This window comes from Strongylocentrotus purpuratus, unplaced genomic scaffold, assembly GCF_000002235.5.
Source record: "Strongylocentrotus purpuratus isolate Spur 01 unplaced genomic scaffold, Spur_5.0 spur5_scaffold_19, whole genome shotgun sequence".
NCBI classification, from domain to species: Eukaryota; Metazoa; Echinodermata; class Echinoidea; order Camarodonta; family Strongylocentrotidae; genus Strongylocentrotus; species Strongylocentrotus purpuratus.
Genome location: NW_022145604.1, coordinates 5,729,242 through 5,873,420, shown reverse-complemented (window position 1 = coordinate 5,873,420; position 144,179 = coordinate 5,729,242). Strand labels below are relative to the sequence as shown.

General features: G+C 38.7%; 7 protein-coding genes and 1 long non-coding RNA gene across 11 annotated transcripts; 5 read left to right on the top strand and 3 right to left on the bottom strand.

Annotated features, from left to right (window-relative positions):
* Window positions 1-5,587: 5,587 nt before the first annotated feature.
* On the top strand, window positions 5,588-59,126 carry LOC583684 (growth factor receptor-bound protein 14). Of its 2 annotated transcripts, none has more exons than XM_030990118.1 (14): window positions 5,588-5,706; window positions 29,079-29,295; window positions 29,947-30,464; window positions 39,249-39,326; window positions 43,360-43,519; window positions 45,726-45,847; window positions 47,458-47,550; window positions 48,835-48,975; window positions 49,390-49,500; window positions 50,001-50,186; window positions 50,882-50,998; window positions 52,609-52,816; window positions 53,418-53,599; window positions 53,968-59,126. In XM_030990118.1, the coding sequence occupies exons 2-14, from the start codon at window positions 29,169-29,171 to the stop codon at window positions 54,097-54,099; spliced, it is 2,175 nt and encodes a 724-aa protein (XP_030845978.1). In that variant the 5' UTR covers window positions 5,588-5,706; window positions 29,079-29,168; the 3' UTR covers window positions 54,100-59,126. The 2 variants fall into 2 exon arrangements, with proteins under 2 accessions (XP_030845978.1, XP_788678.4); XM_783585.5 differs by lacking the exon at window positions 5,588-5,706 and adding an exon at window positions 20,538-21,275.
* A 3,627-nt stretch (window positions 59,127-62,753) lies between these two features.
* Window positions 62,754-68,451, bottom strand: LOC584178 (inositol polyphosphate 1-phosphatase-like). 2 transcript variants are annotated; one of them, XM_003726145.3, is made up of 5 exons: window positions 68,386-68,451; window positions 67,113-67,322; window positions 65,686-65,950; window positions 64,357-64,531; window positions 62,754-63,872 (listed from the first exon to the last, which is right to left on the bottom strand). In XM_003726145.3, the coding sequence occupies exons 2-5, from the start codon at window positions 67,314-67,316 to the stop codon at window positions 63,362-63,364; spliced, it is 1,155 nt and encodes a 384-aa protein (XP_003726193.2). In that variant the 5' UTR covers window positions 67,317-67,322; window positions 68,386-68,451; the 3' UTR covers window positions 62,754-63,361. The 2 variants fall into 2 exon arrangements, with proteins under 2 accessions (XP_003726193.2, XP_030845977.1); XM_030990117.1 differs by lacking the exons at window positions 67,113-67,322; window positions 68,386-68,451 and adding an exon at window positions 67,000-67,105.
* Window positions 68,452-78,950: 10,499 nt separating this feature from the next.
* LOC105443586 lies at window positions 78,951-82,037 on the top strand. Its single transcript, XM_011676925.2, has 3 exons — window positions 78,951-79,008; window positions 79,492-79,613; window positions 81,678-82,037. Exons 1-3 carry the CDS (start codon window positions 78,963-78,965, stop codon window positions 81,957-81,959), a joined length of 450 nt encoding a protein of 149 aa, XP_011675227.2. The 5' UTR covers window positions 78,951-78,962; the 3' UTR covers window positions 81,960-82,037.
* A 6,699-nt stretch (window positions 82,038-88,736) lies between these two features.
* On the top strand, window positions 88,737-90,344 carry LOC105443585. The gene is made up of 2 exons (XR_972802.2): window positions 88,737-88,801; window positions 90,152-90,344. It is a non-coding gene; the product is annotated as an uncharacterized LOC105443585 (long non-coding RNA).
* A 3,286-nt stretch (window positions 90,345-93,630) lies between these two features.
* Window positions 93,631-95,347, top strand: LOC105443584 (glycoprotein 3-alpha-L-fucosyltransferase A). The gene has a single exon (XM_011676924.2). The coding sequence runs from the start codon at window positions 93,803-93,805 to the stop codon at window positions 95,081-95,083; it is 1,281 nt and encodes a 426-aa protein (XP_011675226.2). The 5' UTR covers window positions 93,631-93,802; the 3' UTR covers window positions 95,084-95,347.
* Window positions 95,348-101,677: 6,330 nt separating this feature from the next.
* LOC115925905 lies at window positions 101,678-104,796 on the bottom strand. The gene is made up of 4 exons (XM_030989948.1): window positions 104,499-104,796; window positions 103,264-103,401; window positions 102,585-103,000; window positions 101,678-102,273 (listed from the first exon to the last, which is right to left on the bottom strand). The coding sequence occupies exons 2-4, from the start codon at window positions 103,313-103,315 to the stop codon at window positions 102,070-102,072; spliced, it is 672 nt and encodes a 223-aa protein (XP_030845808.1). The 5' UTR covers window positions 103,316-103,401; window positions 104,499-104,796; the 3' UTR covers window positions 101,678-102,069.
* Window positions 104,797-107,623: 2,827 nt separating this feature from the next.
* Window positions 107,624-110,688, top strand: LOC752431 (gastrula-specific protein 17). The gene is made up of 3 exons (XM_001179011.4): window positions 107,624-107,837; window positions 109,489-109,798; window positions 110,398-110,688. The coding sequence occupies exons 1-3, from the start codon at window positions 107,716-107,718 to the stop codon at window positions 110,527-110,529; spliced, it is 564 nt and encodes a 187-aa protein (XP_001179011.2). The 5' UTR covers window positions 107,624-107,715; the 3' UTR covers window positions 110,530-110,688.
* Window positions 110,689-120,551: 9,863 nt separating this feature from the next.
* LOC584384 (cyclin-dependent kinase 12) lies at window positions 120,552-143,253 on the bottom strand. Of its 2 annotated transcripts, none has more exons than XM_784244.5 (8): window positions 142,520-143,253; window positions 131,552-132,281; window positions 130,148-131,049; window positions 129,269-129,439; window positions 127,870-128,060; window positions 126,175-126,530; window positions 125,457-125,588; window positions 120,552-124,361 (listed from the first exon to the last, which is right to left on the bottom strand). In XM_784244.5, the coding sequence occupies exons 2-8, from the start codon at window positions 132,208-132,210 to the stop codon at window positions 122,978-122,980; spliced, it is 3,795 nt and encodes a 1,264-aa protein (XP_789337.1). In that variant the 5' UTR covers window positions 132,211-132,281; window positions 142,520-143,253; the 3' UTR covers window positions 120,552-122,977. The 2 variants fall into 2 exon arrangements, with proteins under 2 accessions (XP_789337.1, XP_011675225.1); XM_011676923.2 differs by having other exon boundaries at window positions 130,148-131,031.
* Between the last annotated feature and the right edge of the window lie 926 nt (window positions 143,254-144,179).

The window sequence follows — 144,179 nt, the reverse complement described above, 5'->3', positions numbered from 1 at the left end:
AAGTATATTTACAGTGAGATGATCTAACCCTTTCTGTCTCTCAGCAGATCATACAGAAGGCCAAATTAAAAAAACAAAAACATGTTTAGCGTCCTGTTTTTTTGAAAAATAGGAAGGAGGAGGCCCTTTTTTCTTTCTTTCAAAATGGCCGCTCAAAATGGCCGCTCGGTACATTTTTCCTGACAGTCGGGCTATTTTTCAAGATGGCCGCTGACATTTTTTTTTTTTTTTTCTTTTTTGAAATGAGAAATAAATCAATTTTAGCAGTGTTTTTCAAGTTTTTTTTCTTTAATAAAAAAAAAAAAAAAAAAAAAAAAAAAAAAAAAATAAATAAAAAATAGGAGGCGGTACCCAAAAAGGAAGCAGGCGGGAACGCTAAACATGTATATTTTTTAAAATGGCCTAACCTACAGAGGCCTAACACATCCTGGTGCATGATTTCTTCTGCATGCAATGTTAATTGATTTAATTTGTATGAATACAAACCTATGTGAGTTAATGCCCTTCTGGCGCTAGACTGATGATACTTCAGCTAATCCAGGGGAAATACATTCATTCGTTAGGTGTGTCCTCATGATCACAAGCCGAGGTGAATTATGGCATGCATGCTCATGTGAAACAGATGAAGTACGACACAAGCCCATCAGTGAATGTGTAGTCAGCCCGCTTCGATGCAAGAGGGTCTTTAGAGAGAGAGAGAGAGACCTTGCCATTTGAACAGTGGCACCGGAGCATGCCGCTGGCGGACTTCTAAGGCTTCCACTCTCCCTGTTTTTAATCTTAATCGCACACCAAGCAGGAGTGGTGGCTCCTAGCTGCACGCCTGCCTGCACTCACCTGAATATTTACCATATTTCTATATAGCTCACGTTTCTTGGCTTCTCCATGGGTGCTAAGCTAAGCTAGAGCCTTGGCCGGCCTCGCATAGCACGCTTTGTATTCCTGGCTGTGACATGGTCATTACGTCGCTAGCCCGATAGCGTGATAATGTGTGGATCCTTGTATGTTTTATGAAAAATGCTAGCCCACTATCTTGCCATGGAGCTATTATCATCAGGTTGCTGTTAGGTGAACTACAGGGATATTCATTCGTCAGGTTTCTTTGCAGTGTTTTCAAGATCTAGGTCAGTACATGTACATACGGCCTGAATGTTACAAGTATTAAGAATGTATTTAACACGTATTGCGCATAGTGTGAATGAGTTGAACAGCAGTGGTTTGAGAAACACCAGTGTATTGTGGTGAGAATTGCATTTGCCATATTTCTTTCCTTTTCGCCATTACACAGTTTTAAAAATATGTCATTATTATTGGTCTACAAGTAGATGCATTTCTCCATATATTCATCAGTGCACTACAATATTTTCCAACTTGAGTCATGTATTTCTAAATTGTTTGTTTTCTCTTTTTATTTGTTTTTGTTTGATGCTATCTGTGGAAGAAATTTAATATAAATATATGGTTTTAAAAAATGTGTTACCAATGTGTGATGTAGGCAAAATATTGGATGTCTTCAAATGTGCTGGTATGTACACAGTGGTAACTTCTTTGGAATCTTCCCTCTCCCCCCCCCCTTCATCCCCTCCCCCCCCCCCCTCTCTCTCTCTCTCTCTCTCTCTCTCTCTCTCTCGTTTTTCCCTCTCAATTTTCCTGTCACCACGTCTTCCCTCTCCGTATCTCTCTTTCTTTGTCTCGCTCTCTCTCTCTCTCTCTCGCCAAAAACATCGATATTCAAAATGTCATTTCAAATAATTATTTCACTTTCCTATCTTGCAAACCTCTGCCCAAGATGTCAAGGATTTAAAGGATCTTATCATCATCTTCTTCCTCTGAAAAGCCTATTGTTTAAAATCCTCTCTATCGGAATGGACTTCCAGTTCAATAGAGCAACCTTTAACAGAATCAAAAGTCACGCTTTATCGCGTACGTGCATATCCACGATCAGTGAAGCGATCGCAAATGCTCGTCTGCCCAAGTCGTCGTGGTAAGGATAAATTTTTGCAAATGTATTTGACCTAAAAACAGAGAAGAAGGGGGCGAAAAGAAGGGAAGCAATTGAAAGCATTTAGATCATCGACTGGTCTTTGCATCAACCTTGTTCTAGATTCATATTAGAAAGGATTCCAAGTCGTCTTTGGTTGAGGAAGAGCCTGAACTCTGAATCACATCTAGGTCCCGAGACGTGCTCGTTCAAGGGGAGGCTATTCATGCTATTACCTCTGATAAGGAGATGAGAATTTGCAGCATCTCAAGTCCCTCGATCGCTAGATCCGGAAGGATTCAGATCAGACCATTAAAAATCTGCTTTGCACATTTTGAATATTTCCCTCGTATATATATCAGCATCAGCAGTTTATTCTCGTCTTTAAAAATCTATTTGAATTGACCCACTGCAAAATGTATGAATCTTGAGAAACTGTTGATTACCCATTCTCAAAGTGTGCATCATAAATTGATTTCATGACACAGAATTTCTATGAATATCATGGTAAAAGAATGAGCTTTATCTTCCATTTTTCCAGTGATCACTCTTCATCAAGTACAGGTATAGGAATATTCTAGATTCTTTTGATTGAGATAAATGAATAGACATGGCATTGTTGGTAGGTGGAGTCATGTAGTCGATTGAATGCAGTAATAGGTGCTATGATTTCTTCATCACACCACTGTGTCAGTAGTGATTAGTTCTTACAATAGACCCATACCATTCTTTAGAGTCACGTTCTGCCATGGCATGATTGGCGCGTCATGGCCCGACATTGTCTTCGAAACGAGATGCTAATGAAGCTTGACGGCTTCCAATCGCGACACCTCTCGCAAAGCTCTCTCGTTACCAACCACGTGTGACAGACACAATTAATGGCAGATTCCTCGTCAATTTAACGCATCCTTTCTCCCTCGACCGTGCCGGGAAATTCCAACTACCCACAACCACTCGTGCCAAATTGGGTGGCTGGGTGGAGGTGGTTTTTCGCCGTCGCGCATCTATGCAAATGAGATGGTGCCAAATTGGGTCACCTGCTGCCTCGCAAGGTGTCGGGTGATATGCATCTATGCAAATTAGTTGATACCGCGGAGATCCCACCTTCCCTGGAATCCCTTGTGAAGGAGTTCCAGGCGTGCGGAAATGAGGCGTGTATTGCGAAGTCCATCCCCCAAAGCGATGCAACCTTTTTGTCAGATGAACTCAACCGAGATGTTCGTATTCATAAGACACAAGGGCATAACGAGCGAGCACCATTGGAAGCCTTCATCAGGATCATTACCCAGTACTAATGACCATTATGTGACTTGATGGCTCATCAGCTGGCCATTAGTGGTTTCTCTCTCCGTCTGTCTCTCTCTCCTTCAGTCTGTCTCTCTAGGTGATGCGGTTGCCATGGTGATGCTCGTTAATAAGATCTGGATGTGGTTTCAAGCACATGTATTATTCTCCCTCTTAGAAGAGGTGATAAATAATGGCCTAAATCTTAAATTATCTTCATTGCATTACAGGCATACCCTGGATATCGCTTTATCTTGCCTGATTTTTCCATGCCCCCCCCCTCTCTCTCTCCCCCTCTCTGTCTTTCTCTCTCTCTCTCTCTCTCTCTCTCTCTTTCTCCTTCTACCTCTTCTCCCCACCCCATCCCAGCCCCGTCTCCCCTCTCTCTCTCTCTCTCTCTCTCTCTCTCTCTCTCTCTCTCTCTCTCTCTCTCTATATCTCTCTCTATCTCTGTCTTTCTCTCTATCTCTTTCTCTACCTCTACCTCTTTCTCTACCTCCCTCTTCCCCTCTTCCTCTCTACTCTATCTTTCTCACCCTCTTTCTCCTCTCTTAAAATTCCTTTCTTGCTACAAAGATCCCCCACATCAAAGGGACCCTACGTGCAGACTGGCAGTCACTTCACATAAAGGCCTCTGTTGTGTAACTTTTCTATCCAAGCAGTGTCTTTCCAACACAAACTACTAACTTAATTGTTGGCTTTTTGAACTTGAGTGGCCCTTTGTGACTGAGCAAAGAAAAGGGGGGAGAACAAAAGTCTATTTGCGCTAGCTATTTAGAAAAGCCTCTTGTTTGAGGACCCTCTTGCTGAGTTTGCCATCCCAAGGTCCCATGAATTTACCAGTGTTTCTTGTCAGGGACCTGAATTTCTGGCCAACTTTTTTGTGAGATGTCAGAGAGAGAGAGAGAGAGAGAGAGAGAGAAAGAGAGAGATAGAGAGAGACAGAGACAGAGAGGAATGCTCACACAAGTCGTGTTTGATTTTCTATCTTGTTGAAGGAGAATGGAGTGCAGGGGGCCTCGTGCTGCAGGTGTACTTGCTAAAGGAATTCCATTGAGGTGTTGTAGGTTGCCGCAAGACATGTTTGACTAAAGATTGTCATCTTTGAGAAATGGTGATGAGATTTGGGCTCATGGGGGGGGGGGGGGGGTGGGGGGACGAGGAGGACTCGGAGTAGGAGGATCGCTTACACCCCTAGCAGGGACTGGTGTCAGTCAGGGAGGAGTTGTTGCACCTGAAGAGGGTGGTTCTTACTATATAACCTGTCCACTACAGTTTGCATAATTCACATTCCGCTCTAACCATTGGCGGAATATTTGGCTGTCAAGTTTGAACTTGAGCCGATGGGACATGAACTTCACAGAAAGACCATAGTCCTGTTTCACAAAACTTGTTAGCAATAGCAACTGTCAAAGTTCTACAACATCTCTGCTCACAGCCAATCAGTTGCTACAGTATAAATTCTTTAGCTTTTATCATTTTTTAAAGAATAAAATTGATAACAAGCTTTTGTGAAACAGGGCCCAGTATTCCATACAGAGATTTCAGGTCACACACAGTTGTGGTAAGCATCATGGATTTGGTGAATATATATATATTTCTTAAAATTATTGTTTTATGTGTTTTATTGAAACAATCAAATACAATCACAATATTTACAAGTAATTATAAAAAGATAAATATTTATTTTTCTTTCCGATACATCTCTAGACTATTATATTTATATATTATTTTAGACCATATCGATTACCTTTAAATTTCCCCCGCACTGTACCTGTGGGTGTAGGGTGCTTACCTATACCCCTGCTAGACATCTGTCAGTTGCTTACCCTGTAGTCTATGGAGGATAAGATAGACATACTCTGAATATCTTCTCTCTTTTCAATTGCCAGAAGGGACATACCTTGCAATAGTATAACATTTTTTGGTTATTATTGCAGAGTGTGTTAAGGTCAACCATGAAGGGAAAATTTGGAGAAACAAAGAGCTTTACAAGTTCTCTAAAGTAGATGGTTTTGAAAGGAATGTACACATGGAGGATAGCTTTATCTTGAAATCAATCTCCTTCTTTTTTTCTGTGTTAACAAATCACCCAGTTTGAATTTGTATGCAATTATAAAAGGAATCATCCTTTGCAAGGTTTCACTGCCATAGCAGCAACCAAACAGTGCAAATAGAGTAATTTTTTTTTTTTTTTTGGGGGGGGGGGGGGAGGATTTTGATCATGACAATGTGCTCAAGAAGAGAGGAATTGTGGACACTTTGTATAAGCTGTTTTTTCTTACTTTTCAAGGAGTTTCTATGATTTCAACAGAAAATGAAAAACTGATTTAAGAATATTGTGAAAATAATGTGTCTCTTTCTTGCTTATCTTTTGACAGGTACAGGGTACATCGTTCTTTATATCAGGGATTTAATAGTGGATTCAAACAGTATTTCTGGTAAGTTCCATCTCTGTACTTTCTTATAGATAATGGTAGACAATGGGGAGTGGGGGGGGGGGGGTGCAAGATCAAACTTTCTGGAAAAGGTAGCTGAAATATTTCTAATGAGCAAAAAAAAAAAAAAAAGGGGGGGGGAGCGTTTTTTGAGATTTTTGACAGCTAAAGGGAAACATGAAAAATGGTTGTTATTGGCAGGTGGTCTTTATGTACAGGTTTAAATGAAAAACCATATTCAAGGAAAACAAACAAATGAGGCTTTTATAGACAGGTGGTTGCTAAAGCAGGTTTGACTGTATTTACCTTTCTGTGAATCCTTTCCTATGTGCATGAAACTGAAACAGTAAATATTCTTTCTTTCATTTAAAATCTGCCTCTGTGTGTGTATGTGAACTGACTGAGCTCTTATTAGAAATTGAAGGGTACAGAAAGTCATTATTATATTATCAAATTATTATAAAATTAACCAGTGCCACTAAGAGCATCCCGTACTTTGCAAGAAGGCAAAACTATTTCTAAAAATATCAAACTATAAATAAAAATGTGCTAGAAAGTGCCCCAGAATGTAGGGAAAGGGGTTCAGGGTTCCCCCTTTTCATCTGAATTTCCATAGTGAATCTGTTAAAAAACCTTTGCAGTTTTACTAACATTTCACTTAAAATGCCATTACCATAAATTCTTGGCATGGCTTCATATGTTTCTATTTTTATGGCATTAGGCTATATCTTCACTATTATACTCCTTATTAAATCAGCCCATCTTGATTTGTATTCATTTACCGATTGATTTGATTCTAAATCTGTCAGAGAGTGTATCAAAGAAATCTCCAGCTAAACTAAAGTTTGTTGAAAGAAAACTCACTCTGGAGGTCCTGGAGGAAGCATGGAATCTCCATTTTTCCCCAAACCTTTCAGATTTCACTTCGCAAAAGTAAAATTAAATGAGCAAAGCACCACATCAAAGAAAACCATAATGCTTCGTCCAGACCTTGACTTAATTTGGTAGAGCGATTAATCCTCGGGGTCCGTCGAACGCAAGAAAAAGATGAGAAGAAGTGCCGCCACCGAGAGGACTCGCCTGGAAAGCCATCACACCCCTGTGACAGCTAGGAACTAAACCAGAATCAATCTGACGTGTTGCAGGGCAGCTTGACGTCTACTACTACTTCTATAAATTCTTTGGACGTTTCTAAATATTTTGTTATCAGAGGTAGAACGGGTAAGCAAAGGGGTCAGGTATTCAGTTGCCAGTGGGGTTCTATTTTTAGAAGGGGAGCAAACCATCATGGCAGATGCGTGCATTGCTCCTCAATTCCTTCACATTCAAAGGTTCGAGTCGTAAGAGCCCAAATGTAGCTGTTTCTACGTCATCATAAGGTTTTAATTCTTTGTACAAAACTATTTTGTTTGGCTGTAAAATATCAAAGTGATTGTTGTAAGGGTTACCTTCGAAATATGTGTTACAGGTATCTGAGGTTGATCCCTTTTTTATGCATAGGCAGGCCTTAAATTTCGTCATTTTTAGGGCAAGGCCAGTTTGGCCTCGAGTACCTCATATTTTTAAGGGCACCAAGGCCAAAATATTTTTACAAAAAGGGCATCGAGGCCAAAATATTTTACAAAAAGGGCATCGAGTATGAGGCCAAAAAAATTGATTCTACTTTTGTTAGATGTCATGTGTATTTTATGAAACTTGTGTGGGATCAATTTCCCATGACTTTTAGCACCAGCTTCTTCACAGAATGTATAGAGGTCTACGGTACATACAAACAAGGCGGCGGCCCGCAAGCCTTAGATTTAGCAGCCAGGAGCAAGGGGCAATTTTTTTTTTAAGTCGCCCTTTGCCATAGGAATTTACCAGAGCAAGGGGCAATTTTCCAAAAACAGATAGTCTAGGCCCCTTATCTAATCATAAGTTCAAAGAGAGTTGTTAATTTCATAATGTGAATAGATCGAACGATCAATTTAATAACTTTTTAATCTTAACAATATGAACAGGAAAGATTGATTAAGAACATTAAACTTGCACATTAAACAGTATTCTAAAGTAACTAAAAATATTGATGAGCAAATGAATAAATAAATTGTCAATTTCACAAACATCGAAAGTCAGAAGGACTTGGCAAGTTTACCGGGCCGGGTATCCCAAATCAAAATCGCACCTCACACACAAACCTTCCGCCACTCTCTCGGTAGTAGGAGCAAATTTGAAGAAATTATCTTTTTAACTGTTGTATAGAAAGGTCTAGATAGGCCTAACTAATGAAATAAGATGTAAAAATGTCCTTATAGACATTCGACAGCTGAAAGTGACACGCTCAGCTCAGTTGCGTAACGTGCATTCACGAAACCAAAATCGTTCCTCGCACACACACTCTCGCCACTTTTGGTGGGAAGCTGTCGGGCTGGAAGTTTGCCAGCGAAACCGATGCACCCTCGGAGACTCGCAGCGCGTAATTTTACCGGGACTCGAAACGTTCGTCTTGGGAGGCTGGCGGGGTAGCTTTTTGAAGCGAGGTCGGCTGGTGGCAAAATGAGAGTAATTACGATCGAGAACATCGTAGGTGTTCTTAACTTATTAATAAGATAATTCTAAATTCTATTTGAGATAAAATAATAAACTAGACCTACAAACAAACCTCGACAGATCTCTAATGACTATTTGAATGCTTGTTTATTTCTCCATTTGACGATTTGTTTTCTTGATCCTGGCCTTTGATTTGTACGTACGTGCGTGCGTCAACAACATGCACCATATCATGCGATCGCATGAACGTACGTGTATGTATGTATTAGGTTTTTACAGACGTGTATCAATCAGATATGATTATTTACGTCTGGGACCGACCTTTAAACGTCACCATCCGAAAGACGTGACTCAGTTTCGAACCTGCGTCCTCGGCTGAATCAGTTTGTAACTTCCACTTTTTAGCTGGATTACAGGCGCACGCCACAACGCCTAGTTGTGCGCTAGCGCATTGCCTATATAATAACAAAGGGCGCATTTTCACGGCACTTGCGCCTTATTAAAGCACTAAATACGAAGCTAGAAGAGAGCTCGTGGGCGGCAAACTGTTCGTGATTCGTGTATTTTTTCTGTTCTAATAATTTATGGGCGCATTTTCACGGAAAACACTTGCGCCTTGCCGTCTAGTTTTAAGCGCAATTGGTGGTTTTATGTGCGCAAATTTAAAAAAAAAAAGGGCACGTCCAGTTGGAAAAAAGGCACGTCGGCCAGTTTGAAAAAAAGGGCACGGCCTTTTTGGCCGTGAATTTATCTTTTTTTGGGAGGGCACCGCGGCCAGTCATAGGGGCATCGACGGCCTGGCCGTCGATGGCCGTCGATTAATTTAAGGCCTGCATAGGGTTATATAAGAGTGATGATGAGATGATGATTATGATATTGATTATGATAATGATAATGATGATGATCAGAAAATGTTACCTTTCTGTTTCTTTCCCTTATTGTTTAAATTGCGCTCTCTCTCTCTCTCTCTCTCTCTCTCTCTCTCTCTCTCTCTCTCTTCTCTCCCACCCTCCCTCCCCCCCCCTCCCTCCCTCCCTCCCTCCCTCCCTCCTTCTCTGCCTCCCTCCTTCTCTGCCTCCCTCCCTCCCTCCCTCCCTCCCTCCCTCCCACCCACCCTCCCACCCTCCCACCCTCCCTCCCACCCTCCCTCCCTCTCTGCCTCCCTCCCTCCCTCCGTCCCTCCCCTCTCTCCCTCCCTCCCCTCTCTCCCTCCGTCCTTCCCCTCCGTCCTTCCCCTCTCTCTCTCTCTTCATTTTAGAAATAGCATGTTTATTCTAGGTCACAGAAATGTTTATGTTATTATTTTTATACCAGGTTCCAAAAATGGTCCCCATATCTAAAATTACAACACCTGGAAAAGGAATATTCTGCAGTCAAGCCTGTGAATTTCAGTACTGATTGATTTTAATTGATTGGCTTGTCAGAAAGTAATGGCCAAGGGGGAAATTCTGCAGGCTATTCTTAGTGAATTTCCCACCTGTTAGATGTAGAAATCACAAATGTGGGTAATAATAAATAAGAATAAACAAGAGAAGCATCATTTGGTTTTATTGCGTTGGTAATGGAACATTGGTTAGAACAAAATGGATATTAGTATTACTTCTTTCTCATATATTTATTTTAAAGGCACACTGTCCTACTTGTAGCTACTTGCTCCCTCTTTATAGAAAACTTCCCCAATCGGTGCCTGTTGGTCCCCCATGATCCTCTTTTTTTCTTATGTTAAATGAGAGCTGAGTTAATGAGAAAGCCACCTGTCAGTGCTGTCACAGTGACCTCGCTGGCTCGCTGGGTGGTCTAATCCCTTCTAGTTGAAGTAGTAAAGCCTGCCTTTAAGAAAGATTTCATGATTTTTTTTTTAATGGGGAATATAATTTATGATGAATTTCTTTTTGTGCTGACGCTGTAGACCATAAAACAGAAGTGTTAATGGATTGAATTTGGGTAATGTTAGTACCTTGTATTGTCCTCCAAAAATATCATTACTTTTAGATTTTGTTTCCCAAAACCTTCAGGTAGATTACTTAAATAATTAAATAATTGTATCTTAAAACATGCTATTTATATGTAACTGATGCTAGAATATGCATTTCTTCTGCTATTAAGAAATACTGTCCCTTGATAACTTTAACAAAATTATTTCTAAAAAGTCCCTTTCCTCTAAATTGTAGGGGATAGCTCAGAATTGCTGAAATGTACCCCTAATAATTAAGTCTCTGAGTAATAAAAATGTGCAAGTTTGAGTACTATGAAGAAGGACCATGGTAAGACCAAGGAGTTAAAACTTGTCTTGTATTTGCAGACTAGGCACCTCGGTATACATGTTGTACACGAGCCTTCATAGACCAGAGCCTTGTGTCTCTCATTTTAGGGGTGCAAAACTGAACTTTTGACCCCCTCCCCTCCAAAAAGTGTACTGTAAATGAAACAAAACAGAAGGGAACATGAGACTGTGTGAAGAGCTGGAAAAAAAAGCAAGGTGATAATAGAGCAAGGATCTTCCACTAAAGATGATCCCATTATCTTACTAAATTGGCATGGGAGTCTCGAAAGTGCGTTGCACTTTTCCCACCCCCTCCATATATCATTGGGTTTTCCTATCTTGGCCTGAGATTGAACCCCTACCTGTACAAGAGGGGAAGTCTTACCCCTATCCCGTTACCCTTCTGTGAGATAGAAGATCCTTTTTCGCTTATTTCTCTTTCACTTTTGTGCCTGTCATTCGCTTCTGGAGAGGAGCATATTTGCGGTGCAATGATGAGAAATCGAAGAGCGATCGTGTCATGCGCTAAGACAGTAAGAGCCAAAAAGGCGTTAGCTCTGCATGTGAGGATATGATTCAATGCCCTTTTGGCGCTCAGCAGATGTTTGTATTCAGGGGGAAGGTATGTGGTGAATTGAGGGCCAATGTCGGCTTTTTGTGTGATATCACATCCCATCACATTCCCCCCATGCTTTTACGTGATTCACATGGAATCTCTTGTAGTTATATCCTGGTGTACGTGCAAGAGAACAGAAGGGAAATAAATGATGATAAAAGGAGCAATGCCATGGAGCATGGAGGTACATGGGGGCTTTTTCCAATTTTGCCCCCCACCCCCACCCCCATTTCTAAAAAGTGCCCTTTAGGCTTTATTATTAGGCTGGAATATAATAAATAACTGAGCACAAAGCCTAATCTTATTTAGTGCAACACTTACCCTTGAAATTTCATTCTGGATGTTCTCTGGAAAGAACTGCCCGCACTACTTCATAAAAGACTCAAAGAGTAGTCACTTTTGCCATTGCATTTTGAGAGCAGTATTTGTTTCTCATGAATTATTCTAGGGTGCATTACAATGAGGCAAAAACAGTGCTGCTTTTTAAGTATTTTATTCTCTGTGGATTTAAGCTCTGGGTAGAAAGTGGTTAGCACTTTTATTTTAAAAAGTAATGACATTCTGCTTTGCCGCAAAGTGTTTGGTTTTCATGAATTATTCCTTGTTAGCTTAGCTTAAATTAAGAAAGGCAACATGCTCCTTTAATTGGTTCTATTTTCTTAAGATTTTTACCCTGCTGCATAGTGGTTAGCCAACGTGATTCCAGGTCAACAAGTGGGGCTTGATTTCACCGTAATTCAAAAGAAAAACAGATTCCAACGACTATTCCGTAATCTAATTCACTTGGTAATGGAAGCTAGTTGGAAAGTGAACGCCTGCCAAGAAAGAGCAGGGATACAGAGAAAGAGGATACTGATCTATGATACATCTTGATGCATGGGAGACTTCAGATGTATCGATTTCCTACTCTCTCTCTTTCTCTCCCTCTACCCCCTTCATTTGTTCTCTGCCCCCTTCTCTCTCTCTCTCTCTCTGCCCCTTCTCTTCTCTTCACTCTCTCTCACCCTCTACCCCTTCTTTCCACCTTCTATTCCTTCTCTATTTCTACCCTTTCATTTGTTCTCTGCCCCTTCTCTCTCTCTCTCTCTCTCTGTCTCTCTCCCCCTCTCCCCCCTCTCTCTACTTTTCATATCTTTTCTTCCACCTTCCCAATGTCACTTTCTCATACTCCTCCTTGTTTTCAGTTTACAGTTTACACTTCTCTCTCTCTCTCTCTCTCTCTCTCTCTCTCTCTCTCTCGCTCTCACTCTCTCTCTCTATTTCTCTCTCTCTCTCTCTCTCTCTCTCTTTCTTTCTTGCTCCTCACCCACTCTCCATCTCTCTCTTCCTCCTTCCCATATTCTCTGTATCTTCCTTTCCATCATTTATCTCTCTTTCCTCCCCCTCTCCCTCCCCCTCTCCCTCCCCTTATCCCTCCCCTTATCCCTTCACCCTCCCTCTATATTACTTATTGCTCCTTTAATTTAAGGCTGACATATGAATGTTACAATGTTATTGACAATAAAAAACATTTCATATTCAGTCCAGAAGTCGCAGTACAGAGCTTTACCATACCGTATCAAAGAGGAAGCAAGTAACATCTTAATATTTTGATAACGAGTAAAAGGACCTCGATAAAGACGACACTTCATGAACATATGTGTTGACAATATGATTTGCCGAAAGCTACAAGGGTGTTAATTCAATTATGATTGATATGAGTGAATGTTGTTTGCTTTCAGCAGATGTGCAGTCGATATCATAGGGTGGTATATTACAGAACAATAAATGCAGCTGCAAGTTCCCTCCCTGCATTATTACATAATTAGAATGTATCAGCTAGGCCTATTTTGAAAGGTTTCTTGTGTCTTTCTAAGCAAGATAATTGCATGCTACAAATGTTGTCTATAAATGTTGGATTGCTTTTACAAAAGAGAATTTTGTTGTTTCAGAGCCATGAGGGCACTAACTCTGTTTAATTACATTTTAAACCATACTTCAGGCTATAAACAAACAATTTCTTGTTCAGAAAGAGTTTTTCTCTTTAAACTCCCAATGTCCTGATTGGCCATACAAGTATATATGACAAACAGGTGGAAAACTGTGTTCTTGTTACCTGTGACATTTTGCCGGGGAATATAAAACCCACTGCCTCGATCAGAACCACACCGGTATCTCACCATGCAGGTGAGTCTTTGAAGTACACACCTGTAAAAATACGCTCCAAGGTGTGAATTGGAGTCCTGGATTTGGATCCAAATCCCCTTTCGTGCAGGGCTGGACTAAAGTCTTGGGATCTGGGTCGGTGGTCCTCCCGTGCGAGGGGGGATGGCCCATCACGTTACAGTCCCTCTGATTAATATTTAGGCTAGGGAGATTTAGTTTCAGAAGGAAATTAGATGGAGAGATGGGGAGAGAGAGTGAGATGGAAGTCTGTATCAATTCTTATGGATGTAATTGAATCTTAATACCCCTTCATGCCCCCCCCCCCCCCCCCCCCCCCCCCCCCCCCCCCCTCCCTTCCAATTCAGAAGCAAGGAAGGATTGTACAGGGTTTGCAGAAGTTGGTGTTCTTTGTTACTTTCCAGTGTTTGAATGTCGGACCATCTACATCTAGGGCCTATACCTGTATGCTTAAAGGATATGGTCCTTGGCAAGAAACATTCTTTTATTAGATATCAGAAATGCAAAGAAGAAATATCAAAACCACGTCTGATGTAATTTGTTTGCCCTTTATATGAATCTTATAAGAGTTCCTCCAGCAAAACAGCGGAATTTACAATCCTTCTTTATATATGGTTTCTTTGCAATTAATTAATGTCCGTCAAGTTGGCTGTATGGCGTCTTTTGCACAAGGCTACGTAGATATGTCATTATCTTGTTATACATAGAAGAAATTATTCTCCTATCAACCAATATATGCCCCAGCGATAATGAGCCTGTCATTTTTGACATTTTGCCAGCCTGCCATGGAAGAAATATTCCATCAAAAATTTTGTAATAGCGTGGGAAATACATGCAGCTGTGGTTGTGTGTACATTGTGCAGGTCTCTGGGTATAATAAATGATATCTCTTCAGATATTTGGATCATTTTCAAGTAATTTCATGCATGAAATTTTGATGATAATTATACAGGTAGCATTGAAAGTATCTTTAAAACTTGCAATGCTACACACCTGTATAACTATCTTCAAAATTTGATGCATGAAATTACTTGAAACTGATCCAAATATCTGAAGAGCTATCATTTATCTCATCTTACCAGATTTATTCATTTTTTCACCATTTTACATCCAAGTTTATCCCTGCCATATCTTTGACCTCGATTTGGATTCCCAGGGAGTGTTGTAGAATAATTTGTTCATCATCATTGCTAGTTCTATCAGATGACAAGTGGTTTAATAATAAACTCTGAAACTAGCGATTCAGCACGCTGATAAAGCAGTTTGGTTGCTGGGCCATTTTTTTGTAATGGGTACATTCACACTAGACACAAAGTGAGATATGCATCACGATTTGATTCTCACTAATTTGGGGGTGCCTATTCACACAAAGGTTATAACTAATGTTTTTCAGTGCCACGAGCGCCCAGCAGAGGTGGCGACCGGCGCTTATACCAGAAGCCATCATCATCATCATTTTTGCTGATATCTTTAAACAAATTTTTTCCACAGACTTTTATTGTGACATAGATTCTTTAAGTTCAGTAACCCTAATATCTTCACTTACAAAAATATATGTCGGAAATATTTCATGCATGCAATAGTTTCTGGTTTTTACCCTATTCTTAAAACACTGTGAATATTGTCAGTAAATTTAAAGAAAGGGAGGGTTTTTTTTTAATTTCTGTCCAAATCTCACTAATAAGTGATAATTCCCCCCACCACCCTCCCTCCTCCGATTTATATTCTGTTCATGGTCCCCAAAATTGATTTTTATAAATTTATGTCGACCGGATCGAGGGATTGATTTTTGAACCTTGCTTATGAATTGCGCTGCTCTGTGTGAATGACCGAATGCCAGGGTTTTCATTGTGTAATGACTGCCCTGGCCTGGCCTACCCTGGATGCCCAGGGGTCCCCATGGGTTGGCTTGCCTCTCCTCTGCTGCCTAGCAGCTGCACGGACCTGATAAGGCATTATTAATTCCTGGTTCAATAATTGCATTGATCAGATTCTGAATTCACATTTCTGCCCTCATGCATATGAATGTATGTGTTGTAAATGTGTTTCTTTTCCATTCAAGTCGATTCAATTCCAGCAAATACATTAGAATACGCAGGTTAATACATGAAATATAAGTATATATATATTATAAGTATAATACATGTGTTTCTTGTCAATTTAATTCAATTAAATTCCAGCAGCAAATACATTAGAATACATTAGAATAAAAAACCAAGTAGGGCTTTGTCAACCTTTTTCAACCTTTTTCAACCTTTTTCAACCTTCCAGTCTGTTTAATAAAGCTACTTTCCAAAGATAATTGTAAATGTTTTATTTATGAATAGAACTATCTTGATGTTAGGGTGATGAGAAGCCATTATAAATCCCTGGTGATCGATGCCCAATGAATAATCAACTCCAATTCATTCCCCCTACATGTGTCGTACCTATATTTCTTCTTCGTCTATCTTCAAATCTGAAGTCGGACTGTAAATTAATCTGTAATGTATTATTTTAAAAGAAATGGTCTCATATTATTTATTTGTGATCACCATAGTAATTTGAGAATCCTGTAATTGTTGTATTTCTTTGTATTGTTGCTTTATTGTTGTAAAACCAAATAATGAAACATGATGAATTTCTGTTATTTGTACACATGATCGGATGAAGATATATTCCTACTAGTGATACGCTTGTTTTCACAACAACAACAAAACAAAACTAAATTTCTGCAACTCATTGAAGGAATTGATTCAGTGATAAGTAACCAAATTAACTACAAAAAATAAGAAATGTTTTCTGATAGAAATCTACACGTGTGTGTATGTACTATGAACTTTTTAGTCATTCAAAACATTTCAACATGTAATTCTCACAATGTCGGCAATGTTGTTTCCTGCCAAGTGAGATTGCCAAGAATATTCTATTACAAACATTGCCTGCCAAGAGATATCATGACTCTTTGGAATTTTAAAAAGCAATTTTTTTCTCACTAACTCTACAAATCTTCTTTTTTTGTATCAATCAGTCGTGACCCAGGCCCACTTTATTTTAAGGCTCAGACATATCTGTTAGTGGCATACTACCATGTTAACCAGACTGTCTTATAGCTCAGTATGTCGAATGTTTAGAACCAGAATATACTTCAACACAGAATCGATCGGTTACCTTCGCCCCAGATTCGCCCAGGTAAATGTAAGACAATGCTCACGAGAATCGTCTTGGACTAGTCAAGTTAGATCACCAATTTTGCCAACTTAGAATTACCATGATCTGAACCTGTTATTAGTCATTATATTATAGTTCTCAATATTATGTTATCTCTCTCATTGTCTTATTTTTATTCAAAATGATTTGTAATCTAGATAGAAACATCCTTTAACGAATAAAAATATATGGATGTGGAGATGCAGTATTTTTCTCAGGTTGTTTGTTTTATCGTAGCCCTTTCCCATCTTCTGTTTTCCAAATCATCATGTTTACAATGATAAGAGCTGATGTTTCCCAGTGGTTATCTGGGTTGTAAATAGTTTAAGTTACAGGTGAAAATAAGCTAGGTTATTGCAGTAAATATCTCTCTGACTGTGAGAAAATAAGCCGTGGAAAATTTGGAAAGAGTGAAGACACGCACGTGGTAGCTAGGTGCATTGCACAATGACAACAACTTTCCAGAAATTATCTTCAGGGCAGTCTTGATACTTTATAATCGATGTAAATTTGATTCAACAAAGAATAGAGTTTGATTTCAGGAGAGGTGTTCTTTCCAAAGTTATTGAATACTCTCGGAACATTTCCCAGACTTTAACCTGTTGATTGCAGTGTGATTTTGGCAAAGCAAATGTTTCCTGCGGTGCCCAACCGAAGTAATCTTGAAGATAGAATACAACTGGTTTAGAAAATGGACTGAACTACTACTTCATTCTTGAAACTGGCTTCTTTCTCAGATCAAAGGAGGGGTGGGGGGGGGGGGAGAGATTGTTGTTTGCTTATAAATGCTTTGTTTGTTTGTTTGTTTTACTTAGGCTATTCCGTGTCTCGTTGAAACAGACTAGCACTAGCCACTGCTAATACATGACTTGTCAGTCATCCCTGTTTCCTGGATAAGCAAATCTCGTTTATCTCCTCTTTTATCATCCCTGTCTTGATAAGGCTGCTAGAGAGCTTGAAGATGTGTCTTGGTTCATCAAGTGCCTGTCAAGACGTACCCAGTTGTGTGTTTGCATAACCTGGCGCATCTCCATTCACATCTGAAAGATGCATTAAAAAGACCATAGGGTCATTCACACAGCAATTATTTAGAAACATTAGGCTGCCAGTGAGCTTAATTTAAAGATGTGTCTCCTCGATGTACCCAGTCATGTGTTTGCATAACATGGCGCATCTCCATTCACATCTATCTGAAAGGTGCATTAGAAATACGGTAGGGTCATTCACATCATTATTTATAAACATTAGGCTGCCGGTGAGCTTAATTTAACTGTCTCCCTGCATCAAGTGCCTGTCAAGATGTCCCCAGTCATATGTTTGCATAACCTAGCGCATCTCCATTCACATCTGAAAGAAAGATGCAGTAGAAAGACCATAGGGTCATTCACACATGAATTATTTAGAAACATTAGGCTGCCGGTGAGCTTAATTTAACTGTCTCCCTGCATCAAGTGCCTGTCAAGATATCTCCAGTCATGTGTTTGCATAACGTGGTGCATCTCTATTCACATATGAAAGATGCATTAGAAAGACCATAGGGTCATTCACACATCAATTATATAGAAACGTAAGGTTGCTAATAAGCTTAGATGTGTCGCCATGCATCAAGTGCCTGTCAAGACATACCCAGTCCTGTGTTCACATCTGAACGATGCATTAGAAAGACAATCTGGTTATTCACACAGCTCTATTAGGAAAAATAAGGCTGCTAATAAGCTTAGATGTGTCGCCGTGAAACAAGTGCCTGTCAATATGTCTCCAGTCCTATGTTTGCATAACCATCGCATCCTCATTCAGATCTAAATGATTCATAAGATAGACTGCTTAATAGGTGAAGAAAGAGAGATGTCCATGCACTAGCCCCACTCACATTCCCATATGTACAATGTTAGACGGGGTATCACAAGTGAAACTGGCTCCACAGGATTTATTATGGTTTACACGACTGCTTCTGTGGTGAAGAGATATCTTTTTTGAGCCAGAGATAACGGGCAGGATGGACGTCTCTCACGTCCTCACGGTGGCGGCGCTCCCCTGGCACCAGCGTTCCTACCGGCCCCTACCCCTAGCCACCAGTCTGCCCGGCCATCTGGTCAACACTGCCCACTGAGTCTGGAGACCTCAAGTGTCATCCGTCTCCACGGTGATGATGGGGATGATGGAGGGAGGAGATAATTTGCGAGGATTCGACTTGTCCACTCCGATTCGCCGGCCGCTGAGTCTGTTGGAAGCCTGTGGTCGACAGCTTACATGAATGGCATACTGCTTTGAAGATTCAGATTCGAAGTCTTCACCGTTGTGTATTATAACTCTGCATCGGTTTCGGTGTTGATGCTTTTGATGTAAATGTACTCATCGGAATATTAGAGACAGAGACAGAGACAGCAGAGAGAGAGAGAGAGAGAGAGAGAGAAAGAGAGAGAGAGAGAGAGAGGGGGGAGAGAGGGAGGGAGAGAGAGAGATAGGAACCTTTTTAATTAGTAGTAGGAGAAAGCTGGGAGGATGAGGAGATAATAAGAGTAGTAAAAGGTAAGAGAGAGAGAGACAGAGAGAGAAAGAAAAGGAGAAGAGAATGAGAAAGAGAGAAGATGAGAAAGAGAGAAAATGAGAGAGAGAAAGAGAGAGAAAAGAGAGAGAGAGAGAGAGAGAGAGAGAGAGAGAGAGAGAGGACGATCCAGATAGAAATTGAGGAGATACATTTTCATAAATGGACCGCTACGGGGGTAGAGGCTGGATACCTGCATTCATTGCCAAATTTTGCCCAAAGATCAGAGAGTTTTTTTCCCAGCACTGTGAACTTGTCAGTCAGTATTCGTCCTGCTGGGCCTGTCATATCTAATCCTCTCTCCTGACATTGTGGAAGCATCATTAGGAGTCCTCTCGACTCAACCATCGTTGCCGTTGCTGTGACGAGGAGATGAGAGATGGACACGGAACAAGCAGAAGACAAAGATGGGGTTCAAGTCTTCAAGAAAATGAGATTTAAAATAAAGTCTTAGAAAGAAATTGAATAAGAGGTAGAAGGAGAGACAGAGAGAAAGATGAAGGAGGGAAGACAGAGGAGGAGTAGTAGTTGAAGAAAAAGAATGAGATTATAAAGAAGATGAATAAAGAAGAAACAAGGAGGAGGGATTTGGCCTGTCGTATCTAATCCTCTCTCCTGTCGGTTTTGAAGCATCATTAGGAGTCCTCTTAACCAAACCTCTGTTGCTGGTATCATGATGAGAAGAAGATGAGAAAAAAAACAAGAACGAGAAGGTAAAGAAAGACAAGATGGGAGAAAATGAGAAGATTTAGGATACTGTTTCTAATTCAGTTAAATGAGGGTTAGGAGGAGGATAAGAAATAGAAGAAGATTAAGAAGATGAATAAACAATAGGAGGATTAACATTTAATTAGCTCTTCCTGTTGTTTCATCCTGCACATGTGTTTAATTGTCCGTCATGATTATCTTGTAGATTGCGTAAAGCTCATGCACTTCCAAACACCAGCATTTCCATTTTTCACACTGAGATTTCTTTTACATTTGTTTGATACTCGGTACACAGTTTTCGATGAATTCCAAACTCGACATTGATTGGATTTACAGATCTACTTTTTTTTTCCCCATCTTACTTTTTTTGGAATTTTTTTGCCATTAACTCCAAACTCAATCTGCTTAGTCTCTTTTTATGGCTACGCCCCATGCAGGGCGGCGTAATAGGCAGTCTGAGGGGGTTTGCCACTTTGCATTACCATCAAACTAGAGTGCCCCACTGAGACACCCCTATCACCCCCCCCCCCCCCTCTCTCTCTCTCTCTCTCTCTCTCTCTCTCTCTCTGTCTTCTATGTCTTCTATGTCCAAGGTAGTCTTTTGTGTTAGCAGTGATAGAAATATGTAAAATTTTACAAATTTTTCCAGAAATCGGTTGAGTTTATGTGCATGTACTAATACTCATCTATCAACTACATTGTCTTAACCGCTTAAGGCATAAGTCCCCCAGCTGCTTACCATATGCCTTATCATTGTTTTTTGAACATCCTCCCCCTCTCCAATAGATGATCAGATCAAGTAATAATAAATCAATCAGTCAAAGTTTGTGCAGATCTAAATGTACCACTTTGGATTTATACAGGATTGCATTTGTCCCTACCATTTACCAATCTAGTGTCGAAGAGGTTTTTGAGAACAGGGTCTGACATTGAAGACTAACCGTGCTAAATCCTTGACTGTGTACTGAGCGCAATCCATCTCTCTCTCTGTCTCTCTGCCTGGCTATAATCTGCAGACTTCACTCAAACACAGCTACAGCAGAAAGCCACTGAACCGCCGAGCTGTACGGACGTGTATACTCTACTCCCTTACTCCCATTCTCTCCGTTCAGCACTCATGCTTTGCTATTGACTCCTGCTTTCGTGCTCTGTGTTGAAATCTACTGGTGTTGTATACCGATCGCTGATGCTCTCGTAGCTAGCCCACGCTCACACGCACATAAGACCTAACAGCAGTAGCAAGATACTGCCTTGGCTTAGCTTAGCTAGCTTGGCTCACTTACTATATAGAGGTGATTGGAAACACATCGCAGATCGCTAGAGGACCCTTTACTCTCACGGTGATAACCCGTAGCCGTTTCTTGGCCTGTCTCTCGTGAGTTTATCAGCTACGTTTTGAGGTGAGCTGAGCTGTGGAGGTTGTGAACCATTCCCATTCTCACGCAGGAAGCCAAGTTTTTTTTATTGTGGGATTTGATGTTTGTTGCCAACAATCACGTAATGGATTTTGTATGGATGTGATCACATTTTTTCCCAGGATTTGATCAAGTATAACTGAGGTAAGTTGTTTAGGAGTGAACTGCATTTTATTTTTTATTGTGCTTTTCTTTTTTTTTTCTTCCTTTTTGTAGTTGATCCTTTTTCTTTTTTTAAATCTTGGCCTTCATATTGATCTCTTCACCATTCCTATTTTGAAGGCATTATATCTAAAATGTTTATATTTATTCATCTCCTTTCTTCTTTTCATTCCACGATTCTGCTCTTTATTTACATTTCCTTTCCATGCATACTATGACCCCTCTATGGAATATTATTCACTCGCCACTTGACATATATATTTCATTTGCTGATCTTGATACTTTTCTGTATCATAACTGCTGGGGTCTTGTCATCCCCCCCCCCCCCCTCCAATGTGATTTTATTGTATTGGCCCCTACTCTCTGGTCTTTATTTTGCTTTCATGATTTTGGCATCCACGACTAACTGGTAAGCCTATCTCTCTCTCTCTCTCTCTCTCTCTCTCTCTCTCTCTCTCTCTTCTTCTTCTTTTGTTCTTCTTCAGCTTTTTTTCTCTAGCCATCTTTTTCCTGTACAATCTACTGTATCGATCGTAGCAGGAACTTACAAGTCCCTCATAGCTCATCATAGTAAACCTGCATATACACACAACTCATGCAACCTCTGCTCGAGCTCTGCTGCTCTAATCCCTGCCGATCGCCAGGTGCACTGAAGCAGTAATAGCAATGCTAACATGTAACCATTTTTTGTGAATAACTCGTTGAGCAATCACTCAAGCTTCAATCCCTTTTGTTAGTCCCTGATTCCATTCTTCGTCTCTCGGCCTTCTAGTTAAAGGAAAATTTTTAAGAACGTTGGCGCTATCCTCTCTCTCTATCCCTCTGTCTCTGTATCTGCCTCTCTCTCTGTCTCTCTCTCTGTCTCTCTCTCTCTTTCTCTGTTTCTGCCTCTCTCTTTCTTTTTTGCCTCTCTCTGTATGTCTCTCTCTCTCTCTCTCTGCTTCTCTGTTTCTCTCACTGTACCCTCTTACTCAATTCAATGTACATTGTTTAAGGAACTGTCTGTACTGAATGCTGACTTGAGAGAGAAAGGCTCTTTTCTACTATCCCTCTTACCTGCCTTTCTGTCATTTCTACACATTATTAGGATGTTATCCAGAATTGATTCAGAACTAGTGTGGATAAATTGAAAGAAAATTGTTTTCTTTTCTTTTCTTTATGAGAGCTCTTTGAGGATTTGGTATAATAAAATATGATTTCCATGAAGAGATTTCTTCATGTGGGCCTACATTGTGTCCCCCCCCCCCCTGAACTCTTTCGGAGCTTTCCAGACCACGATTGCTCTCTTCTCCTGTGTTTTTTGGTATTTAAAAAAAAATAGTGTTTCTTTTACACAACTACTTGAGAGTTTGTTCACTCAGGTTTTTATAGCTTAATCTTGTGACTATTGAATTCTCGAATCCCCATAGGTTTAATACATGGATCACTTGGTTGCCATAGGTGATAGGTAATCCCTTAATTTTGATGCGCATGTACATGTGTATGTTTGTGAAAGGGGTACTGGGCTATGAGATGGAAGTAAAAATGTCTCTACTCCGAATCACTGCCATCCCAGGTGGAGAGGTATTAGTCTGCATGTACAGACCCTGACTTGACACTGTACCAAAATTCCTAAAGCCTTGAGCAGAGTCTAGCTCTGTCAGGCTCTGGCTGGGTCCGGAGCACCTACAGTAAGTACACAGCCTATGTAGCATGCCATCAGCATAGTCTCACTGTGCAAACACTGTTATGCACAGCGACTGACTGACTGACGGACTGACAGACTGACGGACTGACAAAGGTTTTTTGCCTCCAAACGAGGGGGGTATTTCGAGGAAACCCTAAGGCCAAGCAGAGTTCCACAATCCCATAGAATCTACGATCCTTGACTCTTGAACTACATTTTCATTCCTTTCCCTCGCATGTAATTGAAGCATAAGACAGGTTGTAGAAGCTGTAATGAAATGGAGAGTCAAATTCTACTAAAAGAGGAAGTCATAGATTTTTCACTCAATCCTTCCCTCTTCCTCAAGGTGATTTTTCTTCATTTTGCATCTTTCTTTGCAAAAATTCTTTAAAAATTATGGTATCTGCAAAATAAACATGAAATAGATGAAAATATTAATGATGATAATTGATAGTATCAATATTTTTGTTTATAATTTTTTTTTTTAAAGTTTAATTGTGCGATATATTTATAAAATCCTCTATATTTTTAGGTCAAATATGTAAAGTTGTTTTGTCTGTAAAGTCGCAATGCTGAGTGATATAATTATGTATGCTGATTAGTTTTGAGAAATGAAGATTGTCTTGTGTTGTTTAATTTGATACAAATGCATCTTTTTGAAGGATAAAGGGGTGGTGTATTTGTGATGGAATGCAAGATCGAGCATGCCACTTTGATTACTTGTCCGAATAGCTCAACTTCTCTTCCATTTTCAATGCAAAATAGGCAAGATTCTCTCTCCCTCAATATCCGGGAAGAAGATATTTTCTGGCTTTCTGTCTCTGGCATAAAACCAGAGCGGGGCAGGCAGGCACCCTCCCTCCGTAATGTCTTTTCATGCTGTGGTGCGCGGAGAATCCCTGCGTTCCGATATCCTATGATATTCTTTGAGAATTCTCAGCGTGCCCTCTGCCTTCCCCATTTGCCAGTGACCTTGTGGTTGGAAGGAATCACTGGAAAAATGGACATTTTTTTCTTCTCTGGAAATATCTTCTTTTTTTACCACTTTCCCTCCCTCTGTAGATGATGCTTGGTGTACGTGTATCTTTGCATGAATCGCTCGCTGTATATGGAAGTTCCAAATGTAGTGTAATGTTCAGAGATCGAACAAGTCTCTTATTTGCGGGTATTTGTCACATCCTATTTGTATGCCTTTTGTGATACTTAGGCCTTCTACATGCGTCTTTAGCATGATGTGCCTTCTTTGATGCCCTGGATTATGTCTACACTCGTGTATACTCAGAATGTTGCATGCCCACTGATATTAATGTTTTATTATTACTTTATGCATCCATCTTGATCTATTCTGATTGTAAAATGAGCTCTCCAGTCCAGAGCTTGGTCTCTACCTTGGTGTATTTCTTTTACTGCAGACATAATAATCATACCGGTAATTTGTTCATAGCCCTTTTCTAGTGGTATGACAAAAAGCGTGACCTACATGTTCCTATTTTTAGCTAGATGTTTAGACTTCTGAAAGTACAACAACATAGTGGCAAACAGAATTAAAGGAGACTTGCATTTGTTATTAAACACATCTATAGGCGTAGGGGTGCCATGTGACCAAAACACTGGAGTCTTTTACCAATGTTTTAGAGAGCGGGCATTTACACTGCAGAAATCAATGAAACTTCGGCCAAATGCGGCTTATATGGAATTAAACCACAGATAGTTAATTATAGCCATGTGTCTAACAACACTACAAAAGGGGGGGGGGACAAAATATGTGGGTTGACCATAGGATAATGATCAGCTCTCCTCATTACTCTCCCCCTGTTTGAATCACCAAAATTCTTTGTACAGCCATACCAAATTGTTTAGCTACCTATACCATTTTTTTTCCAGTCTGAATGTCTTACTTTTATAGCAAGTGGAATGCATGTTTAAGCATCGTTTCAAATAAAAAACTTGATATTGCATTGAGGACCCTGCTCTAATCTGAGCGTCGTATCTAATGAAAACTGTATAAATGGGAGGAGCTCATTTTTTAGCACACACTGATAATTGGCTAGCTATCTTGTCAGCTGACCTCTTCACAACTAGTTTCTTTATTAATACATCTACAGTATTTCTCTAGTCCACTATGTTGATAGCCAGGGATTATGCCTCTTTCACACTAGAATGATTCTCTCTAATTTATGACGTTTTCTTTAAACGAGGTTCGTATAATTTTTCTTGAGTCTGAACGAGTTTATTACTTGGACATATGTTTGTAAACACTCTCCCCCATTCCTTTGGTCATCCTTTGGTCATCGACATGCGATGACCGATTTGCCGGCCAAGAAGTGGACAAACTATATGGAGTGCAATGACCTGTAGGGCATTGAACCTGCTCTGCCTGCATTGTAAGCTGCATTCTACCAACACCATCACCCCAGCCGGAAAGATGCAGATTCTTTTCTTATCCGTCACACCCTCTTTCATGCGACTAGAGCCATGCAATTTGTTTGTACGATTATTAAAGCCGTATTTAAGTAGATTTCTTTGGTCTGACAATTGATCATATCAAAATGTTGGATAATGTATGGGACCTTGTTTGTGGAGCACAATGAAGGTTTGAGCTTTGTTTCAAATGAGTACTCGATAAAGAAAGGAGTCCACTACATTGTCACGGTGAAAAACATATCGTACATATACCTTAACGGTATATAAAATGGGCAGGGCTCTACTGAGTACCAGCTGAATAAAAACTGGACTTAATCTTTTCTCCTATGACCTATGACTGCTCAAGCACATTATAACCTGAATGGACATCTCTCTCTAAGATCATTCCCTTTTCCATCATTTATTTTTAGAATAATCATATCCGTCAGTAAACAGATAATGTATGTGAGTTTTTAGTACATTGTTTCTTTATACAGTATCACTCTCTGTTCTGCCCTTTTTGCTCATCACATCAATACAACGTTTCTTTCTACAATATTGTTGGTTTCTCACTTCTTTTGCAATATGGTGATTAGAAATGTTTCTTTCATAGCGTTTCTTCGGACAAAATTGTTAGTTTCTCACTCCTTTTGCAATATGGTGATTAGAAATGTTTCTTTCATAGCGTTTCTTCGGACAAAATTGTTAGTTTCTCACTACTTTTGCAATATGGTGATTAGATATGTTTCTTCAAAATGTTTCTTTGTACATGACATTTCCTATGGTTTGAGAAGGGCTTCCGGTATATAACCCTCAAGGCTCTAGCTCATATCCATCCCCTTTCTCTCTCTCTCTCTCTCTCTCTTTCTCCCTCTCCATCTGCCTCTCCTTCCGTTGTGGCGCCTTGGCTGAGGGAGAGATGCATGTAATTCATGCCTTGTGGTGACTTGTAGATTTATGGCCAAGTTCACACTAAGCCTAGTTTTCAAAATTTGTTTGATTTCATTCGCCTTCTTTTTAATTTCTATCTTATAAATTACATTTCAAAATGGCAGGAAATACTCCTGAGTGTACATTGATGAGTCTAACTCCATAAGAATTTCAATTTCAATTTGTTTATGTTTCCATCAAAACATTACAAATCAATAATAAATCATTTACAACAAATGTAGAAATACATATTGGAAACAGAGGGGCCCACTAAAAAGCAATGTTTGTACAAGTGTGAACACCTCAAATGATACTTAGGAATAATGAGTAATTAGATTAACAAGTGCGAAGGAAGATACCGACTCAGTAGTGAATAGCAGCTTCACTTCTTGTCATTGGGGTTTATATTCCAGTGACCTTTTTTTTATCACCCTTTTCTACTTCAATCTCTTTCATAGATATATAGATTTTTTTTTTGAATGGATTCACTTATTTTTCTGTTAAATTCTTCCGTCTTCTCTCTCTCTCTGTTTCTCTCCCTTAACATTTCCACCCCCTCTTTTCTCCTCTATACCGCTTTTTTGCACTCTTCATCATATCATCTCACTCATCAATGTATTCATGAACGGAAGTTACCGAGGCTAGTAGGCTACGCACAATTTGGCACAAACAATTGCCTGCGAGACATGAATTTGGACTAACACAATACGTCGGGATACCCATGGAAGCGCTCAGATTCCCCCATCTCGTAGGTGCTTGAGACCGGACATGGAGTGAAAGATGCACTCAAGAGCGTGGAAGAGGGGCGACGAGCGAGCGCGAGACATTCATCTTTACGGAACACGATCACAAACACTTGAAAGTCTGAGAACGCCTTTTAGTAATGTTCCGGAAGCGAGAAGTCATGTCCGTCGATATAAAGTTCATTAATGCTGTCTGAATCGGACGTATACACTGTAGGCCTACTGGCCATCTCCATTTCTTTTCTAGGGCATAGGGAAGGTGGGGGGGGGGGGGAGGGGACTCAGGGGAGGATCAGTAATAGAAGTAGAACTGTACACAAGGGGGGGGGGGAACACATGACAAACTCAGGAAATTTATGTTCCCACAATTTGTACTGATGGAAATGAAACAAAATATTGTTTTGTCTGCAAGAGTGAATGTTGTAAAAATATTTTTGAAAATATGTTTAGGTAGCCAAATTTTTAGTCGTGATCAATGAGATGTGGTCACAGAGTTTTGCATAAAACACCACTGGAGAATGAAACACTAATGTACATGAAATTTCATTTGGGAGAAAATTCCTAAAATTTCTCAATTGTATTAATATGATATCCTAAAAGGGTTGTGTAGACCCACGAAAAAATCAAACAAAACTTGCTGACAGTCTCATATGATTAAAATTGCACAGATAGTGTAAATACTGTGAAATACCGCAAGTTTTTGTTTTTGTATCTGAATTAGTAGAATACAACCAAGGAGTTTTAAACTCTTTTTCCTTGTGTGAAGGGGTCCTGTAGTAGCAGATTCCTCGGAGCTAGACTAGAGTTAGCCAGCGGACATCTCGTGTTCTTTGGTTTCTCGGAGGGGTGCCGCAGACAGGTTGATTGGCAGGTAGCCGGTGCCGAGCGTTTGACAAGAGCCGCGCTACGCTGCCGAAACAACCACCGACAGAGACAGAAGCCAGCGGTGGTTTCTGTTCAAACCTCTTTTGTTTCAATATTTATCCAAGACGTTTAGATTTCAATGGCTGTCCCAGTTTTAAAGGGAAACCTTACCTTACACATGTTTTCCAGTTTTCTCTCTACGTTTCAAGACTACAGTATGTGAGTGTTGGCGTATAATAGTATTTTCATGTAAATGTACCTGCGTGTGCAGTATAGCCAGCCTGAATAAGACCATCATGTGCAATGTTCTTACACTGTATGTCTTACAATCCAGTGCCAGAGAGACATCTTCTCAAGAGTGATAATGATGTCAACAAAGACTAATGGAAAATAATCTCAATTTGAAACACTGACAAAGAACATTGAATTTGTGAGTCGATCTACAGAACAAACCCATGAGCGCCCATCAGGACTGGACACCAGCCCTATACAAGAAGCCATCATCATCGTCATCATTATCATCATCATCATCATCATCATCATCATCATCATCATCATCATCATCATCATCATCTTCATTGTTATCATCATCTTCATCCTCATCTTCATCATCATCATCTTCTTCTTCTTCATCTTCATCCTCATCCTCATCCTCATCTTCATCTTCATCTTCATCCTCATCTTCATCTTCATCTTCATCTTCATCTTCATCCTCATCTTCATCTTCATCTTCATCTTCATCCTCATCCTCATCTTCATCATCATCATCCTCATCCTCATCCTCATCGCCATCTTCATCCTCATCTTCGTCGTCATCATCCTCATCGCCATCATCATCATTAGTGGGCTTTTTGCAAAATTTGGTGTCAGCTTGTCAGAAGCCCCATCAAATAAAAATTACTTCTAATTTGTTCAGTTGCCACATACTGCAGTGAGGAGGGACATCCAATTAGCAGCAATTTTTTTTAATTTTAATCCTTTTCTCTGAAATATGAGATGAGAAGTCGTGTCATTAGGAGCAATGATCATTATGAAACCTGATCATTATGAAACCTGATCATTATGAAACCTGGGTGTCAAAAATGAATAATAAAACAGAAGGAAGATACGTGAGAAATTTCAATTTTCATTTTCTCATCTATCCCTTTTTTCCCCTTTTTATTTCTTCTATATTTCCAGTAAGGTTGAGGCGGGAAATAATTAGCAGAAGAGCCTCATTTGTGGCTTCTTAGCTGTCAATCCTTGCTCCCCCGAGATCTCTGCGTTGTCATGGAGATGATGGAGACGTCAACGCAGTATCACGGTAGGCTGGGCGGCTCGCTGTGTTCCATTAACGACCATCACATGGCGCTCGGCCAGCTAAGCAAGGGAAACAGTAGCGAAGACACATCTAGCGGTAAGTGGACGATGCTAACGTCTTTCACGTCGTCTCTCCAGGCTTTTCCCTCGTATATCTTCAGCGCATCTTTATTCCACTCTTTTATGAGCTGCCAAAGGAGATAATCGCTTCATCTGTAGAATTAGGGAGATTAGTTCTTTTCTGCTCTCTCAAGAAGAATACATATACAGGGTCTCGAGGAGTCTTTGAAATCTGTTTCGTGTGGTATTGACTGTGATTTAAAAAGGGAATACCGGTTCTGTACATGTAATCACTGAGGTATGAACACGCTGTTTATTGATCTTGTCGAGTTGTTTGTACATAATATATGAGCGAAGGAAATCCTAAGTGGAGGGAGTGTTTAAACATCTTCCGTAATCATGATCTTTTGATTTTGACATTTTAAGAGTGCTCTCACATTTCTTATCAATGTCATTTAAATCCGTTCAAGCAAAGGAAAATATTGTGATTGAATCCTGATGTATTTTGTTCTGACTTATCTACGAATCGCTCATTTCATATTGTGCATGGATGTACAAATAGTGCATTTATCACAAGATATACTGTAGTCAGTTAATTGTTTACTTTCTCAGAAATATGTATTCACGGATGCAAATTTGATTTGTTGACTTTCAATTTTCGTTGTTTCTTCTCTGGATCTTCTTACAGACGACGTGGACTTGGATGCCCTAGTTAACGGCATGAATTCCTTCCCCACATACAACGAAGACAGGCCGCTATTGGCCAGCACTGAATCATTAAACAACCATCTCTCTGCGCAGCAGGGCGGTCTCAACGGTATCTACATGTGTCGTCAAGCCAGCCAGCCGGCCACACCCACAAGAACCCAACCCCGCTCCCCCCACAACCAGAACCATAGCAACAATCATCAGGTCGTCAATGACCACCACAATCATCATCTTCATGAAAGGCATCAGCTCCAGCATAGCAACAGCCTCACGTCTCGCTTCATCCCGCGCCTCGATCGCGAATGGAGGAGCAAGTCGATGCCGGAAGATCTGCGAGAGCCGGTGGCCACCGCCCCGCTCAGCTCGTCGTTCCCTCGGAGGGGGCAGAGCGAGAGCAGCAGTGGGGGTAGCGACGGGGACGAGGCACAGGTACCGGACCCCTTCCCTGAGCTGGGCGGATGCAGTCCAAGATGGAAAACAACGCTAGGCTCTGCTGTGGTATGTTCCTTATAATTATATTTTTTAGGGGGGAAGAGGGACAGTTCAAGGATACTACAGTGTATGTACTAAAGTAAGAATGTTCAGGTTCTCTCCTCAGTGGGTCCTATGCAGCTTGTGTTTCGAATGAACATTCCTTCTTTAAGTATTGAAGACATCAAGGTCACTAATACAAATAAACACAAGTGAAATATTTGTTTCCCAAAAAATAACTTTGCAGGTAATGTTGACTTTTTCTCTCCTAGACTCATTCAGGAGAAGTTTCTTGAGACATTCAAGGAACCAGGGGAAAAGGGGATAGGATATGAATGAGTTTTCAAGAGGATAGCCGAAAGTTGAAATGAAGGCAATGGTTTTTTTTCTCGGAACCGTCCATGACAAATTCTCAGTCAAAGTGCTTTAGCACTGCTTTCACACTGTCTAGGGAGTCTTTCAAGGCAGCTGGAATCTCCTGCAGTTTGCTCATAAATCGTCATCATCGTTCTGCCCCGTCCCCCTCTATTACAGACAGCTGTAAATCAATGCTAACTACATTTACATTGCACTTGGAAAGCTAACAGTTTGTCCCATTGCTGTATAGTCGTCCCAATTCAGTTTGGGAACAATAGAATTGTGTATATAATTGAAGTTTTCGTGTGTGAACGTCTTGGAGTGAAACAGATGTTTGGTCATTGTTTTTATCAGAACTTGATAAAGAATCTGGGTAGACTCAGTCTGGGAAAATTGTATGTAAAATAAAACATGGAAATTGTATGCAACCATGCATTTCCCCTTCTCTAGAGAGAGGTTCTTTTTAAAACTCTTCCAAAATATATCATATATATGCATCTTGTAAGTATTCTGTTTCTGCTACCTATATGTTTATTCATTGTATTTGTTTCTTGGGACTATTTTTCTTGTGTGTCTTAAAACGATATGGAGGCCTGTGTTCTTTTATCTTAAAAAAGCCATTCAGTAATAACAGTTAGTTCTGATTCTTTGTGGTTATTAAATATTTCAATAGGTTTATCACCAACAGTATGAGTCATAAAAATAGCAATTTGTGTCATTTTGAGTATTAAGCCTATGACTTAACCCCCTTCGGCCTCTCAGCAGATGATATGTAAAAGATGCAGCTCTCGCGCAAAGGGCTCTATCCTCATTATTAGGCATCAATAGTCTATCAGTCTACTAGGCATCGTTAATCTGATTGGTAGAATTGGAAAACCGCCCCCAGCGGGAATATTTCCGCTAATTAGTTCTTGAGTTTATTTTTAGCAAAGTTGTCCTCTTTCTATATATATAATAACGATCAGCCAGACTACTGACACCACAATGCGGGGAGTAAGGAAACGGCCCTGTGGGTGGGGGATTTAAATTTAGATCAAGAAGGTTTCGGTTAATGAATTTCATCAATCAAGAAGCCATACAAAAAAAAATTGTCTTTTATTAAAAAGAAGCTGCATTGGTTTAAATGTTGCCATTTATAGAATAAATTAGCAGCATTCTATTTTTAACCATGCATGAGATTTGGGCAGTATCCAAACAGATGCCAATGTATTTCTATGCCTCCGCTATGATTTTAGGGTGAGTGACTGCACATCTGTTGAGATTTTTGTGAGTTTCTTCTTGGGGTCTGTGAATGGATAAAAGTTCTCACAAAATCAAACAAGAGAGTTAGAGCATGGTTAGAGAGAGGGAGGGGGAGGGGGGGGGGTGAGGGGAGAGAAATAGAAACAGAGAGGGAAAGAGGGTACGGAGAGAGGGAAGTGAGGGAGAGAGAGAGGGAGGGAGAGAGATGGAGGGAGAGAGATGGAGAGAGAGAGAGGGAGGGAGAGAGATGGAGAGAGAGATGGAGGGAGAGAGATGGAGGGAGAGAGATGGAGGGGGAAGGAAGACAGGGAAGGAAAGAGGGTAGACAGGGTGGGAGGAGGAGGAATGTTGAATAAGAGATATAGAGTGGGAAAACAAATTACTTGAGCCACTGAGAATTGTTATTGTTATTGTATGTTTAAAAGTTGTTATTTCAAAGAAAGCACTTTGTATGAAAACAAGTTTACAGGAAATAACATATTTTGATCTCCATGTCACATGAATTTGTGTGTGAAAAATACATCGTGCAAAAAGCGTTCTCATTGAAGCCATTCAGTGAAGCCATTCGGTTCTCTTGCATGCAGTATACTACTGACTGTATGTTCCTTCTAAAAATAACCCAAGTTGATGCCCCCATATGAAGCTACTTGTAAGACGTGTCCATCAACCTTAATTGATGAGAGCCATAACTCAGGCAAAACAGGAGCACATTCCTTAAGCTTACCCTCCAATGATGGACAAGCCAGGAAACTATTTAAAGGGATCAGTCAGCGTAGTGGCGGCCCTCGAGGACGGGCGGGTGCCCGTGAACTTCAAGACAAAAGCGTGTCACGATGTTTTTATTTATTTATTGCTCCTTTCCGAAGGAGAGGAAATTTTTATTGGTTAGGTCAAGTTTATCTTTTTGTATGAGAATAACAATAAAAGGTTGAATAACCATAACTCTGACAGGAAGTCAAGGCTCTGATTCTGAATTTGATATATTTGCAAAAGGTCTGGTTTGGCTTGATTTCATGAAAGTTAGGACGAAGAAAATCTGTTCGATGATCTTTTTTTAGGTATATAAGTTTCAAGTATCTTGTTTTGATGAATGTATTTTATTTGAGGCCTATTGTTCTTTTGGTTAAAGTTTAGATAATTGTCCATTATTTGAAGTTTTGAAGTCCCAACAATAAAAAGGGCAACGCACTTTGTCACACACTACCTTGTAACAGATTTATATGGCTTTTTGAGAACTATTGCCTCATGCTTAGCCTTAGGATAGCTATGATTATGATAGCAGGGCTCGAATTACCCACCGGCAATCGGCAATTTGCCGCCATGCCCCTCTCATTGGCCGGAATGCCCTTTTCAAAATCAAACCGTTTACGGCCACAATATTTAATCCACAAAAGTTTTGCCGACATTATAGTCATCGTAAGCCAACCCGACTTGTAATGTTCAAAAAGGTTTTGTTGCCCATACAGAGCTCTAAAAACAATGATAGTCGGCAAGGTTTTGTTGCCCCTCCGGAGCTCTAAAAACAATGGTAGTCGGCAAGGTTTTGTTGCCCCTCCGGAGCTCTAAAAACAATAATTACCGGAAGGTTTTGTTGCCCCTCCGGAGCTCTAAAAACAATGATAGTCGGCAAGGTTTTGTTGCCCCTCCGAGGCTCTAAAAACAATAATTATCGGAAGGTTTTGTTGCCCCTCCGGAGCTCTAAAAACAATAATTACCGGAAGGTTTTGTTGCCCCTCCGGAATTCTAAAAACAATGATAGTCGGCAAGGTTTTGTTGCCCCTCCGAGGCTCTAAAAACAGTAATTATCGGAAGGTTTTGTTGCCCCTCCGGAGCTCTAAAAACAATAATTACCGGAAGGTTTTGTTGCCCCTCCGATGCTCTAAAAACAATAATTATCGGAAGGTTTTGTTGCCCCTCCGGAGCTCTAAAAACAATAATTACCGGAAGGTTTTGTTGCCCCTCCGGAACTCTAAAAACAATGATAGTCGGCAAGGTTTTGTTGCCCCTCCGAGGCTCTAAAAACAGTAATTATCGGAAGGTTTTGTTGCCCCTCCGGAGCTCTAAAAACAATAATTACCGGAAGGTTTTGTTGCCCCTCCGGAGCTCTAAAAACAATGATAGTCGGCAAGGTTTTGTTGCCCCTCCGAGGCTCTAAAAACAATAATTATCGGAAGGTTTTGTTGCCCCTCCGGAGCTCTAAAAACAATGATAGTCGGCAAGGTTTTGTTGCCCCTCCGAGGCTCTAAAAACAATAATTATCGGAAGGTTTTGTTGCCCCTCCTTGGCTCTAAAAACAATAATTATCGGAAGGTTTTGTTGCCCCTCCGGAGCTCTAAACACAATAATTACCGGAAGGTTTTGTAGCCCCTCCGGAGCTCTAAAAACAATGATAGTCGGCAAGGTTTAGTTGCCCCTCCGATGCTCTAAAAACAATAATTATCGGAAGGTTTTGTTGCCCCTCCGGAGCTCTAAACACAATAATTACCGGAAGGTTTTGTAGCCCCTCCGGAGCTCTAAAAACAATGATAGTCGGCAAGGTTTAGTTGCCCCTCCGATGCTCTAAAAACAATAATTACAGGAAGGTTTTGTTGCCCCTACGGAGCTCTAAAAACAATAATTACCGGAAGGTTTTGTTGGCCCTTTGGAGCTCTAAAAACAATAATAGTCGGCAAGGTTTTGTTGCCCCTCCGGAACTCTAAAAACAATATTTATCGGCAAGGTTTTGTTGCCCCTCCGGAGCTCCAAAAACAATAATTACCGGAAGGTTTTGTTGCCCCTCCGGAACTCTAAACACAATGATAGTCGGCAAGGTTTTGTTGCCCCTCCGGAGCTCTAAAAACAATAATTACCGGAAGGTTTTGTTGCCCCTACGGAGCTCTAAAAACAATAATTACCGGAAGGTTTTGTTGCCCCTCCGGAACTCTAGAAACAATGATAGTCGGCAAGGTTTTGTTGCCCCTCCGAGGCTCTAAAAACAGTAATTATCGGAAGGTTTTGTTGCCCCTCGCACTCTGAAAACAATAATTACTGGAAGGTTTTGTTGCCCCTACGGAGCTCTAAAAACAATAATTACCGGAAGGTTTTGTTGCCCCTACGGAGCTCTAAAAACAATAATTACCGGAAGGTTTTGTTGCACCTCCGGAGCTCTAAAAACAATAATAGTCGGCAAGGTTTTGTTGCCCCTCCGGAGCTCTGAAAACAATAATTACTGGAAGGTTTTGTTGCCCCTACGGAGCTCTAAAAACAATAATTATCAGCAAGGCTTTGTTGCCCCTACGGAGATCTAAAACAATGATAATCGGCAAGACTTTGTTGCCCCTACGGAGATCTAAAACAATAATTATTGGCGAGACTTAATTTCCACTATGGAACTTCTAAATTAATTGGCGTGACTTAATTGCCGATACGGAGATATGAAAAAATGTCTTCATCCAAATGACTGAAACGTTTGGCACAAAAACCGTAATGACTTAGGCTTAGTTTTTCAATCCATCCTTTTTATTTGAACCAATCAATATCGGGAAGTTTTGTTTACCCATCGTTGGTTCAACATCTTTACTTCGCGTTGTGACCTTTTTTGGTGCGTTTTCACAGTTTTTAATCAGTGAAAAACTTGGATTTTTCTCGGGAGGAGGGTCTGGAATTAAATCAGAAAAGGATTAAGAGTCGAGATAATGGTACAAAGAATCGTCTTCTTTCCCATACGTTTTAATTAAAACGTCATAGCTTCCGCCCATCGCGCGGGAGGGGTGTGAATTGAGTTCAGAAAAGGATAATACCTGTAGTCGAGATCGAGACGAATCGTCTTCTTTCCCTAATAATTTATTAAAAACGTCTAAGCTTCCGCGCTTCCCTTGGAATTCAGAAAAGGATAAAGAGTCAAGAACGGTACAACGAATCATCTTCTTTCTCTAATAATTCAATGAAACGTCAAAGGGGAAACTCCCCCCCCCCCCTCCAGCTCCCCCCCCCCCCCCAATTTTTTTTTGAAAAGCATTTTAAAGAGAAATAGAAAGAAAGAGAGCAAGAAAGAAAAAATAGTTAACTACCAGTTTCTCAACAAAATAAGGTATCAAAAATTGCTCATCTGATCGTAATTAAACGCCTAAGACCCCTGAGCTTCCGAGGGCTCTGCCCCTGGGACCCAACCAAGGGCCCTTTGGCAGGCCTCTTGATACTCATCTGACTGCAATTTAGTGCCTAAAACCCTTGATCTTCTGGGGCTCCGCCCGCTGGACCAATCAGTGTCCTGCCAGTGTCACAAATAAAGTATAAAAATATGTTCATCTGACTGTAATCAAATGCTTAAACCCCTGAGCTTCCGGGGGCTCTGCCCCCTGGACCCCACTGGATGCTAATCTGACGGTAATGTAATGCTTTAAACCCATGGGCTTCTGGGGGCTCCGCCCGCTGGACCTCAGGCCAATCAGTATCCTGCCAGTTTCACAAATAAGGTATAAAAATATGTTCATCTGACCGTAATCAAATGCCTGAAACCCCTGAAATTCAGGAGTTTCCGCACCCTCGACTCCACCAGGGGCCCTGAGGCGGGCCCCTGAATGCTTATCTGACCGTAATTTGCCTTCAACCCATGAGTTTCCGGGGACGAACAAGGTATCAAAAGATGTTCATCTGACCGCAGGCACGTAGCCGGGGGGGGGGCAGTGGGGGCGCCCCCCCCCCAAAAAAAAGAGCCAAAAAAGAAAGGAGAGAAAAGGAAGAGGACGTATGAAGAAAAAGGAGCAGACAAAAAACTGTATTCATGCAGGCGAGGATTATTTTCGAGAACGGTACAACGAATCGTCTTCTTTCTCTAATGATTTAATGAAACGTAAAAGCTTCCGAGCTTTGCGGGGGAGGGGGGGGGGCGATGAATTTAGACGAGGATTAAGAGTAAAAAACGGTACAACGAATCCTCTTCTTTCTCTAATGATTTACTGAAACGTAAAAGCTTCCACGCTTTGCGCGGAGGGAGGGGAACTGTATTCAGACGAGCAGGCACGTACGCAGGGGGGGGGGGGGGGGGTTTGGGGCGTTAAACCCCCCCCTTTGTTTTTTTTATGTCTGTATTTTGAAGCAAACCCCCCCCCCCCTTTTTTTTTTAAATGAAACACACACAAAAAAAATTATGCCAATGGCTGATCTAAAAAAGGTGACCTCAACCCCTCCCACCCCTCCCCAAACTTAGGGAACAAAATGTCAAATTTTCAAATTTCGAGACCAAAAAACATTTATGTCTGTATTTTGAAGCAAACCCCCCCCCCCTTTTTTTTTTTAAATGAAACACACACACAAAAAAAAAAATTATGCCAATGGCTGATCTAAAAAAGGTGACCTCACCCCCCCCCCCCCCACCCCTCCCCAAAGGGAACAAAATGTCAAATTTTCAAATTTCGAGACCAAAAAACAAAAAAAGTGTCCTCTTACCCACCCCCCCCCCCCCCCCCCCCCCCCCCCCGCTTATTCAGCGGCTGGCTGAGCCGTTGCAATTTTTTGGGGGGACAAAAAAAAAGTGGGCCCCCCCCCCCCCCCCCTAAGGAAGAAATCCTGGATCCGCCCCTGGGTGCACATATCCCCCCCCCCCCCCCACCTTGAAAACAACGGCGTGAGGTGATCTTACGCGCACTTTCCACGTTGGCCTTAGTGCCCCTTAGGATAGATTTGTGCCCGTTTCAGTGGATTTGTGCCCTCTCAAAAAAGTGGCCTTGACCCAAATTTGATGTAATTCGAGGCCTGTGATAGGTTTACAGTTTGAAGTTAAAGATAAAGTTGAGTACTGGTAAAAAAAAGAAAATTATTTCTCACAGAATCAAACGAAACTTACACTGAATGTTCAAGATTACAAATAAATGACATGTGCCAAACGATTTTGGAAGAAAATGTATACTGGCTGAGTAATGAGCATAGAAAGACAAGGAATCAAGGTAGTACCAACCCCGACACAATGCGTGTTGTCCCATACATAGCTTTCTGTGTATGTGCTTGTTACTTTACCAAGACTCGGTCAAATTTATTATGATTTTGATGACTCCAGAACCTTGCAGTGCACACCAATACTTACATGCTACATGATCAACTGTTTCTGATCCTTTCCACACCTTTTCTTTCACAATGCAATCGCATTACCAGTACTAAAGTTTATCTTTAATAAAGGGACAGATAAAACCCTTTCATGGTATTTTTCAAGTTACGTTTAATAGTACTCTCAACTTTGCGTAAAACTATTAGACATAAATGCATTAAAAATAATCAAGAAGTGAATGGATTAAAGTTGTAGGCTTGACTGTAGTCAAATTTAATGCCGCAACATACACTTGCAGCCGAGTCCAAATACATTTATGTTCATTTATGCGTTCATTTATGCATTCATTTATGCTGATGTATCTCACACAAGTAGTTTCTACATTATATTTTAAGGTGATGCTCTCACTATTTTTCAATTATTTCTGTTGTTGTGTCTATTTTTTTTCAATGCAAAGTGTTATTTCCTGAGTTATAGACAGTTCCTGTGTTACGAATATAACATAACATCTTTGCAAAAATAGACACTGGTAATTGCATCCCTGAAGAGGCATAATGCATAAATAAAAATGCTGTTTTTATCGATGCGTAGGCTTTAGGAATTATATTTAGACTACTTCCTTCCTCAACGTGATCAGAATTGAACTGAGTAGGCGTACCATCATCAAATGTTTTTTGTTTTTTAAAATGTGATATAATAATAACAATAATGATGATATAGAGTATTTATAATACACAAACTTCACATGACTACCGGTAATGTGCACAAGGCTCAAATAAATATGAGAACATGAAAAATCCACAAAAAATTAGACAACTTTAAAAAAAGGCATTAGATCTAGGTACCATAATTTTTTTCTCCATCAGATCTCAGTAAGTCATTTGCTTAGATTTTTTAGGCTGTTTTCAAGAGAAAAATGTAATTTTTGTCAAATTGCATTGTTTTTGTTCTTGTTTTGTTTTTCTTCTTATTTTCCATTTGAGCGCTACCATGTACATGTACACGAAAATCACATCTGTTCTCAAAAATAAAAACTGTCATTTCACCACGGCAATTTGTTTGATTATACCCCCAGCCGTCTATTCTTTGAAAAAGAGGAAATTATTGACATTTATTTAATTTGATATTGACTACCACCAGACAATTAATTTGTGCGTGCATCTTTTTCCCCATTTTTCATCTTATTTTAGGAGGAATTATTTCTGAGACAGAAGCTTAAAGAGAAGAAGACTTTGGAGGAAACTAACAACAATGACAACATCACACAGGTATGTAGTTGAAGAAGTAATATATTTTGTTCTTTTCGGGTATTCATTTCATGTGTTACATGAATGTTCAATGTGCTGCATGTATCAGTAAATCAATTGAAGAAAAAATTCAGTATCTTGTTTTTTGACAGACACTTTTGTATAAAAATGTATGGAAATGTGGAGAAGTGAGTAACATGAAGAAGAGCAATATTTACCCAACTGAAAAATTAGGACAAACTTGGGTTAGCCATATGGAGAGATTTCTAACATTACATCACACTAAGACGTAACAGGAATTCTCATCGATTGAAGACGTGTGGTAACAAGGAGATTGTGCTTGTGCACCGTGAAGGCATGATGAAGATGAGTGGATACATCATTAGTTGTATGATAGAGCGAGCATATGATGTTCCCACATCTAGGCATGATGAACACGAATGACTTCATGTCATTGCGACATCTTCTTCGCTTGTCTACGTGAGTGACCGCTCAAGTTCACGGACATGCCAAATGCAGGTCGGAGGGGGCAGGAGGAGGAAGAATGCCCTTGCTGTTGTCGTGTGAGGGCCGAGCAATTGAAGATCCGGGCCCTCATTTGAAGTACCCATTAGTTCGGGAAGAGGATGAGGAGGCGATTCTCCTGCTTTCTTCATTTAGGCGAAGATGAGAACGTGACGCGATTCTATCAATTTGAAGTTGGCAGCAATTCTGGAGGACACGCCGGGCCTGTTAGCATGGCTTGTAAAAGGTTGGATCATTCTGTGAGACACAATATGGGACCTGTTTCACAAAGCCTTTTTTCAATGACAAATGACAAAAATCAGTGACAAATCTGCTGATAACCAATCAGAAGCAAGGATTTCAGTAGCTTTTAACATTTGTCACCGATGACAAGTTTTGTGAAACACCCCCCTGGTTGCTAAAACAAAGTTTATCGCCTTGAGTGAACCTACAGAATTGTTAACATTGGCTTTGATCGATGGGAAATTTTCAGATCATACAGGTGCCGCGACGCGTTCAGTTGGAATCAAGATGCCCTGCAGGGGGGCGTTTCACAAAACTTGTCATCAATGACAAATGACAGTTATTGTTATAAGCTACTGAAATCCTTTCTTCTGATTGGTTATCAGCAGATTTGTCACTGATTTTTTGAAAAAAGGCTTTGTGAAACAGGCCCCATGACTGATCTATGCAAGAAGCAGCAGTCCGAACAGTCCCTTTTGCTCAAGGTGCCCAACGTAAGTGGCTAGCTGCGTCAGGTCATCAACTCCTGCCTGTTACAGAGAGGTGTTAAACAGAAAGAAGAAAAAGAAGTGAACGATGAAGAAGCAAGCATTAAAATTCACTAGGTTTTTTTTCTTTCTTCCCGTCGTTCGTTCGCGGCCGGTTACAAAATCTAAAGATGCATGTGGGATGCATCAGGCGAGTAATTCAATCAATGCAACTACAGCCAAAGAAACTCTGACCATAATCAAATCAAGTGGGAAATCTTGAACTTGTAGTCAGGGAAATCGGAGGCTGTCTCTGCCTTGCCTAAGGGCCTTGATGTCGATGTCCTTCACGTTTGGTAGCCTAACCGATGTCAAAATTGAGAATTAGAGACTGATCAGGAATTCCTCCCAAGAATGAACTTGTAATTTTGTCAAGGATTGACTACTTGAGGAGAACGACTGTTTAATGCTACATTATTGCTTATTCATCCATTGAAATCAAGGAAATCTGACCGAAAAGGTTTTTTATGTAATTTTTGTTATTGTGTTGTTTTTGTTGTTTGGGAGTAGTGGGGGAGAGGGGGGGGGGGGAGGCTTACCAAACTTCTAAATGAGTACTACAGTAGGAGATAATACAGATTTGATATTTGTAAATGAGCTTACTTTTTGTTATTATGAGTGATTGCTTTAACATCAGTGGTTATGTAACTTGACCTAAAACCCGTAGAAAGACTTCAAATGAAGCTTGCATCATGCTGGATGAATATGGAGTTTGAATTTAACTTGAAGATTCTAACATATGGTCATGATTGTATTATGAGACTATATATTGGTTAAGAAAACAGTGCAAAAAGTCAGATTACCGTGTTCTACATGTAAGTGTTGCCAATTTGTAAACCCTGCGTGATAGGGATCATAACATGTTATGTAAGCCTCATTTCAAGAGTTTGAACTTGTTCACATTCCAGTCCACTTTATCGATTCTCAAGAAATCGAGTAGCCTCTTTATCAAATACTGGAAAACTTGTTGTAGAGGCTTAATCAAACAATGCATTTTAAAAAGATAAAAGGCAAGTTATCTGGGTTACAGTGTTTATTTGTCGAAACCCTTCTCTGCCTTTTATCATATTTTATCAGTGCCTCGCAACCCGATGCACTTTATCGCGCGCTCTCGTAGGGGACTGTAAACATTGGCTGGTGTCATGTGACGTGTTGGGCAAACTTCTGTGAAGATCTGCACGTGTGTGCTAGATGCCATGTTTGGGCTGTCACGTTCTGGAGTGTATACAAACACACACGAGGAGCAGGCAGTATAGGTTCTCACACTTAATGCAAATGTCAAAAGATGCTGCTTATGAAACTCTTTTTAAATAGTTAAAGATAAAGTTGAGTTCTGGTCATTCGATTGCATTGTGATAGAAACGTTGTGACAGAAATATTGTGGAATCGATCAGAAAAGGTTGATCACCTAGCATATAAGTATTGGTGTGTACTGCAACGTTCCGGAATATCAAAATGATAAGAAATATGGCCCAGTCTTGGTAAAGTTACAAGCACTGTACACAGAAAGATGTATATGGGACTACACAAACATATGGCATAAAAATCTGTCCCGATTTGTATGATGTTACATGCCATGTTTAGGATATTAAGGCATTTGAAGAGCTATGCTTTTCAGGGAACATTTTTTATCTGATGTTCTTCCACACTTGCATAATACAATGATAACACTCACAAATTATTTTTTCACCTCTTCCCAGAACTCAACCTTCTCTTTAAGATGGTTAATTAGAAACTAATAGTTTATACAATTCTCCTTGTAAACTGAACTGTTCCTATTTAAGTCACCAAGTATAAGTGATATAGATGCTCACCCCCATAATGACATTGACTGGAACCATGTTATGCCATTGGAAACATTTTGAGATGTATGCTTCCAACTGTGTATATTCTGCTCCATATTCTGCGCCATTGTTACCGAGGTACGTGTTTATTGTGTGTAAACATACTGGGACACATGATCCGTTGAACATAATACCTAATCTAAACTCCATTTCTAAGAAGTTCAGTTGTAGGAGGGGAGAACAAAAGATTGGGAGATGGACTGCAAATATTTGAAGATGAGCCAATGACAATATGAAAAATCACCTTATCGAATTTCATGAGGCATCCTTGTCTTGTTTCTATGTGACTACTTTTTACGTTACATTCTCATTCCTAGAAAAACAAAAGGTGGTTGGATTTCAAAAGAACAGTAAATATTGTATCATATTTCCAAAAAAAGATGTAGCAAAGAAAGAAAAGAGAGGCATTCTCACAGGAAAGAGTATGAATTAATTGTCTGGTCACTTTTTCCAGATTTCATGTGAGAAAGAAAAAACCTTTACAGCAGCATGATCATGAAGGTGTGTTATTTTAATGTTTGTCAACTAAAATCAAAGAAATTTGATATTACATCAGGGGTGGGGAGGGGGGGGGGGGGGGGAGGTACCAGATATGTTAATGAGCTTTATATGTCACATAAAAAGTCTCTCTTTGCCTTATACTGTGTTTATAATGGAATACCGGTAGATAAAGGGTTCAAATTTATTCAACTGGTACAATGCAAGATAAAAGAGTTGTCATGGAGCAAATCAGGACCAGAAATGGGTAATGTTGCAAAGCCATCATACTGCACAAAGCATTCCTTACATCAATCTGTGCCTACTGTTTTGTGCAAAACTGCACAAGCGGCAAACAAGCGACAGCGCTGATAGGGGAAGAAAGCAAGCGAGCGTGTAAAATGGTAACAAAAAGCCAAATTATCATTTTTTATTTTTATAAATCTCTTGCTTTTACAGGCGCTGGTGAAGGTGCTTAGTGAAGATGGCATGACAAAGGTTTATCAGGTAGACGGTAGTCACCGGGTGGAGGAGATCTGCAGACAGATGGTTGCTAGGAACCACGCCCTTAACGACAAAAGCTGGTCACTCGTAGAAGAGCTCCCGGACCTTGATTTAGGTAAGAAGATTTTATTTTACACTTTAAAGTTACCTTTGTGGACTGAATATGAAAAGTCAATAAAAATACTATGAAAAGCAAGCACAGCATAAAATATAGAATAAAAGAAACTGTGATGTCATTTACCTGTATGTTTATATGTTCATGTCACCTATATTATACCTACACCAACTATTGCATCAGACAACAACAAAAAATCAATTTGCATTCCTGTCACTGCAGACATGTAATCATGAATATTTTTTAGTCAGAAGTTTTATAACAGGAGTTTCATAATTCCCCTCTCAGCATTAATTTTCCATGTTTCATAACGTCTGAATCAAAATAAAAGAAAGGTCTTTTAATTCCTTTTAACCTGTCTGCCGAGCCAAATATTGGAATTTTAATTACACTCGTATCTCTTGATAAGTTATCTATCAGCCATCGTAATCTTCTTATCTCCAGCAAACTATGTCGACTGCAGTCACAATATACTCACGCCACTTTACGAGTTGGCCTTTTCAAATAAAGAAAATGAATAAAAATAAAAAAGTCTCATAAAACTTAAAACTTGACTTGATGGTTTACTCTGTCGATTACATTGTTTGCTTAAACGGGTTATGAAGGTTGCGATTTCCGGCTTGCAATGTTGGGCTTACTTACGTTAATGGTGTCAAAGATTAATGCAAATTTGTCTTTGGTGCGAGAGATCCGTGTAGATCGTTCCATAATTTCCTTGCGCGAGTTGTTACGAGAGAGAAGCAAAGTAAAAACAACAACCAAAGTTGACGATAAGACAGGAGATTCACCAGAGAAAAATGCAGTAAGATTTTAATGAGCGTCATTGACGGAGATGCAATGTTTACAAATAGTGCTTGATTACTATTGTTGCTATGTTGAATGGGTTTGAGAGTTCACTGGGCCGTTACGGTAGTTTTTCATAGGATTAGGAAGAGATGGTAAATGTAGATCATTTAGATTAGTCCGGAGATTGCTAAAGTAGATCAGGTGGGAAGACTGGAGTTTCTTGCAAAAATGGCAACATTCCAATAAGTCTTTCTTAACCTCACTCTCACCCTAATCTTCTACCCAATTTCTTTTCTTATCCTGTCATACCTTCCCTCTTTCATCCTATCCTTCAAATCCTTTTTTTTCTTTCTCTTGTTAATTTTATTCCTTCCTTCTTTCATAACCTCTCTCTCTCACCCTATCCTTCTAGCCACCTTCTCTTTTCCATGCTGCTCCTTCTCCACTTTACATAACATCCCACGTCATCCTTCCAGCTCTCTTCCTTTTTTTCATTCCTTCCTTCTCTCACCTTACATAACATCCCACGCTATCCTTCCAGCTGCCTTCCTTTCCTTTATTCTTCCTTTCCTTTATTCCTTCCCTCTTTCACAACCTCTCTTTCACTCTTTCCTTCCGGCCATCTTCTTTTCCTCTATTCCTTCCTTCTTTCCTCTAACCTCTCTTTCACCTCGTCCTTCTTGATCACCCTCCCATTTTCCTTGACTCTACAACCCAAGGTGCAAACGCAGTACTTTGAACTGGAGTGGGTCCCGTCCAACTGGCATCACGCCAAATATCTTCCATTTCCCCCCTCTTGCATATCCCACTGCGGGGCTATAAAATCCACATCACTGTCAGATATAGTATATTTACAAACGGTCCAATAATCAATATCGCAGTTTGGTGTGTATACATGTACATTTCTCATGTCTTCACAAGTTACTCATGGCAAACTTTGTGGAAAGAGAGAGGAGAGATAGATGGGTGTGGGTAGGTGGGAGGAAGACTAAGTGGCATTCTTACCTGCACATGAAAATCACAAGTTATTTTATATTTGGCACAGTAAAGGCACGCGGCTGTAAATGTCATAAGAAAATTTAGGACTTGAACTAAATCTCTCTATCATCATTTCTGATGCAATCCACTTCTTTGTTTGCTATTTTAAGCCCAAAAAACAAATGTAAGCTAGTGCATGAATACATGTGCATCAAAGCCCCCCACCCCCGCAAGTCTTCAACCAATCAATCACTCCTCACTTTTTATCAAATGGGGGGGGGGGGGGGGGAGAGATTGTTGACTGATGTTAAACTAAGTTTCTTTTTCTTCTTTTTAAAATATATGACATTTGTATGTACATGTATGTGTATTTAATTTAATTTGTTTCAGCGCCTGAAGAGTTTGTCTTATCTAGAATTTTGTCCTGTATTTTTTATTGCAGAAAGGACGCTAGAGGATCACGAAAGTGTATTAGAGGTCTACAAGCAGCACCTGAGCTCTACGAATGGCAGACTCCACTTACGAAAAGACTTTCGCAAATATGAGATGTTTCTGAATCCAGGGGTAAGACAGATTCTTTTCTTTTCTTTTCTTTTCTTTTTTAATCAAATGTAATCTACCTGTGTACCATGTTGCAGTTACTGTATTAACTAAATACTTTTAATGCATATATCTGACACAGTGCGCAATCTTCAAGGCCTTGAAGCAGCACTTTTCTTGGAAGAAGAATAATATTACAGTTTAATTTTTGATCGCTTTTTAATATTCTTATTAACCCTGTAATAACATTTTATAAATAAATGTCAAAATGTTTACACTACTTAGCTCTATGTGAAGCCCACTTGACTATACATTAGTAACTTGTTCTTTCCCCCGAGAAATCAGCTGTTGTATTAAGCTCAAGATGAGTCCTAGAAAACAAGAGAACAAAAAGCTAGAGAAGAAATTTGGAAAAGTAAAATTAGAAATTGCTTCTGAGGATCTTGCCGCTTTAAAGCAAACTCTGAAGTGTTCTCCTCTGGACAAAAAGAAAGTCATTTCCATTTAGTCATGGAGGAAAGAGATTTATCATTTGATTATAAAAAGTTGTTCAATCTCGATTGCAGTAGGAGTATTAAGAAAGAAGGCTTGAGAAAGAAGGTTTGAGAAAGAAGGCTTGAAGATGAAAAGATCCATGGCTTCACTTATTAAAGATTGAACATTGTCAAAACCAGAGCCTTGTTTCATCAAACTTTTTATCAATTGCAAGTGTCCCATTTCTATAACAAATTTGCTCACAGTCAATTTCAAATGCCATGATCACATTTTGAAACCAAGTTTTATGAGATGGGCTCAGGTTATTTATTAAATTTGTTTTATAAATAGGCCATGGAAGCCTTACTTTCGAAGTTTCTATTGAAGCTGTGTGCTTCGTTGGAGAGGGGGGGGGGGGGGGGAATTGTTCATCTATTGTTTGCCTTGATTCATCTGTCATACTCTGTAACATGGCCCAAAATGATGGTATCAATTTCACCCATATTATTCCTTTCTTTTATTCATTCTCTGGGCTAGCCAGAGGAAGCAGGCTTCGTAGAAACTTTGAATAAAAGAGAACTCATGGCAGCCAGATTGTTCCTGACAACGAAACAATGATTGATTTGTAACACAAACGCTCCACAGCCCTCCAGCCATAGGGCCTCATTTCTTTTCCGCGAAGGCCATTCCCTTTCCAATTGTGTAAAAGCACAATGCTCAAGTTTATTAATGCAATACCGGGCGCTGTCAGGAAAAATTTGCCCCCAAGCCGCACTGAGCCCCAGCAGGGGTCGCATGTATGCCCCATTCTTTTTTGAGATCCAAACCGACCAACGTAAAAAAAATGAACATGAAATATGTAGGAATATATACAATCTTTAAACACTAAGCTACGTCCATCCCCATCTTATATTAACTTTGTACAGTTTTGTCGCTAGTAAAAGTTGAGGATCATTTGTACACTCTATATTTGGATGATGTCTGATGAAGAAATCCATGAGAGGAGAAGAGAAAAACAGGAAGGAAGGTGAAGTAGTCTGCCGCTTAAAAGCCAAGCCGAAGATTGGAGACAAAACACTCCACGGCGATGTCGATTGGTGTTTGCAAATGTGCCAATAATGTCTCAAACACTTGTCGCTTTCATTTCCTCTCGCCTGCAGCAATTCTTCCCAGCGCACATGGTAGCCGACCCCAGCGAGACGGCCGATAATTTATTTGAGAAGCCCAAGCGGCCCCGACCGCCATTATTACTGGTGAGTACCTCGTCCGACGGAAAGAGAGAGAGAGAGAGAGAGTCTGTTTTTAGATATGTTAATACTTAACAGTGGTGTGATGCTTTGTATAATCTGATGCATGGCCTCGTTGCGGCTCACCCGACGTAGGAAGAACGTCTCCTGTTGGGGTTCGTTGCCCATCGCTCCCAAGTTTATCGATGAGGATGAATTTTACATGGTCATATGAGCTTGATGTCTCTCCTCTACTCGATGCCTCTATTTCTGTTCTGAATTTCCACATGAGACACAGAGTTCTAAGTATTGATTCGCGAAAGGGAAAACACGTTTGAAAAAACAAGCGAGCTAAAAAAAGATTCCGGGTCAAGATGTAACTGATGCAGTTCATGTTTTCCAGGGTGCTTCTGTTTCTTTTTAATGTCCAGGTCTTATGGGGATGTATTAGTTCTTACAAAGGGCTACGTTTTAAAGACATCAGGGATTTGGAAAATCTATTTATAAAAATGTCTGAGTCCATTATAATTCTAGTCAACATGTGGAAGATTATTTTATTGTTATTTAATAATGTGAAGATGTCTTCATTGTGTCTTTGTATTGTTTGATATACAGTGTACATTTTAAAATCCTCATTGGACTGTGCCTATGTATCAAAATTTATTTGTCATATGTTTAAGATATGAGCTCTTCATATATGTAAAAGCCACCTGTCTAAGAAATCTCTAGCTTTCTCTCCATAGAAAGGAAGGTATATTGTAAAGCCTGTCTACTGTATAGAAAGACTGTATGTTTGTAACTCTGCCTCACATTCACATAGAGTTTGTCGATCCATTGTATAACCACTTTGCTTCCAAGACATGCCATGACCCAGTTTTTGTCCTGAGGTTATTTTGACGCCTCTGGGGATGCGGCCCCCTTTGCCTCCCAATCCAGTGTAGAGAAATAAATGAGAAAGAGAGAGAGAGAGAGAGAGAGAGAGAGAGGGGGGAGAGGGAGAGAGAGGGGGGAGGGGAGAGAGTGAGAGAGAGATAGAAAGAGAGATGAGGGAGAAAGAGAGGGGAGAATGAGAGAGAGAGAGAGAGAGAGAGATGAGGGAGAGAGAGGGGGAGGGGGAGAGAGTGACAGAGAGAGAGAGAGATAAGCTGTGCACCCCCCCCCCCTATACTTGTGCCCTCCCGATATCTAGACTGGCATCACATTAGTCGTACAATATATAAATATGTGAATATGATATGTTTCATAAGAGAGGATGATGTTATCATACATGTACATGTATATTAATGCAGACATTGAATCGTTCTTTAACAGGACATGCTGAGCCCAGTGGAGACTCTACCAGAGATCCAGGGCTGGCTTCACATCAGGGAGGGCCACAAACGCTCCTGGAAGAAACACTTCTGTGTCCTCAGGGAATCAGGACTCTACTACTCCTCCAAAGGCAGTTCCAAGGTAATGGTCCTAGTCCTCTTTCAGTTCCTAGACCTTGTCACTGCAGTATAATTTTTTTTTCAAGTCAAACCCTGACACTGGTTCAAAACCCTGTGCTGCATAGGAAAGGGTTCAATAAAGTTACCAGTAACAGGTTTAAAAATATTTTTCAATCCGAAATTTAGAATCGTATGCGACTATTTTCCAAAGCCTTGACCCGTTAAATACTAAGCCTGCGATGACTGGAGCTGAAGTCAACGACGAGAATGAATGTTATATACGTGAAAGTGGGCCACACTGGCGAACCTCTTGATACCTGGCATACTCAGGGTATAGAAAGACTGTTCCATTTGTGATTTTTCAAGTCATCTTCATTGTTATACACATACTTTATACCATAGTTATCATCTCTGTCCCCTCTCTTTCTCCCAACAGGACCCCAGACACCTGAATCACTTTGTGCAATTGAGTAACATTGAAATCTACCGGGCATTGAACCCTAAGAAGAAGTACCACGCGCCCACCGAGTTCATGTTCTGTACCAAGGTGAGTGAGTGAGGGCAGTGTTCAACGTTTTTTAACACTTTCCTTAGAATTACCCATAGAATGGCAAGACTCTTGAAATAAGGTCTTTATGACATGCTGTAGAACTCTTTTTGGGGATGATTGGATGATTACAAATAGACTTCTTTGTTTCAGTGTTCGTCGTACTGATGAAAGCATTGCACACTGTAATATTGTAGACAGATTCTTGAGATCCTGAAGACACTACTACACATAGGTAGAGCTAATAGTTCTAAATATATTTAAAACAAATATTTGAGCCAAATATCAGCCATATTTAGGGCTTTTTTCTGAGCAGCAATATTCATTTTATTACACACATTGAAAGAAGGTTTATTTTTGCATATTTCTTTGAGACTACTATTGTATATGTTTGGAACATTCCACAGAAGGAGAAAAGGTGATCGATGTAGTCTTTGACATAATTCCTGTTGAGAAAGGGATGAAATTCATCCCCAATTTTTTTTCCTTCTATGAATTAGACCAAGAACTCCAAATTCAGTGCAAAGGACTTGAGATTACTGTGTGCCGAGGACGAGAAGACACGACAGTGCTGGCTAGCCGCTCTGCGACTCTTCAAGCACGGCGAACAGCTGCTGGAGAACTACCAGAGGGCGCTCGAGAGAACCATCAAGACGAGGGAGGAGTGCCAGGAAGTCTTATTACAGGTACGGACAACAATGCATCTTTTCTTTAATAAAAACATGTCTACAGCGACCGCCTGAAGGAAACAAAAAGTGGTCTTTGTAGACAGGTTCCTTTATTTGTACATGTTTAAATGAGAACCCATTTTCGAGAGAAACAAAAATGTGGTCCTTGTAGAGCAGGTTTGACTGTAAAACGGTGAATTCAAAAACTAGGTGACTAGAAAGAAACGTTTTTGGGAAAATGTTTTGAGATCTTGAAAATACTAAGGCAAAAATATCTACCCTTCCTCAAATTTCTATCCTGGATAACTCGTTGGCTGCTTGCAAGATCTAGCAAGCTGTAACAGCTATGTATGGTTAATGGCAGTATTGGCCTTGCAAGCAGCGCACAAAATATCTATTCATATCTTTTTAATTGGCAAATAACATGATCTTCCAGGAAAATGTATTGTTGCCAATGCACTGTCCTGGATAAGTTAGGGTATTAGTCGTGAATGCACCTGGGCCCCGTTTCATCAGACTTGTCAATGACAAGTTAAAATAACTGTAATAGGCTACTGAAATCATGGCATTTGATTGGCTGAGAGCAAATTTGCCATGGAAATTTAACATTTGTTATTGATAGCAAGTTTTATCGAACAAGGCCCGGGACCATCGTGAAACAATGATGATGCGGAGTGAAACTGACCATTCTCATGGCTTTGTCTTGTTTTTAGAACATGAAGAACTGTTCAGACCGTGTTGCAATGGATTTCTCTGGGACGCAAGGACGGGTTATCGACAATCCCAGTGAAGCCATCGCCATCGCTAGGCAGGAGGAGTTCAACTGGAGGGTAAGACTTCTTTACATTCTTATACAATGGAACCTGTCTATAAAGACCACCCAAGGGAGACAAGAAAAAGTGGTCTTTATAGGCAGGTGGTCTTTCTATATAGGTGGTTGCTAAAGCAGGTTTTACTGTACAATCAGTAAACGATAAAGAAAATGGTTACACCGAAGCCTCTTTCAGACATGAAAAGTTAAAATGCCTCCAAACAAAATTCTTGTGGTTAAGTAAAACAATAAAATTGTGTGAAAGTGAAGGCAAGTTTGGATTAAAAAGTGTAGATGTACATATTAAATGCCCTTCAACATACTCACGTGTAGAGATAGAGATCTGCAAAGTACGCTGTATTCGTGCCATTTTAGTTCACTCTGGCTGTTTTCTTGAAGGTGGTTCTCCAAGCGTGCGAAATGTGAATCAGTAATATGGTGAAAATCATACTATCTAAAGTTGTCAGCCAATTTAGGTCAGACAAATTAATTTGGCATGATGTGCATTTGCTTCTAGGCATTTCTACTCTGTTTTATATTTTTTAGTATTCCATGACTCCAGTAGAATTTGAAATGGATGACTAAGATCTTCAGCTATTGTTTCTTTCTAAATATATTTATATGGGATTCCCAAAGTGCGTTGATGGACCTCCTTTATCAAAAAAAAAATCCCCCCTAATTGTTTATTTCTAGGTAAATAGTATTCATAAAGTGCATTTGTGGACCTCTTGAACCAAAAGTCCCCTGTGATCTTTTAAGAAAACATCCTGCTTTATTAGCACCTTTCATTTCGCACGTTCTACTTTGTACAAAATATTATGCAAAAAGATCATGTGGCAGTGACCTAACCCAAAAGAAATATAAACAGTCTTTATAAGTGGTATATGAAATGAAACAATCAACATACAACTACGCTTATCTGGTCCAATCTTGAATCGAAAGCTAGATATTTGGCTTCATGTCTTGGCTCCTTGTAAATCGATAGTTTGATATGAAAACATTTAGATGTAAATGTTTTTAAAGATGAAGTAAACAAGATTGTGAAGATGAGAAAGTGAAACATAATGTGAGAGGCATGTGAATTGAAAGAGAGGTATATGGAAGAACTCAAATGATACAAAAAACTATGTTAGTATTAAAAATAGTACATTGTTCTTATTTATGGTCAAAGTGCTTTTCAGGAAAGGAAAACAGTTACCGGTATATGGAAGAACTCAAATAATACAGAATAAGTACATTGTACATTAGTGTGCAGAATAGTGCATTTTTCTGCAAACATTCATATATGTGGAAATGCTTTTCAGTAAGGGAAAACAGTTTTTAAACGTAATGCTCCCTTTAATTTTGTCTTGTTGACTGCTGAAGGCCATCTTCATTTGTTAACGTGATAAAATTATTTGATGTACCGTATGACAACTCATTTAAAGAAATATGTACCATTATTATTCATTTGCATTATTCTTTGTGGAAAAATTGGCCCTTGCCCACATCTATTTTTTAGCACTGCTATCAATAAAACATTCAGATTGATAGTGGAGTCGTGTTTGAATTTGAACTTTTCTTCATATTTTTTGTATTTTGGTAATGGAATGTCGATTTCATGATTATTTTTCTGTTGTGTTTTTACAGAGACGGGGTGGTCAGCGGTCGCTGGACAGTCCTCTCATAAGCCCCCGAGTGACGACCAGCAGCCCACGCTTCAATTTCCCTCCGTCATCCGGGGGCTCCAACAGCCCCCACTCCCAGCTATCCAGCAGCCCCCGGCACAACAACCCCAGCCCTCGAAGCCATCACAACACCAGCCCTGGGGCTTGCAGGAGGGGCGGCATCAACTCAGGTAAGAGGGGAACCATGGGGGTAATGATTTGGTGGGGCAGGTGGGTGTGGCAGAAGTGGACAGGAAGTTCTTGGTAGTTGAAGATTTATTAACAAGGCGTTCCTCAGGCAAACCATTTTATTAACAGTCATCGCTATACACCCATGTGTTATATAGATACATATACGATACTTTGTAGTAAACGCAGTGGAGTATATTCATATAGTAGCTGCTCTATTGTAATAGACCAGGGGGATGTTTCACAAAGCCTAAGATCGGCAGGCAATTCATGCCACTGTTCATTCTCACCATTTGTCTCTCTATTATGATCTTTAGATAATATTTCTTCCTTCAATGATGAATTATCAAAAATGCTCAATTCTGTAGATGTGTGACCATGATTTCTACGTCCCTTGAAAGACCATTGTCAGTAGATGGTGAGAGAAAACAGTGACATGAACAGCCTGCCATAGTGATGTCCTACTTAAAGTCAATCTTAGTCTTTGTGAAACACCCCCCCCCCCCCTGTTATTATTGCACAATTTGTATTCACTGCAAGCACATTACTCCTTCTCTGCTTGTTATCTCTCTAACCATTTAATTTTACATTTTCTTTTTGCAGGTATTCACATGACTCAGCCGTGGTTCCACAGCGGACTGACGCGAGATGAGACACATGCCCTCTTTGCCAAGCAAGGCATGGTGGACGGGATGTTCCTGATCAGGGAGAGTCAACGGATTCCAGGAGCGTTCGTCCTCTCATTCAGCCACAATCAGAAGGTCAAGCACTATCAAATCAACATGGTAAGTAAAAGTAGAAGCAGGGATTTTGTTTCTGGGTAGCTCTAAAAAAATTAGTGGAAAACTTGAGAGGTCTGTCAAAACAAACACAAAAAACAAGCAGACATGAAAATTTTTACCAACCATTTACCTTATCCTAATCCTACCTAAGCTGAAATGTTTGTCGCCCTCACCTCTACCCTTATGCTTTGAGGAAATAAAGCTTGGGTCGAATGTTTGGTCACTAGTGAAATATCTTACGGAGAATTTTCAAAACTACAAATGGTGTGCCCAAATGAATGTGAAATTGAAATTAGATTGAAAATTTTCAGCAAAACATTTATTGAAATGAATTGTTGAAATCTTTATGTTTCTGTTTCATTTTTATTCAGGTTGAAGATGGCGTCTACACGATAGACGACGGCGGGACACGCTTCACCGACCTCATTCAGCTCGTGGAATTTTACCAGCTCAACTCGGGAGGGCTCCCTACAAGACTGTTACACATCTGCACAAAACTGTGAACGGGATTGCCTGCCTGCCACGCCCCAAATCTCTTGCAATTATTTGATTGAAGATTTAGAACAACGAAAGACGTATATATATATTCTGTGGAAGATATTATATGGATGTACTACTTGTCAGCAATGTTTGCTTATTTAAAACTTGTGATGTATACTTTTTTTTTAACGAAAAGGAAGCTGTACCAGCTCTTTTTAACAACAGTGCGGCAGCCGCTGCTTTTTCGAGAGGTGTCTGATACGGGGCGCAACGTCGTGCCCTTGAAGATGCTAAATTTATTCTTGTGGTGGTGGAATAACATCGTGAACACGGATGAAGAGTTCTTGCGAATTCTAAAAAGATGTTTGACTTTTGTAACGTTCTTTGGATTTTGTGGATGTAATGGCCGACAAGTGAACCATAGCAGTATTGAGGATACGACGACGGACGCTTTTTTTTAATCGTACTTCTTTGACGGAGGTTTGAACGCGAGAAAAAGGACTCGGAGTGAATTCTCATCTTCATGATCATGGAAATGATGGCAGCGATATTTATCTCTTGATGCTATCTCTGCAATGCTGGTCTCAAGATATATTCTTCAAGCCTTCTATTGGTGATGGGAAAACAACGTATTCTATATTTGTTATCGTGATGGTGGATATGTATTACTGGCTTATTCTATAAAGTCAACTATTGATGGTTAACTGATTGGAAACAACTGTTGGTGATGGAATCCTTTGTGAAAGGATGCATAACAAAGATAATTATTAATGTATGAATCATTCTCTTTGTAGTAATAGATCGAATTCAGGAAAAAGAAATGTGTGGGGTTAATATTCCTCACTATGTGATGGTGTTTATGACTATAAAACTATCCTCTATTTATTGGTTAAATGGTGTTATTTGTGAAACTTAGAAGTCTTTTTTTCCAATGACATGTACCATCTGTTTTTACAGTATACAAAGCGGTAGTCTGGCCTTATAGACTAAAGGATACTAGTTTGGTATCAGATTTTAAACGTCCAAAATATGGTGGAAATGATACTGATAAAAAGTATTTTTCTTATTTTTTGTTTACAATTCACACAATTAAGTGTGAAGCAGTATCACAAACTCTTTACAGCCTAACATGCAATGCACAAGTATTTAAAAGTTCTTTTTGAAACTTCATCAGAATAATATCCTTGTTTGACATGCTTGCATTTGAATATCTTTTTCTATGTAAGTTGTGGCAATTGTACTTATCAAGTTTTTCTTAAGCTCTCGATTCTCGTTGAGAAAAAAAATCCTTCATCTATTTGAGAGGGGAGTGTCCATTGACGACGTCACGACCGTGACATATTAATTTTCATATCTTTGGTTCTTCAAATTTGAATCTATAAGAAATGCTCAAATTGACAAATTTGCTCTCAGCCAATTAGATGCAATGATTTCACTGAGTAGCTTGTAAGAGTTATTATATCTTGTTATTGATAACAGGTTTGATGAACTAAGGCCCTGGTGGTGGGTTTGGATAAGACATTCTTTGATTGTTCATCGGAAAGAAAATAATTCAAAGAAATTACTAGACAGATTTCATTGGTGCTGTTATTGTACTATTATGTTTGTGTTTGCGTAACCTGATATATTCATATCGTGACTTACATGTTACTCTCAAGATGTCACAAGTCCAAAACATGATTGACTTTTTTTCTTCATCTGCGGCATTGAACGGGTGTAACTAATATCACATGCACATTGCACACTAAGGATCCAGACAATAAGAACCCGTTCCCATTTTTCATTGGGCGTGTTTTGTTTTATAGTGCACATCACTTTCCCTAATGCATATGACATAAGTGACAAATATATAGGAAGATTGATTTCTATTTGTTGGCTTTGAAACTAATGTTAGAAACTTTCGATTCCTCTGTCGCTTTTTCCTGCACACAGATTGTTGTTAACATATGCACAGCACATGGTACTTTGCTGATAGAGATTTGTAATTTTAACGTTGAAGGTTTTATTAACACATGTAAACATACATATTCATGGGTAACTTGATAAACGTGAGATTCTTGAGCTGACATCCTCTTTGATTAAAGACAGCCCCATTTGCATATCCATTTTCAATCGATTTGAACCCCAAGAATATTCTTGAGCTTCATTGCGAAGGATTAGAAATGGGAAGTTAAGCTTTAAACAGTCTCATTTGTGCCATCCTAAAGCTGAGAATCTGCTCTCGTAGCAAGGTGTTGAAACTCTAAAGCAAAAAGTGAATCGTTGTTACTTAGAATGCAACAATAAGCTTGTATGATAATAAAATTCAGCTTTTATATAGCGTTTAATACATCAACTATCTTTCTAAGTGTTTTACAGATATAATATTTCCAGGTCATTGGATTCAGGCTTGCCCGCACACAATCCATGCACATTCTCCACTCTCTGGGGAGCATATCATTATAGTACTCTTCTGTATGCACCCAATTGTACCTTTGCACTCTGTCATATTTTCTGTTTGAACTGATAACGTGAGCAGTTTACTGCTTGATTTCACGGTTTGAGAACAAGTCAGGAAATTTATGACGACAGCACTAACCATTGCCATAGGAGATTCAACTCACCAGTTGACTACAAAGTCCAAGAAAGGAATTAAATGTCCCATTTTTTCTTTATGAAATTTGGTTAACTATTATTTGTCTTGTGTGTAAATACATGGTCTACAATCGAGACATTTTATCAAATATAATTTGTAAAAGACATTCTTGCAAACTAGTGTATTTCACAAAAATCATGGCAATTTTTCCACTTTGTCATAAATCTGGTCACTATCTGTTTTAGCCAATTACACCCTTTTGTATCAACTTATTTTTATGTACAGGGGGTATGTAGTATGAAACGCCAGTGAAATAATCAAGCAGCATAATGCAAGGTATCACTTTTTGTAATATGGTCGTCATGCTTGCTTTTATGATATATCTTCACTTTAAAGTATTCTTGTCAATTGCTTGTTGTTGAATTTTGACCCATCTTGCTGTCCATAGGGAGATGGAAAGGATTTTTGACACGTCCCGCCGTCCATAGTGAGATGGATAACATTACCTCTCTCATCATGACTTTGTCAATGAATCTAGGTAGCGGCCTATGTGTTGCACAATTCCTAAACACCAAATAAATGTATTTTGATGATTATTGATAGGGACAAGTCCCTTTTTAGTGTTTAAAAATTTATTGAAATGATGATGCAATCACTATATTTAATCTCACTCAATCTGATTATAACTTATGGAAAAGAAGTATTTTGTAATGATGTTGAAAAGATACCTTGTGATTTATATTGTATAGTACATGTAGATGTTCCTATTTTGCTCTTGAATGTGAGAGCGATATTTTCAGGGCTTGCTATTGGGTGCTTTTTTCTTTCTTTTAGAATTCTCATTTTTGGACAAGGGATCTGCATTGCATGGTTACCATAATTACTGTAATAAGGTCTGCCATTTTTTCCAATGCATTCTTTCTTTTTGAAATGCCTAACTCCATCTTTGAGTACTTGGAGTTTGGGTCGAGTGAAAAGGTTAATAATTAAACAAATCTTATTACAATCACTTTAACAAAATATTAATATTGTATAGAATGGGAGCAAAGTGAGACAGACCCTGTGATTTTTCAAGGAACTTGTTTTAAGCAAATTTGTTATATAAATGAGATACCATGAATGTTATTAAACCTTTGGCCCAATATGGCTCTCAAACGGCCTGTTGTAAACATTGGCATCAGAATTTAGGGCACAAGGATGAGAAAAGGTACAGACATTTTTAAAGTAATGGTAGGGAAAGTTCTTGCAAGTAACCTTTAACATTTCCTGCAAGTGATATAAAATATCCTCTTTATACAAACTGATCCTAGTTGCAGTAGCCAGCCATGCAGATTTTAATTCTTATATTCTTTTGCTTTCTTGTCCGAGTTGTATTCTTGTATTCATCATCTGGCCATCCTTTCTGGTCAGTAATGTTTTGATATTTTCCTTTCCATTACTGTAATTGATTTTGTTTTGATAACTTTTGATACTGTCATTATGAAGGAAGGTGTGACCTTTTTATAAATAGAAAAAGAATTGATTTAATATTATTATGTCATGTGGTGTACCTAGGGTACATGAATATTCTTATTTATGTATTTTTGTTTGGCGTTAAGTTAACAAATTATGGGTCAAGTATTGTTGAGAAGTATATAGATATTTTTCTCTTTAAGTTTTTTTTTTTCCTTCTTCTTTTTGTCATCATCGCTTGGATCTATGAAAGATTCTTTTTTGTTTTCTTCATTTTCTTGACATGGGTATAAAGATTTATCTTTTCACTGTACTAATAATGACATCATTTTGCTCTGTATATTCTGTACAATGAATATCTTTCTATATATATTGTTTATAATAGTCAAAAGCTGACTAATGTTGCGGTAGTTTTTATACATGACTTTATTCCTTTCGTTGTTACACTGCCATGTGTCAAGTATATATTTTATAAGTGTACTTTTTAAAGAATTGTAAGTTGAAAATCTTGCACCTATCCGTGATATTGGTGGATGGGGTCGCTCTCTCTCTCTCTCTCTCTCTCTCTTTCTCCCTTCTGTCAATCTCCCTAGATCCTTTATAGCCTTGACCTTTCAACTTTCTTCTCTATCATAAACACTGTGCAAGTTCGTACTGTAAGAAATGTATTCAAGATGAAAAAAATCATATTTGGAAAATATTGTCCTTATACAGGTATATCTATTTATCCCACCAGTATATAAACAGACTTTTATATGAAAAAAAATGAAGAAAAGTTGTTTTGAATTCTTCTAACTACAGAGTATTGCTGTTTAAAACAGACATTTGTTGAAGATAATGTGAATTTCTTGGGAATGTAGTGCTGGGAGAGGGATTTCCGAAGGTTCAGACGCAGGCTGTGTATCGCGGCTTCACAGAGTTGGATTTGTTTATTTTTTTCAATGGTATGATGGCATTATTGACTGCATAAAAGGTTTATGATTAAAATGCTAAAAAAGAAAGAGGCACTATGTAAAAAAAAAATTATACTGTTTATTGCTGACTTTGTACGTGTGTGTATCGTCTTTTCTGTAATCACTATGAAGCGAGTTGTTTGCAGCAGTATGCGAGGGCGTGTGAGGTTGGTATCGGACTGAAAGATATACAGAAACTATTTTGAGATGAGGTGAAGACAACATAAATGGATGGAAATGCTAAACGGATGGAAAGTACAATAGTGAGTGCTCTTTGTAAATTTTGAAAGAATGGATGATAGGATTTGCAAATAAAGAAGAATTTAACCGAGAAAAAGGCTGATAATATGAGACTGAGAGCTGGAAAGGAAGCTTACATAATTTGTTAATTTCTTGTACACACAAAGAAAAACCACATACAATACAATCATTTAGTGGATCTATATTGAGTCTATATTGAGTAATTCATTACATAAATATATTCACAGCCATTTATATATGAGAGTTAAAAACTAGAATAATAAAAAAAGATATAATGGAATATATAGTGCAGTTGTAAAATAACAAATAAGCATCATCTATCATCCTACATAATTAAACACAAATATTTCTACAATATACATGTATCTCTTTATCACAATGAATATAAATACATTATTAAAACTTACAATGATTAACTTTTTTTTTTTTTAAATTACACATCTTGAATGAACTATTTAAGTAAAATGATACATAAAACAACATTATCTACTTCCCCTCAAAATAAATTGAGATTTTCTGCATATTATTATATCTATATTTCACAATGTTAATAACTTAAACCAAATAAACCTAATACCGTACTGCATAAGATACAATGTACACTGCCCTCTACAGTGTTTTAAATAATTTTAATTAAAATTTTGCAAAGAGCACCACATAGGAATAGACTAGAATTGTACATATAAACTGTTCGATGTCTTTAGAAGATTTCTCCATCTCTCTATTAACATGAAAATCTTAAAACATAGAAAAATATCTGAATCTTGAATCTAGAAAATATATAATGATATATGGACTGCACACACCTGCTGGGGTTTTCTATATTGCACATTCCCCCTTTCGTACAAGACACCATAAATTCCACAGTGTAGGTGCTCTAACCACACAAATTCAACAGAACACTGAGTTGGCGGAAAATTACGTTTTTTTCTTTCTTAATACATGTTATTGATTTCTCATGGTTTAAAATTGCATTTAAAGTTGGGTTTTGCTGAGGTGAAGAAATAATGCCTCCTTAAAAAGGATTGCTCTTTAAATAGCCTCAAACTCGAAATACCCGTATGACACAAAATGGGTAAAACGTTTGGACTAAACTTTATGCCACATGCGTGTTTAGTCCCACATACCTATTCCTTTGAAAGTGCTTGTGACTTTCAGCATTCCTTTTTTTTATTATGGTGATTCCAAAAAAATCAGAGTTATTATAATTATTATGTGATTCAAAATCATCCTTCCCCCTATCGCTTCAGTACTGGCAGTTTCTTTCACAGAACTCAACTTAATCTTTATATAGAGGCAGAAAAGCATAAATAATTATTACATACTTTGCATAATTAACATAACATATTATAGTTCTGAATGAAATATTTAATTATATCTATAATTTCTATGTATGCTGCCATTTAAAATGAACTTTGCATATCTGTAAATATTCGTTTTAATATTCAGTTGTAAATAGATTATTCGTTGGATGATTCTGTGCATGTCCAGCATGCATTACACACATTTATTAACTAGGTTTCTGCATCAAAATTATTCACACGATTTCTATGTTTTGGTGCAAAAACAGCTAATTTCCATCTAAACTTACATAATTTTGGTGCATTTAGCTTTCTCAAATATGGTGAAAACAAGCAAACAAATTATATCACACACAACTATATTGACGAAGTGAGTGTCGGTTGCTCTTCTGTTTTTTTAAACTGGGCCACAAAGAAAATTCAAAGTCCCAACAGGCAGTTCAGGGAAAATAGACAATTAAAAATGGCCATGATGATAACAAGTACATTCATGATCTGTTAATGCTAATTCAGTTAAAGTTCTTCAATAATACATTACCGGTAAGTTCTAGAGAAAACTAAGATCTATAAATAGCTCTACATATGTACAACTTAAAAGGGATACATATCAAAGATTATGCCTAATGTTTTACCTCTTGCTAAAATAATGTTGGAATAAAAAAACACCTGGGAGGGTATTTCGAGCATGATTTTATCTCTAAGTAATCAGTATTCTGAGACCACTTTTTTGTTAAATCTCTCGGATACGCAGTAAGACTAATGATTTCTAAGACAACATTCTTGTCGGGTTATCGATTTGTAATTCAAGATTTGGGCCGACTTATATCATACTTGAAATGAGGCTTTTAAAGGTGTTATAAGCCTCTAAAACTATCTTGGTTATTTTTCAGAGAAATCCTAGCAAAATCACATTTGCACTTTAGAGGCACAAGTAGTAAAAATTTTAAAAATTATGCATTCATGCTTTATACTGGCAGAACGCGATTCTATTGGCTGAACATGAAGAGAGCAAAATCTAACAACATTTCTTATTGGTTATCGCATTACAAAGAGGCATCTCTTGGAGAGATAATATCGACAAAATGATTTTAAAATGATTTTAGAGGTATTTTATCCAACTGAAAATGAATCTCAGAATACCGCCCTTGGTTCCCATCTTAAAGAGTTGAGATTGATCCAAATTGATTGCAACCTGACAACTACAATTGCAAATCTGAACAGAGATAGAGATAGAGATAGATAATAGAGTGCCAACATCATACTTGCTTGTCGTGCAGGTTAATGGTTCAATACAACTGAACCTTTGCATGAGGTTCACCGCAAAATCATTGAAGCAACAGGCTGGAGCAGGGCGATTTTCAGTGTTTGGGCCTGGCAGGTATGATCACCACACCATTTCTTAACACAAAATTGTTGGGAGACAGCAACCTTGACAACTTGGCCATTACAACATCTCACTTCGGTTCTCTAATGTAACTCTTCGATTGATTGGAGGACTTACACTCGACCAGGATCAATCACAACTCTTTATAAGACAGAGCCAAGATTCCTTGTACATGAAAGGCGCCTGATTAGCTTGATCAAGGTGATTTTGAATAACAGTTGCATCTATTTCAGCCTGAGTATTAAAAAAATGATAGTAATAAATAACAGAACCTGAAGAAGGCCTCACAAGCCGAAAGCTTGTAATAAAATTGTAAAGTACAGCTACGTCTCACGTTCCTAGACCATTTTCTTCACTCCTACATATTCTGGAACACCCGTTGTCATGTCAGAGTTGAGAATTCTCGCACTTTTATATATATATATATATATATATATATATATATATATGATGATCATATGGAATTTATAATGTTATTAAGGCTTGAACTAGACCAAATATCACAGGGAAAATACTCTTTACCGGTATATTTCATTACTCTGATACTCAGTAAAATATGGGACATAAAATTAACTACATATCATTGCTTGGAATCTGTCACCCAGTTTCAAAGCCATACCTATAAAGTAGCATGAGTGAATTACATGTACATGTATATTTTTGGAACACATATTAAAACAAGGTGAATAAACACACTTCATCTATGGACATAATATCATTTCATACTTGTGAATGAGTGCAGAACCAAAACAACTTCTAATACAAATAGATGAGTTGATTCTGAATTTATATAATACTTTGGAATGCAGCTAAAATAAAAATTGAATATTAAAACTGAATTATGCAGCATCTTTGGATCCCCCTATTGAACAAACTTCACTGAGTTTAAATTGCATTTCACGCCATTATGAATGCATGTAATTGTAAAGAATTCCTGCTCCTTGCGATGATTTTTAAAGCAAGAAAAAAAATGCATAGTTCTCAGCAGCCCGGCAAGCACTGGTATTTGGTTCCTTTTTGTTTGAATTTGGTGAAATGGATTTGCCAGTACCCCAGGGGAAATACATTGTAAATAGTTGTTTTTTCTTGGGGGGGGGGGGGGTAAACTACGGATTGGCATTTGTATTAACTGTGTCTATACCTGTGTCTCTTTATGCTTGTCAGTTCTCTTTAATAAGGGGGATAATTTACCCATTTTAAAATCTGTTGTGCCCTGTAGGAGAACTAAGTGCGTATTTGAGTCCTAGCTGCATGTAACGTATTAGTCATACCTACCACTGAAAGACACATACACATGTCACAACTCACATACTTTATCTTCTCTTGGGTTTTCAATCTTGGACTTTCAATCTGGGGTTTTCAATCTTGCGAGGCACCATGAATCTTTTTCAGCACTTCCGCATCTATGTAAGCAATTATACCTCCTGAGTTACTCCACTTCTGACCTTCCGATACAGGTTCCTCGGAATCGGGTTTATCATACTTCAGACCAGCGCTCGCCAGAAAATTTCCGTTCTCTGCGTCGGTGCTCGATGACTTCCACTTTTGGTAGTCGACGATGCCTCCCCCGAGAGATTTCAGAATAGCTTGAGGTCCGCAGGTATCCCATTTGAAAGTGCTCCCTTTGGTGAGAATATAGGCATCTACGTGTCCCTCGATCACACATAAGATCTTGTACCCTGCACCACTGGCAAAGTGGACTCTTCCGAGAGATGAAAATGCATCCTTCGTGTGGGCTTCCTCACTTGCACTCATGGTGAAGGCTAGTCCATTTCTAGATATAGGGGTGGTAGAGCTGCCCTGGGAGGAGAGGAGAGAGTTGCAATGGAAGTCTCCATGGCTTACACCCCAGAAGGAATGGCCTGTCCAACTAAAAGTGGGAAGTTCCAAGGAAAAATAGAATTTAAATGTTGGTTATATCTACAGTCAAATCATAAAATTCACATTTCACGAGCAAATAAAGTCTTAATATTATAACAATTCGACAGTGCACTCTGTCTATCAGTTCGCTTCTGTTGTGCTGTTTGACACAATGGCATTTGTACATATAACACCAGAGTGAGAGGTAGGGGCTGTAATGCAACGACATAACTTAAATAGCTTTTAAAAGTAGTAGTAATATTTTAGCTGACTACTAAGAAAGCATGTGTAGAATTGCAGATACCGGAGCAACTAGTGGACAAAGAGCTTTATCGTTGCTCAATATTCAGATTTTAGACATTATGTACCTAAATATATTTATTCAGATATCATGCAATTGTATTCTGAAAAATTCAGTGAAGTTTCCTTTGATTTCATGAGAATGTCTGTAATAACCAGAACTCAAAATAACATCAAACAACTTTCCCTCCTACCTCTTCGATTCTGGATCCTGCTTAGAAAAAGGCTGATTTACGACACCCAAGACTGGTGATCCTGTCTCGCGATGAAAGGCACCTATCAGGATTACAGCACACTGGAGTCCATGCCAATATACACCACTCTTTGGCTCTTCATCCTCAATACCCTTGATGTACTCTGATGTGCTATCTGTGTGCAATATATAAATGGTTTATTCATGTATACATTTCATACATAACAGGGGTGTTCACACCTACAAAAAAAGTGAGATTTAAAAATTGATTTTTGTATCGCAATCCAAAAATCTGGGGGTTTTTTCTGCGTGTGTGGACAGAATAATTTCACTAATCTTCATGATTCACATCGCGATCCAACTCGCAGTGACTCTTGCGATTTTTCAGAATAATAATGATAGTTTGCCGGGCGCAGTGTGCGAATGGTATTGAGAATCAAAAATCTATTTATTTAATCCCAGGATTCCAAGAGTGCATACATCGTCGAGATTCTCGCATGCGCAGTTTGGACGTTCTTGCCATCGTGTGTAAATGGTCGCAAAAAAAAAAAATCTTTGCAAAGTAATTTGAAAACATATCTATTTAGCACTTTGTAAGATCTCAAAATTATAAACCCAGTGTACTATTTCTACTCCTTCTGTATTCTGTTCTGTAAATTGCCAAGAGACATGCAATTATGCGCTATACAAAAATATTTAATTTCTTTTATCATTATCATTATTATTACATAATAATTATTGATTGGACATACATGTATAAAGTAGAAGTGATATTTTTTAAAGGATCAACATTTTATATTTTTATTGGCAAATGGAGTAATATATAGTATATAATCTACAGTAATACTCAATAAAAGAGATAATTGAACAGTCACATCAAGATGCGCTTGAACTCCTTGGAACCTGGGGGTTGGCTAGACCATTTTGAATGGGAGGCGTAACTACCTCGCATTTCTACATTTGAAGACAGATGTTCAAATTCTTTTCCATCAAGCAAAAAGAGAAGGAAACAAAATTATCATTATGAGATATGCAAAAACAGTCAAACCTGCTTTAGTGACCACCTGTCTACAAGGACCTCATTTTTTGTTTCCCTTGAAAATGGTTTTACATTGAAACATGTACTAAAGGAACCGGTCTACAAAGACCACTTTTTGTGTTTCCCTTGGATGGTCACTGTAGACAGGTTTGATTGTATTAGCCTTCGAAAATGCAAAATAAATAAATACTAATAGATAGTAGTGTAGGGGGTGTTATATGCCCCCCCCCCCCCCCTCCTCCCCTTCAACAGCCCCACTCTTGTCTAGAGAAGCCGCTGTAACCTCATTACCTATTGGATCGATCCAGATTCCTATACTATCCATATCAAGGTCAAAGTTCAGATCTTGGAGCCGTGAATCCAGCACCGTATCAGGGGTCGCGTGCAGGGCCTCTGCCAGCAGGGCTGCAGCTTCCTGGTTCTCATCCAGTACCTTGGTCAGGAGGAGCTTGGTTTCTTCAGGGGTCGATTGGATGGTGACCTCGACGCTCTCACCGGCGGTGTTGGTAAACATGTTGCTTTCCTCTCCTAAGATGTGGTCCCTCATACCTGGGAACTAAATGGGTTTGGTTGTGGTGGTTATTTTACCTGACTGCTAAGAAAGCATAAATGCTTGTTAGTAAGCAACCAGACGGCCGACGGCTTTAGGTCCTCTCCGAGGGACCTAGTAATGAGGATCAATGCCAAAGGACACTGATGGGAGGAAGGAATTCTGTTACTGTCAAACTAGAAAATTCTTTATTTTCGTGTGCAAAAAATGTTCGTGAATTTTGAGAGTATTTCAGATTTGTGAAAGTTTCATCCCACCGAATAATTTTATCACAATTGACAAAACAATAAATGTTTGCAATTCATGAAAGTTGCTCACTGTGAAATTTTCCTGCCATGACAATTCACGAAAATATCATGTTGAGAAAGTTTAGGATTTTACAATAATTTTGTATGCGAACCTAAAGTGGAATTCTGAAATTATTTCATCTTGATTTTAGCGAAATGTTTTAGTGGTTTTAACAACCTACCGTAGGCTTTACGGTGCATCACTGGTTAATGTCTGCACATACGTGTAGAATTGAATTAATTCATTCATGGATGACATTTGCACAATGAACAGTTACAATTTTTTTTTAAATTATGAATATTAAAACAATGCTACTAAAAAAAATGACACAATTTAAAGAATACCAGACATGAAGATTAGTTATCAAGGGATGCTGTTCAAGATTCAAAGGTCCTTTCTAATAATGCTCATTTGACCTTTGTTTAAAATACTTGTCCAAACAATTACTCTATTAAGTGCCCTGCAGAGGGGCACAAAGCTGCAAATAAATGATAAAAGAGCATGCAGGCAACAATTCCTTTTATAACTGCATCATGCATGGACATTCATTCAAGTTATCTATGTGCGTGCCTTGACTCGTCTATCCACAAGTCTAGTTTAATGCGAGTGTAGTGTAGTTTGGGTATTAAGTTTTTGAAATGCCTCTTTATTAATTTTCAAAGTAATGTTTGAAGCCAATATTTTGAATAAAATTTACCAGCATGAGGCCCAAAACATACAGAGGCAAATATGTTTCCGTCTTGGTCCGCTCTAACAAATAAATTAACCTTTTCTCCTACATCATGCTTGATCATCTCCTGGATGAGGACATCCCCGAGCGTCTTGAAATCATGAACAAATCTCTTGTTCTTAGCTTCACCTCTCTAACAAATAAACTAACCTTTTCTCCTACATCATGCTTGATCATCTCCTGGATGAGGACATCCCCGAGCGTCTTGAAATCATGAACGAATCTCTTGTTCTTAGCTTCACCCGTCTTTTCCTCCACCAGCAGCTCAAAAAGAGTCTTCTCAGCTCGGATGATGCGGGCCAAGTTCCCTGCCTTCTCTCCCAGCCTCACAAGCATCTGCAGTAACTCTGCCATAGTCCACTGATACACATGAATTATAAGAGACATCAAAGATGGATTCAGTTATTAAATATTTTTGGCTCACTATCTTAATACTATATCTCACAGTATTTAATGATAAATCCAAAATATAAAACTTCAAAGGATGAGCCAGGCCCATTAAAGATTTCATGATGATTTCATATCATTTCTATAAAAAGATGTACATGTAGGGCAATTCCACGGTAATGGAAGGACACTCAGACAAGATTTTTGAACTTCAGGTTCATACTAAAAGAAATGTTTTATTAGTATGTATTAAACTATGGGGAACAAAATGTGTTTCAGTCAAGTGGAAAGCTTCATCAACTTCACAAAGTTTGGATAAACACTAATTAACTGGAAAAACCATGTCCATTTTTATGTCCTTCCGTTACCGAGATAATTAATATGCACATTCTTAAACTACTTAACTATAATGACAATTTTTTTTGGGAGAATTAAAGGCACTTATTATATAGGTATTATATCTGTACTGTTTCACATCTTATACTAATAAAACAGTTCTTTTAGTATGAACCTGAAGTTCAAAAATCTTGTCTGAGTGTCCTTCCGTTACCGTGGAATTGCCCTGTATATATAACCATACAATAACCTTGTGACACGAGCAAAATTCCAAAAACAGTCAGAGCAAATTTCGTTCAAATCCGGATCCTTTGACTTTCACTTTGTCATCAATTTTATAGCATTGCAATAATATAGTCTCAAATTTTGCTTTGTTTTTTCAGTCATTTGCTGTATTTTTCTGAATAATATCTCATAGAGGGTGAGAAATCATGGACCAAACATTAAATTTCCCAAAACCTTTAAAATGTGCGTGAGGTTTGGACATCCCATTAATGGGCGTGGCATTCACACAATAACATGAAAATCTATACGTGGGTATGGGCCAACAGAACGAAGTAATCCTGATGCCGAATATAACCGTTTGCATGCATAACTTTGTGAATCAGACACACGTAAGAATACACTTATTAAACATTAGACCGTTGTGCACCAAGAAATATCATAAAACTCTACCAAACTTTCATAATCATAAACATACCTTTACTTTAATCTTGTTGACGGAAAACAGATTCACTTCGCTTCCGAGCAAATGTGATGTTGATATCGATATCAAATATCGATGTGTTTTTTTTTTTTCCCTTTCTTTTTCTTTCTTCCTTTTTTAAAAATAATTTCAAGTAATAAACTTCCTTTGAAAATACTGTATAATATGTAACTTTGCTGTTAAAATGTGAAGTTAATTTATGTTATTAATAGTTCATTCAACAACAAAATCGTCATAATTGGTTTGCATATCAATGTACATGTATTGTTTTGTTAAAGATTTTTTTAAAATAAATAACTTGTTAATGAAAGTAAAGAAATAATCTTTTACATAACAGATATGTCACTAAATGCCTGTTACTGGATACGGAATTTAATACAACCTTTTATATAGGCATATCAGGTACATGAAATATTGTATTAAATTATAATTATTCTGGGTACAATAATCCTAGTATAGGGATTTTCCAAAGGTATTAAAAAGGGGTCAAAATAGATTCCTTGAATTTCTAATAGAGCATACTAAAGGTTTCCTCTAGAACTTCATATATTCGGAGATTTCCCATTTCTATTTTCCCCGTTATTCTTATCATTATTATTATCATTATCATTTTTGTAAATATCATTATTGTTACTATTATAATCATTATTATTATCATTGTTATCAGAGCCAAAAATAAATTCAAATATACCATGAAGACGACATAATTATGTTCCATTTGAGTAATTGCTAACTTTAGTATCTATTCTTAGAGAAAAGAGATAATTATATATATATATATATATATATATATATATATATATATATTTCTGAAAAGTACATTTGAAAAACTTATCACAGGGTATCAGATTGTTTTCATTTGTGTATTTAGTAATAGGTTGAACGTTTATTGTTCTGTCTGGTTTGGGCTCTATTTTTTTATTTTTATTGGAAAATACTTTTGCCATTACATTCTAATTGAACGTAGCTCAGTCGGTAGAGCAGTGGTTTCGTAATCCGGTGACCCGGGTTCGAAACCAAATCGATGCGCTAGTGCCCTTTGGTAAGGCATTATTCCTCATTACCAGGTCCCTCGGAGAGGACCTAAAGCCGTCGGCCGTCTGTTTGCTTACTTACAAGCATTTATGCTTTCAGGTAAAATAACCACCACCACCACCACTTGTATTATTATAATTGTGTCATTTGTTAAAAATAATACTGAGCCCTCGATCTATCCCCTTCCCCTCCCCCAATAAAAAGTAAGCAAATAAATAAATGAATAAATAAAATGTAATCAGATTAGAAACCTGACAATGCTACGCATAGGCACTCCCCAACTCAAGCCCACTGTGACGTAACAATGCACGCGCATGAAACGCGAAGCGCGTATTACCCTGGGAACGCCCTATACTACTACACTACACTGTGAATACATCACAGTGATTATCGTGATAATCTTATCCGAGTGAACTTGCTCTGAGCGTTTTCTCTGATATTTCTCTGATATTTCTTTGCAAATCTTCGAAATATTCTTCAAAAATTACCACCATGGGATGTACGTATTCCAAAGTATGTCCTCTACCAATGGGGTTAGTCGTAGAAACTCCACAAACTCGGCGCCGAAAGCCTAAAGGGAGATCATTATCGGCGGCATTGAAGAATGTATTCAACGGGAGGAATAAAGTAGGCAACTTCAAATTTGAGCTTTTCCACACTGTTTTTAGTCTTTCATATTTTGTTTCTATATTGCTACATGTAATAGTTCAATAGCCTTTAACGTAATTTGTATAGAACACGATCTCAACTACTTTCGAGAAAGAAAAAAGGGGTGATTTCATTGGCCTTGTACGTCATCCATGGGCGTAGATCTGTAATTTTATTGATACCTATTGTTCAGGGGGGGGGTGATATATTCATTCATCCCCCCTGAACAATAGGTATTACGTAAGGATTGACGCCCATGACGTCATCTTCTTAAAAGTACGAACATTACAATGAAATTTTATGTAATCGAACATGATTTCTATGGGACATTACTATACTAAGGATATTGAAATTGCCCTTGAGTTGTTTTTTTTTTTCGGAAGTAGTTTCGATCGTGTTAAAGTTTGATAAAGATATCAACAAACCTCTTTCTTTTACTCATTTTACTATATAAAAAATGAAAAAAATGATTTTCCCCGACTTATGTTTCTTGAGAATGTGACATGAGATTGCGAGAAAGCTTACATCTGAAAGCCTGAATTCAAGAAAGGTTCCAATTCAACTACTGTAGCTCATCTTTCATCTTGAGTTATGAAACAAAATTCATTCAAAGCATGGGAATAGCTGTTATCTGCATATAACTAGGGTTATAATCATTATATAATTTTGTATCTGAACATTTTTTAAAGAAATATTTTGGTTATGCCACTTTATCAAACATTGCTGATAGGTGGTACCCATCAATGATCTTGATCTTGCTAACGACATTGACCAGCCTTCCACATCTTACCCAAGAGATAACACAATCAACGCACACGAATTCTTGGCTTTTGGTAAGTTCACAAGAAATGAATAGGCCTATGTTTTCATAATTATATTGTTTGATTTATTCATTGTTGAATCATTTGATTCATTGTTAAATCATTTGATTCATTATTTCCTCATTCATTTTTTTTTTTTTTTTTGGTTTATTTATCCATTTATCTGTCTTTCTATCAATTCTTTCATTTATTTACCTGTATGTATATCTTTTTCTTTTTATCTTTTTCTCTATTTATTCATTTATTAATTGATTAATTAATATATTGATTAATCCATTAATTCATTCATTCAAACGGTTTAATAATTTGCGGCCTGTTGGAGAGCTTCATATTATATATGTCCTCTTTTTGATGATATCAATAAAAAAAGAAAAAAAAGAAAAAATTAATCAAATAATTTCTCATCTACATCAAGATACATATTAAAAAATTAATGGAAGATTGCATGTGAACGCAAATATGAAGTACTGAAATAAAAATTGGTTATGATATACATTTCTGCACAAACAAGCACATTAATGGCAAAAGAAAAGGGCCCCTACTATTCATAACCTCCCCATACTTCTATAGAACAAAAAGATGAAGTTTATTACTGGAAGAGAGAGAGAGAGAGAGAGAGAGAGAGAGAGAGAGAGAGAGGGGGGAAGAGAGAGAGAGGGAGGGGAAGAGAGAGAGAGAGAGAGAGAGAGAGAGAGAGAGAAAGAAAGAGAGAGAGAGAGAGAGAAAGAAAGAGAGAGAGTGATACGTAGTGTAAATTGCTGAATAGTAATTGTAATTGACTGACATAATTATTAGGGATTTGAACTCGAAAGTAAATTGATGAGACAATGACTCAACACTATGGTTTATAATTGAGTAATTTCCATCTGTTCTTTCTCTCTCCCTCCCTCTCCCTCTCGTTCTCTTAATATTTGTTTACAAATTTGTATCTGCTTTTCAAAGAACGTTTCCTGGCCGGTACTGCTCTTTATTCTGATGACGGCGAGTCCGATTCTGACGATGATGACGTCAAGCAACAGCAACCGTCGATGTCCTACCCACCGGGCAAAGTCAAGAAGAGTTTTGACATCCTCGTCATCGGTAGGTGTTTATATTCCACTAAAAACAGGAAATTTATTTACTTACTATGATGAAGGTATGAGAAGGAGGAGGATTATGATGACAACGGAGATACTGATGACCATTAATATGATCATGATGATGACGATAATGATGCTGATGATTTTTTTGACCATGATTGATTTTTGAATAAAAATAAAAAATACAGTGGAAACCCGAGTGCAAATATGAAAACAGTTGACCCACTATAAATTATGATTACATGACTTTACAAAGTATATAGGTCAAAACGTTATTATTGTTTTATAATTTCTCCATCATTATTACTCTGTGCAGATCATCCTACAGACGAGATAACGGAGGCAGAATCTCACATCACCCAGATTAAGACACGCCCTGGAGGTGTGGCTTTTGAAGTTGCAAATAACTTTGAACAAATCGCAGAGGTAGCAGACATCAAAGTCAGCCGAGGGGGCGTGGCTTTCGAGATTACTACTAACGACTATCCAGCTGCCTCTGCAAAGAGTGACGTTCCACCAGAGATGTCTCTACCGAGTCCACCAATCACAAGCATGAGTTGCACACGTCACGCCAAGGAAGGCGTGGCTTTTGAGATCGACTTCAGTGATAACGAGGAAGAGAAGCGACAACTCAAGACTCTGAGCAAAGTGACGTCACTCATGGCTGAAGGGTGGAGCGAACGTGACGTCATCAAAGAGGCTGATGACGTATGGGTGGCCAACAAAGTTCTTGCGATGAAAGTAAGTGGGGGGAAAAAGTTATGATTTTCTTCTTTTCTAGTTCCTTCATAAAAAGTTCATTCATTTACAAAGCATTAAATAGCACTGGCAAAGTTCTGGCCAGCATGCACCTGGGAAATGCGAGGTATAATGCAAAGACAGTCCAAGAAGGATAATTATATTAAAAAGACTGTAAATGTTTACTTTTCAATGTTTACTTGTTAAATATTCTAATTGGGAGAAGTCCAGACGACGAGAACTTTGATAGTAATCAGGTAATATGTAATTTTACCCAGTAAAATTGCGGTATTGATCGGACTAAAAATGAATTTTATTGGCTTCTCTTTCTCTTTTAAGGACAATGCAAAGGACAACGAGGAACACCTGGCTTCTCTGAGGAAGGCTGATCTAGAATTCGACCTAATGACAGCCACCATGACAGAGTGGAACCTACAAGGTTTCAGTTCCAGGCCTGGAAGAAGAACCTCAGAGAGGGCTTCGGCTGAGCAAGACGTTCCTTATAAAGTAGTAGGACGGAGGAACGCTCCAAGCTAGAGGTATGCCTGATGACAGCCAGTTAACCACCAAACCAGTACATCCTGGTAAAGGAGTCTAGCGCAGAACATAGTCTCGTTAGACAGGCGCAGTTCCAGGCCTGGAAGAAGAACCTCAAAGAGGGCTTCGGCTGAGTAAGGCGTTCCTTATAAAGTAGTAGGACGTAGGAACGCTTCAAGTTAGAGGTGGGTCTGATGATGGCCAGTTAGCTACCAAACCAGATGAGAAACTACAAAGATTCCATTACATCATGGTGAAAGAGACTTTTCAAAGAACGTTTCCTGGCCGGTACTGCTCTTTATTTTGATGAAGGCGAGTCCTATTCTGACGATGATGACGTCAAGCAAAAGCAACTGCCGATGTCGTACCCACCAGGCAAAGTCAAGGAGAGCTATGACATCCTCGTCATCGGTAGGTGTTTATATTCCACCCAAAACTGGAAATACATTTACTTATTATGATGAAGGTATGAGAAGGAGGAGGAGGAAGATGAGGAGGATTATGATGACAACGGAAATAATGATGACGATAGATTATGATGATGATGAAGATTATGATGATGATTATTATTATTTTGACTATGATTGATTTTTAGAAAAAGATAAGGGGATAGAGAGACGAGAAATACAATGGAGGGTTGGAAGGAGTTTTTTGCATATCTTTGTAGACACGGATGCAAAAATGAGAACAGTTGCCCAACCACCATAACTTTATGCAAATTATAATTACACGACTTTACAAAGTATAGTTCCAGACGTAATTATTGTTTTATAATTTCTCCATCATAATTACTCTGTGCAGATCATCCTACATACGAGATAACAGAGGCAGAATCTCATATCACTGAGTTTAAGACACGTCCCGGGGGTGTGGCTTTCGAGGTTTCAAATAACTTTGACTCACTCACAGAGGTAGCAGACATCAAAGTCAGTCGAGGGGGTGTGGCTTTTGAGATTACAACCAACCACTATCCAGTTGCCTCTGCAAAGAGTGACGTTTCACCAGAGATGTCTCTACCTAGCCGACCAATCACAAGCATGAGTTGCACACGTCACACCAAGGAAGGCGTGGCTTTTGAGATCGACTTCAGTGATAACGAGGAAGAGAAGCGACAACTCAAGACTCTGAGCAAAGTGACGTCACTTATGGCTGCAGATGGGTGGGGCGAACGTGACGTCATCAAAGAGGCTGATGACGTATGGGTGGCCAACAAAGTTCTTGCGATGAAAGTAAGTGGGGGAAAAAAGTTATGATTTTCTTCTTCTATTACAGTTCATTTTTTAAAAACATTAAATAAAACTGGCAAAAATTCTGGCCAGCATGCACCTGGGAAATGCGAGGTATAAATGCACACAGAGAGTCCAAGAAGGAAAATTATACCAAAAAGACTCTGGGAGAAGTACAGATGTCGAGAGCATTGATAGTAGTCAGGTAATATGTAAGTTCGACCAGTAAAATACAGTATTACATGACTGTCTAGGAAAATTTCGGTACTTTTGATCGGACTAAAAATTAGTATGATTTACTTCTCTTTCTCTTGTAAGGACAACGCAAAGAAGAACGAGGAACATCTGGCTTCTCTGAGGAAGGCTGATCTAGAGTTTGACCTAATGACAGCCACCATGACAGAGTGGAACCTACAAGGTTTCCATTACATCCTGGTGAAGGAATCTAGCGCTGAACATAGTCTCGTTAGACAGGCGCAGTTCCAGGCCTGGAAGAAGAACCTTGGAGAGGGCTTCGGCTGAGCAAGGCGTTCCTTATAAACTCCTAGGTCTGAGGAATGCTTCAAGCTAGAGGTAGGCCTGATGATGGCCAGTTAGCCACCAAACCAGATGAGAGACTACAAAGATTCCATTACGTCATGTTGAAAGAGACTGGTGCAGTTCCAGGCATGGAAGAAGGCGCTGAGGAAAATTTTGGGATAGAGCGCCTTGAGAACTGTAACTGTAAGAGGCCAAATCAAGTCAATGTGAGCTAGAGTTTGACAGTAACAATGACAGGACGGTTCTTATGAACAAATAAATGAAGAAAGCTAGCATGCACGGATCAACAACGAGGAACGCCTGGCTTCTGTATGGAAGGCTGATCTAGAGCTGGACCTTATGACGGCCACCATGACAGAGCGGAACCTACAAGACGGGTGCAGTTCAAGGCCTGGAAGAAGATGCTCAAAGAATGGACTAAAGAAGTACAAGTACTTCGTTGTGACTCTCTACAGATGAAGGAAGGCTTCAAAAGAGGTGGACCAGGTGACAGCCAGTTTACCATCATGACGGATGAGAAACGAAAAAGAATCTATCCTGGTGAAGAAGACTATCGCAGAACATTCGTTATACTTCCCTTTACTTGTCTCCAGTTCAAAGAGAGAACCGAAAGTGCCTGGCACAAGACCTATGGAAAGAATCTTAGATACTGGGTGCATTAAAGCGATACTGAACTGATGAACTTTCTGCCCTAGCTTACTAGCGCCTTATCGTGGTCATCCATGATCTTGCCAACAGGGTGTAAACCCTTTACCTACGTTCCACTTCGCAGACAGAGGAGTCGACGCGAGAACTAGCAGGGGAAGCAGCGAGTCAGGGGACCATACTGCTACAGAAGACCCGAGATGGCGCCAGAGGGGATTATGCGGTAGTGCTGATCAATGGGAATGATCAATATTTGAAACTTGAGAGGAACTACATTTACAACCTCAATTTTGGACAATAATACCCAGATGACAGAGAAGTGACTGCGAGAACCTATCGCTTTGAGGATTGCGATAATGTTAGCTGTTCGCTCAACTCATGATTTGCTTTAATAAATTAGACAAAGAAAAAAAACTGTCGGCTATAACATTTTGAAATTTTCTTAGGATCAACATCATTATTCAGGTTCTGTGCTTCTGTGACTTTGGAGAGAAGCAATAACTAAAGTGAAATGATAGAAGCACTTTGTTGAATTGTGATGATAATGTCTTACTTACCTCTCTCAAAAATACAAATCAACAAACAAAAGATTGAGCTATTCTATTTTGTAAATGTTTGCTGTCTGCCACATGTCGTTGTCTGTATAATTTGTGCTGTGCATGTGGACTTGTATACATGGTTGTGTCTGTTTTGTCTGTACCAAAGACGTTCTGTATCTGGTTATTGTATACCGTCTTTTCATTTCATCTTTTGTTTTCCTTCTCTCTCTCTCTCTCTCTCTCTCTCTCTCTCTCGTTCTCGGTCATTGTATTTCACTTTAACCCCCTTCTCTCTCTCCCTCTCTCTTTCTCTCACTATCTCTCTCTCTCTATATCTCTCTTTCTCTCTCATAAACTGTACCCTCTCACACACTTCCCCCTTTTTCATTTTTTTTCTCCCTCTCTCTCCCACTCATTTCCCTCTTTCTCATTTTAACCTTCTATTCATTCTTTCTCTCCATCTCTTTTTAACCATCTACCCAATCTCCTTTCCCCATCTCTTAGTATACCCCCTATCCCCCCCCCCCCCCCCCCCCCCATTTTTTCTTTCCAACCGTGTCTATTTTGCTCTTCTGGTTTCTCTGTCCCAAGCACACCCCCTCCCTCCGTCTCTCGCTTTCTCTCCCTCTCTCTCCTTCTCTCCCTCCCAACCTCTCCTTGCCATCCTCTCTCTCCCTCTCTCCCTCTCTCCCTCTCCCTCTCTCTCTCTCTCTCTCTCTCTCTCTCTCACCATCTCTCCCCTCACTAATTACACTCTGCATGTATGTCTATTTCTCTCTCTCTCTCTCTCTCTCTCTTTCTCTTTCCCTTTATATCCCCCTCTCTTTCACCCCTCACCCTCTCCCCTCTTACTCCCACTCTTCCATAGGTTAATCTATTCTTCAAACCATTTGGGAGGACAGCATTATCCTGGAATGGATATGACTGTCTAGGTCTTTGTATTATTAACTCGCCCTGGTGGAATAGTTGAATAATGAATAATGATGAAATAATCATGATCCTTGGCTGAGCGGGTCCGGTGGGGTTTTAAAATAAAGTCCCTTTCTTTCCTTAGCATACTGAATACAATCTAGCCTCTGCCGTGTTGGTTAATCTCTACATAATGAGTATCTTTCTTCTCTCTCTCTCTCTCTCTCTCTACTGATCTACCCCCTCTCTCTCCCCATCCCACTCTCTCACCTCTCTCTGTCTCTTTTTTCTTTCCCTTCCCGTCTCCCTCTCCCCTCTCTCTCTCTCTGACTCAAATTCAATCTCTATTCTCTATCACTCTCTCCTACTCTCTCTCCCTCTCTCGCTCTCTCTTCCCCATCCCATCTCTGTGTCTCTTCCCCAACCCACCCCCTTTTCACTCCCCCTTCTCTATCTCCCCTCTCTCTTCCTCCCCCATATACACCCCCCCCCCTCTCTCTCTCCTTATATTTCCTGCCCAGTCAAAGGCCCGTGAAAGGTCATATTTTTGGAACTGGAGATATGACGCTTAAAACGCATCCATATAACACACCAAAGCTGACTATCGAAACACATTGTTACAAGAGCATTGATGTTATCTCTAAATCAATCGAGAAATTAATTTCAAGCATATTAATATATCATTATCATTTAAAAAAGGTACTTTCCATTTCATTTTATACGACGCCCCCTTTAAAAGAATAATAATACCAGCCCCCCCCCCCCCGCGGTTTCTTTCTTACACATGCGCCTTAATGTTCACATACCCATGGTCACCATACGATCTACAAAACATATCCGGCTCTATAGACGAGACTGCTTCCCGTCTTGTTTAAATTTGATGACGATGGAACGGTATATCGTTAAAATGAAAAATGTATGAAGACTAACGATTATCTTGCCTACGCGTGTACCTGACATGATTTGTAGTAGTATATAGTTGTTTTATGCATTGTCTCAACATAGGGCCATACATTGTTATTTTTGTATCATGGTACTTATAGTAGTATGATATAGCAGTAGAAGTAGTAGTAGTAGTAGTAGTAGTATTAGTAGTAGTAGTAGTAGTAGTAGTAGTAGAAGTAATAGTAGAAGTAATACATGTAGTAGTAGTAGTAGTAGCAGCAGAAGTAGTAGTGGTGGTAGAAATAGTAGTAGTAGTAGTAGTAGTAGTAGTAGTAGTAGTAGTAGTAGTAGTAGTAGTAGTAGTAGTAGTAGGAGTAGTAGTAGTAGTAGGAGTAGTAGTAGTAGAGTAGTTTTGCTTGGATATATATATATATTTATGAAAGAAGATTAATCATAAGCTCAATAGTGCTACCCAGGCCAATGCACAAAATATCAACTTCACTAGAATGACACTCGGTAGGCAAACAAAAATTGCCATCTTGTGAAAAATCATCATTTCACATTTTAGGCCCACTCGCTTAAAATTGTTTATTCATTAGTCGCCACCGATGTTGTTGTTTTTGTTGAAGTAGTGCAGTTCGCTACCGGCCATGCCGCCAATGTTCGGAAGTAAGGTGTCGCTAGATCCCCCGGAGACTCGACCACGACGTCATCACGTACCACTTCCAATGAACGAGTGACGACATGATGTCCATTCCATGCTAATACGAAAACCCCGCCAAAGAATTCCTCTCACAGAGCTTCGCTGGGCTATCGCGATAGCTATATAGCGTCCGTGTCGTCTGCATATCTCCCAGTGATGCAACGCAGTATCAATGAATTAATTTCTCATCTAAAAGGTAGCTGGACTTGCGAGGATTTCATTAAAGGCTACGGATTTCTGATACAGATGTTTTTCATATCTTTAAGATGATATTCGGAGCACTCTTACCGCTGTTTTGGATCGTTTTCGTGGGTAAGTGCTTGAGACAAATTATCCTGTCCCTCTTTTTCAACATAAATGCGTATTGTTAATGAACATGGGGAAAACAGTTGTATGTAATAATTACAAGCTTTTCACGCACTTATTCAATAATTTTGTTTAAATAATTGATTATCAAGGACGTCGAGGAGGGTTTTTTTTTTGGGGGGGGGGGGGGGTAGGGGCAGTATGGTAAGCTACCCCGCACATAATTTCAGAATCTCCTGTGTGTTTACTATTTAATTATTTATTGCTATTATTATTATTGTTGTTGATGTTGTTGCTGTTATTATTATTATTATTATTATATTTATTTAAATTATTATTAGCATTATTATTATCATCATCAATAAATTTTACTGTTATTAATATTGTTATTATTCAATCAGAGATTGCAAATTAAATGCTTTTGGCTCTTTTCAATTTATAGTCTCATTAACAAAATTTATTGTCGTTTCAATCATTCCTAACATGCAGGATTATTCGGATATTCAACTTGCTTCAAGTGCTTCCGGTGCATGTCCATGTTATCCTCAAACTCGACCTGTGACCTTTCCCCTGGTGACCTTGAAAGCATTGAATGTGACACATACTGCTACGTAAGTTTCACCTAGGCCTATATTGATTTGTTTCTCAATATGTTTTTAACTATTTGTACCATACCATTCATTGCCCTTTATTCAAAACGCATTTCGATTGATTCCATAATTTTCAAAGTTTCATCATTAGATCTTTGTCGGGACATAATATCGATAAAAAAGAAGTACGGGTACATCCAGGGCACACAGGGAATGTGTCCCACGTATCCACCCCCTCCCACCCCATCCAACCACTCCCAACAAAGAAATGTTAGGTTTGTGTTTGTGCTTGCCAAATATGTTGATAACTGCTAAATAAATGCCAATTCCCCCGTACAATTTACAAAGGTATTGCTTTACTTTTGTATTTGTATTTGTCAGAGCACACATACAACGTACTGACCATGGCTACAGGAAATTGACCTGAATCCTTTACCTAAAATTCCTCTTGCACTCCGATTTCATTCGCTTAGTTTAGCAAGAATGTTTTCAATTGTACCGTAATGAAAAGCACCTCCAAGTTTAATAAATACTTATGTATTTTATTTTGTTGTAGCCCCTTTCTTTGTTAATTTGTATATATTTTTTTTAAACAACTGATTGTTACAGTCTTAGGGCTGTGATTATGGCATTTTTTATTGAAACCTTTCAATAAAACCTTCCAAATGTACAGAAACCATAATTATATTACCTTTCAACAGAATATAAATATTATCATTCTATTCACGAGCCTTTTTTCAATATATGCGGCGTCACCTCGGTTTTATCACTTACATGCCCCCGCCCCGGCCCCACGAGCGGGTTACTGAAATATTGATGATTTCTGTGAGGTATCATACCCCCCCCCCCCCCCGGTCACACCAGCGAAACCGACACCAAAACCGAAAACACACCGAGTGAACATTTTACTCCGAATGGCATCGGTTTTTTAATCGGTGTGGCTGCGGTATTCAGTATGCCGTGGATGCACCGCTCGTGAAGTTATACAGCTTTTGTGTCATGAATACTTAGTTCTTTGATATGCATTCATCAACCCGATTCCCCAATAGGCCTGTTGTCATCAGCTCGAGATTGCCAAATATTTCGCTATTTCTATTCCGATCGCAAATTATCCAGTTAGTTTGCGTCTTCATCAGCCCGAAGTTGCAATTAGCGGGATATTTGGTCGGGATATATCCCACGATATCTTGTGATAGTTTGCAAAATATCCCCCTATTTGTCCGGTGCGTTTTCACCAGCCCGAAAACTCGCCCAAATCAGAAATAGCGGGCTATTTGGCAATCTCGAGCTGATGAAGACACGCGTCATGATATTTCACACTGTATACTATACTGAGCCGTATTATGACAAAAATCACAGTTTTAACCGTATCTAGATTCTAATCCCTAAGTCAGCCTTTGAATAGCTCACAGTAATAAATCATGTACTCTCATAACTTCACAGGTTTTTATTGATTTATTCTGCATTTCTTGAAAAAATGGCTTGTTTGAAATTGTCGACGGGGTTTCAGATTGATAGGCGAATATAGGATCCTCATGAATTATGATAATGGATGACTTCATTAGAAGCTTATAATCAGAGAAACGGAACTCCGATGAAAGGGTTTTTAATGATATCGAGAGCATTGATAACGTGAACATTTTCAATGCACAATTCTCATACATACATAATTATGTGTGATGTCATCAAATTACTTCTCATAATTATGTTTTGTCTTGTAAGGCGTGCATAATATTATCAAGTAAATAGAAATACTCTTTTTTATTATAACGGAATAGATTCCCCCCCCCCCCTTTAATTTCACGGGGAAGATATGCAAAAACATATTACCCGTACTTTAGATTTCGGACATGCATGGACCGGGGACAAAGTTTATTTGGGAAAAAAATATAAAAAAATAAAATTATCCTACAATGTTTCATGTCATTCAGATCTCAGTTAGATTAGGTAAGTATAATGCAGCAAAATCCGCTTACATAATAGGTCTGGGTTTTTAACTTCTACAAACATTTGTTTTCTATATTATCGGTCTGATAACTTGAAACATAATTTATATTTGATATAATTTTTTCTTTTGACTTTCAGACGGAAATAATGACGGCTGCCGGGCTTCATGTTTACGTTGAACGCGACTGCACGCGGCAATTCGACTGCACAGAGGAATCAACATGCCGTGAGCTCGCTCATTCTGGTAACTGCAAAGCTTGCTGTCGAGATGATTTCTGTAACAAGTACACCGGCAGAGAAGTAGCCACCAATACCATGGAGTCGATGGGTGTGTCCCGTTACTATAGCAACTATCGTTGGGCGTGGCTCGCTACGGCGTTGTCAGTGGCTGCATACTTGAGTCGATCGTTTCCATTATAAACTTGATTCGCTTTCATTTTTATCTGATTTGATTTATCCAGAGTGAATACATTTTAAGCACAAATTTTGTTTACATTTTGTACATTTTGTTCAAGGAAATCAAATACATAACATTATGACAGGATAACCCGGTTAGATTATGGGATCCTAAAAATCTAGCCATCATTGATAAGTTATTCGCAATGTTATCGTGATGTGGATTTGCAGCTGTCGACATCACTATCAACATCATTTATGGTGCATGAATCGTATCGTCACTTCACCAAAGTCACCTCAATGTCATCAATTAATCAACATTGACGACATCATTTTTCATTTACGGAAAGGTGTACACTGTCTATCACGCACATTCAAGCTGCATAAACGCATTGCTGTTGCAACACGAGGCGTCGTTTGTCTGACGTAAGACGGCGTCATTGCGAGTGGTGGCGTCTTCTCATTCGCCCTACATGAGAGAGAGAGAGAGAGAGAGAGGGGGGAGAGAGAGAGAGAGAGAGGGGGGGAGAGAGAGAGAGAGAGAGAGAGAGAGATAGTGTACAAGACGTGTACAAGAAGGGATCGGATAGTGAATAGTTCTAATAGTTTTATCAACCAACATTTGCGCTAATTGTCTTCTCAGCTCGATTGGAGCACATATTAACACAATCAAATTTATGTCTCTTGTACAATCGGCAAGATGATTACAAATATGTAAAGACCAGAATAATGTTATTTACGTGCATATGCGTATTTAAGAATATCGGTAATCAGAAGTGCCTAGGTCGAAAAAGTGGCGCCTAATTCGTTGGACGACGTTCATTAACCAAGATGTATCTTTGAACTTTAACCCCTGTCCGAATGAAGTGACCTGTAACCATACTTGGCTAATGTTCCAGTCACACCTTTACGTATTTGGCTTGCGTATTGCTTTGTTTTTATGGTAAGCCGTTTTAACATTTATTCCTATATCTTGATATCAAGAATTACCATTGCTTTACAACAGAAAATCATTTCTTTATATCAAGAAATAGGAATATTATGTTAAAACGGCTTGCCATAAATACGCAGCAATACGCAAGCCAAATAAGCAAAGGTGTGACTGAGGCATAACACTCCGTCGTGTATTACGGTTACAATGAGCGTATGATGACACATGGTGTTTTAAATACGACCGTTACATCTGAGGTGTCCCTTCGATTACGTTATTTACTACGCCAATCGAGCATGTAAGATAATTAGCGCATACGCCAATAATTCAACACAATGTTCGTTTTGCAGTCACTCGTATCTGATGTCATCCTCACACAGCAGATCACAGGCCATACCAATCACTGACGCAGTCCTACGTCAGGCCAATAGGGACTTTCATATTTGCACGTCGACATAGTGGACTGCTACGTGTGACGTCCTTTTAAGGCAATGGAAGTGCCTTAAAAGGTTTCACAGGGCCTTAAAATGACGTCACACGTAGCAGTCCACTAAGTCGACGTGCAAATCTAAAAATTCCAAATGATGCCTCGTTTCCAAGGGGAATAATACATTCAATGGGCATAATATAATCGAATAAGTATTTTATATATTTATATTCCTAAAGTGGTATAAGTAGGCCTAAGTATATTTCCTCTAAACGACGTTATGGCTCTTGAAACTAAAATCTATCAGCCGTTGTATTGAATTTCAATAATCAAACATTATCAACGATATGTATAAAATTATAACATGGACTAAACTCTTCATTGTGAATTCATTAAGTTGTTGATTGAATCTTTACTTTCGCTGGCAATTATAACGTATAGGTAAGGTGCTATCATACCTTTTTTAGGGAGTACAAATGGAGTTACTTGAGAGGTCCTTTTACAATGTATATATTTTAGTTTGACAAGAAAAGGACGTGTTTGTATGTCTTCTGTTTTCCAGTAAGTGTAATAATGGTACTGGTATTTAATAGGTAATACGTACATGTACACTCAGAGTTATTTGATAATTATGTTAGACATCCTTCAGATATACCGCGGCAAAACCGCGGAGGATTAAAACAAAAATTATGATGACGTAAAGAATAGTACGCTTCACATTCTGTACCGTAATAACAAAGCGCTTGGTGAATGAGATAGGAGCTGCAGCATGATACTACATGCAAATGCATATTCAATTTGTGTTGGCAAATGATAAATTGTAGTGTACACTCTATTCTTGTTATTAAGAGTTATTTCCACATTAATTCTTGTTATTTTAATTTGTATTATGAATTATATTTGTTTTGTTTATGTATATTGTGTGAATGTTTTATTTTTTAACGGACTTGCTGAAAAACAGCCTTGTGGCTGATAGCAGGTGTTTTAACCGTGGATAAAACAAACAAACAAACAAACAAACAAACAAATAATCGTTTATATGGTATGCATACTTTACATGCGCATTAAAATACATTTATAATTCTCTCTTTTTTCGCTGGTCTAAAGTAGGTTTTAAAATCAGTATAATATGTAACAGTTTCATTCATTACATTGGATTTACTTTAGCCTCGTTGTATTTTATTAAATCGATGTGAATATATAAAATGTTTTGGAGTGTTACGTAGACTAAGTAGGAAATAGCAGATAACCACCTCATTATATATTAATTTATGCAAATATGTCATATTATGAACAATTTCTTGCTATGCATAATCTGTATACTATGGGGACTAAAACAGTAAATGAAACATGCTGATGAAAAACACAAGCTTATGATTATTTTTGATTAAATAAGGCGTGAATGGAGTGTACAGTGGTGGAGCGAGAGAGAGAGGGAGAGAGAGGGGAGAGGGGGAGGTGGGGGAGAGAGAGAGAGAGGGGGAGAGGGAGGGGTGGGAGAGAGAGAGAGGGGGAGAGGGGAGGTGGGGGACAGAGAGAGGGGGAGAGGGGAGGTGGGGGAGAGAGAGAGAGGGGGAGAGGGAGGGGTGGGAGAGAGAGAGAGAGGGAGAGGGGAGGTGGGGGAGAGAGAGAGAGAGAGAGAGAGATAGGTGGGGGAGAGAGAGAGGGGGATGAATAAAGCGGGTAATGAGATGGAGAGATAAAAGGGGAAGAAAAGAAAGAGGGAGAGAGGATCAACAAAAGAGGAGAGAATGTATATATATGTACGGGTAAAATACATGTAGCGATCAAGGAGATCGTGAGAGGAAGAGAGATAGACAGACATAGAGGGAGAGAGAGAGAAAGAGAGAGAGAGAGAGTAAAGGATAATACCATGGAAGGAGAGGAGAGAGAGAGAGAGAGAGAGAGGGAGACAGACAAACAGAAAAGAAAATGGAAAGGGATGCCAAGGTGAAAGATGTCCAAAAATGAAGGACTTGAGTTAAAACTTTGTTGAATGACATAATGTATGAAAGTTTGTTAAATTAGCAATTTGAAGAATGTATTTGTGTATCAAAAATATACATTTTCTGGGACCCGTTTCACAAAGCCTTTTTTCAATGACAAATGACAAAAAGCAGCGACAAATCTGCTGATAACCAATCAGAAGCAAGGATTTCACTAGCCCATAACAAAAACTGTAATTTTTCACTGATGACAAGTTTTGTGAAATGGGGGTTGCAACGCAATTACTTTTGCCTTAAAGTAGGAAGGACAACAGCAATATGGCACCAAGAAACGAAAATTCTACGAGGCGCATAATATTTCCGGTGCATGAAATTGAGCGTTTACTTCTGCAACATTATAGTTACATAATCTGAAGACCATGATCATAGACCGACAACATAAAATTGGCGCAGATCGCTCATCCAGCGATCATTCTCATTAAAAACACAGTGACTAGTTCACATTAACTAATTAACGTCGTGTTGTTCTTTGTTTTTTTCATCCTGTCCGCTCCGCTTCGGCTGAATTATGATAAAGGCCAAAGAAATATTATGTCGCACATTCTCTTGACCTCCAGAAAGCTATATAAAGCCGCGATGGATCTGTGTCAGTAACAGTGTTTCTGGATTCTGGAACTCGGAGAGGTAGAGATAACTAGAATATTGTCCGCAAGATTTTGTTCCTGTCACATCATTTCGGTAAGTTTATCAGTACCGCGATCGCAAAGACTTTCAAGAAATCAACCTAAGGCAATACCATTTTATTGTTTTGTGTCAGTTTTTATCAGATTGTGGAAATAAACTTGAATTGAATTTTTGCCTCTCACCTTTTGAAACCATGCAAAGATGACAATTACGTGTTAAATAATCGAAACGTGCTTTCTATAGACGACACAATGCAGTCATGACAGTAGGGTATTTAAATTGCTCTTACTTTGATTTCCTGAAATTCTCTGCGACTGTGTTTAATGTTTTTTCCCCCTCTTTGCATGACAAAATTGTTATTTAGTAGTTGTGTGCGGGTAAGCATCGATCCGATGACCGGGGTAATGTAAAGCGCATTGAGAGGGCCTGCGGTCCTGAAATGCGCTGTAAAAAAGACGAACTATTATTATTATTATTGAGACATCATTGTAATCTTGGGACAGGACGTTGAATAATTATCCAGGGTTCGAAGCTGAATTGGAGAACGTGAAGAATGGCCACATGTCTCGAGGAAATGAACTTTAACCTTTAGTTAGTACAAAGGGCATTCAGAAGTTTGTATTAAATTTAAAAAATGTTGTTGTTGTAAAAGATAGAGTAAGAGAGAGAGAGAGAGAGAGGGGGGGGGGGTTGAGAGAACACTAATATATTGACGAAGGCTCTTGATTCTCATACGAGAGGTTCCGGGTTCGATCCCTGCTTAATGTTTACATTCTTAATGGACATGGTCTTTTGCCTATAGGTGTATTACATGGGTACCTGACAATGCTTTGGTAATAATAATTACAGGGCCCGCAGGAAAAGCAGCTTTAAAGGGATCGTTTAACAATGTTAAATCTGAGATAAACGGCCCTACGTGTGTCAATGTGTCAGTGTCTGTGATATGGTGTAATATTGAAGCCCCCAAAAAAATTGCGCTTCAAAATGATCAAGAAGTGCCTCAAAAAAGTAAAAATCTTTGAGTGACCGGTTTTACCATACTCGTTTTCTCCAATAGACTGTAGTGTTATGAAAACCGTCAGGCGAACGGTTTTCAAAATTTGTAATTCCAGTCATAAATATCTTGATAATCAGACAGGCGATCGGCTTGTAAAAGTCAGGGGGTTCCTGACTGACCTAAAGGTTTATAATTATCATTGCATCATGAGCTAAATCCAGAATTTTGTTTCAGAATCTGAGACAAAGTTACCGGATCCCTTTAATGCTCATGTAGCTACCCTGGGTTAATAAGACCAAAGTATTACCATTTCAGTAATGAGAGAGAGGGAGAGAGAGAGGGGGAGAGAGAGAGAGAGAGAGAGAGAGAGAGAGAGAGTGAGAGAAAGAGAGAAAGAGAGAGTGAGAAAGAGAGAGAGAGAGAGAGAGAGAGAGTTAGAAAGAGAGAGCGAGAGAGAGAGAGAGAGAGAGAGCGTGATACGTTTAAGGCAAAACCAAAGGAGAGCTGTACAGAAATGTTTAACATTCACATTTCCTATTTATTAAAACCATATAGATTACGTCAAAAGCCCTGTCCAACATGTCTTCCAAGATTGTTATCGTGTTTGCTGCATTGCTCGTCGTCGCCATGGCTTTCGAGTTCGACCCAACCGAGGACGAAATCGCCGCTGATGTCGAATTCATGAAGAGGGATCCGTTCATGCAGGACCTTTTGTTAGAGGATAAAAGAGGAAGAACCATGGGGAAATATAAAGGTGAGTCGTGTTACTGCTTACATGCCGGTCCCCCCCCCCCAACTAAAAAATAATATTACAGAAGGTTCGTTAATCGCAATTCCGAAAGTTTGTTATTTCGAAGTTTTGTTAAAGGGGTATTGATTGATACTTGACAACGATTGGACCATAAATACAGATCGATCAATCGATCTTATTTACTTATTTACTGGGTGTATGCCACAAATATGTTTAAATAAGTATCAATATTGTCGAGGATATCCTTTGTATTACGACCGTAATATCATCATCATCATCATCTGATCATTATTGGTATTATTATTGTAATATCATTATTACTATTATTATTATTATTATTGTTGTTACCATCATATTCATCATCATCATCATCATAAGTAGAAGTATTAGAGTTAGAAAAGTTCGCAAATATTTTCTAAAAAAGCTACTTAGGCCCCGTTGCATGATACTGACCATTGTCATCTATAGCAACTACCATGGTAACAGGGCTCAACAGCCAGTCAAAATCAAGGTTTCCATGGTAGCTACCATCGATGGCAAAGTTACCATCAACGGTAAGTTTTGTGCAACGATGCCCAGGATACTTTTCAGTACCCTATTGTATGTCCCATAAAAATCATGTTCGGATTATGTAATACCTCATTGTCATATTCGTACATTTTGATAGGTGACACAGAAGGCTATTGAGATTGCCCAAGGTTGATTTTTCGAAAGTATTTGCGATCAAGTTAGTAGTTATAGTAGTAGTAGTAGTAGTAGTAGTAGTAGTAGTAGTAGTAGTAGTAGTAAAAGTAGTAGTAGTAGTAGTAGTAGTAGTAGTAGTAGTAGTAGTAGTAGTAGTAGTAGTAGTAGTAGTGACGGTAGGCCTAGAAGTAGTAGTATAATAGTAGAGGTAGTAGTAGCCGGACTAGTACATGTAGTAGTAATGTCACTGTTACTATATTATTATCATGTTGATCCTTATCACCATGATCATCATCACTACCCAACCACCACCACCACCACCACCACCACCACCACCACCACTATCATTACCATCACCATCATCATTATTCTCCATTCTCTAGCTTGTTCCAACGCCCCTGGTTGCTGGTGTACTAGGAGAAAGAACAAGGTCGTCTTCTGTGGTGGTAAATCACATTCATTTCATTCTTTTTAAAAACTTGAATTCAAAGGCATCGTTTAACAATGTTAAATCTGAGATGCACGGCTCTACGTGTTATCAGTGTCTGTGATATGTTGTAATATTGAAGCCCTAAACAAATGATCAAGTAGTGCCTCAAAAAAGTAAATATCTTTGAGTGACCGGTTTTTATCATTTTCCCCAATAGACTGTAGTGTTAGAAAATCGTTAGGAAAACGCAAAATTCGGTTTCGATTTCCAATCATAAATATCTTGATAATCAGACAAGCGATCGGCTTGTAAAAATCATGGGGTTCCTGAATGACCTAAAGGTTTAAAATTATCATTGCAGCATGAGCTAAATCAAGGATTTTGTTTCAGAATCTGAGACAATGTTACCGGATCCCTTCAAAGTCTACCGATCGTTTTGTATGTTAGTAGTTCCGTGTCCTTATGCTTTTTCCTAAATATAAGATGTAGATTTCACTTCTATAAATAGATTTTGCCAGTTTAAGTACACTCTCAATACACATATGAGTAGACTTCTCGACGTACCTGTACGCGCTCGCATACAATAGGAACTTTTAGATTTGCACGTCGACATAGTGGACTGCTGCATGGGACTTCCTTTTAAGGCACTGGCAGTGCCTTAATAGGACGTCACATTGCCTTAAAAGGACGTCACATTGCCTTAAAAAGGACGTCACACGTAGCAGTCCACTGTGTCGACGTACAAATTTAAAAATCCCTAGTACAGCCCGTATGTTACTTTTTATTTTCTTAATACTTATTATCCGTTAGCCGATAGAGATCGGGATGAAGCTTCTTTTATTGATTTATTTTAAAGTTTGATTTTAAACGTTCCTGCTGTTAATATACCAATTACCTGTTTAGGAGATAAGTATACACTTTAAATTTATCAATTTCATTTGTTTGAAATGTTTGGCTGCCTGTCGGGAATAGATTATAATGACAGCCTCTCATTGACCAAATCAAACCCCTGTTTGTCAGGTAAAATCTTAATTCAGACTGTAAAAGAAAGAACTATATATAAAAAGAGCCAAGAGCTTTGTAGTTACTTTTTCAACCGCTATCATTGGGGCAAACAAAGAGAAAAATATTAACGGGTTCTTTTATAGCGCTCTGAATGTCTGTCGAAATTGACACACGTGGCGTTCGTCGGCGTCATTATGAACCGATGAATCCGGCATATAATATATCAGTTCTTTTGCCATACTTGTTGATTTAATCCATTGTCATCTTAGCTAGTCCTCGTAATAATGTATTGTCATGGTCACCTTTTCTGATTTCAAGTACTAGCATTTTGTTTTGTATTATTATTGTCTTTATCATGCAGGTGCTGGTAAGGGCGGCATCTAAACAACGAACTGGACACCTTTGTCTTGGCAAAGGATATCCCATTGACTCCAACTGATAAATCGGGCATATATTATATGTCATGACGTCATGTTTATTATAATGATTTGATGGATCTGACAGGCCTGTTTACATCATATCTAATAAAGTCTATGCAAAGTAGAAAGAAAAAATTGCGTAATGTTTCTTGATTTAATAGTAAAAATGCCTATTCACGCTTTAACCTTTTCACGTTAATGTTCTGAGCACATTCCTGTAGGCCTATGCTTCTTGTAACAAAATGCGAAAATGAAAAGCATTATTAGGAAAACGTTTTCGTTTTAGAGAAAGAGAGAGAGAGAGGTCGGACAGAGGGGGACAGCAAGGGAAGAAGAGAGACCGTATGAGCGAGAATTATTTAATGTGTTAGGGAAGAAAAGGGGAGAAAGAGCAACAGTGGAGAGATAGACGGAAGGGGGGGGGGGTAAGGGAGGAGAGTGAGGAATGGAGACGGGGGAATAAGAGTGAGAGATGGAGAAAGAGAGAGAGAGAGAGAGAGAGAGAGGCGGATTTGAAGAGAGGGAGGGAGGTATGCATAGAGATGGGGGGGGGGGGGGAGTGTGTGTGAGAAAGAGTGTTGAGGTGAAAATAAAATGAGGAAGAAAATGAATAGAGAGCAAAAAGGGATAATGGGGTTGTGAGAGAGGGCAGAGAGAGATTAAGAAAAGAATAAATAATCAAAGACATTGAGAGAAACACACACACGCACGCGCGCACGCACACACACACACACACACACACGCACACACACACACACACACACAGGTTATACACAGGCTTGTCCCTCGTGTACAAAATAGTTCACCACAAGGGTGCATGAGTGCATGCCTGTTTTGTAGTTTTAAGATGATATTATATTTTATATTGCTGCTTTTACTCTGTTAATTTTTCAGAAAAAACAATAAAAACAGAAGAAAAAAAAAAAAAAAAAAATAGTTCACCACACTATGATCATGGACCCTACTACAGATGAACGAATAATGAGAGTCTTTCTTTGATCACATCATGACCAACGCCACCTGATGTTGACGAGGACATTCATTTGACGCGACAATGTTGATTATGTAATCACACACCATCACAGACGAAAGAAACTTTTACATTTCTTCAGATTCTTTTCGCTTGGCCAGGAAAAGTATCGTGATTTAAGACTAGTTAGAGGAGCAGTGAACCCCATATTATGACAATTTATGTGATATTAGATTGATTATTAAAGAAGTGGACACTGGTGGACATACATCTGGACTAGCCAAACTTTGACAAATACATATCCTTTACTGTCCTATTACCTTCTATTCCTTGGAAAAGGAGAAGATAAGTTTAAAATGAAGTTTAAAATCTTTGCGTTACAGCCAAATTTAAAGGTTTCTCTTGTTATCTATGTCTAATTTCCTATTGAAAACTTCATATACGTCAATATTCATAATGTACGCCACAACTGCACATGCATTTCCGTGATTTTAATGTGCGGGTTCATAGAAAATCACAAATATGGTAGATAGCGTATTACTAGAAACTGGTAAGCTAACAGATGGCCATCATGCAAGTTTTAGGTCAATTACATATCGGGTGATGTATAAAATACAAATAAAACAACCTCCATAGCATATGGGATATGCGAGAGATTCGCCGGAAAATAATGATGTTTTCATGCCGTCACAATATGAACCAACCCTGCCCAAGCAGACGTCATCCCATAAATAATGAACATAATTGCAATGCTTTTATTTCTTAAGTTATATGAGTTTAGTGTATATAAATGTGATGGAATTTTACACCATTCAAAAATTGATATGACCCCCATTCTGATAACTAAATTATTTTGTTTGTAAATACACAGGATAGGGGTTAATGAACAATCAAAGAAACCACACTTTCAAATTAAAAAACCTCCGGAATGATAGCATGGACGTCATTTGTTCCCTCTTGAAACGCCGAACATGCCGCGGTGTATGCAGCTGTAAATACAATGGCGTCTTATTTTGTTTACAAGCGACGGATTCCTTTTTTTTTAATCCTTGCATTTTTCATCAAAATGATACCATGCACGGGGTTTAGAGTGAGGCAATAGATTAAACATTTCGCCTGAGGGTATTGAAGTAAGAGAAATAACTGAAGAAAAGATGACAAAACAGGCATTGAAACCGTGTGAGATGTCATGGGACATCGTCTGCTTGTGCATATCATGTTTAACATGTGACGTCATAATTATCTCAGCAGCGACCGGAGAGCTTTTTCAGGTGCTATGTTGGGGCTGTACGGAATGTTATTAGGGACTTTTAGATTGAGTGGACGAGAACACGACGAACGCCGACTGATCATGCGTGTCAACATACACAACTGCTCATGTTGACTACAATTAGAAATCTTTTAGATTGCACTCGACGATATACATACATGCAGATGACAAAGAAAGAGGACAAAATATACAGTTCCTCATTCTACCCACTAGGCCATTTTCGTAATGTAACCAAATTTAATGCATAAGTGTTTGTGAAGTGCCTCAATACAAATTATTTCATTCACCTGTTAGGAATAATAGTATTTCAATAGACAGAATGCAACTGCATATATTAAGTGTTGCTATAGTAGGCCAATCCATCATGTTTGTCCAACCTGGCAACAACTTATGTCTGCAGTTCGGATTCTGTCTATTGAAATACTATTATTCTTATCAGGTGAATGAAATAATTTGTGTTGAGGCACTACACAAAGACTTATGCATCAAATTTGGTTACATTACGAAAATGGCCTATTGCTGTGGTAAAACATGCCTCCACTGCTATTTGTAAAAATGTGTAGAACAGGTGAATATGCATGTGACACCTGTTCTACACATTTTTACATAATAGCAGGGAAGGGATGTTCCTTTGTCTACCTGAGGAACTGTATATTTTATGCGCACGCGGCATATATACTAGTACCGGTACTAGATTTAGGAAAATCAAGGTTGACGCATTTTCGATCGCCGACTGAGACGACGTGAAGCATGCGCAGTGCCTTAAAATGACGTCACACGTTGCAGTCAAAGCTGTCAACGTGCAAATCTAAAAGTCCCTATTGAGACGACAGTGACGGAGACAATCACAATGAATTCGTTAAGAAAATGATGAATGTCCATCCGTAATAAGGGAGTTTACAGATACAATCTGCGCATGGGCAGATAAAGGTCATTTGTACCAAAAAGGTAAAACCCACCAGAGATGAATACTGGATATGCGCTCATGAAAGTTATGTAACATTATTCATTTATGCACCAACGGTACATTCTAAGATACGCAGGTGTAAGTATTCTTTTTAAGAGGGCAAACAAAAGGTATTCATGAAGCACATCTAGGACTTTGGCAGTTATTATTCTAAGATGCTCAAAGTGGAACTTCTCCATGTTTAAAAGATCTGTGGATATGTGGGGTCATTACATGTGCTATCTGTAAACTCCCTTATAGGTCCATGTTTTACCTGACTGCCGTTATATTCCGAGTCTTTGATGTGCACTAGACTCGACTAGAGCAATGCGGCAGAATACGTCAAGTTGTATCTCTCATTCTATGGTATCTGTGGTACTTTCTTCAAATATTACTGTGCCGGTGTAATGACGATGGAGTTAAAGAGGAAAATATGTTTCTTCATCTTATTCTTGGGTATTCAGGCAATATGGATTGCCATTTTGCTGTCTCATCCTCAGGTCATGTCGGTTCCTATGCCAAAGCTGAATAATTTTTTCAATCACGACGATGGAGTGATTCATAGCCTAGTTGTACGGAGAGCAGATAACACATTTAACGAGTCTGAGGTAGGAACTAATCCATCGTGCTATAAAGTGGTTTATACTTGGTTAGATGAACGTGATACATTTCATGTCAATCTCATCTTCAAGCAAGTCGGACGGTTTTCCTGCCCCGGCCTCTCTTGCGGTGTACAGATTGAACATGGACGAAACTTAACTGACCTTGCTGCTAGTGATGTCGTGTTTCTGTTTTACAAGTCCGACTGGGATTGGCACGAACTGCTGGAGCATCAATCAAAGAGGCAGAAATGGGTTTTCTGGACATCGGAGAGCCCACGGCACACCCACCATCGGGTAATCCCACTACCAGAGTATACCAATACAACGTATGATTACATCATGACATATCGGAAGGGGGCAACTAACAAAGATGCCTATCTGTCTGAGGGTGGATATGGTCATTTTGATAGGAAAACGCCCTCGGTCCAAAAGAATGACACCGGGAACTGGGCGGCAGATAAAACCCGAATGGTCGCTTGGGTATCTACCAACTGTAACCCTTCTACGCTGTCCTATGATCGTACAGGGTTTGTGAACGCCTTGTCGCGATATGTTAGCGTCGACAAGTATGGCCCATGCGGTTGGCATCCTTGCAAGGACTTGGGTACCTGTGGTCTGCAGACATACAGGTTTTATCTAGCCCTCGAAAATTCCGAATGTGAGGATTATATCACGGAGAAATTTTGGTACAATTCGCTTACTCTGGGTTTGGTACCCATCGTGTTTGGAGCTCCAAAGGAAGATTATCTCAAAGTTGCGCCACCGAATTCGTTCATATTTGTTCAAGACTTCCCATCTATAGCGAAACTTGCAGCTTACTTGGTGGAGCTCAGTGAAAATGATGATCTGTATAATCAGTATTTTGAATGGAAGAAGGAAGGGTCTGTGACGTCTCATATACAGTTCTCAAACTTGGAACCCCAGAGCCTTTGTGCCAGTGTTGTTCATCGGGTTTTAACAGATGAGGAAGCCGAGCGTGATCAAATAGGAAACGGGGAAAAGAAACCTATGGTAAACGCTTGGGATAAATGGTGGACAAACTCGTGTACCTCTACTGTCTCTGGATTTCCAATTCCCGACCAATAAGTGACTTTTTTGTCATTTTTCTAGTTATATTTGTTAATTATTAAAATATTTGTATTCTTTTTATTTTCATGTTTACGTTCAGTATTTACGTGAAACTTTATGGAAATAATATCATATTAATAGTAATTATTTTGTTGTTGAATGGAATTCAACTGTACAAATCTGTAAGCATGAAACAGTATGTGTTTTTGTTTAGCTGAGTGTATTTTAAGCGCATTGAGAGAAGAGACTTCCCCGTCGATCCTATCTGATAGTGCTGTTATTAAACATCTAGAAACTTTTTATCGATGTATCAATATCGGGCAGTTGTATTCTGGTCGAATGAACTCGGTCTGTGATGTGCACGCATTGAGATTATGCCATCTACCAAGGACACAAGGGGCCTTGGAGATGCATGCTACATGTACAATAAAACACATGCAGAGCTGCAATGGACTTACACTGAGTGAGTTGTATTAATTTAGAGCTCTGTTAGCATTTTAAGTTGGAGACTTAGGAGAGAGGATTTGTGAGTTTGGCAGTGGTTTGAATGATTGGTGTTTAATACAGTAATATATTGGCAAGAGGTTATTATTTATTAGTTTACAGAATTATTCATTAATTGTCTTTCATCTTTAGAATAGGTTTAAACAATGTGAATCTACTGTGTTTTTCTTTATTGGGAGCAATTTATCAAGAATTGAGAGGGAAAGTATTGTTCCCAATTGTTTTGTACAAGTATTCAGTGATTGGTGGCTTAAAAATGGGGGGGGGGGGGAGGGGGAGGCATTTAACACACTGACTTGTCTGAGATTGTTTGTAGGATCATGGCTGGAACAAAGTGGAATGACGCGGAAATTGTCGAAAGTCAGGCGCGGATCCAGAAAAGAGAATGAGAGAGAGAAGGAAAAGAAGGAAAAGAGGAGAGAAAGGGAAAGAAAGAAGAGGAAGAAAAGTAAAGGGGGAAAAGAGGGAGATCGGGGAGGCCGAAAGGGCCTTGCCCCCAGCTGTTACCTCCCCCCCCCCCCCAATCAAAAAATAAGAGAGAAGGAAGAAAAGGGAAAGAGAAAAGATTAAGAAGAGATAAAGGAATGAAACAAGAAAAGAAGGGGGATATCAGTTGCAATTTTCCCGCCAACAAGTTGTAGTTCGGGGGTGCCAAAAGGCCCTTGCCTCGTCTGAATTCAGGTTTCCCCCTCCCGCGCGAAACGCGGAAGCTTTTACGATTCATTAAATTATTAGATAAAGAAGACGATTCGTTATACTGTTTTCGACTCTTAATCCTTGTCTTGATTCATCCCCCCCTCCCCCCCCCCCCCCTGCGCGAAGTGCGGAAGCTTTGACGTTTTATTAAACTATTAAAGAAAGAAGACGATTCGTTGTACCGTTCTCGACTCTTAATCCTCGTCTGAATTCTCTCCCCCCCCTCCCCCTCTTGCGCGAAGCGCGGAAGCTTCTACGTTTCATTAAATCATTAGAGGAAGAAAACGATTCCTTGTACAGTTCTCGACTCTTAATCCTTGTCTAAAATCAGTCCCCCCCTCCCCCCTCCCCCTCTTGCGCGAAGCGCGGAAGCTTCTACGTTTCATTAAATCATTAGAGAAAGAAGACGATTCGTTGTACAGTTCTCGACTCTTAATCCTTGTCTGAATTCAGGTTCCCCCCGCCCGCGCGAAGCGCGGAAGCTTTTAATCTTCATTTAATCATTAGAGAAGAAGACGATTCGTTGTACCATTCTCGAAAATAATCCTCATCGGAATTTAGTTCCCCCTCCATCCCGCGCGAAGCGCAGAAGCTTTTACGTTTCATTAAATCATTAAAGATTCGTATTACCGTTCTCGCCTCTGAATCCTCGTCTCAATTCAGTCCCCCGGTCCTGCGCGAGGCTTTGACGTTTTATTATTAGAGAAAGAAAACGATGCGTTGTACCGTTCTCTATACTCTTAATCCTTGTCTGAATTTCAAAGATGTTCTTTGTCTGCTCCTTTTTCTTCCTACGTCCTCCTCCGATTGGGGGGGGGGGGGCGCCCCCCCCCCCCCTGGCTACGCGCCTGCGGTCAGATAAACACATCTTGATACCTTGTCCGACCCCGCAAGCTCAGGGGTTTAAGGCAATAAATTACGGTCAGATAAGCATTCACGGGCCCCTGGTGCGGTCGAGGCGGCGGAGCCGGCCCCGGAAGCTCAGGGGTTTTAGGCGTTAATTAAGGTCAGATGAGCATATTCTTTTGTATACTTTATTATTTTGTGACACTGGCAGGTCACTATTTGGCGTGGGGTCCAGGGGGCGGAGCCCCAAAAAATCAGGGGTTTTAGGCATTAAATTACCGTCAGATGATCATCTAAGGGCCCGCTGTAGGGCCCTAGATGGAATCCAGGGGGCAAAGCCCCTGGGCATGCCCCTAGGCATGTAATCACAGTCAGATGAGCATATTTTGATGCTTCATTATTTTGTTAACACTGGCAGTTAACTATTCTTACTTTCTTGCTCTCATTCTATTTTATTTCTCTTTAATATACTTTTGTGGGGGGGGGGGGGCTCGAGGCTCTCGATCCCCGCCGTACCTCGGGCCCTGACATGTAGGAATCTCAAGAATCATATTTTTTGCCTGGCTGTAAATTTAGGAATTTGTCATTTTCCAACAAACACATACATGTACAAACGTATAATTTACTAAAAAGTGAGGAAAAATTTCGGAAATTATGTCATTTCAGCATTATTTGTAATCCACCGTTGTGGAATTAGAAATAAACCACGTTTGAATTTGATTACCCCAAGCCCCCCCCCCCCTCTATCAGTACGCCAGTATCTCCTCTTTTCCTTTTTTCTTTCCCTTTCCTTCCTTTTCTCTTATTTTTTTGATTGGGGGGGGGGGGCGGGGGGGGGGGGGTTAACAGCCTGGGAGGCAAGGCCCTTTCGGCCCCCCGACCTCCTTCGTCCCCCTTTTCTTTTCTTCTTCCTCTTCTTTCTTTCCCTTTTTCTCCTTTTCCCTTTCCCTTCTTTTCCTTCATTCTCTTTTTTTTTGCGGGGGGGGGGGGGGGAGGCCAAGGCCCGCTCGGCCCCCCCCCTGGATCCGCGCCTGCATCTGACCGTAATTTACCACACATCAATCTGTGTCCTGCCAGTGTCATAAATAAGGTATCAAAATATGCTCATCTGACCGTAATTTATTGCCCAAAACCCCCGAGCTTCCGGGGGCTTTGCCCCCTGCACCCCGAGCCAATTCGTAACCTGCCAGTGTCATAAATACGGTATCAATATATGCTCATCTGACAGTAATGTAATATATAAAACCCCTGAGCTTCTGGGGGCTCCGCCCCCTGGTCCCCACACCGATTTGTGACCTGCCAGTGTCACAAATAAGGTATCAAAATATGTTCATCTGAGCGTAATTAAATGCCTATACCCCCTGAGCTTCTGGGGGCTCCACCCCTAGACCCCACGCCAATTTACGCTACGCTCTACCTAATCTTAAATACCACTCCCACCCCCTCCCCCACCTACTTAGAGAAACGTTCAGCGGAGCCTGCATGTAAGCGTGGGGGTGATGCGGATTTTGTTTGTCTACCCCCCAAACGTTTTTGCTCATTTCGCCACTGCCGTTGTCACTATTACGTACCAATATTTGGCTCGCAAAATTTCAAAGTTAGGCCCCCCCCCCCTCCCCCCTCCTAAGAAATCCTGGATCCGCGCCTGGTCGAAAGAGTCATGTTGCCAAACAAATCAGTTTTTCTCCATCTTACACGGTATTCGACTGAAACGAGGCATGAAAAAGTCTGTCACATTGGCACTTCATTACATGAGTTACATTGACATCTCGGTTAGTAAACACAAGAAGAAAACACGATCATAGCAGGGATCAATGATGGAAAGCGGAAAGAAATTAATTTTCCTGTTTTCTTGTCGGCTTTTTGTTTGTTTTATTATCTGTAAGCCCGATATTTGCTTGCTCCTATATTACTGTTTTGTTCTGCATTGCATTGCACCTTCGATTGGATCTTTCCAAATGAATTTTGAAATAAATATGTCATGCTTTGTCATGTTTGTGGTAGATGAACATTTAATACCAGGGTGAATGGCTTTGGTTATTTATCGATTATTGTCGTTTATGATTATTTTGTTAAAGTAAATGGAAGTACTATGTGCAAAATCGTTTTATGACTTTCGATTCTGGTCAATAAGATCCTTAACAATTTCGTATTTGAAATGTTTGGGTTCAGAGAAACTGTGCGCCACCTCAAATTCAACATTAGATTTTTCAGTTCAGATTTGTATACAACTATAGGGCTATATCAGTGGTTATTTGTTTTGGAAAAGAAGGACAACGATTAAAGGTACTATGTCCCATTTGCAGGCCCCAAAAATGAAAAGGTTAAATTCCAATGGCATTTGAAAGATAATACTAATTTAGAACTTCCCTAAAAGAAAAAAAAAAGGGGGGGGGGGCTTGAAAATGTCTTTAAGTGGGAAAATAACGACTATTAGTTGTCGAATCGACTTAAGAGCTATAGAGCCAGTAAGTAATAGTCTGATCTTTTCAGACCTTTGTACCGAATGGTCGTACGTTTCATGCTGCGCAAAGATTCGATCAGTTTAATTTTGGCCATTACAAGAAGTGGGTTATTGATGTAGACACATGCTCATGTATCCTTTACAGCTCATTTTATGTATGTTATTACCAAAGAAGAAAAAGCCAGTCAGTCACTCAATAGTGTCTGACAGTGAAGTCTAGCAAGTAAACGGGTTTCCATGCATAATTTGAATATTAGGATACTGCTAACGTTTAAATTTCACAGATAGGACATAAGTCATGACATATTCATAATTCCTGCAAAGTTATACAGAATTTGATGTTGGCTGCAAAAGGGACATAGTATCTTTAACAGTGGTCTTCAACTATGCGGACAATCCGTAAAAAGCAAATAATAGAGCAAACGAGCGTAAATCAAAAGTGGTTCCGCTACAGTGCACTGTAATGCCAAATAAACTCTTTCATTTTATTTACGGCCCCTCGGCCATAATCTCATTTTTTGCAATTAAACCCATTAGATGGGCTCATCAATGGGAATGTCTTTGCAATAAAGGGCACCTGCAATGTCCCTTTAATTGGACCCCTGTTATTTCGACCATCTCAGTCAATTCTAAAATGTACTCATAATTACCCCACCCCCCTCTATCTCTCTCTCTCTCTCTCTCTCTCTCTCTCTCTCTCTCGAACGAAACAGACTCAAAAGTCGGTTTCACACATTCAAGACCATGTACCAAATCTCGTCCATAGAACCACGAGGAAAAAAAACACGAACAACACTCACGAAACGTCTGTCGGGATGGAATGTTTTTTCTTTCTATTCAGATATTTTAATGCAATCCAGCATGACTTTTAGTAATTTACTTGAAAGTTACACGTTTCTATGTCCCTCCCCTGTGGGAAAATTTAGAACAACACCAATTCTCACCATGGCAATTTAAGTCGTTTTTATCTGTGGGAAGTTCGCTGTTGTTTTTCCATTTACTATAGTTGGTTTGTTTGTTTATGTTTTCACCTTGCAGTAATCATGCGCTATATATAGATTATGAGACAAGCTGGATTAGCATTAGTACTTTTTATTATCATTCTCATAATTATTGTTATAATTAGAGATCTGGAAAGCAAAAACATTTGAGTAAGATCTGTGGATAGTTAATTTCTCACAGATGACAGGTTAGACTCGTTAGAGAGTTAATAGATAACAGTAATTTTCTAACAGATTGACGCATCTTTCTCCATTATTATTTTGAGTCACTGATTCTCTCCTATTATTCACCGAAGCGATGTTCATCTTCAGATGAAGAAGATCGTTTCAATAGTAACTGTTGATGGTTGCAGAATAGCGGACAGCTTCCGAATACACAAAGCAACGGATTTTAGCAGTCACTAGTCGTCTCTCACTGTCATCAAAGTTGATTCCTCCCGCAAAGCTGGCAAGTTAAAGTGTCAAGAACTGTAGTTTCAGAGGTAGTAGCAACAGAAATGCATTTTAGACGATCATTCTGTTTTTGCCCCTTCTGTGGATATTTGCTTCCTGGATCTCTGGAACACAATGCTGTGCGTTATTTCTATGTCGGATGTGTCGACCTGATCATGGACCTTCAAACTACAGACTACTTGAGGCTCATAAAGTCTCCCCGACACCTGGTAAATCAAAAGAGAAAAGAGATGGACAGAAAATAATTTAAAAACCGATGACTCAAATGAAACAATGCGCGCCCTACCAAATCAGCATAATATTGGGGGTTTGTTGTAAGAGGGAATTTATGCAGTGTGATAAAAAGAATCAACAAACGTTTCACATTATTCGCCAGTGTCAGAATTATTTTTCTTTGTGAACAACAAATCAATGAAGAGTTTAAATGACAAAATTATGGCCAGCAATATTATCCGTGATAGATGTGTCCCATACATGGACCGATAAACTATGATAATTAACAGTATTTCTTGCATCTATATCTTCTAACATGGCGTACGCCTATAGGTTATGATATAAACGTTTTTAATGGGAAAACTTATGATTCGTTGGTGAAATTCTTTAAAAAATCAACTAAAGAACGATATGATTAAAATTCATGCTCACCCTATTATCACTTATAAGACTCCTGTAAGCCTTTAGCAGTTGTTTTGAAGGCATGCACTATACTTTCCGGGATCTTTTCCTAGGCGTTGGACTACTAATTGGCACTCTTTGAGCAGGACTAGATTCTTTAATCCTCACAAGAATTGCTGCCATGATGTCGATATCTAGCTCTGCCTGTTCAGTGATGCTCGTTTGAATGCTTGTGGTCCCGCAACTTCTGCTTCCAGGTTTCCGCCTGTATACAAGGAGACTATGTTCTGGTCTAGTCTTTATCACCAGGTGGTAATGAAAACCTTGAAGTTTCTCATCTGGTTTGGTGGCTAACTGGCTGTCATCAGGCCCACCTCTAGCTTGAAGTGTTCCTCCGTCCTACTACTTTATAAGGAACGCCTTGCTCAGCCGAAGCCCTCCCTTAGGTTCTTCTTCCAGGCCTGGAATTGCGCCTGTCTAACGAGACTATGTTCAGCGCTAGACTCCTTCACCAGGATGTAATGGAAACCTTGTAGGTTCCACTCTGTCATGGTGGCTGTCATTAGGTCAAACTCTAGATCAGCCTTCCTCAGAGAAGCCAGGCGTTCCTCGTTCTGCTTTGCATTGTCCTGACAAAAGAAAGAGAATTAAATCATACTCATTTTTAGTCCGATCACTATCGAATTTTCCTTGACATGGTCAAATGACATATCGACCCGGTATAATAATGTCTCGACATCTAACAAGTCAAAAGTGCCTTTTCGGTATAAAATTTCCTTCTTGGTGTCTCTCTTTACACCGTATACCTCGTATTTCCCAGGCCTTATCATGTGCCTTTACAGGCCAGAATTTCGCCAGTTCTAAACTATGTTTTACAAATGAATCAGCATTTAAGAATGAACTAGAATACAACCCAATCTCAACTGATTCCCCCACTTACTTTCATCGCAAGAACTTTGTTGGCCACCCAAACGTCATCAGCTTCTTTGATGACGTCACGTTCGCTCCACCCATCTGTAGCCATGAGTGACGTCATTTTGCTCAGGGTCTTGAGTTGTCGCTTCTCTTCCTCGTTATCACTGAAGTCGATCTCAAAAGCCACGCCTTCCTTGGTGTGACGGGTGCAACTCATGCTTGTGATTGGTGGACTCGGTAGAGAGATCTTTGGTGGTACGTTACTCTCTGCAGGGGCAGCTGGAGAGTGGTCGGTTGAAATCTCGAAAGCCACGCCCCCTCGGCTGACCTTGATTTCTGCCACGTCGGTGACTGGGTAAAAGTTATTTGAAACCTCAAAAGCCACACCCCCGGGGCGTGTCTTAATCTGGGTGATAAGAGATTTTGCCGACGTATCCTCGTCTTTATGATGAATTGTAAATAATAATACGATGAGGAAACAGAAAAAAACAATTAATTTTAATCTTACATCCAAATTTATGCTTCACGAGCTTAGAAATTATTTCTTACTTATCTATGGACAAAATTCAGATATTAGCACTTTCATTTCTGCTTCCCAATCTAAAACGCCATGTAAAACTGCAGTCATAGTCATCTTCCTCCTCTTGCTAACAAATTCCTTCTAATAATCTATTTCCAGTTTTGAGAGGAATATAAACACCTACCCATGACGATGAAGTCGTGACTCTTCTTGACTTTGCCAGCTGGGTAGGACATCGATGGTTCTTTTTGCCTGACGTCATCATCGTCGGAATCGGACTCGCTGCCATCAGAATAAAGTACAGTGCCGGCCAGGAAACGTTCTTTGAAAAGGGATACACAAAAGTTTGTATGAATATTATTAATTAATAATAATTATAGGCATGTATATAGCGCCGTCTATCTAGACAATTGTATTCTGAGGCACAAAAATTAGTTATTACCCCGGCTTTAGCCTAGCTGCCATTATAGCGCTCTAGCATTCCCAGGAATTAATTCCTGCCAGGTACCCATTAAGGTACATTATTAAGAGAGAGAGAGAAAGAGAAGAAAAAAAAAAAGGAACAAACTAGTGAAAATAAATAAATTATAAACCAAACTGTTGGGTCACTGTCTCATCATCAATCATATAATATTGCGTTCGGGTCCAATTCCCCCATAATAATTGCCATTCATCAATTAACACAGCAATTTCGGACTACGTCTCTCTCTCTCTCTCTCTCTCTCTCTCTCTCTCTCTCTCTCTCTCTCTTGACCCCCTCCCCCTCTCTCTTTCTTTCTATAAATATTTTTTCTTTCTATAGAAGCACGGGGAGGCTATGATTGCAAGTGGCAATAGCCATTACAAGTCACATTTGGTGCCCGTTTGTGGCGAAACGCATCATCAATTCCTATAAAAATCACTTCATTCTTACATTCACTTGCGTCATTTATAACTATATTGTTCGAACAATCCTTTAATTTTCAAATATTCAATTAAGGTTCTACATTCTACCTTGATGTACACTGCAATACTGCATATGATTCGATTTATTTTCCTCTTGCTTTGTGATTGAAAGCATCACGGAGGGGGGGGGGGGGGGGGGGGGGGGGGGGGGGGGGGGAGGGGGGAGCACATCTGCATCTTTTCTCACAGGCCGCGAATGATTATACCGTTTTAATTGAATGAATGAATGAATTAATTAATTAATTAACGAAAAAGTAATTAAAAGTAAGTTAATAAATAAATAAATGAATGAAATGAAAAATAAATGAATAAAGGTAAAAATACATCTAAGATATATCATTGTACAAGTACACTGTACATAGATGAATAAATAAACAAAGACATATGAATGAATGAATAAGTAAATAAATAATTAAAAAAATTATTCATTCATTCATTAAGATATTTAAGAATTATTCTTATATTGTGAATTACCATAAGCCAGGAATTCTTGTGCGTTGACTGTGTTGTCTCTTGGGTAAGATGTAGAAGGCTGGTCGATTCCGTCATCAAATTCACAATCATTGATGGGTACCACCTATCAGCAATGTTTGATAAAGTGGCATGATCATTAAAAAAATTGCCTTAGAGGTTAAACCTTAGATCATGGAGGTTAAAAGCACAAGTAAATATTTGTTTCTTTTGCAAGCTTAATGGCCTCCGGGCAACTGCGATGCATTATTTCTAATAAATCGTAATTGTCATTTAGTATCTGCCCTCCCCCTTCTCTCTCTCTCTCTCTCTCTCCCTCTCTCTCTCTCTCTCTCCCTCTCTCTCTCTCTCTCTCTCTCTGTTTGTCTCTCTCTCTTCCTCTTTATCTTTCCCTCGTAATCACATTTGTTTGTTTTTCTTCTTTAACATGTATAAATACTTTTATCGAATTGTTACTTTCCCATCAACATTATCTTACTTATTTCGAGTATACCATGATAGAAAAGTACTTAATAAAAAAGAGGTTTGATAAAATCTTCATCAAATTGTATAACTTACATTAACATTTACAGTCATTAAATATTTAAAGTTAACTGAATTTGATCACAATAAGATTGTTGAAGAAAAACTCGAATTGGACGTTATCTTACTCTATTCCTCCTGTGGAATACATTCTTCAATGCCGCCAATAATAAACTCCCTTTAGGCTTTCGGCGCCGAGTTTGTGGAGTTTCTACAACTAACCCCATCGGTAGAGGACATACTCTGGAATTTGTACATCCCATGGTGCTGATTTTTGAAGAAAACTTCGAAGATTCGTAAGTAAATATCAAAGAAACCGCTCAATGCAAGTTCACTCGGATAAGATTATCACGATAATCACTGTGATGTATTCAAAGTGCAGTAGTATAGGGTGTTCCCAGGGTAATTTAAATTGCGCTTCGCGCTTCATGCACGTCCATTGTGATGTCACAATGGATGCGCTTCTCACTTCATCATCATGCGCTATTGAGTTGGGTTCGGCACCTATATGCAAAACATAAAGTTTCTTATCTGAAATTTATTCTCGTAATTCAGTATTCTTTAACAAAATTATAACACGATATTAAAAATGAACCTAGTTTGATTTAGAATGTAATTGGGAGAGTGTGTAAATTAAACAAAATATCATAGCCAAAACATACTTTTCTCTAATCATTGCATGAATATACGGATATTGACAATTAAAAAAGGAGAAATATTATCTCAAAAGTTATAATTTTGAATTTTGAAATAATACCAAACGACAATAAATATGTCAGGAAATATGGGTTTACACCATCTTACGCTGTAGGCTATACGAAAAGGGAAAAAAATGACATCTTACATGTCCCAGCCAGGAATTACCTACACTCAATTCTACTAATCCTCATGAGTGATATTGCAGGCATAATGTATACAAAAAGATAACTGCGTATCTACATGCATTGACGAGTGGTTTTGCAGAAATATAAATACACAAGTCAGCTAATGAACGGAGGAGAGTATTGTACATCAATGTAAAGTTCACAAGGGGGTGAAAAGTGTCTATGGAATTAAATTTGTATTTGAAACCCCGACTCTAGCCCCAAGATTAGGAAGCGTAACATTTAAAGAAGTATCGAAAGATGATTATAATTTTCTTTATACGGCAAATTATGCAATGAATATTAAAGTAGTACGGCGGGCTTGCAGGCGTGAAAATGAATCCAGTTTTTTTTGCGGCGAAGGAGGATAGGCATCATCAGTGATGTGAAAACGAAGGCAGGGTCAATGAAAGGTTGTCGCATGCATGCATGAATGAATGAGGAAGGGGGGGGGGGCTCCCCCTCCCACACCTGTCATAATAGTAACCAATGGTCAATGAGGTGGTCGCATAAAAGAATTAGTTTCAGATACATTTATTTGTTATTTTCAAATAGGCACAATACATAGTAGCCTATACATAACATAAATTACAATGACCAAAAAATATTTCTAACAAATTCTGTATTTTTTCTCGGACATGCGCGCCCCTTAACAAACTTCCGCCCCTGGTAGTTGCCACATCTTTATAAAGGCCATATTATATAGTCCATCCTGGTCACTTTCAATATTTATTTATTTTTGCACTGCCACTGGCTTGCTTACGGCAGGCGTTATAAAATCATCCTTCTTTCAACAAAGTGTAATCAAAGATTAGATCTTCCGCTGATTGAGTTCTTTCAGGCGATGTCACAACTTCTCCTCTGAGATTTCAAGATACAGTGAGCTGTGACGTAGCACCACGTGTCATTTTGTACCCTTTAGATTTGTATATGCCAGAAGAATTCCAAAGTAACCAAGGGCAAACTGTTATATTATAAGTTCACTTTAGATTCTCATTGCAACAGCCAGCTATGCCTATATGAAGTAGTAAATCGGCGTTTTTTTTAAATTTTAATTAATGACATACAAAAGGAAATATGATGGATTAGATTAACAAAAAAGTGTGAAAGAAGGATGTATGACTCTAAAGAGAGAGAGAGAAAGAGAGAGAACTGGAGAGAGAGGAAGAGGGAGGAGGGGAAGAAAAGAAAATGTCATATTATCGAACTTTTTCGTATCCCTCAGCTGCCTCTCTCTCTCTCTCTCTCTCTCTCTCTCTCTCTCTCTCTCTCTCTCTCTCTATCTCACCATCTGTCTTTCTCTCCCCCCCCCTTCTCATCCACCATGTTGCCGTCTTGATAGGCTGCATGTGTATTATGTGAGAGTCATCATTAGGCGCAATTTTATGGCGGGACGGGGGGGGGGGGGGGGGCGACGGGAGTTCAACGCTAATCGAGCTTTTCCCCTCGCTGCCGTGTATAACAAAAATACGCTACCGGAATCTAGCTAGCTACGCGCTTTTGAAGACTAGAGTCTAGACCAGACCAAACAGAGGAGAGGTCACAATTTTTATGTTGTTATCATATTACCTCAAAAACTTGATAAAAATAAACCAGCAACAGCTAAAGTTTGATGTTGGGAGCGAGCTTCATCACTATAGATCTACTACTATTCCACTAAACGGTGGAAAAAAGATTAGTGAAAAATATTTAGATTGGCAACGCACTGATAATCGTATCCGGCCGGTTAGTTTGATATCGGCACATTCATTCTTGCGCATGCGCTTTATGAACTTAGTGCATAAATCTTACTTCCACAAGAAAGCCGATTTGAAAGCAGAAAACATCGTCTCAGTATGTCAAGAACACCGAATTTCCACATGAATCCATATTCTGGGGGTACACCGAATAGAAATCCAGGATTTTCTCCATACCACGGTCAAAATAGAGGTGCAATGGGTCCCCCAGGTGGAAACAGGTAAGACGTTATGCTTTATTTTTATGTGCGCGAGGATCCATCGAACGCTTGGCCATCTGTGGGCCGTACTCTCAGGCGGAAATATGCTACCGCTTTCCGTGATGGTCGGACAGGGCCAGGGTTTTTATGCCTTTAATTTCATGGTGCCATTCATGAAATATATAATGTCTCGTTTGTGTCTGATTGAAAGCATTTAAAATGAAATATTAAGGTCATAAATTTACATCTCTATTAATCAGAGCCTTGAAATTATGATAACCTGGCTTTGTTGGAGTTGGAAACTTGGTTGGTTGGAGTGGAAATTTGTGTGTGACTGTGTGATTGTGTCTAGACTCTAGACTTTTTTCTAGACCTAGCTAGTTACTAATACTAGTAATAGGGTCTAGTATGAGTGTGACTGTGAAATGTAACTGTAAGTGTAAAATTTAACAAGGAAGTGCATGTGGCTTTTGTTGCATGTTGTTGACAAGATAATTCCAGGGTGAAAAATTAAGTCAGACTCGGTGTGTGAAATAAAAAATTAAGTAATCCGACTGCAGATCACAAGGTACGGGGTTCGACTTCGAGTCTCGCCGTAGGACTAGTAATAATGACAGCTTTGGCAAGACATTATTTTGTAGTTCAATGTTGCGTGTGCACCAAGTTTACAAACAAAATTATAACAATTTGAGATGCAATTGTTTGCAAATGAATAAAAATTCAGTATTTAGGATAACTTATGTACATGTATATTGAAATAAATGACTGCCTTGGGAGAACTGGCCTAATAATTTCAAATAAAAGCACACAGGATCATACTTTTTCCCTTTATTAATTTGTTTTGTTTTGGTTATTTGACAGTTCGGGTATCGTTTTTTTGGAAAAATTGAACTACATAGTACTGTACTTGAACATCATCACACTTCGTTTTCCATGTACAGCATTGCTGATCATTTTTAAGTTATGCTTTATATTGTTTTACTTTTGAAGTCCGTCACATCTTTTGGTCTCACAATGCACCCATGAAGCATGCCCTTAATATCGTAGGCTGTGAACCTGCTTATCTAAGTTCTTTGACTTTTTCTAGAGCTTGGATTCCTTGCAGACGAGGCAAAACACTTTTTCAAGCTCAAGCCTCCTGACTTTTATTGTGAAATGATTTAACAAACCCATGCCATAGAATCTAATCCCATAGAATACTGATCAACAAACAGTTTAACTCAAAACAAAGTACAAGCAATGGAAAGTGAGTGCTGCAATAGTTTTTGTTTTCTTTACATACCGGTATCTTATACTTGACTAAGTTTACCAATTGTTTTCCTTATGCTCTTATTTATACCTGTAGTTCATTTTTTAATCTCTGCAATAAAGGGGCCTTTTATAAACCCAGCAAATGATAATGAATGTGACAGATACAGATATACACCTCTATTACTGGCGTATGATATAGCAATTTCTTTCAATAATAACACCATCAGTAATTAAGATTGTACATTAACTTTTTTCTTTTTTCCTTTTTTCTCAACATTCTATCTGCATTTTTTTAATTTTTTAATTTATTTATTTCCACATGTGGGGTGGATTGCCCTTTCAACTTAAGTTGATTTTCAAATATTAATCAACCTTTAAACTTTAAAGCAATGATATTTCATTTTTTCTCTCTCTTTCTCAGGCATGGCTACTTCCCCCCTAGCCCTCAGCAAGTAGAAGCTCCAATGATAGGTGGAGGGATTATTCCAGGCCAACGGTACCCCTCGCATAACAACTCCCCTTTCACTCCGCCCGCATTCCAGCAGTCCCCCTACCAGCAAAGCCCAGGATCTTCACCCTATGACTCACCCAATAGAGGAGGAGGGAGAGGGGGCTACCAGAGGAGAGACTCCAGGGGCAGGGGAAGGGGAGGCGGCGGCGGAGGCGGACGAGGAGGGATTCAGTTCACACCGTCGGGTCATCAGCAGTTTCACAACAGAAAAAGATTTTCAGTAAGTTGAGATTGACTTGTAATGCTTCCTTTCAAAGAAAATGTGAAATTCACTTGAAGCTTGTTGTAAAGAGCTCTGATATACAGAATAACATAGTAATTTTGCTGAACCCAGCTCTCTATATTCTTGTATATTTTACCCTGGTATAATAAGCTCAATTTTATGGTATCAATGGCCACGTTATACCAAGTTTTCACTGTATAAATTAAGATCTTCTGTTATTTTTTACAGGTTTTAGCGTTGGGACCCTCTACTGACTGTAGAAAATGCAAATAGGAGTTGGGGGCAGGGGTAGAATGTCATGCCTCGTTGGCAGTTTGGCACTACTGCCAAGTTGTTTTGGCATAAATGGCTATAGAAGAAAGGAGTGTCCAACGTATTATCAGGGTATTCCTACAATGAATGTTTTTATTTTCCTCCCAAAACAGTTATCACATAACTTTGGGAAAAGACGATCCTGGAACCAAAATATGGAGACAATTGTGTAACAAGGGCCTCATTCAACAAAGTCTTGTTTCCCTCTATACTCCTATATGTTTTATTCAGAAATTTTTCCCTGTGATGCTAATTGTTTCCTTGTCTTTTTATTACACTTATAGGGAGGAAGTCCATACCAGCGAGGTCAGCATGGAGGCAACTCATCGGTCATAGAGCGTTACTTCAAGCCATCCATGCTAGAGGATCCATGGAAGAAGCTCATCGCAAAGAAATCCTCTGGTCCAGTGTCATAGCCAGCAAACGATGTAAACTGTGTATGGAAGATTTTGGTAGCCGGTGGTGGCGGCGGATAGTTGATGACTGTCTGCAGGCAATGGTTAGAGGTGGTTGTCTAGAAAGAGTGAATTGCATGTGTCATCAATGTGTCTGGACATCTTGCATGCCTGGTGGTGATGGACGCATAACGGTCACTCTAAAGTAGGAAAGACAGAACTGCAGTGCTGACCACTCACTGGTAGACATCGGTAAGGGATGGACTTCCGAGCAGTAGTGAATTGCAAATGTTGTCAAATATGCATCAACCTCTAACATGCGTGATGATGATGACCGGTCAGTGGTTAGTGGTCACCAAAAGTTGAAGTAGTCAGACCTGCGTAAATGAGCACCTGTGGACAATGGCCGTCTTAGCAGCAGTGAATTGCATGTGTTGTCAAAACAAGAAGCGTTTCTTTCAATCCTACCGTAATCCATCTTTCCGGAGGAGTAATGCAGCGGGGAAACATCTATTCCTCATCGATTCAAGGTTGTGCACATTTTTATGGATGATTGAGATTTTTCGCCACACCAAGGAATCCTGTTTTTACTGAACATGATCTTTGACATTCACACATATCTTAACTTTAATCTGAGGATTCTAATTTGATTACAATGCCCTTGTTTGATGGTGTTGCCGTTCCATCACAAAATCAATCATTGTGCTATTGCAACTAAAATGGTATCATTATTTTCAAAATGATTGTTGAAAATATTAGTCATTTTTGGTGAGATTTACCATGCCACAGTTCGCTTTTAGATTAGAAAAATAGCATCTCTTAGTATGAAAACATTTTTCCTTGACCATTAAAAAGAAAATTATGGACGTTCTATGCATATGAAAATCTGTCATACTTGAGATTAAACAAGTTCTCTTGTACATGTAATTCTCCATTTCTTTTGTGTTTTTGTACCGACACATCTTAATCTTTATAAAAATGCTAGTGAATTGAACACAAAACTCATTCAGTATATTAATGTTAATTTATGGGCATGGATCACATTTTGAGGGGATAACCTGAAGTAGAACTGCATGCCAGAGGTGAAAGACCAGTGGACTTGAACCACTCACAGCAATGCAGATCAGATAAAAAAGAATGTTATCTTTTCTCAGTGATTAGCAAAGCTGTGTCGCCTGAAGTGCTTTTGAGATCAAGGCATAGCAGTCTACAACAAGTGGGAAATCCAAAGAGCAATTTTGCCAAAAATGCTGACTTATGTTGGGTTAAGGACTACATGTACAGTTATATAGTATTACAGTTGAACAAGTGCTTTAATAATTTTTTCTAAACTCTAAACAAGTTCCTCTAGCACTTCAAGTGTCATTTATAGAAATGATCGTCTTCTCTTATGTATTTCTTACTCATCTCCGCTTTGTTATCCTTCTAACCCCCCCCCCCCTCTCTCCCTCCCTTACTACAGAAGTGCGTCATTCTTTCTCTCATCTCTTTCATTTTGCCCACTTCTCAATATTTCTTATCCCTTTCCTCTCCACGCCACACTTGCTTCAATATTCCCAATACTTCATCTCTTCTCTTCACCTTCATAATTTTGCTTCTTGATTTCTTTCCTCGTCTCCCATATTCTACTTTTTCACTCTCTCTTTCTCACACACATTTGTGCTAAGAGTTCAAACTAGATCTACACAGCACTGGGTTTAGTCTCCTATATGCATTATAATTAATATTGAGTGGTCAAAGGTTGTTCCTTGCAAGTTTACGAGCAGCAATTCTCTTTATGTAACAATTTTTGCATTAGTGCATAATAATGTCATATATATTTCTATCCCTGAATCATGCAGATTGCATTTCTCGATTGGAGGAGTAAGCCATTTGACTTTCTAATGTAGAGTTCCACAGGCAGTATAATTTATTATGTTTTGGAATAAATATTTTCTATTTAACTGCAATACAACCTTTATCAAATTGTTGTTTATTTTGGTCTGTGACTGTGCATACTAGAGTGAATTTAATTTGGTAACCTATTGAAATACCAGTATGGCACAACAAATTTTCAATATCAATGAGATACATGGCACACATGTTGTCAGTCATGTTGTGGGGGTGGGGAACCGTTACAAATATGAGTAAAGATGAGTAATGTAGGTTACAGGTGACACAACACCAGCATTGTGGGGGGGGGGGGGGGGCTCATTTATGTCGGGTTCTATTTGCTTGGTTCACTTATTTACTCTGTTGAAATTTGCATAATGGCCATTTAGGGGAAGTTAATGTTCAAATGAATGCCAGGAATTCAACGTACATGGAGGTCTGCATCATTTAAATATCAATCAGTCTCTCCCCAATCAATTACTTAAGGATTTCCCTTGCAAGCAGCCGTTTTTGTGCAAGCAAAAATATACTACTTACACCTTTTTACACTTTTTTTTCTTTGGGGGGGGGGGTAAATTTTCAGTTCAAATTAGATTTTCTAGACTTACACTGCTTGTATTAAAACCAACTAAAATCACATTACACAACCAGACACAATACACTTGCTCATCACACAAAGGTCACTTATTTTTCATTCAAAAACACCATTTATTTTATCCAGTTATTCCCTGCACCCACGTTTTCTATCATATTTGAAAGGTAGGCTCGAGTTCTGGTAATGACCCCAATAGAATATGCAATTACTGAAATAAACACATCAAATTTTCCATTATATTTGATAAATGTTTATCTGGCCATGTATTTATAATCAAATGAATTATCACTTGTTATACTTGGTTAAAAAACTGCAAGCTCTTTATCCACTATGAGATGGATACTAAAACAAACTTGAAAGATACCCTTTATTTATATTTGTACATATTGTTTCACTAATGAGAACTCAAAATCACCTTTAAAATCTGTTTTTTATATTTGAATTTATTTGAGAACATGTATTCAATTAACCACAACAATCAATTATCACCTAAAGAGAGAAAAGATCACTTACCTTTTTATGATCTTCTTTTGCTTCCATGCAAGCTTCCATAAAGGAGGTTCAGATTTATTCCTTAAGTAATCTGCCAGGGGATAAGTACCAGTACATGTAGATAACCGATGCAATCTTTCTTCAGATGATGCATCTCAAATCTTTCGTAGAGTTAAAGCTGCCACTTGAACGCATCTAGTCATCAAATCGGTCATGATCACCTCGAGAGCAGGAATCTACTTTGTAATTTTTTCATTAAACAGGCACACAGCACAATTTTCATGTTCTTTTGTCCCCCTTCCAGTCCCGAGCAACAACTTTTAAAAAATACCTCCACAACCATTCGTCACACACATCACATGTAAAACGCTTTAATACTAGCAATGTAAAGTTGTAAACAATCAAAATTGTGAAGGAAGTCAAAGTATATTTTTACTTCTGTAATGCAGGCCTACATGTTCACAATGGAAGCAGAAAACAAAATGCTTTTTATTTTGTTATGTGTTTAAACATGTTGATGGATATGACAAATAGACATTCACTTACACAAATAGACTGTACAAATTGTTTCATTAAATCTCTGTAATCAGTGGCGTATCCACAAAGGGCTAAGCCTATGGTCTGTTCACTTTTAAGTGTGCTATCCACTTCATTTCAACTATTCAAGCTGTTCTTTCATTTGACACCTAAATTGTATATACTGATGTGGGCTATATTCTGCAAAAAAAAAGGGAATTTCATTTCCCCCCTTCTTTTTCCTGAAGCCTGCTGCTCATAGGGGAGGGAGTGTTATCTTCACTATGCCACTGGCAATGCTTGCATGTATAATGGCAAGCACACACAATAATACTTGTTTATTATGATCACATAGGGATGATAGGCCTACATTCAGAAACCACATAAAACATAACCGGTAGCTTATTTCATACATAATAACGTTACACATGAACATCAAAACACTGTCCATCAATTCACATTTGCACGACTTAAATTTAATAGTGATAACACATCCAACCTCTTGTGCAGGCTCAGAAACATTTTCAAACAGTATTCTTCATTGTTCCATTCAACACTCCTCCAATAATCAAACAGATTCACTCTTCTTCTTTTCCTCAAGACTTCATCTTCATAAATTTGTACTTCCAAGACAATTCTTATTATTGAAAGGGAAAAGAAAGAATACAATATTCAAGTAGCAAGAAGCACTTCAACGGTGTCTCAAGTGTTGTGAAATAATTAGACGTGTTGTTTTTTAGTTTAATAACGGAAGTCCTTTGCTTCGAATGGATGATATCCAGTATTAGATACGTTTGTTGGGAATTTTTCTTAAGACCTGCTTTCTTGAGTATGAATTTAAGTAACAAGTAAAGATCTAAAGGAAGAGTTTTAAATATCAAATTTTCCAGCGTGTGGGGGTATAGGAATATGAAAAGAATATTGCAGTCAAATAAATAACCTTACCTAGGAAATAACAAGGATGTGTAATTTCCTGTAGACTTGTATAGAATTTCAATTTGCAAATGTATGAATATTACATAATGCAACATTTCCCTAATACCCCCCCCCCCCCCAAAAAAAAAAAAAAATCATAACCGGTGTTTTGAAATCATGTCGTTATAGATTTAATGTTGCCAATTTAAAGATTTTAGAAAAACTATTTCTAATAAATTTTGTGTAACTGACATATCAGATTCTTCACTTTAGTGAACAATAACATGTTCCTTACTTCTGGTATGACATTCCTATGGTTTCCATAGAACGAGACAAAACAAATCAAAATAATGAGCTCTATAACCGTATGAAGAAAAGATAGGCCATGGTATTTGGTCATCCCTAATATTACTAACAAAACCCAAGATATTGTCGGAGTAACGTATATGTATAATCCATCCAATTGACTTTGTTTAATCCTGTTCCGATCATGCAATTTTATACATGTTCAATGATTTGAAGAAAAAATAATGAAAAAGATAACAGGGGTAGCATCTCTATTCCATCAACAAATGTACACATCATATCGATTGCCCCCCCCCCCTTCTCTGTTTTATACATTTGCTGTCTAATTCTAGAAACATTTAATCTTTGGTATGTGTTTGTCATGTGATATTGCGGATCAGTTATCCTGATGTCTCCATTTACACACGTCTAATCTTCCTTGGATGCATTTCAATATGAACTATATCCAGTTTCATCCTATAAATACAATAGGTATAAGTTTATTTGGAAAGGATCTTATTCAACATTGAGTAGCAAGAAAAACAAAGAGGGGGGGGGGGGGGGAATAGAACGTTAAAAGAAAAGAAGGTGTAATGAGTCCACCCTAAAGTCTACTCCCATATGTTGTTGGTGACTACTTCTAATTTAAATTTCATGCACCTAGCAAGGGTGATGACCCCTCTCCCCCTTCGGGAAGTGTCTCATTGATTACGAATTCCCCCTTTTTTATTTGAATTTCAAGCACCTAGGCAAGGCATCCCAAAAATAAATAATCAGCCATTTTAAATGAAATGACCCCCCCCCCCCTCCCCAACATATTCAAATCAGGCCCCGTATGGATCACAGTAAGCAGAGATTTGTTACCCCTCCTGAGGCAAAGGTCTGGATATGCCACTCCAAAGAGGTCTCTTCACCTTCCTATATATGTATTTCTGTTTATTAGAATCATAATCCACTTTTCAAGACGAGAGCAATATTTCACTTAAATTTTAAATGGGCACATATACCTGGCACATACATTATGTAACATGTAATTCATAGTGTCTTTCCAAAGTTATACACTGTCAGGTATTCCAGTTTTGGGGAAATTACATAAAATATGATACCCCCCCCCCCCCATATGTTATTAGCTTAATGCAAGTCTTTGAAGAATTGGCAGTTCCTTTTCTATTTCGCTATTTGGGTGAAGGTTTCATTAGATATGTTTTTTAGTACCCCCCCCCCCCCCCTCTTTAACTTGTACTATACGTTACAGAACAGGTGGCTAAACAATGACCATCAACAGCCAGAATTCAATTGCTTCAAACGTGACATATCTCAAGATGTACACTTTATTATTGATCTTGAATTCAATAGGCTACATACTACAAAAATGTACATGGAAGCAATGTACATGTATTGTATTGCTTTGATGTCGACTGTTGTTGTGTAGGTAATATGTGATTGTTGATGATGTATTAAAAAAAAGTTAAAGAGATAGTTGAGTTTTGTTGCAGAGGGCACTAAACAAAATAATTTTTGTGAGAAAATGAAAAACTAAGTGTCAAATTTGAAAGAACATAAAATTTATATGACAAAATCATCTTTGATCAAAATCAATTCAGAGACTGAAATATCCATAAATATAATGATTTCTGATATTTGTGGTGCCCCCTACATATTTGATAATTTGAACCAGCCGTTGAAAATCTTTTCGTTGGCTTTTTTGTGTTGGTTATATAATACGCACAACCAACAGGCTCATGTATTGTTATTATTAATTAATTCATTAATTAAAGATCACCATAATTTTTGGAAGTGGAGCTTAATTGGTATAATTGTATTGGCTAAATTTCACACATTTTGGGGTCTAAAATGTTTAGATCCTATTAAGAGCACTAGAAATGTCATAGATAAGAATAAGAGCAATAACCATGCACTTTGAAGGCATTTGCGGTCTGAATCAAGAACTCAACTATCTCTTTAATCGCCATCCAACACTTTTTTCAAACATTTGTTTTCCTTGCTTTTCCGTCTTATGAACTTATCCCTGACCAAATGAAGATGGAATCTAAAAGGAATTCCCTCACTACCTTACACATACATTAAGTTAGTGACTGATATTGTGTTGTCTTTTGAGATTATTAAGTTTTCCTTAGCTTATCTAATTTATCAAAATATGTTTCAGGGCTAGGGAAAGGGAGTTTTGGTACTTGGAATCCAAAATGCATGGGTTTTTCTGCCTCATCCAGAACACAGTGAAGATGAAGTCTTTATTGAACCATTCTCACCAGCCAACACTCTTATTTTTCAGTACACATCACAAACACCACATAACGTTCAATGGTTGATTATATATCACATATACATGTACATTCCCACAATGCACCATCACAAAAACAAGACATAAGTTAACAGATGGAGGGGTAGCTAACGAAAATAATGAAAACAAATATATAAATATAATTGTGTTTATATATTAGAAGAAAAATCTTGCACCACATCTTGAACTCACATTTCAGACATTTTACAAGACTGAAGTTCAGTTATCTTCATATTATCATTATCAAATTAACTACAGGAAACAGAATTACATACCGTACATGTATATGCACTATTTTTCTTTTTACAGATGCTGGATGCTGGTTGGTTCCCATCCTACAACCCCTGGAAAAGATTAAAGAACATTTACTGAATTAATATTATCACCCCTTCTTAGTCTTCAGGCCATCATTTTGCTATTTCCCCAAATATTTGGTTATATAGATTTATGTTTGGAAGAATCACAAGTTCCTGCTGCATACAATTCAAATCAAATGGATGAAAGATGTCCTGAAGGACTTGGAGAGCAAACCAATAAATGGAATTAAAAAGGACAAAACATTAAGATGCAGGAGATCAATTTTCTCTATGTTGATTTTGTACATTTTGGGAGATGAATCAAACTGTAGAATTTCTAGATAATAACATATACGAAAATAACCAAACTTCTTCTTCTTCTCTCTCTTCTAGTTTCCAATTATCCTGATAATATTCCCTTTTCTTCTCTCTCTGTCTCTCCCACTTTCTCAGCAAGACATTTCCTTGCTTAACTACAGCCTACCTTTCCATTCTAGACCAACTGTGTGTTGGTCAAATGAGTGATGCAGAACTGGAGGATCGGTACAGTGCCCTGTCCGCTCTCAATGCACAATCTTATTCTTGCATTTCTGTGGAACTTGATGGATGTCCAGTAGTGGAGGGGGTGGTATGGCGATGATGATGATCAAGAACTTTGTTGAGTATAAAGAGATGTAACGTTGATGATTGTCACTGGTAAAAAAACTTTCAAGTTCAGCATCGCTCTTCGTTGACGACACTAGAATAAAACCTGCTGTTTGGACACACCTGGAGATGAGGTGTTTGCCATTGATGATCTGATGCAGATGAACTGTAGGTTGATCCTGTGCAGATGATCCTCTACAAAAAATCCCAGTGCATATTGTCACAAAGTGATTCCTGTAAATACAGCGCTTCCTCCTCCTCCTGATGCGAAAGAACTCTGGAATGTCTTTTTTTGTCATTTCTAAGTTTACAGATTCCTCATTTGGTCTTATGCAATACCAGGGCATTGTTTCACTAAACCGTCACAAGGACAAAATCGCCAGCGTCCCATTGAAAAGCACGTTTACAAATTAACATACACATACATTTCAATGGGATGTCGGTGAACTTGTACTTAAGGTGATTTCATGAAGCGATGCCCTGGGCTCTGCAAAATTTATGTTCCTACAATAAGAAGCTATCTAAAATTAAGTGTTATCTTCTATGGAATTTTTCAACCAAGTGGCTCGATCATAAAAGGCTGTTCGTTAGATTCAAGAACAAAAATCTAATTTTTCTTCCCAGAAGAAAAATTGTCATTCAAGAAACCGAATTGTAAAGAATCTTCACCTTTTCTTTCTTAACAAAATTGAAATTTTTGAACAATGTCACATGTCACAAAAACATAATTGGGTTAATTAAACAGTTGAAGTTATTTATCTTGATCTTCCCTTAGAAATGACAAAATAATTGTATTCCTTCTTCACTGAAGTGTATCCATATCTCTGCAACTGGTATACTGACTTCCAAGTCTGCTTTGCCTGCTGCACTGCATTACTCTCCCTCCTTTGCAGAAACTTTGAAGAATTCAGCTCCTTTATCAATCACAGTTTTCACCAAACACTCCCACAATCACCAGCATTTTATTTTATTAATTACATTTATAAACAGCATTTGTACATTTATACACAATATTACTATAATTTACATTTTTATACACATATACATGAAATATTACCTGTACGTCAATAACATTTCTCTAAACATATCAAAGGTAAATATGAGAAAATATACTTATAAGAGAAAAAATTGAAATGAATGATATTTTCCATATTATTTTGTTTTCAAATGATATATTTTTAAACTTTGAGATTCATTGTCAAGGTTAGTCACAAAATTGCCAATGTGTTAGATCGTTCTCAAATCTTAATTTTGTAACTTTCTTTTTCTTTATCACATTTTTTCTCATACTTTCACTGAACTATATCATTCATTTGACCTCTTTTTTGAAAACCAAAATTGTAGCTTAATTTGACTTTCAAAGTTCCCCTTCCAGGTTTGGAAAGTAAGTAAATTTGAATAAATAAAGTAAAGAGAAATGCACATTGTATATGACTGCACCAACTTAAAAAAAATTGGCTTATTAATCTACTGGTATATGAAAATGATTAATCATAATTTTTTTTATTTTATTTTATTTCAAAATAAAATCATATCAAAACAATCAAAATTTTAATAGAGGTATTACAATGTACAGCATGAGCAGGAATTGATGTACAGTAAGTGTACGTTTACATGGTTGATAAATTCTTTCAAATTATAATTATAATAATTCAAACACTGATCGGTGCTCATGCTACACCAAAATTTGCATAAATACTCAAAATAACTCCATCATGGAGCTATGCTTAATGTGACCCTCTTCTAAACCAACAATAAGTAGCTCGACTCTTTTTGTTTTACCAATAATTCATTTTGTTTTGATTGATATCTTTTCATACAATCCCGTTTACTAATTATGCAACCAAATTAAATTAGTTTGGGATGGGGTGTGGGACTTCTTCAAAGTCTTCAAAATATTCTTAGCAACTTATTGGCAGATTAGAGAGAGATGGTCAGATTAAAGTAAAATTGTTACACTTAAAATGATCTGTAATATTTAACAAAATATAAATCAATACATAGTCAAATTCATTGCATTGTGGTTGTTTAATTATTTATTTAAAAAAACTACCCCTCCATCTGTTTTGCTTTATAAGCTCCTAAATGTACTTAATGAGAAAAATACACAAGACAAGAGAAAGGGTCTTTTTATACATTTTTAATTTCTTTCTTTGCTTATCAACACATCACAGATTTTTAATGATTTACATATTACACTTGCACTAGCTGATGACGCAAATTAACCTTGTGTCGGTCTCTACTTAATATCTGACCGGCTTGAAATTTTTACATGGAAAAAATATATAATTACAGCTCTTAATTTAGCCGGCTCATATGAATATCTTCTTGTTTGACATCAATAAGCAAAGGTGCATGTGCACGCCGAGTACTATGATCCAAATTCACCCATTATATTTACAACATATTTAATCATCACTTCATCACTAAAGTCTCATCTGCATAGCTATCGTCTAAAATCAACAACATCTATACTACAACTACTAACTAGCAAAGTGTTCCTACATTCTACATTTCTATCTTGTGATAATTGTTAAGAACTCTTTCATAAAAAGAAATGTGATGAAAACTGGTTTTCTCCCACATAAACAAAGAAATACAAAACAATTAGAGCTTTATGATATCTACAATTTAAACATAAAAATACAAAGTGACTTTCGTCACCATTACCATAGTTAACCACAAGACATTACCAGTCAGTCGAATGACCTTTAACCTTTGCCCTTATGGGCCTGAAAATTAAATCAGTTCTACAATCAGAAATAGTTGTTGTAAGCCAACGGTTATTATTAAGAATCCTAACTGTCATACAACATTTCCATACCAATTCTTCTTTTTTAGGTCTTATCAAGCTACCTGGATAATTCCTTTAAATTAGCGTTTACTAATACTTAATCAGAAGAGCAAAATGAATGAGGATAAATTTGTAGACATAAATGCCCTTTTACTCTGCGACCCCAAAAGCCGTTGAGTTCATAAGCTGATCTTTAAATACCAATTTGAAGATCCTACCTCAGATCACTCCAAAGATATCAAGACATCTCCTTAGGTGGTAAGCCATAAAATTATTAAACATTTTTTATCTGATCCTTCATGTCTGACACAATGTTTAAGATGATTTTATTGAATTTTCTTCAAGATACAGTTTTGGGGGGAGGGAGTAACGTTTAAAATACTTTCGGCAACCTACAAATTAGTTGACCAAAACATCATCATGAGTAAGATCTGTGAATGTTTCATATCAGATGCATGAAAATTCTTAAACAGAAGGAAGATTTGTTTTAGTTACCAGTTGATGATCATTGCAAATTCTGAAATAGAGATATCATTAAAACATAGAAAGAGGGGGAAATAAATTCAAATAATGTCCTTTCATGTCAGTAAATTACTAAGGACTGGAAAATGCACTGGGAGGGGTGTCTCAACAAGAAATAACTCCCTCCTGTTGTTTTAATTGGCTTTGGTAAAAAAAATCTCACCCCCCCCCCTCCCTTTCTTGATTGATTTTGCCAATCAAAAGCCCAGTAAAGGTTTTGTTTGACATTCCATGATAAAGACATTCTATGTGATCGTCTCACATTCAATTTGTTTTGTAATTGTTTCTTGTTTATATTGATATTTCTTCCTTATTCCAGAACATCATGATTTGTATCCATTTTCATTTTGAAATGCATCTATGGCATGGGTTTTGGTAAGGAATTCAAATTAAACATTGAAAAGAAATATCTTTCAAACTATCGAGGCTTGCATTTTAGTTTGTTATTTGGCCTTGATTGCATAAGAAAGGGTTCATTAGAAGTTGCAAAACTCACCTGTCAATGATTTATAGGAAGCCAGTTTAGAATCACAAAATATCTCTTTGTTTTACAAATTGTATCTTTCCTGTCTAAAGTTTTAAAAAGATCAAATTATGGATCACTTGATCTAGCGCTGCCATGGTAATATAATAATCTTTTCATGCCATCTGATAAACAGACTATTATTAGCTGAAAATGAAATATGGTGCTTTGTTTCCACAAATCCTACTTAAACTCCTAATTAAAACTGAAAAAGTAATTATAAAAAGAAGACTTTGGTCTACTCATGGCACTTTTGACTATTATATACTAAACATCGCTTTCTATACAAATGGCAAAATATTGTGCACCATATTTCAATACTTTATCAAGACATTATCAAGGCCACTAAAGCTGCTAAATCATTTCAACAAATCTCTGTCAAGTGAGTAGCTAAAGATGCATTTTTTAAATTTTAAAAGAAATGTGTCCCAAAAGTGCATAATACATCAATGAATTGTCACCGTCCACATATGATACCTACAAAAACAAAGCTTTTTATAGGAAAGCACAAAAGCAAAGTTTGATAAATAGGCAAATACATTGTGTCTTTTAATTTCAATAGCTGATGACAGTAGTACAAACCAAGAGAGAGCAAGGGAATATCTTCTAGGAACTTATGACAATTGACTATCATAATATATTTGTGATTTTCAACATTCCTGTCTCTATAAGAGGAGTGTAAAAAATAGAGTAACTCTTGTCTTTACTATCATCATGACCACCCTGTCCCTGGCCCAACGGGTCCCTTCTTATTACCCCTGTGAGATCCCTTAAACCCTCCTCTACCCCCTCCTCGATTGAAGGGAGAGGACCAATTTTTACCCTTGCTCTTCCCTGCGCCAACTGAGTTCGCCCTGTCTCCGCTTCCCGATGCCTTGGAGGGGTCCTCTTTGCAGTACTGTCCGCTGGGGAAGATAGCCTTTGACTGAGGTAGGAAGGGATCCTGAGGTGCGTTGTCTGGGGGTGGCAGGGATGGTTCCGGTGGTTGAGGCAGATTGGGGTCCACAGGCTGGTTATCAATGCCCAGCTCGGACAGGCCCTGTTGGGCAATCATCTGCATCAAGGCAGCCTTCACACCAGGAGTCACCAGACTTGTGTCTTCTTCTTGTTGCTGCTCCTGCTCTTCCGCCTCTGGGGACTCGGGTGGTGGCCCCAGAGGAGTTGGGGGTTTCCAGCTCTGCTGAGAGTCATCCGATACACCAAAGTCAGGCTTGGAGTTCTTCCTGGAAAATGGCACACTGGAAGATTCTCCACCCTGAGAGCCACTAAGATTGTCTATATAAGAGCTACGGGAGTCGGAGGGCGGGGTGACGATAGAAGTGCTCTGATGGGCATTACCATGACTCTTACCCTGACTAACGACACTAGACGGAGCTGGATCTGTTGGACCCTTTGAAGGATTCACTGGTTTACCAAACAAGGCAGAGACATACTGGGCAAGAGAGGTTGCAATTTCCTTAGCGTGTTTCTTCTGCTCTGAAGAGGATGGCCCAAACACCTGCTCTAGGGCACCACCCGACCCTTTGGACCCTTCCAAGGCCTTCACAAGCAAATCGGTTGTGACTTCTTTGGTAGGTAACGGCAACGGCTTGGCATCATCTCCCCCTTCCTTGGACTTCTGCTTCGTAGCATGTGCTGCAATCAAGAGCTGCATGTTCAGGTTCTCCAAGAGCTTGATAGTAGAGGCATCCACTTGCACGTTGAGGGTTTCCGCAAGCTTGTTGACATTGAGCTGAGGCTGAGCCTGGAGCAGGTTGATTAACTTGGCCAGTTTCTTTTCACCCGTTGCTTTCCCACCGTCACTTGATGAATCCTTACCTTCTCTTGGGGCTTGGGGAGTGTTGGAGCGGCTGGCAGCCTTACTTCCTTTCTTTGAGCTACTGGGCTCTTCTGATCCAAGTCCGGGTATTTGAGGAGCTTCCTCCTCGGTCACTGCAGGGGCAGGAGGAGGAGGCTCTTTGCGACTGGATTTAGAGTGGCTTGGATCTGGGCCATTGCCTGCTTTATTTTGAGCTGCCAGCTGCTGCTGTTGCTGCCTCTCCTGGCGGCGTCTGCGCTTACTCCACAGTTCATGACAATCCTGCCAATGTGGCAAGCTAGAAGGTAATAAAAACCAAATATAAAACAGGTTAAGTGCTGTGATACTTTTACAGGCAAAGTGCTAAATATATGACATTATTTTTGTGCTATAATTCATGAACAGCATAAACATGAAAACAAAATTATAGATTCCATTATAATTCAGCATTAATTAAACATGAGGAACAGTTTTTCATATACCATATTAAAGTGGCAATTTTTGGGCTACATTTTTATCCAGTTTCAGTTGAGATACATGTATATCAGAAGTATTAACTATATGAGCCACTATTCCCTGTACATATATTTTTGAGAATGATGAGACATGGACACTTTTGCAAGTTTTTATTTTTGCGTTTCATTTACGCAGGCTACTGACAATATTTGTTTACACACTGTGCATTCATTTTGCTGTTGTTAAATTATCGACCCTACAACGAAACACAACACTAGCGAAAATGAAACCTGTTGGAAAACTACCCCTTCTTCAGTCACCATACTTGAACATTCACACTCGAAAAGAAAACCAACTTTCTTGACCAACTACTGGATGTTTGAAAGATCAGTTAGAATGTTATAAATATAGCCCTATAATGGCTTATTGGTAAAGCAGTGATTTCGTAATTGGAAGGTTCCATGGTGCATTCCTAATTACCAAGTCCCTCCGAGAAAACAAAGTGACTCAGTAGAATTGCTGGAAAAAGATCCCGGATTTAGCTCATGCTGCAATCATAATTATAAACCTTTAGGTCAGTCAGGAATCCCATGACTTTCACAAGCCGATATTTATGAATGGAAATGGAAATTTCATTTTTTGTTTTCCTAACGTTTTTTATAACACTTCAATCTATTAGGGAAAATGAGTATGGTAAAACCGGTCACTCAAAGATATTATTTTTTGAGGCTCTTAAAGATCATTTTGAAGCGCAATACTTTCAGGGCTTCAATATTACACTATATCACATACACTTATAACACATAGAACCATGCATCTCAGATTTAACATTGTTAAACGATGCTTTTAATGCAATTGCTCCCTCATTTACAAGCATACATATTCTTTCTTAGCAGCAAAGTTACAAACTACCATCAATTATGAACAAAGAACTCACTCTGGCTGGCTTAGCTTTCCCGTGCCCGAAGTCTGCAGCCAGCCACAGTTGAGCGCGTCTTCAGCAGTGGTTCTCTTGTCGGGGTCAAGGGTCAACATTCCGTCCAAGAGATCCAGGGCATCTTTGGGTAGTCTGGTGGTAAGGAAAGAGAGAACCATGTCCATGGAACTTCAATGCTTGGATATCTCTGCTTTGTTACGTTTAAATAATGCAATGTCTTGACACACATTTATATTTGGTTCGAACGTTACTGTCACTCATTTTTTGGATAGGATTAACTAATTCTGTATTGTGCTTGCTCACTGAGATGGTTTAGGCTTTTTTTTTTCTATTGACTTCAAATTAAAGGTCAACACTACAAAGTCTTGTTATTATCACAATTATTTTAATTTTAATTTTTCTCACTGAATAATCTTTAACGTAAAGAAAAAAAAAAAAATTCAACTGAAAACTAAAAGTGTTTTTGAAAAATGCACCAGACTATGCAATATTGCTAATGGTCATACTGTTATAGCATCAAGATTCATAAAAATATGCTATTTATCTGCTTAAAGAGAGACTAACTTTAAGGTGACACAGCATGTATTCAATTTTTCGATGAAAGAAACAAGATTTCATTTGGGGTGAATTTTTTTTTTCATAGCAATTTTCTGATCCATATCACGGTCACAAATTGATGCATTCTATAATCACTGCTGGTATGCACGAGTATACTTACAAAGAGAACTCTTCTCTGAGCCTCCGGTTATACATCTTCTTTGGTTTCATGGTGTTGAAGAGTGGAAGGCGGATCACGTCCGGCCAGACCGCCGGGGTAGGAGTGCCGCAGATCCTGCTGATCAGCTCCAGCTGTGCCAGCTCCTGGTTAGCTTGGAAGATGGGGCGCTGGGTGAAGAGCTCCCCCAGGATACAGCCGCAGCTCCAGACGTCCACCGCGGGACCGTACCGCTCCTCCCCGAGCAGGAGCTCTGGTGGCCGGTACCACAGGGTGATGACCTTGTTGGTGTAAGGGCGGGTCTTGTCATCGGCATGGTACAACCTGGCAAGACCAAAGTCAGCCAACTTGATATGGCCCTGTAGAAAAGAGAAAAAAGGAGGAGAGGTCCAAAGAATATTAAAAACGGACTTTAAAACTAAGAGGTACATGTAAGTATCCTTTTAAGTTTTTATCCAAATGGTTTCAAAATGGCTATCACACATTACTGTCTAGTATTTACATGAAATTACATGAAATGTAAATAACAATGCATCTTTGGCTTGTCTAACAAAAACAAATAATTAATATTCATAGAAGAACCTTTGACCTCCCCCCGTTTTGTTTCTGAAGAATGCTAGGACGTTTTTGAAACGTGTATCATACTGACTGCCAATAAAGATTTCTTGTCTCATTTCCCGTGAGTTTTCTTTATAGGTCCATGTTTGAGTGTAATTAGTCTTTACAACATGTGATTCATTTTCATACTGCTGTATTGTATAATCTTCAAAATTATTCCAAAAGTGAAAAATAACTCAGCTGCACTCTGTCTGGAAAAGTTATGTGACATGAACATGATATGTAGGTTAGGCCATTAAAAAGAATATACATGTTTAGCGTCCCCGCCCGCTTCCTTTTTTTTTTTAAAGAAAAACATGAGAAACACTGCTAAAATGGATCTATTTCTGATTAAAAAAAAAAAAAAAAAGGGCCTCCTTCTTCCTATTTTTCAAACAGGCAGGACGCTAAACATGTTTTTGCTTTTTTTTGGCCTTATGACCTTTCCCCATCGGTTCAAACAATGAGAAAAGTACAGCACTTTGCATGAGTCATGCCCAGGACAAGTTCACAGTGAGTAACTTAATCCTTCTATTCACTATTTTCAATGGACAAGAAGTGTATTATTTTGCCACCCTGTATGTTAAATCTTTTAACAATAGAATGTGTAGGCCTATATGTACCTGTAACATTTTGTCTTGTTTTCGCTTACAATGTGTGTGTACATGTGTGACTTAAATGGTTAGCTTTATTGTTCAATCCAGGAAAAAGGTTGAAAGAATTTACAAGGGAGCAAAAACCTGTAAAGAAGAGATCAGCAGATCATACCAGATCACCACAAGTAAACTTCTTTTTATGGGAATGTTTGATTTAAGTTTCAACCAATAACAGTATCAATCTTTCTTTAAAAAAAAAAGTTTGGAGTCAAGTTTTCATGATTTCTACAAAACTGAGATAAAACAACACTTGTCTTTCTATATGTTGAAACCTACTTTTGCAACTACCTGCGTAGAAAGACCTGTATTAAGACAAATTGTTTCCTCTTGAAAGGTGTTTCTCATCAACATTTACAACATGCTTGTACAGAAAAATGTCTTTTTCTAATCTCCCTTGGTGTCTTTATATATGTGTTTAGCACATGGATACTGATTACAAATTTACCTTGTTATTCAATAAGATGTTGGAACACTTGATATCCCGATGCAGGAAGTTCCTCTTATGACAATAGTTCAGGCCATCAAGGAGCTGCTTCATGAAGCTCCTGACATGTTCCTCGCTAAAGTTCACCAGCCCAGATTCCAGCAGTCCCATTAGATCATGGTCCATGTACTCAAATACCAGGTAGAAGGCTCCTGTTTGGATAGTCAATGAGAGAGATGTTATATTTTAAAGGCATCGTTTAACAATCTGTAATCTGAGATGCACGACCCTACGTGTTATCATTGTCTACCCTATGGTGTAATATTGAAGCCCTAAACAAATTGCGCTTCAAAACGATCATGAAGTACCTCAAACAAGTAACAAAAAATCTTTGAGTGACCGGTTTTACCTTAGTCATTATCCCATATAGACTGCAGTGTTATAAAAATAGGAAAACAAACAAAAAATTTGATTTCCAATCATAAATATCTTGATAATCAGACAGGCTATCGGCTTGTTAAAGTCATGGGATTCCTGACTGACCTAAAGGTTTATACATGTAGTTTATATGATTGCAGCATGAGCTAAATCCAGGATTTTATTTCAGAATCTGAGGCAATGTTTACAGAGTCAATTTAAGGGAATGAGCACAGATAACTCTGGACAAATAGCATTGTCTATGGTAGAGGTCCCAAACTAGGGCCCTGTTTAATAAATCTTGTTATCAACAGGTTCTGATAATACATTCAAACCTGTCTACATCAACCGCCGAAGGGGAACATAAAAAGTGGTCCTAGTAGACAGGTTCCTTTAGTACATGTTTCAATGAGAAACCACTTTCAAGGGAAACAACAAATGTGGCCTTTGTGGACAGGTGGTCACGATAGCAGGTTTGACTGTAGTTATATGCCATTGAAATCCTTGCATTTGATTGGCTTTGAGCAGATTTGTCATAGATCTGTGGCAGTTGTTATTGATAACAAGTTTTGATAACAAGTTTTGATAACAAGTTTTGATAACAAGTTTTATGATACAGAGCCAAGGATTCAATCTACAGAAACCCATCTCCGAAGCAATTACCATGTACCCTGATTTCACAGAATCCCTCCACCCCCCTCCCCCCAAAAGTGCCCCGTTCACGTCAACCAACAAACAAATGAATATGTCGCAGTATAAGCCCACATGGTGGTTCAAATAGTGTCATCCTCATGTAAGGGTATCACACAGTTTAAATGGAAAGATATAATTTCATAGTAGTTATTGTAATGTTCTACTGTAGAAGTGTAGTAGTCGAGTGGTTTAAGCATTTGACTTGAAATTCAAAGGTTGTGGTCTGATCCCGATATTTCTAGATAGACGGTGCTATAGAAATGTCTATTATTATTATTATTATTATTAAAAGCTTTAATCATGAACCCACCTTTGTCCTTTTTGAAGTCCAGCGCATCCTGTTTGTCTGTGACAATCTCATGGAGCCTGATTACACTGTCATGGTTCAACTGCCTGAGGATCTTGATCTCTCTGACGGCTGTGATTGGAAAGCCCTCTTTCTCATTGTCCGTCCTCACCTTCTTCAGTGCCACCAGTTCACCTGTGAGTGGAGGAAAATGGGAGGGAAGGGGTTAATGGAAAACACCTTTTGATAACAAATTCACCTTAAAGAGAAGGTTGAGTTATGGTCATGCGATTGCATTGTGAAAGAAATGTTGTGGAATCGATCAGAAAAGGTCGATCATCAAGTATTGAAGCCCTAAAAGAATTGCGCTTCAAAATGATTATTAAGACGTGCCTCAAAAAAAGTAAAAAATTTTGAGTGACCAGTTTTACCATACTCGTTTTCCCCTGTAGATTTTAGTATTATGAAAACCGTTAGGAAAACGCCAAATTTTGGTGACACGACATTTGCTCCTGCGACAATTGCTCCGGGCTTTATTTCGTCTAAGATGTAGGGTTAGGGTTAGGGTTTCAATAGGGTTTTATGTTAGGTTTAGGGTTAGGTTTAGGGTAGGGTATAGTGTTGAATCCAGGGTTGAAGTTAGCCATTCGATTAGTGTATGAAATTTACAGCGGAGCAATTGTCGCCGGAGCAAATGTCATGGAATCCAAATTTTATGTCGATTTCCAATCATAAATATCTTGAAAATCAGACAGGCGATCGTTTTGTATAAGTCATGGGGTTCCTGACTGACCTAAAGGCTTATAATTATGATTGCAGCATGAGCTAAATCCAGGATTCTGTTTCAGAAACTGAGACAAAGTTACCCAATCCCTTTAATGAAGGTAATACCAGATGTCTCACCTGTATCTTTGTCCCTGGCTTTGTACACTTGGCCATAGGTTCCTTCTCCAATCTGGTTGATGATCTCAAAGACATCCACACACCTCTCTCCCCAATCCAAGGAGCTTCCAGCCATTTTTGCCCTCCTCTGCCTGATCATCTCCCGCTTACCCAAGTCCACTTTGGGGTCCTTTGTATCCTTCTCCTTGGCCCTCAAATGAAGCTGCGTCTGAGGCGATGGCGTGTCAACTGGTGATTCATCGGGGGTTGGAGCCATTGGCGGGAGCGGAAGATCAGTTATCGATGTCCTTGATCGTGCACGATCCCTGGACAAGTTTCGCATTCGTTCAGCAACATCGCCTTTACCTTTTTGCGCTATCACAGGACTGTCCACTGCGTCTATCATAGGCGGGAGGGGCAAAGGTGGCCTTGCTGAAGTTTGCTTTGGGGGAGGGGTGGTTCTTACAGGTGCTGGGGCTGGCACTGGCGATGGCACAACTGGCTTCAATTCCTTTTTGATAATAAGGCCTCTATCTGGCAATTCCACGACTGTTCGTTGAGGTGAGGCGGTTTCCTTCAAATCATTCTTAATTGTAAAAACCATTGGGCTCTCTGGCTTTGGCTGTTTGACCTGTTTGACCTTGACAGGTTCTGGCACAGGTTCTGGAGAAGGTTCCTTCTCCTGTTTGACCACCTTGGCCTTAGCTGCCTGAACGGTTTTCTTCCTGTACTTCTGGACTTCCCCTCCAATGGAGGAATGAAACTTTGTGGCAGGAAAATTAGGGGTAGGGCTCCGTGCCCGTTTCTTGCCCCGATAAGGCGAAGGAGACCTGGACGGAGAGTGTTTGGATCTTCGATACGGACTGCCACTTGGAGACCGGGATATCCTTTGATGCCTCTTCCTGCTTTTAGTTTTAGATTTGCTTTTATTAGTTCAGGAGAGAATGCCATGTTAGACACAAGATATAACATAAATATTCATTTATTGTTTATTCTGTTTCTGAAAACCCAACAGGAAAGACACATTATCAGTTTATTACTCTTTTATCCTAGTTTCTCAAATGTCATTCCCTTACACATCATTCTTCATTGCCGGAGCATCAATCCATTACTAAAATGCAGAACACTAAATAGCTCAACACATTTCACTTCCAGCAACTTCTCTCTTTCTCAATTTCTATGATTAAATGTAACTGAAAATAGTTCCAGGATTTCAAGAGTAAATGAAGAAAAACACAAGGCCCTAAATATACAAACAATTGGGCGAAACACAATCATCTTTCTAGGTCCTACCACTCAGTACAAACTAAATGTACATATAAATTGTGTCAATTAGTAACATTCTTTAAATTACTGAACAGGCATGTACAAATTGTTTTGTTTGAAAACCATAGATGCGGTAGAGTTCTCATTAGTTAAACTTACCTGTAGGAGGGACTTCTACTTCTAGACTTGTTGCTTTGTCTGGACGTCTGATAGTAGTCGGGACTTGGACTTCTGTTCTTCCTGCTACTCGTGGGTGACTTTCGATACTTCTGCTTACTCTTGGACTGCTTGGATCGCTTGGGAGATGCAGAGTACCTGGGAGGTGAAGTGTGGTACCTGGTTGGAGGAGGGGGAGAGCTCTGATAAGCCCTTGGCCGGGAGGCTTCACTGGCCCTTCCTTTTCTGGAGGACGAGTGGCTCTTCTGCGACACAGAGTAGGTTTCAGGGGACGGTTGCCTCCTAGAGGAAGAATTCTTAGAGTTTGATACATGGGGAGACTCTTTCCCCTGCTGTGTCTTATAAATTTTAATCGCCGTTGCTGGGGACACGTGTCTCCGTTTCTTCTGGGGTTGGGGAGAGGCTCTGCGCTTTGGCGGAGGAGTGGGAGAAGGTGGGGGACTCAAGGAGTAGTCCTCACTGCTGACATCGTCATACTCCACCAGAGGTTTCACGACCTGTTCCTTGACCTTGTCCCGTGATCGTTTACTTTTGTGTCGTCCAGACTTTGAGGACTTGGCATGTTTCCTCTTGCTAGGGCTGTCTTTGTGTTCATGATAATAAGTAGGGCTTCCGCCCCGATTCTTGTGATTGCCTGGCATAGTGAACTTCTGTCTGTACACAACGTAGTTCACCTTTCAGTTAAGTCATCTATAAGTAAATCTGTGTTCACCTGTAGAAGAGAGAAAATGGAAATTGTGAGAAAGGTTTAGTTTTGAACAAAGATGAAAGAAACATTTTCTGCTACCGGTATGTCCCATTTGCAGACCCCAAAAAAATGAAAAGGTTAATTTCCAACGACATTTGAAAGATAATACTAATTTAGAACTCCCCTTAAAAAAAAAAGGGGGGGGGGGGGGCTTGAAAATGTCTTTTAAGTTGGAAAATGGCGACTATTAGTTGTCAAATCGACTTAGGAGCTATAGAGCCAATCAGTAAAAGTCTTGATCTTCAGACCATTGTACCGCATTGTTTTACGTTTTATGCTGCGCAAAGATTCAATCAGTTTGATTTTGGCCATTACAAGAAGTGGGTTATTGATGTAGACAAATGCTCTTGTACCCTTTACAACTCATTTCATGTACTGTTATTACCAAAGAAGAATAAAGCCAGTCAGTCACTCAATAGTGTCTGACAGTGAAGTCTAGCAAGTAAACAGGTTTCCTTGCATAATTTGAATATTCGGACACTGCTAACGTTTAAATTGCACAGATAGGACATACATGACACATTCATAATTTCTGCAAAGTTCTACAGCATTTGAGGTTGGCTGCAAAAGGGACATAGTATGAAAGGAAAGCACAGCATACAGAATTACAAACACAGGCCTTATGGAGATACGACATGGTATGCTTCACATTCTGTACCTTATAACACAGAGCCCAGTGAATATGTGTAGAACGTTTGTTGGACACAGTCACCATTTATTTACATGTTAACACTGCTGCAGTCTACTGCATATCTAAACGAACCTTTAAATTTAAATTCACAGAAAGTCTACACCTAATATGTAATGCATATAAAAGTTGAACTGTTATGTTCCTTTTGCTGGACAAAACCAAACATCACAAAATTAGTTGACTGCCCAAAAATAAATATCACTATCATAGATAAAATACAGATGTGGAAATGAAAATGAATTTGAACATACATTGTACTTTTTTAATATGTTTCCTCTCAATAACAACAGTAACTAATATGAAAATACTGTATACCTACATACATGTATGTTACAATCTGTCCAGATTTTAGAATAATACTAACTACCATTAGTGTGAATCTTGCAAGTTGCAACAGTTAGAGACCCTAATTAAAATATTTGCTGAGCTACATGTAAGCTACACAATCATTTTTGGCTGTACCTGTACATGCCATGTGGCGTACAATACACATACATGTACATGTCCGTGTAGGTTAATCTCTGAACTCCAATGCTTTTCATATCCTAACTTTAACCCTGGACCCAACACTAAACACTGTAGCTCAACCTACAGTCCTACATGTACATATACACTACGGCATACTGTAATTCCGCAAAATTAGAAACTTTCCTTGACAGCCGTTTCACAGCAAGAAACTTTTGCAAAGTGGACAAATTCAGCATTGTGAGTCAAATTGTGAATAAATTATTTTGCGGCATTGAAAGTCATGAATCATCTGCACCATTCCCAAAGTTTGAGCACATGCCTACATGTATGCTCACCAAAGTTGGTGCTGTACATGTAGCCATCAGGCTTGGGGGTTGACAAACTGATTAGATATGGGTTTATAGTACTTGTACATGTACACCTGTATGTCAAAGGTCAAAGGTAATTTTTCCATGCAATTTAGTTATTTTTGTTAATAGCCCTATTGCAATATTCCAAGGAACGTATACAGTAGGCCATAAACTATTTAACTTGGAACTGGTAAGCATAACTACTGACGGACTAAGATTAGATTAAGGGATAAAGAGGTTGAAGGTCGTACAGATCGATACAGAGAATGAAAGCTCTCTTCAGGTGTATTACCTACGGTCAGACGCAACAACTCAGCCAGCCGCTGAATAAGCAGGGGGGGGGGGGTTTAAGAGGACTTATATATTTTTTTTTTTGTCCCGAATTTTGAAAATTTGGCCCATCGATATTTCGTTCGGTTGGGAGAGGGGGAGGGGGTAAGGTCACCTTTTTTAATTGAGGTTTTTTTTCTCCAAAACACACACAAACAAAATTAGAGGGGGGGGGGGGGGGGGTTCGATCCCCCCCTGCGTACGTGCCTGCCTACGGTACATGTACATGTATCTCAATAACCATTTGCACTGTGAACGTCAAACTGATACTAGTTGTACTAGGCATCAATATACATGTACATGTAGTTCGACAAACTACATGTACCTTTAGGGTAATAACAAAGCAAAGCCAAGCAAACTTCAACAATGTACACAAATTGTACAGGTACTGTACCTGTACATGTACATGTACATCCAGGAGGAATTGATAAGTTACACATATTTGACATACATTTGTACTAGTACAGTGTAGATGAAGAGTCAAAGACCTAATGGTCGCATCGGTTAAATTCAATAAAATAACAGGTTTTCTGGCCTTGGTGAAATCCATGTATTTCAAAAATTACCGGTACTTGAGGAATAAACTTTGTAACTCAGGATACCGTAAATATGTAACGGTACATTGCATTAGTATCGGAAAATGTAAATAAAGAGATGGGCGAGTAAACTGTCCTCTTACAATGTAGTAATGTTCATTAAGTCAATGATCACAATGCCAATCAATTCTACGGTAGTTAAGGCTTATCATTCTAGTAAATTGATTTAAATCAAGAATAATTTGAAGAATGCACTATTGTTATTCAAGGGGGTTAAAGTGAGCTGAGTTTGTAGACAATAATAATAAAACAGATGAAAATCCAATTTTCAAGGCTATCTTCAATAGCAAATTACTCTGATAAAAAGCAGAAAATGAGAGAAGCAGATTGGTGAAGATTTGAACAAAATGAGACAAAAAATGAGTTACAAGTTGTACTCACAATAAACACGTGTACAGGAATTTCAAATTGGCTGAATCGGTATTTGTCACTGTGACGTAGACCTGTAGGGTGGTATTCTCAAAAGCGGACTAACTTTAGTCCATGGTTTAATCCACCGACTAAGTTTGGAATACCAAGTGTCCATATGAGTATATTTTTAAACTAGAATTTAATTCGTCACGAAGACGAATAAGGTGGTCTGTCTAAGTTTTATGATAGATTTGAGAATGGGAGAAGTTATATAGACATGTAAACAATGATGATCATGATGAACATGGTGATGATCATGATAGTAAAGGTGATGATGATGATGATAATGATAATGTTGTATGACGATAAAAACGACAAAGTTAATGATGATGATGAGCAAAAGCATAATCCTGACAACTGATTAAAAAAATTGAGGAAATATTTGGATAGCAAATAGTCTCAGCTACAACATACTAAAATTTGGGAGAAAACTATTGAATAACAATCGAGATCCTGGTTAAAACACCTTGTCATGCAGATTCATGTTTTGAAAAAAGTGACCTCCCATAGACATAACACGTAAATATGACAAATTATGCATTGTCACCTTTAATCGAATATTTAACTATGATGACGTCATCTAAATGAAAAATAAATGGCATATTTCTGATAGAGAATTATCTCAGCTACAACATAACAAAATCTGGGAGAAGATCGATCACTGATAAGTGAGATAATCTCAAATAAACAAAGACAAGAATGACGTCATCAACAAAATACATTTGTTTGAGTTTAGATGCCAATATGATGACTTTATTTCACTTTGTACGAGTCAGGGTGGTATGAAATCATATCTCCAACTCATGCTTTCTCCAACCATGATATAAAAATTGGGGGTCAATGGACTATCTGAAGAGCTATTTCGATTTTTAAAATGGCATGTTTTTGATCAAATTTGCACTATATTGCCCATAGCAGTACGCGCGGATTTTGAGCTTTGACGCACGCTCACGGCCTTATGAAATATGAAGAGTGACTGAAATTAATGTAAATTGTCAATTACGTTAAGAGGAATCAAAATCATGTAAACATTTTGAATTTGACCTTTTCCGCGCGCTGTGAGCGCGCACACCGCGCGCGGGGACACTTACGGTCGGAAAATTTTGAAATGCTTAAAATGACCTGATTCGTACTCTCGTTTAATAGTTTAGTAATTTTGAGCAATTTTAAATTTTGACGCGCACATACGCGCGCGTCATGACCTTTATGTGACCTTTGATGACATGACCTGTTGACCCTTGACCTAAAGTATATGTGATATGAATATGAATGACCTTTGCTGATGCACCATGAAGATATGATGGATAACGTGATTTCACAAAATGGCGCCTGGATGACGTCACGATAACCTAATGACCTTAAAAATGTTTCTGTCACGTCTCATGATAATGACCTATGACTGTGCCAAAATTGAATCAAATTGACATAACCAATCTTACGTTATCCGACACACAAAAAAGTGAAGAAATAAATAAAAATAAATAAATAATAATAATAATAATAATAAAGAAGAAAGAAAATTCTGACGAAATCAATAGGTGGTCTGTTGTTAACAGACCACCTAATAAGTTGAAAAGAAATGGCATCTAACAAAAATTCCCCCCCCCCCCCTTTTGAGTAAGAAAATTGGGGAAAATTGGGAATAATAGGGTAAATACATGCAAGGGAAAAATCTGGGGAAAAAAGGGGTAAAATCAGGAAACCAATTTTAATCGGGTAATTATCAGGTCTGTTACTTGCAAATGTAATAAAGTACAATAGATATTTTGTTATCGCTGAAGTTGTTTCGTTTTTACTGAATTTGCACATGTTAACTTTCGCTACCGTTTGTTCGCTTCATTTGCCACGCAATGATTCTTCATGCTAGTGATAACAATCACAACTTAAAAAACTCATAACTTTCTTATTGTTTGTTCGATTTTTTTAAACATTTCCTCATTTGCTTCTCTGATTAATGATTAGTAATTAGATCTGTCAACCTGCCTCTTCTCTCAAGGCTCCTTCAAATACGACGAAGCAAAACCAAATTTATTAATGACGACGTATAAAGTGTAATACGCTACACATTTATGTACCCTAGAGCTTAGTGAATACGCCCAAGTCCTTTAAATGGTGCAGTTGCTATTCATTTACACAGAAATACAATAAACCATGGTGGTTTTTGTTGTTGTTGGTTGCAGCTGTTTACGGAGCCATATCTGAACAAGCCTTTAGGGTACTACTCCAAATATCATGGATAATTTGGATAGCATACATGTATTAGGTCTCCACCACAGAGAAAAAGATCCTCCTGAGTAATAGACAAAGATCCTCCTGAGTAATAGACAGAGGAGCTCTGTACATTATGAAAAATTGGCTATTTACCGGTAGTCTTTTTGTCTAAACTGGGAGCGTTTGCCACCATAGTGACATTATCAATTCCCATAGAGTGAGTACAGTATACAACTTTTTTATCGTTTGTCCAATACGGTTCAACTTTTCACCAATCTGCTTCTTTTTCTTTCAGAGCAAATTGCTACATGTACAATGTACAGTACACACAAATAATTTTGCCAGGTGACTGGTACAGTTTAACATGAGTCAACAAGACAACCCACAGTCACTATGAACATGACTGACAAAGAAAGCAGACAAAATATACAGTTCCTCAAGTGGACAAAGGAACATCCCTTCACTGCTATTATGTAAAAATGTGTAGAACAGGTGTTACATGCATATTCACCTTTTTACATAATAGCAGTGAAGGGATGTTCCTTTGTTTACCTGAGGAACTGTATATTTTGTCCGCTTTCTTTGTTCGTCATGTTCATAGTGAGTGGCACAGTCCCACACACAAAAAACCCTACAAAATAATGTTCAGTTGACTTCTAATACATGTCTGGAACCATTGCATTTTCACCATACTACGGCTTGTTTACTCAAATATCTCATGGATGAAATTCAATGTTCGTAAAAATAAATTTCTGAACTTCTATATTCACTTAACATACTGAGCTCTACAGAGTTACTTCTCAACATAAAGGGGGGGGGGGGGGGGGGGGAGGGGGAGGGGCACAAAGGAAAATAGACAATTCGCCTAACTAAACACTTATGGGGGGATAAAGTTTATTTATGACGAGTTACCACCTTTCTTGCCCTTTTCATGCTAATGAGTTCCCTCACTATGAACATGGCGGACAAAGAAAGCGGACAAAATATACAGTTCCTCAGGTAGACAAAGGAACATCCCTTCACTGCTATTATGTAAAAAGGTGAATATGCATGTGACACCTGTTCTACACATTTTTACATAATAGCAGTGAAGGGATGTTCCTTTGTCTACCTGAGGAACTGTATATTTTGTCCGCTTTCTTTGTCAGTCGTGTTCATAGTGCCTTCCCTCCCTCCCTCGTGAATGAACACATCTACATGTACATGTATTCCACTTCTAAATGAATATGAGAAATAAAATAAAATAGCAAATAGCAAACAGGCATTATGCATACTTTTGCATAGAGTCTACAACACTTTTATTTTAAGTGCCTTTGACTCAAAACTCGTTGCTTCTTTCCTGCCTACTGGTCAGACAAACCATTGATAAAATCTTGTTTTCCTTTTTTCGCTAGAGCTCTCTCAAGAGGAGTCTACATACAGTACTTGTACACGTAATGTTAGGATATGGATAGAGTGACTTAGGGTCCAATTTTGATTGTCATTGTAAGATTTGTAATTAAGGCTGAACCATAAAAACCCTGTCCAGGGTCGCAAACTCGCAATTCCTATACTACACCCCCACCCTTCCCTCCCCTCCCCATTTCATACAATGCACTAAATTCTCAGGTGATTAGGCAATGAGAATATCATTGAAATTCGCCTCTAAATGTAAGACATTTCCCTATATTTCTTGTCATAGTATCATTACTTTATCATTACTCACATAACAAGCCACAAAATCAAGATTGGCATCACACCTTTGTACTGTACAAGTTGCTTATAAATGGACTCTTTTATCTTGTCGCATGTTAACACGAACATGGGCATCAAGAAGCGTTGTTGATATTAGTCACTCATAATCTTTTTTCTCCATAACTCCAGAAAAAAGTAGAGCTGATAAAAAGAAACTGAAGTAAAAGAGTGATTTACAAGTGGGCCCATTTGCCATGTTACAAACTTCAAAAATCTGTTTTTTTTCCTTCTGAGAAAATTTAATCACACATTCACCCTAAATATTATTATTGCAAATATGTTTTTATACTACCCCAGTATGAAATTAATCTATTCCACCATCAACTAGAAATATCGCAATCTGTATTGCCGTGCAATGCGAATGTATCCCACGGCAGTGGCAGCGATTTGTGTCATCCTTATGGTCGAAGGAGGGACAAAAATCCCCTCTCCCCTCCCTGAAACAATAGGATGACACAGAGAACGCCACAAGTGGCTCAGAGTTTCAGACTATTGTCAAGACTAAGAGCAGCATCACCAAAACTTTATGTGTGTCGATAAGAGTATAATGCATCTCTGTAGAAAATTTGAAAGAAATCTGTCAAGAAATGTGGCAGTTAGAGTGCACAAAAGACAGCCACCAAAATATGACCTTTGACCCTATAACAGACGATACACTGGTGGCAGCATCACCAAACACTATAGATGTGTAGATTGTACTTAGACACACCTCCATACAAAATTTGAAAGCAATCCTTCAAGAAATGTGGCAGTTAGAGCGCATAAAAGACATATGACCTTTGAACATATAAAAGATGGAACAATGAGGGCAGCAATGCCCAAAAGTGTAGATTGTATCAAGATACAGTACATTTCTAATTCTCTATTCGAAATTTGAAATTTACTTTTGACCCTATAAAAGACGGAACACTGGAGGCAGCATCATCAAAATCTATAGGCTTGTAGATTATACCATGATACACCTTTTTTTTAAATTTGAACAAATACCTTGGAAAAATGTGGCCTATAGAGCACACACAAACCATCCAAAAAATATGGCCTTTTAACCTATAGAAGACGAAACACAGGGGGCAGCATCAGCAAAATTTGAAAGAAATCCGTCAAGCAATGATGCAGTTAGACTGCACACACTAGTCACCATCAGAATATGACCTCTGACCCTATAAAAGACGGAACACTAGAGGCAACATCACCAAAATCTATAGGTGTTGAGATTATACCACGATACACCTCCATTCAAAATTTGAAAGAAATCTGTCAAGGAATGTGGCATTTAAAGCGCACACAAGAACAGAAATCCGGACATTTGGTCCCAGTTTCTGAGTGGTGATTTTGACAGTGATGGAGCTGGAAAACATTTTTACCATGCCATCGGCTGGCACTCTCCCTGGCACAGGTAAGCATCTCAGCATCGGCCTGGACAGTGCCAGGTGACCGGGATTTTTTTTTTTTTTGCGGCCGAATATTCTGGTACGAGAAATCGTACTCGAGTACATGTACACCTGTAGTTGTCAACAGTGCGGGTACTCCAGCATTCGACTACTCGTCGCAGCCCTAGTACAGTACATACTCATGAGGCCAAATAAAAAACAAACATGTTTAGCGTCCTGTTTTTTCGAAAAATAGGAAGGAGGAGGCCCTTTCTATTTTTTCTTTCAAAATGGCCACTCAAAATGGCCGCTCGGTACATTTTCCCTGACAGTAGGGGCTATTTTTCAAGATGGCCGCCGATATATATTATTATTTTTTTTTTAAATCAGAAATAGATCAATTTTAGCAGTGTTTTTCATGTTTTTTTTCTTTAAAAAAAAAAAAAAAAAAAAAAAAAAAAAAAAAAAAATCAAAAATTCAAAAATTTCAAAAATTTCAACAAAAAAAATAGGAGGCGGCCCCCCAAAAAGGAAGTGGGCGGGGACGCTAAACATGTATATTTTTTTAAATGGCCTAAAGCCTCCTCTTGTTGATTCAATAAAAACATCATCAAATAGCATAGCACGAACTATCATGAATTACGATGAATAATTGTCCTTTATAATATATTATCCAACATTTATTTGTGAGTATTAGAAGATTGCTGAAGTTTTGCTAGTAAACTTCTTCCAATTGCTGTTTTAAATCAACGGTCCGAATATGCAACCTGTCTGGACACACATCGTCTGCATAGCCAGCTCCAGCCCATCCCCCATGGGTTGAAATTACAAGTTAATTGTTTCTTTCTTAATTAATCAAGGATTAATGAAACTAAAGGTGAAAGCAAAATGGAAAAAATTCTACCAACAGCTTTGTCACTTATGAAATTTGTCCTATCCCTGGCATTTGTATCTCTGAGAGTCTGACAACTTACACTGAACCGTTTACCCCCTCCCCACGTCCACACCACCATTCCAAACTTGCTAACACAATCACATTTTGGATAGACCTCAGTCATACAACCCCCGTAGTTTGTTGCTTGTGAATATGAAAAGCATCAGCCTATTCTCCCTAACTAAGTAAGGAATCGCTGTTCAACTCAAGTTCAACACAAACAGTTCTTCAACTTCAAATAGGCCTAGATATTATTAGAATAATTATGACAATGAGTTAAAGGTAATACAAAGTTTAGGGAAATTTTGAAAATTGGCAGGATAGTGATTCTTTACAATATTGATATATTTGGATGCCCATGTGGATGTAATTTAAGCACCAGAAAATTGAGCTCCTAAAACACTTCTGTTTTCGAGAAAAATTGAATATAAAAATTTACCGGTGCTCCCGGTAAATTGTGATAAATTTGAAATAGAGCCTACGGCCATGCAATGATAGTTGCGACCATGAAAATCTCATTATATGTAGTTATGATATATAATTTCCAAACGGGAATAGATCTAGCTACTTGGTTGATTTAGTCATATATTGTCTTATACATGTAGCTTTATTAATATCTTGACCTTGAGAGGGAGCTATACAACATAAAGAGTTTATTAATTACAATTTCATAACTTTAGAACCGATTTCAACCACGACAAAGGCATCACTGAATATTGTAGGATCGCATCACTGGATCGCAGATGCTTCCAATAAGTCCATTTGATTTTGAACCAAATTAATGACCCCATAGATCTAGTAAAACTTTGTATTATCTTTAACAATATTAACAGAATTGAAACTTTTTAAAACTAAAAGTAGACAAGTCCATCCACTTGCAGTTACTGAGCTCATTCGAGAATCAACATAAAAATTGGGGCAATCAAAAAGCAAAGTGTGACAATTTGAAAATTAAATTCAACAATGAAGTTAATCAATTATGAACATTATAGAGGTCTATAAGACTACAAACTAAAATGCAAAGTGAACTTAATTTCAAACTAACAATAACAACAAAGTTCAAATAACAGGCAATATTGTGCCTAGATTTATCCCTAGATTACTTACACAAAATATATTTGCAAAGCATAACTTTCAATGTAAAAGTGAAGCACACAGGAAGTCACACACAGTCGTAGATTCATTTGCAGTTGTTCAAGTCAAGTGTTCGTTGCTTCAGAGCCGGTGCGCCGTACACCATCACGGAAACACGCCCGGTTCACCGGGCCACGACCAGCGCGACTTTCCGTACGGTAACGGCTGTCAGCACTGTGCGTAAGACAATCGGGGAACGTTTGGGCGTTGATTAGCAACTTGCAAGCAAAATTTTAAACGTCCTGTCCAAGAAGATAAGTCCAATCGACTGTCCAGTACTATATTGAAGTTCTCAAATAATTGCGAATTGTAGCTCACATTCCCAGCACAAATTCCATGGCCGCCACAGCTCAGGCAATGGCTTCAAAGTTTATCGAGTCTCCGTGGCCATATTGTTTCTTGTTCTAGTCGCACACATAGCTAGCCAACTGTATGTACTACACGCGTACGTACAGTACACGTATACACTTCTTCAAATTTGTGGTCAATTTTCCGTGCCGTTTGTTAACAAATATCTGTCGAATTAAATTCTTTGGTAGATAGAAATTGATATCAGTTGTAGCATGAATTATTAAATCTTCAGATAATGACTATTTTATCTGGTTTTATCTTGATTAAGCGGATGATTTACACGGATTGTTTTCTGGATTTTTTATTCTTCGTTCCTTCCCAACTCAGACATCTCCGAACGTACGATCGATGTATGATGACGATACTGGTAGTATCGCGGTTTATAAGATATGACAACGAAACTGACAACAACAATGAATATGATGGTCAGTCATATCATCAGAAAGTTTTGTTTGATTTAAAAGTTCATTCGAATCTTAATCCGTGATTATTCTACACCCATAAAAAAAAAAATAGAAGAGTTGATAGATGGTAAATAAAAATAATTTATTGAAGCCTTAGGGCTGACGATTTCGATCGCCAGCTAGCCCCCCCCCCCCCCCCCCCCCCCCCCCAAGGGCCCTTTTTAAGAATGGCCATTTGGAAGAAGGCTCCCCAACAGTTTTTATCTACACTGCTCCCCCCACAATAGGCCCCTGTTTCTTTTTTTGAGGAATCCATTGACATATTGTGCTCTGGAAACCATTTCCCTAACACCACCACCAACAATAATAATTATTATATAACTCCAAAATTTGAAGATTTATTTGTATAATAAATATCTGGCTTTCCCGCAAAGTATTTGAAGGAATTGTAAATATGTGGATTGAGATTCCCAGACTTTATTTGATAAATGGGGTATATTGGATTCTCTTTTCTTGTCTCTTTCTGGCTCTCTTTTTTTCTCTTTCTCTCTCTCTCCTTCTCATTCGGACTGAAAAAGTATGGAACATGATCATGTATGTTTGATGGATATGAAGAATTATTAGTGTGTAGATGAATTGTGAATGGAAATTGTAAAGGCGTGTTCACTGATCACACAACATAACTCTCTTTTTATTTAACTACGAGGAAACAAGGTTGCACTGGCAATAAAATACATGATAAAAAGTATTCCTTTTTCGTTATTTTATTGGGTACTGATTTGCAGACACAACACTTGCAAAGTGTAGTCATGCAAGCAAATAAATGATTCAGAATGGGAATCACATGAATGAGTATCGTGGATATTGCACGGAGTTTA

What these genes read in the sequence shown, in the direction of transcription:
- LOC583684 (XM_030990118.1), top strand. Translation starts at nt 29,169, where the DNA reads ATGGAGATGATGGAGACGTCAACGCAGTATCACGGTAGGCTGGGCGGC. An exon ending in AGTTCATGTTCTGTACCAAG is followed by an intron (nt 49,501 to 50,000) that starts GTGAGTGAGTGA and finishes TCTATGAATTAG; the next exon opens with ACCAAGAACTCCAAATTCAG. An exon ending in AGCACTATCAAATCAACATG is followed by an intron (nt 53,600 to 53,967) that starts GTAAGTAAAAGT and finishes ATTTTTATTCAG; the next exon opens with GTTGAAGATGGCGTCTACAC.
- LOC584178 (XM_003726145.3), bottom strand. Translation starts at nt 67,316, where the DNA reads ATGGCAGAGTTACTGCAGATGCTTGTGAGGCTGGGAGAGAAGGCAGGG. An exon ending in AATCTGGATCGATCCAATAG is followed by an intron (nt 64,532 to 65,685) that starts GTAATGAGGTTA and finishes TATTGCACACAG; the next exon opens with ATAGCACATCAGAGTACATC. An exon ending in CAGGATCCAGAATCGAAGAG is followed by an intron (nt 63,873 to 64,356) that starts GTAGGAGGGAAA and finishes TCCCACTTTTAG; the next exon opens with TTGGACAGGCCATTCCTTCT.
- LOC105443586 (XM_011676925.2), top strand. Translation starts at nt 78,963, where the DNA reads ATGATATTCGGAGCACTCTTACCGCTGTTTTGGATCGTTTTCGTGG. An exon ending in GTTTTGGATCGTTTTCGTGG is followed by an intron (nt 79,009 to 79,491) that starts GTAAGTGCTTGA and finishes CCTAACATGCAG; the next exon opens with GATTATTCGGATATTCAACT. An exon ending in AATGTGACACATACTGCTAC is followed by an intron (nt 79,614 to 81,677) that starts GTAAGTTTCACC and finishes TTTGACTTTCAG; the next exon opens with ACGGAAATAATGACGGCTGC.
- LOC105443584 (XM_011676924.2), top strand. Translation starts at nt 93,803, where the DNA reads ATGACGATGGAGTTAAAGAGGAAAATATGTTTCTTCATCTTATTCTTG.
- LOC115925905 (XM_030989948.1), bottom strand. Translation starts at nt 103,315, where the DNA reads ATGTCCTACCCAGCTGGCAAAGTCAAGAAGAGTCACGACTTCATCGTC. An exon ending in TCACGACTTCATCGTCATGG is followed by an intron (nt 103,001 to 103,263) that starts GTAGGTGTTTAT and finishes TTCATCATAAAG; the next exon opens with ACGAGGATACGTCGGCAAAA. An exon ending in ACAAAGTTCTTGCGATGAAA is followed by an intron (nt 102,274 to 102,584) that starts GTAAGTGGGGGA and finishes TTCTTTTGTCAG; the next exon opens with GACAATGCAAAGCAGAACGA.
- LOC752431 (XM_001179011.4), top strand. Translation starts at nt 107,716, where the DNA reads ATGTCAAGAACACCGAATTTCCACATGAATCCATATTCTGGGGGTACA. An exon ending in GGTCCCCCAGGTGGAAACAG is followed by an intron (nt 107,838 to 109,488) that starts GTAAGACGTTAT and finishes TCTCTTTCTCAG; the next exon opens with GCATGGCTACTTCCCCCCTA. An exon ending in ACAACAGAAAAAGATTTTCA is followed by an intron (nt 109,799 to 110,397) that starts GTAAGTTGAGAT and finishes TTACACTTATAG; the next exon opens with GGAGGAAGTCCATACCAGCG.
- LOC584384 (XM_784244.5), bottom strand. Translation starts at nt 132,210, where the DNA reads ATGCCAGGCAATCACAAGAATCGGGGCGGAAGCCCTACTTATTATCAT. An exon ending in AGCCAGGGACAAAGATACAG is followed by an intron (nt 129,440 to 130,147) that starts GTGAGACATCTG and finishes CTCCACTCACAG; the next exon opens with GTGAACTGGTGGCACTGAAG. An exon ending in ACATCTTATTGAATAACAAG is followed by an intron (nt 126,531 to 127,869) that starts GTAAATTTGTAA and finishes TCTTTTCTACAG; the next exon opens with GGCCATATCAAGTTGGCTGA.